This window comes from Mytilus trossulus, chromosome 12, assembly GCF_036588685.1.
Source record: "Mytilus trossulus isolate FHL-02 chromosome 12, PNRI_Mtr1.1.1.hap1, whole genome shotgun sequence".
NCBI lineage: Eukaryota > Metazoa > Mollusca > Bivalvia > Mytilida > Mytilidae > Mytilus > Mytilus trossulus.
In genome coordinates, this window is record NC_086384.1 from 52978685 (window position 1) to 53112444 (window position 133760).

The following is a 133760-nucleotide window of genomic DNA, read 5'->3' on the forward strand; positions in this document are numbered from 1 at the left end:
TAGATTCAACGCTGATTCTACTAACTGTTGTGTACTGGATACACTTGACTTGATACTTCATAGATTCAACGTTGATTCTACTAACTGTTGTATACTAGATACTTCATAGATTCAACGTTGATTCTACTAACTGTTGTGTACTAGATACTTCATAGATTCAACGTTGATTCTACTAACTGTTGTGTACTAGATACTTCATAGATTCAACGTTGATTCTACTAACTGTTGTGTACTGGATACTTCATAGATTCAACGTTGATTCTACTAACTGTTGTGTACTAGATACTTCATAGATTCAACGTTGATTCTACTAACTGTTGTGTACTGGATACTTCATAGATTCAACGTTGATTCTACTAACTGTTGTGTACTGGATACTTCATAGATTCAACGTTGATTCTACTAACTGTTGTGTACTGGATACTTCATAGATTCAACGTTGATTCTACTAACTGTTGTGTACTGGATACTTCATAGATTCAACGTTGATTCTACTAACTGTTGTGTACTGGATACTTCATAGATTCAACGTTGATTCTACTAACTGTTGTGTACTGGATACATCATAGATTCAACGTTGATTCTACTAACTGTTGTGTACTGGATACTTCATAGATTCAACGTTGATTCTACTAACTGTTCTGTACTGGATACTTCATAGATTCAACGTTGATTCTACTAACTGTTGTGTACTGGATACTTCATAGATTCAACGTTGATTCTACTAACTGTTGTGTACTGGATACTTCATAGATTCAACGTTGATTCTACTAACTGTTGTGTACTGGATACTTCATAGATTCAACGTTGATTCTACTAACTGTTGTGTACTGGATACTTCATAGATTCAACGTTGATTCTACTAACTGTTGTGTACTAGATACTTCATAGATTCAACGTTGATTCTACTAACTGTTGTGTACTGGATACTTCATAGATTCAACGTTGATTCTACTAACTGTTGTGTACTGGATACTTCATAGATTCAACGTTGATTCTACTAACTGTTGTGTACTGGATACTTCATAGATTCAACGTTGATTCTACTAACTGTTGTGTACTGGATACTTCATAGATTCAACGTTGATTCTACTAACTGTTGTGTACTGGATACTTCATAGATTCAACGTTGATTCTACTAACTGTTGTGTACTGGATACTTCATAGATTCAACGTTGATTCTACTAACTGTTCTGTACTGGATACTTCATAGATTCAACGTTGATTCTACTAACTGTTGTGTACTGGATACTTCATAGATTCAACGTTGATTCTACTAACTGTTGTGTACTGGATACTTCATAGATTCAACGTTGATTCTACTAACTGTTCTGTACTGGATACTTCATAGATTCAACGTTGATTCTACTAACTGTTGTGTACTAGATACTTCATAGATTCAACGTTGATTCTACTAACTGTTGTGTACTGGATACTTCATAGATTCAACGTTGATTCTACTAACTGTTGTGTACTGGATACTTCATAGATTCAACGTTGATTCTACTAACTGTTCTGTACTGGATACTTCATAGATTCAACGTTGATTCTACTAACTGTTGTGTACTAGATACTTCATAGATTCAACGTTGATTCTACTAACTGTTGTGTACTGGATACTTCATAGATTCAACGTTGATTCTACTAACTGTTGTGTACTGGATACTTCATAGATTCAACGTTGATTCTACTAACTGTTCTGTACTGGATACTTCATAGATTCAACGTTGATTCTACTAACTGTTGTGTACTGGATACTTCATAGATTCAACGTTGATTCTACTAACTGTTGTGTACTGGATACTTCATAGATTCAACGTTGATTCTACTAACTGTTCTGTACTGGATACTTCATAGATTCAACGTTGATTCTACTAACTGTTGTGTACTAGATACTTCATAGATTCAACGTTGATTCTACTAACTGTTGTGTACTGGATACTTCATAGATTCAACGTTGATTCTACTAACTGTTGTGTACTGGATACTTCATAGATTCAACGTTGATTCGTCTTCAATATTAAATCCTCGTCCATATGTTTATAAAGCTTACACACAATTATTGATAATAGACAATATTTATTAGCACAAACACATTTACATTAAATTGTTATGGCATACAGTATTGAGACAAGAAACTGACATTAATAACGGTTTTAAAATGTTGAACCGATAGTAATTTGTGTACACATTAACTACCCGCGTCAAAAAGACGGCGAACGTTCAACTATATCAATCTCGGGGAAGGGGACAGGGGTGGTTCACATGTCAAGCTCCAATAGATGTAGAAAATTATCAGAAATCTTTGATATCGGCCAATTAAGTGGGTTTTTTTTTCATTGAAAAGTCGCGCTGTATTGAAGCATAGATATTATGGCTATTATATCTACGCTGTAAGTAAGCATTATACATACGGTGACCTATAGTTGTTAATGTTTGTGTCTTTTTGATCTTTTGTGGATAGTTGTCTCATTGGCAATCATACCACATCTTCTTTTTTTATATTATATATACGAAATATTTGCCTAAATATGTTCCACGTTACAACACTGAATGAAACCCAACCAATATGGGAAAAGCTTACTTTTTTACCTATGCAATATACGAAAAGGGCATATATTTTTAAGATTAAAGTATATGAAAAAAAGGTGGATACCTGTATTAAAGTGCCCCCCCCCCCCTTTTTCCCCCCGAGAAATCAATTAACCGGAACGAATGGAAAACAGCTGTCACTCATTGACTTGATTCTGACTTGGTAGAGACATTTTCAAAGAAGAAATGATGAATTTAACCTGGTTTTATAACTAGGTAAACATCCCATTTACACTGTCAACTGTCGTCTGGGGGGACTTCCCCTGCAAACTTTGTTATAAAAAAATGTTATAACTGTTCCTGTTGTAATTTAATATATTTTACAATCTTTCTTCTGAAAAGAAAACAAATACGATAATATTTGTTCCAGTGGAATTACTTTTACAGAATATTCAGTCTTACATTGGGAAATTATAGTATGAAGGACTCGATTCTATTTCATGACAGTATGCCAGTTGTATTTACTTCCGTATAGACTACATTTGGTGAACAGCCCAGGAAGACATAAATGAATAATGTAACTATTACTGTGACCCAGCCAACAAATTAAGTGTGTATATAACTATACATCGCAGACTGTACAACGTTACTGTATTGGCTTAAAAAATCAAACAATTAAACTTACATTAAAGAATTCAAATCAATATTGATTTACTCATAGGGCCTTTGCATCTGAAACACATGTATTCTAAAACCAGTTGTTGGTATGCTATGGGTTATGTTCTTGTCGTCTGTTTTATGATGGTATGATCAGTTAAATCAATGTCTGAAGCTGATCAATACGCCAGTAACTTCAAGTAGTCCTTTGTATCATTTTCGTTTTGCTAAGTTAAATTTCTTCTGTTACCGATTTTAACATCGGACTCGGGTTTCTTTTAAACCGAAAATTTCATAGATCTTTTTTCGTGATTTTCATGTTTTTTTGTGTCTTCTGGCTAATGTTGAGAGTTAAATATAAATATATATAATATATGTACAACTCTTTAGATTTTGTGAGCTGCTATATATTCCAGTACATTGAGACAGAAAAAAGTCAAGGTTTACCCTCAAATATGTTAATTACTTATATTTTAGTTTGCTGATCAACGTTTAGTTGTAGGACTTTGCCGAATAAACGAAATTACTATGGTACCCATCAGGTATTACTAAATTCTCATACTAGTAAATATCTTTTCATTAATTTTCCTTTGTACATATATCCTAAAGCAAATGCGCCAGTTGGTGTCACATTGTGCTTCTATATCAAATGAGACCTTGGTTTCACACTGTGACACACTACAATCTTATATCGAATGAAACCTTGGTTTCACACTGTGACACACTCAGATCCTATATCGAATGAGAATTGGATTTCATACTGTGACATACTAATTTCCTATATTAAATGAGACTTCGGTTGGTTTCACACTGTAATATACTCAGATCCTATATTAAATGAGACTTTGGTTGGTTTCACACTGTGACATACTCGGATCCTATATCGAATGAGACATTGGTTTCACAATGTGACACACACCTATCCTTTATCAATTAGTCCTTGGTTTCACAATGTAACACACTCAGATCCTATATCAAATGAGACTTTGGTTTCACACTGTGACATACTCGGATTCTATGTCAAACGAGACCTTTGTTTCTTACTGTGACACACACAAATCCTATATCAAATGAGGTCCTTGGTTTCAAACTGTGATGCACACAGATCCTATATCAGTCGTTATTTTCACCCACATATCCTATATCAAATGAGTCATTGGTTTCACAATGTAACACACACTGTGACACACACAGAGCCTAAAGCAAATGAGACCTTGGTTTCAAAATGTGACACACTCAGCTCCTATATCAAATGAGACTTCACACTGTGACCCACAAAGATCCTGAAGCAAACGAGCCTTTGATTTCACACTGTGACACACTCAGATCCTTTATCAAAAGAGATGTTGGTTTCACACTGGGACACTTAGATCCTATACCAAAAGAGTCATTGGTTTCACACTGTGACACTTTCAGATCCTATATCAAATCAGATTTTAGTTTCACACTGTGACACACACAGATCCTGAATCAAAAGAGCCTTTGGTTTCACTCTGTGACATACCCAGCCACTGCTAGTATATGAAATGATATTTTGGTTTCACACTGTGACATACTCAGATACCACATATAAATACATACCCAATGAGACTTTAGTTTCACACTGTGACACACTCGGATCCTATATCAAAAGAGACGTTGGTTTCATACTTTGAGACACTCAGATCCTATATCAAATGAGATTTTGGTTTCACACTATGACACAATAAGATCCTATATCAAATGCGATTTTGGTTTCACACTATGACACACATAGATCCCATATCACGTGAGACTTCGATTTCACACTGTGATACACTCATATCCTATATCAAATGAGATTTTGATTTCACACTGTGACACACATAGATCCCATATCAAATGAGACATTGATTTTACATTGTGACACACTCAGATTCCGTATCAAGTGAGACGTTGGTTTCACACTGTGACACATACAGATCCTGAAGCAAATGAGCCTTTTCTTTCACACTGTGACATACTCAGCCCCTGCTAGTATATCAAATGAGACTGGCTTCACACTGCGATACACCTAGATCATATATCCAATGAGACTTTGGTTCCCCACTGTGACACACTGAGATCTTACATCAAATGAGACTGGCTTCACACTGCGATACACCTAGATCATATATCAAAAGAGACTTTGGTTTCACACTGTGACACATTCAGATACTATATCAAATGAGACCTTGGTTACACACTGTGACACACTCAGATCCTATATCAAATGAGATTTTGGTTTCACACTGTGACACACATAGATCCCATATCAAATGAGACTTTGGTTTTACATTGTGACACACTCAGATTCCGTATCAAGTGAGACGTTGGTTTCACACTGTGACACACAGAGATCCTGAATCAAAAGAGCCTTTGGTTCCACACTGTGACATACCCAGACACTGCTAGTATATGAAATGATAATTTGGTTTCACACTGTGACATACTCAGATACCACATATAAATACATACCCAATGAGACTTTGGTTTCACACTGCGACACACTCGGATCCTATATCAAAAGAGATGTTGGTTTCATACTGTGAGACACTCAGATCCTATATCAAATGAGATTTTGGTTTCACACTATGACACACTAAGATCCTATATCAAATGTGATTTTTGTTTCACACTATGACACACATAGATCCCATATCACGTGAGACTTCGGTTTCACACTGTGACACACACATATCCTATATCAAATGAAATTTTGGTTTCACACTGTGACACACATAGATCCCATATCAAATGAGACTTTGGTTTTACATTGTGACACACTCAGATTCCGTATCAAGTGAGACGTTGGTTTCACACTGTGACACATACAGATCCTGAAGCAAATGAGCCTTTTCTTTCACACTGTGACATACTCAGCCCCTGCTAGTATATCAAATGAGACTGGCTTCACACTGCGATACACCTAGATCATATATCCAATGAGACTTTGGTTCCCCACTGTGACACACTGAGATCTTACATCAAATGAGACTGGCTTCACACTGCGATACACCTAGATCATATATCAAAAGAGACTTTGGTTTCACACTGTGACACATTCAGATCCTATATCAAATGAGACCTTGGTTACACACTGACAAACTCAGATCCTATATCAAATGAGACTTTGGTTTCACACTGTGATCTTACATCAAATGAGACTTAATATTCACACTGTTACACACTTAAATCCTGTATCGAATGAGACTTTGGTTTCACACTATGACACACTCAGATCCTATATCAAATGAGACTTTGGTTTCACACTGTGATCTTACATCAAATGAGACTTAATATTCACACTGTTACACACTTAAATCCTGTATCAAATGAGACTTTGGTTTCACACTGTGACAAACTCAGATCCTATATCAAATGAGACTTTGGTTTCACACTGTGATCTTACATCAAATGAGACTTAATATTCACACTGTTACACACTTAAATCCTATATCAAATGAGACTTTGGTTTCACACTATGACACACTCAGATCCTATATCAAATGAGACTTTGGTTTCACACTGTTACACACTCAGATCCTATATCAAATGAGACTTTGGTTTCACACTGTGAAACAATCAGATCCTTTATCAAATGAGACTTTGATTTCACACTGTGATAAACTCAGATCCTATATCAAAAGAGCCTTTGGTTTCACACTGTTACATACTCAAATCCTATATCAAATGAGACTTTGGTTTCACACTGTGACACACTTAGATTTTACATCAAATGAGACTTTGGATTTACACTGTGACACATTCAGATGCTTTATAAAATAAGACTTTGATTTCACACTGTGACACACTCAGATCCTTTATCAAATGAGACTTTGGTTTCACGCTGTGACACACTGAGATCTTATAACAAATGAGACTTTGGATTCACACTGTTACACACTCAGATCCTTTATCAAATGAGACTTTTGTTTCACACTATGACATACTCAGCTCCTGCTAGTATACTAAAGACTGGGTTCACACTGCGATACACTTAGATCCTATATCAAATGAGACTTTGGATTCACACTGTTACACACTCAGATTCTTTATCAAACGAAACTTTGGTTTTACACTGTGACACACTCAGATCCTATATCAAATGAGACTTTGGTTTCCCACTTTGACACACTGAGATCTTACACCAAACAAGACTTTGGATTCACACTATTACACACTCAGATCCTTTATCAAATGAGACTTTGATTTCAAACTGTGACACACTGAGATCTTACACCAAACAAGACTTTAGATTCACACTGTTACACACTCAGATCCTTTATCAAATGAGACTTTGATTTTACACTGTGACACACTCAGATCCTATATCAAATGAGACTTTGATTTCAAACTGTGACACACTGAGATCTTACACCAAACAAGACTTTGGATTCACACTATTACACACTCAGATCCTTTATCAAATGAGACTTTGATTTCAAACTGTGACACACTGAGATCTTACACCAAACAAGACTTTAGATTCACACTGTGACACACTCAGATCCTTTATCAAATGAGACTTTGATTTTACACTGTGACACACTCAGATCCTATATCAAATGAGACTTTGATTTCAAACTGTGACACACTGAGATCTTACACCAAACAAGACTTTGGATTCACACTATTACACACTCAGATCCTTTATCAAATGAGACTTTGATTTCAAACTGTGACACACTGAGATCTTACACCAAACAAGACTTTAGATTCACACTGTTACACACTCAGATCCTTTATCAAATGAGACTTTGATTTTACACTGTGACACACTCAGATCCTATATCAAATGAGACTTTGATTTCAAACTGTGACACACTGAGATCTTACACCAAACAAGACTTTGGATTCACACTATTACACACTCAGATCCTTTATCAAATGAGACTTTGATTTCAAACTGTGACACACTGAGATCTTACACCAAACAAGACTTTAGATTCACACTGTGACACACTCAGATCCTATATCAAATGAGACCTTGATTTCACACTGTGACACACTCAGATCCTATATCAAATGAGAATTTGATTTCAAACTGTGACACACTGAGATCTTACATCAAACGAGTCTTTGATTTCACACTGTGACACACTCAGATTTGATGATGTGTCACATAATTCTTTTTTTTTATACCTAAATTAGGCCGATTTTGTTGTTGTTGAGTGTTGTATCATTGGCAATTGTACCACATCTTCTTTTTTATATTATTTACAAATAGTGATATGGATTTCTTCATATCAATGAAAAGTCCTTCCAATAAATTTCATTAATACATCAACTTTGATAATTTCAGTGCAAAATCTTTACCAGTCTTTTTTGCAGCCATTTCCGATCCATAATGTTAAAAATCCTAAACACAAAATCTAGCAGACTTGTTTAATCAAATCAAATATTTGCCAGACTGAATGTTCTTATCCCTCCTAAATTCAGTGGAGGGGTAATAGGTAATACACAATGAAATGCCAACAAATGCCTTATTGATACATTTATTACAAACATATAAATAAAATGTTGTGTAGTCTTATCACAATATTATGACAGTAAAGGTGTTGATTCATTTATATCAGGATTTTGCTTAAAAGTTGTATTAACTGCTGAACTGTTTCCTGCCAGTCTGTTATTAGCTGCTGAACTATTTCCTGCTAGTCTGTTATTAGCTGCTGAACTGTTGTCTGTGTGTATATTTTCTGCTGACTTGTAGTTTATGTCACTTTGGATTTTTGAAGTAGGCAATAGTCGGCTAAAAGACAGTAACAACATCAGCTAAAAAATACAAATAAATGAGAACTGTTTTAAATATATGCTTTATTTATACTTATCAGTAAAATATGTTCCTTCTAATACCAACAATTATGAATAACAAAAAATATGAGGCAGGCATTACCTGTGAAACAGAAGTCAGTATGAATTATTTTTTTGTTACTTCAAAATCTCTTCCAAAGAAAACGAAATATCATAACATTTCCGATTTTGGTTCTGTTGTTAGGGATTTTACTTGTGACATTATTTAAGTTATGACGTCATGTTCAAGGAAAACAAAGAAACCCAATGCATCAGGTAACGTTAATTCATATCAAAGACAAAGAATTATTAAAAATGATATAAAATGTATTGGTATTGTGTTCCTTGAGTTCCTATATTTTACTAGACTTCTCAAAGTCTCACTACAACGAGAACAGAAGAAGGAAGTAGATTTCTGTATTCTGCGCAAATGCAGGAATTAAAAACACTACAAAAAGAAGTTTGAATGATTTTGAGTTCATTAGTACAATGAAAATTTAAAATTTCCCGATTTTTAAAAAAAACAATATTTGTTTTATTGATTTTTCTACTGTAATAGGGGACTTCGTCCCCACATAAAGTAAGCTATATCATCTCTGAGGTATTCTAATAATTCTGTGATTTGAGTTACAAAAGTATTTTGATAGATAAGATTTCATTGTAAAACTCACTAAAGATACACCCAGGAGACTCAACATCACACCAAACATTAGATATGGCCATTTCAACGTGGATCCTGCCCATAGTGGAGCAATTATTGTACTTAGTCCAACTGTAGTTCTTCTCAAGCCTTGACTTAATCCTACAAAAGATAATAAAAAATAAACATACTATGATTGGATTTTGATTGAGTTAAGCCTTCCAATTGATATTTTATTGTGTGTTTTTCTATGTTGTGATGTTATGCTATTGTTTCAGAAAAGGGGAGAAGGTTAGGTACCATTAAAATTTAATCCCACTGCAAATGTTTGCACCTGTCCTAAGTCAGGAATTTGATGTACAGCAGTTTGTTTGTGTAATTTATACATGTTGTTTTTTATATACATTAGACCGTTGGTTTTCCCGTTTAAATGGTTTAACACTAGTAATTTTGGGGCCCTTTATAGCTCGTTGTTCGGTGTGAGCCAAGGCTCTGTGTTGAAGGCCGTACATTGACCTATAATGGTTTAATTTATAAATTGTTATTTGAATGGAGAGTTGTCTCATTGGCACTCACATCACAACTTCCTATATCTATGTAAGTCAAATGTCATGTTTGTTTATTTCCTATTTTTGGGTTTCCAGGTCTGAGATCTAGAGTGAATGAGAGGATAATGGTAATATTTTGCTCATTGAAAGAAAAAGAAAATTACTTTTAAAGGTATTTTAAATTAGAACTTGATGATGATACTGGATGGCTGTTCAACGATCAGCAGCAAATTAAATGTATATTCAGGACAACAAAAGTAAATGTCATTTGAACTTCAGGTTTGACATAAATGTTGGTTAAAAGGTGATCTCTAACTCTTTAATGCCCACAGCAAAGTGTTAGACAATTAAGAACTCACCCTGTATTTCTTTTGGTAATAACTTTGTATATAAAGACATACTGCAGGTAAATAAAAATGGTAGTGCTAACATGTCTAAAGCTATCCCTATCACAAACTTCCATATGTTTTCTGCTGGGGTATCTGCAAATAAGAATAAAGAAAATAACAAGTAAACTGCGAGCTACTGCTCACTGATGATACCCCCGCCGCAAGTGGATAATATTAATAGTGTAAAAATATGCAAGTGTTCGGTAAACAGGAAGTTGTCAAGTGATCAATCTGAAAACGCATCACACGGTATAGCTGACTTATATAAATCCTGAAACAAAATTTCAGAAATCCTTGTATTGTAGTTCCTGAGAAAAATGTGACGAAAATTTTCAACTTGGCTATCATGTGTAAAATCGTACAAGTGTTCGGTAAACAGGAAGTTTTCAAGTGATCAATCTGAAAACGCATCACACCGTATTGCTGACTTAGATAAACCCTGAAACCAAATTTCAGAAATCCTTGTATTGTAGTTCCTGAGAAAAATGTGACGAAAATTTTCAACTTGGCTATCATGTGTAAAATCATACAAGTGTTCGGTAAACAGGAAGTAGTCAAGTGATCAATCTGAAAACGCATCACACGGTATAGCTGACTTAGATAAACCATTAAACCAAATTTCAGAAATCCTTGTATTGTAGTTCCTGAGAAAAATGTGACGAAAATTTTCAACTTGGCTATCATGTGTAAAATCGTACAAGTGTTCGGTAAACAGGAAGTTGTCAAGTGATCAATCTGAAAATGCATCACACCGTATAGCTGACTTAGATAAACCCTGAAACCAAATTTCAGAAATCCTTGTATTGTAGTTCCTGAGAAAAATGTGACGAAAATTTTCAACTTGGCTATCATGTGTAAAATCTTACAAGTGTTCGGTAAACAGGAAGTAGTCAAGTGATCAATCTGAAAATGCATCACACGGTAAAGCTGACTTAGATAAACCCTGAAACCAAATTTCAGAAATCCTTGTATTGTAGTTCCTGAGAAAAATGTGACGAAAATTTTCAACTTGGTTATCATGTGTAAAATCATACAAGTGTTCGGTAAACAGGAAGTAGTCAAGTGATCAATCTGAAAACGCATCACAAGGTATAGCTGACTTAGATAAACCATGAAACCAAATTTCAGAAATCCTTGTATTGTAGTTCCTGAGAAAAATGTGACGAAAGTTTCATGGGACGGACTGACTGACGGACGGACTGAAGAACGGACTGAAGGACTGACGGACTGACGGACAGACAGAGGTAAAACAGTATACCCCCCCCCCCTTTTTTAAAGCGGGGATATAAAAATCAACCGTCTGAACAGTAAGCTCTTATGGCATACTATAATATATGGCTATTAGTAGTCTTGTAGGACTTTTTATTCAGTTTCTTGTGTATATTTCCTAGTTTAGTATGACATCCATTATCAGTGACTGAACTAGTATACATTTTTTAGGGGCCAGCTGAATCATGCCTCGAAGTGCTGGAGTTTCTTGGTACATTGAAGACCCATCACAGGGAGATAACTTCAGCTGTTGTCTGCTCTTTTGTCAGGTTGTTGTCTCTTTGACACATACCCCTTTTCCATTCTCAATTTTATATAAATAATACAGGGTGATAGAGCAGATTGTTACTATGGTAAAATATTGTCAACTAAGTAATATTTTCTGTTCTATTACTCTCTCAGCTATTTGTTATTTCCTTTATTATACTGAATGTTCTGTTACTATTGTCTGTTGAATCGGTTTGGTCACTGTTTTCCTTATTTTCTATAATCAAACACCAAGAAACAGAATGTTGTTTCAGGAAGCCCTTCATTGTAGGTTCAGAGAAAAAAAGTGATCACAGCTTAATACAAAAGCCACCCAAGAAGACAGATTAATGTTCTTTTAAATTACCTTTGGTGAAGGGACAAAGAGTTTTGTTGTGTTTGTCCAGTGTGGACAGGGTATACCTTGCAAATTTTGTTCATACACCTTCCAAAATTAATTACTTTATATTTCATGCAAAAAATAGTAAAATGAAATTACATGTACGGGTACAAAAAAATGGGGCATGAATTTCTAGGTTAGGTAGTGATTTGGTCCAGTTTGAAAAGGTCAAAATTAGTTCAACTGAAGCTGTCAAACTGAGTTATTAGTCCCCTAAACATGAAACTGTTTATATCTTGAGTTAGAGCCGATAGAATCTTCTATAATTTTGTTATAGTTTGTCATAAAAGTCATGAAAGTAGTACAAGTCTCTGTGTAAATCTCTTTTGAATAGTGCTAAATAGTGCGATTTTTTAAATTAAGAGGTTTTTCTATCAAATTTGAAATTCACTATAAAAATATCTGTTATCTGGTTAATACTACATCTTAAGCCATCTATTAGGGGTATAAAAAAAAGATTTATGTTTAAAATCATATAACTTACCATTATAGGCCCTGGGGACAACGTACATGAGCCATCCATTAGCCATAGCCAGTAAAAAACATCCCATTAATATCATTGTTCTATCTTTCAAATGTTTACTTAGTATCCGTACTAATATAAACACCAATATAATCTAAAAAAAAATAACATAATGACAATCAAATGTATATTTTTTCTATCATAGTAAAGCTCTCAAAAAATTGTATTATTCACTATCATTATGTTGATCTCTTGTTAATAGCTCTATATTGATTCTATGTACAAAAGTCTTTTTAAAGAATATTTTTCAGTTTGTTTTGTCATTACATGTACTTCATAACCCCTTTATACTGCATTGTATTTCACATCAGTTGTGTCGCATGTGACAGTCAGAAAAAAATATTCATTGTATAATTGAAAACTTTTCAAACTTTCATTTTATACTTGAAATGAAACTAAATATTCCCTAATCATAAACTAATAGGACAATTGTAGCTTCATGCTTGTAATAATAATATTGTCATAAAATATTTTATTTATTCCACCTGATTTCTTCAGTTTAATGTATGTAACTGATTTTTACACTTCTTTATAAGTTGGGGAACTTTGTGAGAATAGCAATAACCTAATTATATAATGTTGGGAGTGAAATGAAGGTGCCCTTAGACAATTTGGAGTATGACCCAATATAAGAATTCAGAATTTAATACCTCTACCCCAGCACCGCAATACATCAAGCTGTTCTCCAGTTCTCCCCAGTGTAACAGTTTATTTGATAGTGGAGTTGCCATCGTCTGAAATTAAATATTTTCTGTAGGTATCATTACAAATAACAATATACAGTCATCAAGCTCTAACTCAACCAATGTCTAAAAAATTCTAAGCTTAAAACATTTAAATACAAATAAAATTTGTAAATTATTAGTGGCACAATGATATCTGTTAGCTAGGTAATTAGATATAAATGATAAATGAGGCTAGGCTGACATATTAAATGTATAATAATCGTAAAATTTGTTTCTTGAATTGTATATATGGCCAAAATTGGAAGCAATGCAATTGGATTGTAACACAATTCAGAAAGGATGAAAAGGATAGTTCTCTGTAACAAAATATACAGCCTTACAAAAGATTATATTAGTACTCCCTTTCATTGTCCTTATTTTCTATCAATTTTTATTATTATACTTTTTACATTTTATGTTTAATAGTTAGATATCCCACGTTCTTAAATTTAATATTCACTAAAATTCTGACATGCTAAACCAATTTACAGTAATTATTAATCTGAAATTATTCATATTTACCTCTAAAGACACTTGACTAAATAAACTTATAAACTGTACACCAAGTAATGTGACAATTTCTTCTCTGACATACACTGAAAACAAAAAAATGGATAACATTCAAATGTTTGTTTACCAAAAAAAAATATGCTTATTTTTCATATTTTCATACAACTGAAAAGAAAGAAATAGATATTAGTTTGAACATTCAATATTAAAACAAATGATGCTAATATACATAAACAACTGAAGACATTACTTTATAAATACTATAATATTTTAGAAGTGTCTCTTTGTTTACATTGCTAATGAAATCAAACATAAGTTACATAATAGTATATGTATGACCAATGTAACCCGTCAGAGTCCTACTAATTATATAAGTTTGATATAAATTACATAGAAGGTTTAGAAAAGAAAAAATAAGTCCATCTGATTGTATGGGAACCAAGTTAGCCACCTTATTCAATTAAATGATGTTACTTGGTATATTAGAATCAGTTTTCAAAGAATTTTCCTAAAGGATTTTCAAAAAAGTAATTTTTGCATAATTGCTCTATAAGAAATGAAAGATAGGCATCGCTCTGTCATTATACAAAAATATATTTTGACAACCAACCTTATTTCTATCCCATAATAAATTGTTACTACTTTACTTTTATAAAAGAATGCCCCGCTGAGTTTTTCTTTTATGACTGGTTCCTCTGTCTTTACATGCTTTACTTCACTTATCTGTTTCTCATAATCAGTGTTAGACTGGATCCCTTCAATATCTGCACTGATATCGTAAGTATTGGGACCAGTTATCACAGCGTCATAGGTTGAAGGATTCTGATTAAATAATGTGTCACTAGATATGAATGGATCATTCTGATTGGATAATGTGTCACTAGATATGAATGGATCATTCTGATTGGATAATGTGTCACTAGATATGAATGGATCATTCTGATTGGATAATGTGTCGCTAGATATGACTGGATTCTCCATTCTTTCCTGTTCAAGCTCTTGTTCTTTTATTTTATGTAAATCAGTATAAAACAGTACCAGTAATAATAATTCTAATGTCCATAGACATGCCATGAAAGCCTGGAAAGAAAATAAATAATTAAAAATGATTTATATACATGTGTATATTTGAGATTCACACTGGACATTTCATACATCATTATTTTACTGTACCTAATACGAAGTTCTGGCTAAGGGTAAGCAGATCCTGCTCCTCATGTGGTACCCATCGTGTTGCTCATGTTATTACAAATCAGGTAAGTAGTCTAATTTGGTAGGTCACATTCATGAAAGGGAAGGGGATTGTAGATATCACGTAAGGAACATATCAAATATCATTTCTGAAACGGTTATTCCATGAAGATCAATCAACTCGTGATGGCGTCCTTAAAATTTACACAAAGTGATGATTTCAACTTTACCATTTGAATCTCTTGGTTTAAACAGTTCCTTGTGAGCAGCAACCCTCTATCAAGAAAATCATGATAGGAAATGCAAGTAGAGGAATATCGTACCAAATAGGAGATATATATACCCTGTATGCAGGTGCTGCTGGAATGTTGCTACTTTGAAATGGAAAATTCACAAGTGGAAAGCTGAAATCATCTCTTTTGTTGTAAAGTTTTGTTTTCAACCAACCCTCATTGTCAATTTTTAAATGTACATAAGAGTTGAGTTATCTCCCATTGTTCCCAGGTTTTATATACATGTACACAACAACTGTTTTGAATATCATGGTAGTTATTATTTAATACAATTTACCAATACAAGTCAGTAAAATAAGGGATCTAATTAAGCTCTGTACAATTCTTTGACTAAAAAATAAAACTAATGATCATTAATTTATTTGGGTTGTTGTTTCTTTGACATATTCCCCATTGCAATTCTCAATTTTATTAATGCATAAGTAATTTGGTTGTAAATCCTTTCATGAGTGTGAAGCATAATCCGAGTGACTCAGATAACCTTACAACATTTGACATGTTTTTATCTTATTTTTCATCAATCACTTAAAATGCTTTATCTGCTAGATGCTATAAAACAGATATACTACCTTACCCCAGGGTCTGTGTATTTGTTCACTTTAAATGGACCAACATCAAAGTTGGCAAGTCGAAGAAAAACATTAAGACCAGGCCCTGAAAGAAAGAGGAAACTGTCATGAGATAATTCACCTCCCAATGAAATAAATACTTCCAGAGAAATTAACACTATATTCTATTCATTAGTGAGCCTTTTTAGTTGTATGCATGAATAGGCAGTGAATTTTTTTTTAATTAAGGAAATAAAAAAGAACAAATTTTTTTTACAGACAAATCTAAAATGAAGTATATATACATTTGTACACATGTACCTATCAAGAGGCCACTTTGTCTAATTGCAATCATTGTGGATAATATTCCTGTTCTTTCTTCTTCAGTGGTCACTCGAGATATCTCAGCTAAAATCACAGACTCAGCTCCTGCTCCAACACCTAAAATCACAAAAGTATATACATATACTAAAGAAACATTCATTTTCATGTGACCATGTGACTAAAATTTCGGGTTTTGTATCTATATAAGAATTCTTAGAAATTTAATTTTGTAGTTTCCATTAATTGAAAGTGATATTATATTGAAGTTGAGTTTTCATGGGGTTTATAATTTCATAGATATAGTCTTTCCACAAAATAAACGAAATTAAATCCTCCACAAAAATTTCTGATTTTACAGTAAATAAACCAGATATTGGTCAGGCTGAATGAGAAACTAAAGTTCTACTAATTACCAATGGTTATGGAAAACTAAAAGTAGCACTTAACTCATCAGCCCAAGGCATAAAAAGAAGAACAAAATGTTTCTTTACATTTTCTACAAAATTATTTCAAGGATTGTTGTCTCACGTAACTGCATATCTATTCTTTATATTTCTTCCTTTTAATATGTTTAAATTGCATACGCTGGCAACAAAATCTGTCCTAGGATTATTACTGTAGATTCATTATTATTCGTTGGGTATCAATTTTCGTGGGTTTCGTGGGAATAGGTGAACCACAAATTCAAAAGTTCAACGAATATCATATTTTCAATAGGCTTTGTATAAAAAGATTGGCAAAACGTGAAATCAAATTTCCACAAATATGCAAGTTTTCAGCAATCCACAAAAATATATATCCATGAAAATAAATGACTCCCCAGTATACAATATTACTGGTTATTACAAACCTATACAATATTACTGGTTATTACAAACCTGCTATCAGTCGACTTGCTAGCAAAAACCATTTTGAATTGCCCATAAAGTACATTGTATTACCAGCAATCTCAAACACAGCACCAATCAACATTGGATACTTTGGCTTTCGAGTCACATCTGACCATCTTGAAATAAAAAAAAAATACAGTTGATTTAAAAACATAAAAAAACATTTACAAGCAGGGAAAAGTAAAATAATATTTAAACATATAGATTTATTGACATGTGTCTGTATTGATACTTGTACAGTGAGCTATAGATGTAAACTTCTATGTCATTGGTCTCTATACAAACTTTTAAGTCAACCAGCTGTTATTAAAATACAACAGTGTTTGCCTCAGCAGATACAAAATATTTCATGATTGTCCTTAATAGTTAGTTTTGTACTGTAATCATGGTAATTTGAATTTATAATGTGTTTTCCCCCTTTATTTATAAACATGATAAATGTATAGTAATGATAGTTAAAAAAAAAATGAAATACATGTAGAACAATTCCACAAATGAAATTTTACCTGCCAAACATGGGTCCTGACAGCATTGCAGTTAGACTGAAGGCAGACAGAATTAATCCTAAGAAATATTGCTGTGCATGGAATGTGTTCTCTAGGTACAGCCATAATGTTGGTAGTATAACAGCTAAAAAATTAACAAAAGTCAAGAAATATATTCATGATAAGTTATATTAATGTCATACATATCTTGATTACTGATTTCTTGCATAAAATAGTCTTCTTTTTTACTCTGCATTTTTTTTTATATATACTGGACCTTAGTATAAATCATAATCACAGGCATTTGTCTCAGATCCCCCCTCCCCCCCCCCCCTATATACCTTATTATATAACACAAAGTACTTTAATATCTTGCATTTATGAAAAATGTTACCAGGTCCTGAAATTCCCTTATAATTCCATATTCAAAGTTGTCAATTCCCACTAAAACTTAACGTTATGCCGTAAATCTAAGTTGACTTATCTACACAATGGTGTAAAATACATGTATTCCTACCTTTATTTTAGTACATCATTCATAGCCTAATCATGTAAACTTCTTTGGCTAACTATATTTTTATTTACTTTTTTGTTAGATTTTCATAAAATATACTTTATTGCCTCAACATGCAAATTAAGGTCTTCATGTATTAAAAAAAATCTATCAAATAAAAAAAAGTTCTTACTAGTTAATCATGTTAATATCTAGTTCAAATAATTAGGTTTAGCATGTTTAGTAATAACTTTTGCAAGCTATTTTTTTTTTCTGTGACTACTTGCTACAACGTGAAAGGAAGGCATCACAGAACCCCCCCCCCCCCCCAAAAAAAAAAAACAGCCTAGCAAGACATCATAATTATTTGGACTAGTCAATATCTAGGCAATCATCCTGTCATAATGATAAGGGGATGGAGTTCCCTATAACAGTAGAAAAATCAATAAAATTTATAATAAAAAAAAATCCGGCAAATTATACTAATGACATGAATGAAATCAAAAGCATTCCCAAGAGAAAATAAATCTGGAATTCCACTGGAATCCCAGCTGGAATTTTGATGGGATTCCAAGTGGGATCCCACCTAATTCCACCGGGATAAAATTTCGGGAATCCCGCCAAAAGTCCGGGATTTCCGATGTAAATCCCGGTTGAAATATACTGGGATCCCACTGGGATATTGTGGGAATTCAATTGGGATCCCACTGGGATAAAATTTCGGGATTCCCGCTAAATAAGCGGGATCCCGATGTAATGTGCTGGGATAAAATTTCGGGATTCCCGTTAAAGAAGCGGGATCCCGATGTTAATCCCAGTGGAAATATACTGGGATTCCCGGAAAAAAAAGCGGGATCCCAAAAATAAATACCAGCAGGATATACATGCACCAATTCAAATTGCACTGCCACTGGGATTGAGCCGATTCCTGGGTTATTTATGCATAAGGATACATGTCATGTTTTCCTTTCTGTTAATTAATTTGCTGTCTGTACGTCCAACTAAAGTTGCTGAGTAAATTATGGTAACTGGAATATCTGCATGCAATCCGATTCGTTGGCAGCTCCATTTAAAAAGATCAGTATATCCCCTAAAAGTATGAAAAAAATCCACAAAGAATCATTTGTTCAATACGTTTTGAAGCAACAAATTCAATAGAAATATTATTGCATGTTAATATTTATAGAATACAGTAGATTGGAAGCTAGTCCAAATAATTATGAAGTCTCGGAAGGTTATTTTAATCTTTTTGCAAATTAATTACCTTCCCCCTTTTTTTTATCCCCTGACGATAAATAACTAGCGACTTATTATTTTCACCAAATAAACATAAACACAACTGAATTAAATTTTGACATACCTACTATTTATGCCTGTTATGTGACAAGTTAAGAAGTTTATTCATTGTATATATGTTAAAAATAAATACGTCTGAGTCAGAATATATTTTCAGTTTATGCTTTCAAGACTTTCTGATGTTGATTTGCTCAGATAAAAACCATACAAATCATAGTTCCTCAATTATTTATATTTATATTCATTATATGCACATATACACATGTTTAATTAAATTATTAATGCACTTATCTGAAAACATCATCTTCGTCCTCAATGTCCATAATTCAGCGTAAACAAATTTTGATGACGTTTTTACCAGTACACAAACGTCGACGTGACAATCTCGCCCCAAATTATATTGGCCAAGTTGATCCGTCTCCGTAACGGTATTATAAATAAATTAAAGATATCGCATAAAAGTATTAATTACTGGCCAGTTTTTACTAAATATAAGAAAGGAATACTTTAGTAATCGGCATCTGGTGCATGCGGATAAGATAGTGGCTCCATTATTTAGGACAGTATTTTCTTGGGTCGAACTGTTCAGTACAATTGAAAACAAAGCACGTGGTCATCATTTTTTTTTTTTTACTTTTTACATAAGTTAAGAAGCCAACGTTTTACGACGTCAGTCATTATCTTATCATTGATACCGGACGACAACTAATATAAACGCACTTATGAGAACTTGGGGAACATTAGAAACGCCGAAGCTTGTCTGGCAAAACACCCGTTGACATTTCCTCGGACGACTAGTCATTATATCGCGAAAAATCTCGGCATTTTTCTGACTTATAAATATCTGTCAAACTGGATATTATGTGACACTTAAATGTGATTGGCTTCACCTGACAGCTTTGGTGTCATACACATTGTTAATTAACACCAATAACCTATACTTGATGTTTAATATTAGAGACATATGTATACACAAACAAAACACTTGCATATTTTCAACAACATAAATTAATTATGTTCATACAATTTCCCGTTTTAACCAGTGTCTGATATTTATCCCGTTTCATCTTTACTGGAATCCCGGCTTCAGACAGTTATCCCGAATGGGATCCCAGTTTCAGATATTTATCCCGAATGGGATCCCGCTTCCAGATGCTTATCCTGGCTTATCCCGACAATTTCACCGGGATTGCATTGGGATCCCGATCGATCCCGTTTTCGTTTTCTCTTGGGAATTACCTTTTTAATTTTCAGACTTTTTTTACTAATTCCTTGATATATATGAAAAGCAATGCCTGATGATAGCATTTCTTTGTTTACATTAAATATGACTTCAGAACTTAAATAACATCACAACTAAAATCCCTAACAACAGAACCAAAATCCAAAAGGTTGCAGTATTTCCGTTCCTTTTTTAGGTCAGATTTGAAAGTTAAAATTTGATATGTTTGAATTAAAAAAACTCATACAGACTTCTTCCCTTTCACAGGTAATGCCTACTGCATATTAATTTAAACTAGTGAGGGTGTAACCCTAGGTTTTTCTGTACTGAGAGTAAATCATCATCTTCTATTCTTCTTTGAGGTCAATATTGACCACAAGGCTTCAAATTATATGGGGACAAAGTCCCCTGTTACAGTAGAAAATTCAATAAAAAAAAAAAAGGAAAATTTGTTCTAATGAATTCAAAATTGTTCAAATTTATTTTTGTTGCGTTTTTAAATTTTTTGGATCTGCGCAGAACTCTTCTTTCGTTTCCGGTCTTGTTTGCATTAGACTATAAATAAATTGTATATTTATCAGTCGAAGAAAGGAACTTATTACTAATTAATTTTTAAAAATTGTTTGTTATAAAAAATAAAAGGTAACTGATGACAGCGTTTCTTTGTTTACATTGAATATGATGTCATAATTTAAAAAACGTCACAACTCAAATCAGAAATGTTAGGGCATTTTTAACATGTTTGATTTAAAATAAAAAAATCATACAGACTTCGTCCCCATTCACAGGTAATGCCTGCCTCATATTACTGAAGAATACATGTACTCATGTAGTCATGTACATATTTATTATATGGGGACAAAGTCCCCTATTACAGTAGAAAATTCAATAAAAAAAATAATTCTGTTCATTTTTTTTTGTCGCGTTTTTGAATTTTCGGATCAGCGCAGAAATCTACTTCCGTTTCCAGTCTTGTTTACATGAGACTTTGAATAAAATGTTTTTATCAGTTTAAGAAAGGAACTAATAAGGGGACAAAGTCCCCTATAACAGTAGAAAATTCAATATAAAAAAAAAAAAAAAATCAGGGAAAATTTTCTGAATTTTTTATTGTACTAATGAACTCAAAATCATTCAAATTTTTTTTGTCGAGTTTTTGAATTTCCGGATTGGCGCAGAAATCTTCTTCCGTTTCCGGTCTTGTTTACATGAAACTTTGAATAAAATGTATATCATGTTACATGTATATATTTATCACTCTCAGAAAGGAACTAATACTAATTCATTTAAAAAAAGTTTGTTATTAAAAGAAAAACTTTACCAGTAACCTATTGACAGCGTTTCTTTGTTTACATTGAATATGACGTCATAACTTGAATAACGTCACAACTAAAATCCCTAACAACAGAACCAACTAAAATCCCTAACAACAGAACCAAAATCGGAAACGTTACGGTAATTTACCGTTTCTCTTTTTAACATTGTTGATTTAAAAAACAAATCATAGACTTCGTCCCCATTCACAGGTAATTCCTGCTTCATATTACTAATTCATTTTAAAAAAATTGTTTGTTATTAAAAAAACGTTACCTGATGACAGCGTTTCTTTGTTTACATTGAATATGACGTCATAACTTAAATAACGTCACAACTAAAATCCCTAACAACAGAACCAAAATCAGAAACGTTACGGTATTTCCGTTTCTGTTTTAAACATTGTTGATTTAAAAAAAAATCATAGACTTCGTACTCATTCACAGGTAATTCCTGGCTCATATTACATTTTCAGGTGTTAAAAGCCATTTGAGCCATAAAACCAAATGAACCTAAAAATTACCATATTCGACACCACCCATGAAAAAGTACAACCCTAAAATTGTGTAGCAAAGCTTCTTCTTTTTGTTTTTCATGATTCAATCGGCTGCATAGGTCTGTTTTCTGAACTGTTCAATGTCAAATCTTTTCTCATTTCTGTGGGGTCATACACGTTGAAGTCAAACACTCTTCTGATTTAGCTCTATTAAAAGCTAAATACTAAACCAAATACGGCGAAGAAAAAATTCGGAAAACCAGTTTTATCAAAACAATACAATGAGCGAACAAAATGAGCTGCTAACCTTGCTTCAAATATCTGATAGTGGTGAACAAAAATATGTCATAAATTCGTTACCTCAATTTAAAACTTATGGGCTACTAACAAACACAAACCAACAAATGACAGGCAAAAAAAAGGGGGAGGGTGTGCATATATATACCCTCTTTTCAATGAATATCCTTTTCTACCTACCTGGATTCTACTTGGATTTAGACGTTTATTTGAAAACATTTTTGCCTTCTAGCAATTAAACCAGGAACATATATGTAGGACTTAAAAGTGTGATGCCTGATGGGGACGCTAAAGTACGATGGTCACTCTAAAGTGCGATGGCCTACGCTAAAGTATGATGGTTCCATACGCTAAAGTGCAATGGTCTGGGAAAATATATTCGTAAAAACGTAGTTTGATTATGTTGTTAACAGTCGTTTATACAAACCAAAAAAAAATAAATGTGCCAGAAATGAAAGAAATAATGGAAGCGAAGAGATGCATATCAATGTTTAAGTTTACCTTAAAATATTGTTGATTTTATTGAAGAGTATAAACGTCGGTAAAATAAAGGTTCATGATTTCAAGCTTAAATTATAAATTGTCCTTTAAAACATCAGTGTGTACATTGTATTTTGTAGTAAACTATAACATGTTTAATTAGTCAAAACATTTACTAAATTTTATCATCGGTATAAAGACATCATTCGTAAATATAGCTCAACATGCAGACTTCCTATACGTTCAGGTATTTCACATCCAATTTTTTATGGAAATATTCTTTATAAAGCACAAAGGTGTCAGTATTCACCTCAGAAACTTATAAAACCTTTGAATAGACTTATTAAGAAGGGATATGATTACGATACTGTTGTCAAGTCATTAAAGATTGCATATTTTGGCGTTAATATTGAGTCACTGATAAGGTCTTTGCGTCAAAACTAAACACATTTATTCTAAAAACAGTTGTTGGCATGACACGGGTTATGTTCTTCTCATATATGTTATGATGGTATGATACATGTACTAAACCCCTAACGGTAAGGAGACAATGTGCCTGATGTTCATATGATGAAATCATAATCTTTCAGTCAGTTTAATTGAAGTCTGGAGCTGGCATGTCAGTTAACTGCTATAGTAGTCTGTTGTTATTTCTGTATTATTGTCATTTTGTTTATTTTCTTTGGTTACATCTTCTGACATCAGACTCAGACTTCTCTTGAACTGAATTTTAATGTGTGTATTGTTATGCGTTTACTTTTCTACATTGGTTAGAGGTATAGGGGGAGGGTTGAGATCTCACAAACATGTTTAACCCCGCCGCATTTTTGCGCCTGTCCCAAGTCAGGAGCCTCTGGCCTTTGTTAGTCTTGTATTATTTTAATATTAGTTTCTTGTGTACAATTTGGAAATAAGTATGGCGTTCATTATCACTGAACTAGTATATATTTGTTTAGGGGCCAGCTAAAGGACGCCTCCGGGTGCGGGAATTTCTCACTACATTGAAGACCTGTTGGTGACCTTCTGCTGTTGTTTTTTTATTTGGTCAGGTTGTTGTCTCTTTGACACATTCCCCATTTCCATTCTCAATTTTATTTATTGCTACGAAAAAGGAGAAAGCTCGAACAACAATCCCTCTCTCTCGCATTTAAATTAAGGCTTGTACAAATAAATTTTATCACACTTTAGCATGTTATACTATCGCACTTTAGAGTGCTATACCGTCACACTTTAGCAAACAAACAATCAATCATCGTTACGTACCTTAGCGTGAAATGCCATTGTTCTTTAGTGTAGACTATTACACTTTAGAGTCCTACATATATATAGATATACTGTTCCCAGATTAAACTTTAGAAATAATTTATATTGTCTTTTATTGATCTATAAACAATGATAAAAAAAGACTATTTTCGTGACCCTTGCAAGATGATTTTTTTTGCGAGTATAAATTGTCACAAATTTGCAAAACTGAGATTTTTCCTTACTTCAAGTAATTTTGAGAATCGCTAAATTAGACTGGTGGTTTGTTATTTTATGTAGTTTACATTATGACAAGTTTTAGATAAATTAGAATTTCATTCCATTACAATGTAAAATAAATTATTAACCAGTGGGGGACTTCCATGTATTGCCATGAAATGCTCACAGAATGCTTCTTGTTTTAGTTATCTGACAGGAAAAAAAACATTGAAATTGATAAGTTCAAGTATAAATTTATAATTGCAATCCCACGCTTAACACTATTTAGAAATAGTATATTTGTTACAAGGGTCTGCATGGTCTGTCAGTCTTATAATCATGATTATAATTGACCAAAAGTCTGAAGGATTGAAATTGACAAAGTCTGGTACTATTTAGCATGTTTAGATTGACATCCAGGAATACTGTATACAATGAAAATGTTCAACTATAAATATATTTGGAAAATGGTAACATAGTGCACCTGAAGTAATTTTAAAGATGATGGTCTTTTGAGATTTAGTAAAAAAGTATGTCAGAATCGCTTTCCCCAAATATCAGATAAACTCTAACAAAACATATTGATCATGTTGATATAGAAGAAGGAATTATATATTGTCACATCAATCAGTCAATACTTTTACATTGTAGCTTTTCCAACGGGAGGTTTCTCACACAGTGGTGGAGTTGAATCAGCATTAAAACACAACATTGTCACAAATAAAAGTAAGTAGAGGAAGCAGCATTAAAACACAACATTGTCACAAATAAAAGTAAGTAGAGGAAGCAGCATTAAAACACAACATTGTCACAAATAAAAGTAAGTAGAGGAAGCAGCATCAAAACACAACATTGTCACAAATAAAAGTAAGTAGAGGAAGCAGCATCAAAACACAACATTGTCACAAATAAAAGTAAGTAGAGGAAGCAGCATTAAAGCACAACATTGTCACAAATAAAAGTAAGTAGAGGAAGCAGCATTAAAGCACAACATTGTCACAAATAAAAGTAAGTAGAGGAAGCAGCATCAAAACACAACATTGTCACAAATAAAAGTAAGTAGAGGAAGCAGCATCAAAACACAACATTGTCACAAATAAAAGTAAGTAGAGGAAGCAGCATTAAAACACAACATTGTCACAAATAAAAGTAAGTAGAGGAAGCAGCATCAAAACACAACATTGTCACAAATAAAAGTAAGTAGAGGAAGCAGCATTAAAACACAACATTGTCACAAATAAAAGTAAGTAGAGGAAGCAGCATCAAAACACAACATTGTCACAAATAAAAGTAAGTAGAGGAAGCAGCATTAAAACACAACATTGTCACAAATAAAAGTAAGTAGAGGAAGCAGCATTAAAACACAACATTGTCACAAATAAAAGTAAGTAGAGGAAGCAGCATTAAAACACAACATTGTCACAAATAAAAGTAAGTAGAGGAAGCAGCATTAAAACACAACATTGTCACAAATAAAAGTAAGTAGAGGAAGCAGCATCAAAACACAACACTGTCACAAATAAAAGTAAGTAGAGGAAGCAGCATTAAAACACAACATTGTCACAAATAAAAGTAAGTAGAGGAAGCAGCATTAAAACACAACATTGTCACAAATAAAAGTAAGTTAGTCTGACTCACAATAGAAATGAAAATCAAGTTATCAATTCTTATGTTGAAAGTTTTGTGTGATACCAGTTTTATATAGTAAACCATAAATGTATGATTTATACAATGTTGCATATGTTATATTTTGGAGCTTTGTTCCTTTCCTTTGCTATTAGTATTTTAATATTTTTGCTGTGCATGTATTGATTTTGTGTATTGGATGGATACCCTAATATTCTTTGTTTTTCTATTATATGACTTATTTTACAGGTGAACTCAGAGACTGTTTTGGTTACTGCGTAGAAAATGCAGGTAATAATCTCACTGTATTGTAGTTCAAACTAGTCTGAAAATATAATTATTTAAAATTTCTACAAAGCTTTATCAAGACCCTGACTATGTTATGGTCATACTTTTTTTAAAAGAAAAATGGTATTAAAATATTTTCTTACACATATTTCTTATAAATTCATTTGATCTGCCTAATTTATATTAAGGTTTTGTCACACTGTTGTTGTAAAATCCTTAAAGTCTTCATCACTTAATTCAATATTTTGCATGTGATGATATTCAAGGTATCAAATTTACTCACACAGTATATAGTAGGCTATACAAAGAGGGGTGAAAAATACAAGAGGGACATTTAAACTTGTATGTTGAAAAAAAACCAAGACAACACCATGGGTTAAGGTGGTACCCAACACTTTCACTAAAATTAATTTGGCTCGTTTAATTTTCATAGAATTTTGTCAAAGTATTTTCTTTGACTCTTTAACAAAAATATAAAAATTTCAAAAATTTTGAGCCAACCGTTTTGTCCGAAAAAAATATACTGGTTGTATAGCAGTTTGACAAACACCAGATTTGATCATTGTGAAGCTTAATATTTCTTTTACAACACAACGTAATTAAAACGTTTAGCTGACTTTACAGAGTTATCTCCCTGTAGTGTTAGGTACCACCTTAAGAAGAAAAAGACCAATAGACAAACAATAGTACACAAAACACAACATATCACCCTGACATGTTTATTTCACTGATCAATTTTATGATGTACTTGATAGCCTCTTTAGAACCTATAAATATTTATTCATAGGCTCATTTGGGATACCGTTTGTGACAGCTTCTTACAATGCCTGCTTTGAAATAGAGAAATTGGTGGCCATTGACAATCATTGTGATGTGTGTACACCAAACCATGTAGCCAAACGTGCCAGTATCAGACAGGTAGGATTTACTACTGTGGACTTGTTTATTTTCGTGGGTTTCAATTTTCGTGGATTACTGAAAACTTAAACGTTCTTCGATATTTGATTTTATGGTTTTTCCAATCTCTGCATACAAAACCTATTGAGAATATGTTATTTGTTGAACATTTGAAATCATGGTTGCCTGAACCCACAAAACCCAAGGAATTGGTTTGCAATGAATAATATTGAATCCACAGTACTGTGTTTTATCTTGATTATAGGTAGATTATTAAAACTCTTCAAATTAATAACCTTTAGATTTTTTTTTTTGAGTTTTAACAAATGTTCAATGTATATAGCCTTAAAATTCAATGACTACTTATTTTCATTGAATATGGGAATGTGAATTTTAGGGAGATTATATAAAAGAGAAGATGTGGTATGATTGCCAATGAGACAACTCTTCACAAGAGACCAATTGACACAGAAATTAACAACTATAGGTCAAAGTATGGCCTTCAACAATGAGCAAAGCCCATGCACCATTGTCAGCTATGATAGACTACAAAATGACAAATGTAAAACAATTCAAATGAGAAAACTAATGGTTTATTTATGTACAATCCAATGAACAAAAAAACGAATATGTAACAAAGCAACAAATAAAAGTTTATCTTTAAGCCAAGCACATACAGAATAGTAATCAATAAAACGTCTGTGATAATACAATGGTTTAATAATGATATGTATATATTGATTGCTTAATTCTGATTATGGGTTTAGTATATCAAATGATAGGCGATAGTATTTTACAATTGAAGCTATAATTCAAGTAACTAGAATATCTAACATCTGCACTAAGAGAACTTATAAATAATGGATGAAATAGGCAACAAAATAAAATCTGCACTGAGATTGTAAAAAAAAATTACATATTTGTTGTATGAAAAAGAAGATGTGGTATGATTGCCAATGAGACAACTATCCACAAAAGACCAAAATGACACAAACATTAACAACTATAGGTCACTGTATGGCCTTCAACAATGAGCAAATCCCATACCGTATAGTCGGCTATTAAAGGCCCCGATAAGACAACGTAAAACAATTCAAACGAGAAAGCTAACGGCCTTATTTATGTAAAAAAATGAATGAAAAACAAATATGTAACACATAAACAAACGACAACCACTGAAATACAGGCTCCTGACTTGGGACAGGCACATACATAAGTAATGTGGCAGGGTTAAACATGTTAGCGGGATCCCAACCCTCCCCCTAACCTGGGACAGTGGTATAACAGTACAACATAAGAACGAACTATAAAAATCAGTTGAAAATGGCTTAACTCATCAGATAGACAAAAAATACAAGTGAGTGGCCGGGTACTTATGTTTTTTATTTTATTTAGGGAAGATCTATGCTGGAGACATGTAGTAAATCCTTTGCCAACAGTCAAATGGTTTCATTGTTAGACCAACTTCAGTGCTGCCACCTACCTGTGGTGTATGGTGCTTGCTGTGGAATTATGGGTATCAACATCAAATCAACCATGACAACATTTCTTTACAGTACTCTAAGATCATCTATAGCCAGTTCTATTAGACTAGATAAAGTTGGTCCTATAGAGGTAATTGACTATTCACCACACCCTTCTAATATTTTAATATTCCTGAAATTTGGAAGCAGGATTTAATTTCTGTATTATTTGGTCTCATCTGAAAAGTTGCAATCAAATCTTTTTATGGCCCCGCAACGAAGCTGTCCATGCCATATAATTTTTACCCATGTCCGTAATTCTAGATTCCGTAATTCTGTCGTTCCGAAATTCCGTCATTCCAAAATTCTGTCATTCTGTCATTCTGTCATTCCATCATTCAGTCATTCAGTTATTCTTTCATTCTGTTATTCTGTTATTCTGTTATTCTGTTATTCTGTCATTCAGTCATTCTGTCATTCAGTCATTCTGTTATTCTGTTATTCTGTCATTCTGTTATTCAGTCATTCTGTTATTCTGTTATTCTGTCATTCAGTCATTCTGTCATTCAGTCATTCTGTTATTCTGTTATTCTGTCATTCTGTCATTCTGTTATTCAGTCATTCTGTTATTCTGTCATTCTGTCATTCAGTCATTTTGTCATATCATCATTCTATCATTCAGTCATTCTGTTATTCTGTTATTCTGTTATTCTGTCATTCAGTCTGTTATTCTGTTATTCTGTCATTCTGTCATTCTGCAACAAACCATTATACAGAGTATTTTTCTAAACGTCCTTCAGATATTGGGCTGATTTTTGGTAAGTGAGTTAACTATGATGAGTTACAAATAAAGTTTAAGTTTCATTACGCACCGCTTAATTTTGGCGAAATTACGGGCTTTGGACTTTGATAAATTGTTGAAAATCACAGTTATTCAGACTTTTTTTCTAAAAGCTTTCAGATATTGGGCTGAATTTTGGTATGTGAGTTACTCATGATGAGTTACAGATCAAGTTTAAGTTTTGTTCGGCTTTGCTAATTTTGGCCACAATTAAGGGTTTACAACTTTGAAAATTGTTGAAAATCACAGTTATACAGATTTTTTTTTTTACACGCCTCCAAATTTTGAGCTGATTTTTGATAGGTGAGACTACCATCATGTTTGTGTCCAGATGTGTTATTGCAGATTTTCAACTTTTTAAGACGGGACCATTCATGTCGCTTTGACACATCTAGTTTATATTTATGTGAGCATGCTCTTTTTGATCTTCATTTCACATCCATTTGCTGTTACTAAATATTTATATATATATAAAAAAGAAGACGTGGTATGAATGCCAATATATGTTTATTCATTATTATCATGTTAGATATTTCTTTTCATATTTACTTAGGGACTATAAATTAGAGCTTCCAGAAATTAAGTACCAAGTTTAATTTAGGCATATTTTTTATTGTAGGGCAACAATTAATGATTAACAGCTCAAAGTTAATCTCTTTTGCCAAATTCATGTATTTGGTTTTGATGTTTTAGTTATATTTGTTATTCTCATCAGATTTTGTCTAATGCTAAGTCCGTTTCTGTGTGTGTTACATTTTGATGTTGTGTCCTTGTTCTCCCCTTAGATTTAATGTGTTTTCCTCAGTTCTAGTTTGTTACCCCAATTTAGTTTTTTGTCCATGGATTTAAGAGTTTTTAACAGCAGTATACTACTGTTGCCTTTATTTGCTATCCTATATCTTAAACAAATTGTATTAAAATATACACAGAAAACCAATTTCATATGCAAGTTTGCCCTTAAAGAAACAAAAAAATAATAACAAAAGAACAAAAGAGAATATTTCATAAAATGAAATAGAATAGCAAGAATGGAATTTAATTAATTTGTTGGTCTATTTGTTTTTGATTGAGGTTGTTTTTGATGAAGTTAAAGTCCTATAAACTTGACACTTAGTACACATGTTCCCTATGATATTATCTTTCTAATTTCAATGCCAAATTTAGAGTTTTGACCCCAAATTCACAGTCCACTGAACTCAGAAAATGATAATATAATCAGTGCATCCATGTTCTATGGACACATTCTTGTTCTAAAAGAGGGATGAAAGATACCAAAGGGACAGTCAAACTCATAAATCTAAAACAATCTGACAACGCCATGACTAAAAATGAAAAAGACAAACAGAAAAGCAATAGTACACATGACACAACATAGAAAACTAAAGAATAAATACACTACAAAAGTCCATAAGTCTGAAAAGACCAGTTTTTGTCTCGATTTGCATGAACTTTTACTCGACAATCTCAAAAAGAATGAATTATGTCTTAATTTTTCTTGACAAATTCTGACTTGTATTAAATAAGTATGAAATTTACTCGACATATTCTCGACATTCTGAATAATGTCTTAAAATTTCTCGACAGATTCTCGACATTCTTTTTTTTCCTCATTATGTCTCGACGGATTCTCGATATTCTTTTTTTTTCTCATTATGTCTCGACGGATTCTCGACATTCTTTTTTTTCCTCATTATGTCTCGACACATTCTTAACATTTTGAATTGTGTCTTAATTTTTCTTGATATATTCTTGACATGCTAAAATCTGTCTTGAATGTACTTAACACTAGGTCAAACTAGTTTTCCAATTGTTAAGTTAGAGTTATTCCCCTTAATGAATTAAAGCAGATTATTTTTTCTTTGGAAGTGTAAGTGTAGATAGTAGTATGTAAATCTATATAAACATTTTTTCTGCATTTGTTAATCCTTCGTATAATAAATAAAACAAAACTCTAGGTATAGGTTTAGTTGCTAGCAATAACATTTCTCTTTTCTAGCTAGCAATTTTAATCATGTTAAAACATTATAAATAAACAAATATATTATAACAACAATATTCAAACAAAACAAAATACAAAATGTCCAATACATTATTTAAATGGACTGAAGTCATATTTGATATTGTAAATCATACATTCTGTGAAAAAATAATATAACATAACTGAACCCCACCTTTTGAACAGCCAAAGTATGTCTTTGCATATTTTACCTATATATATCTTTTCCCCAAAACAAGAACCTATTATACAACTTCTCTCACTAACCATTTTTGAACTTATAAATACTATAACAATAACACAGGGAAAACCCAAAGTCTCGACAAAAAGAAATTTAATTTTTTCCTGCAAGATGACAAACAGTAAAGTGACAATTCAACATTCAAAACATATTTGCCAGTTAACAATAAAAATACAAGACAACTAAGTTAAACAATAAACAAAGTATTCTTTGTGTTTCTTATCTCCTTAATTTAACTTGTTAAAGGGTATTTTCTACTCTGTGTAAAAATAACCAGCTTTTTACAATACTATTACAAATTGATTTAATATAAATAAAGGGACTGAAAAAGCAGAAAACAAATAATTGGTCTGTGTGCGTTTTTTCAAGATAAATACATTGAAAATTTGTCAAAAAATAAACATTGTTCTCAACTTTTCCTACACTTAACATTGGCACATTTTTTCTTTCAAAAACCATGAAAATATAACAAGAATTTCTATAGTTTTGTAAACATATCATTTTTAACTCTATGTGATACATTTAAGGGAAAAAAGTCGTAGTTAGTGTGCAAAATTTTTAAATGGTAGTTCATGGATAAACTTAAAACAAAGCTATAGGATTCCCAATTACTGGCAAGTTTTAAGATAGAAGAGGAGAGAACAGTCTTAAATGAATTAAATATATTTTTATTCAATGAGTACTTTATATTATATATCTTAATTGAAACCTGAAATATTTACATAAATATATACAAAAAAACAATCAGCTAGCTTAACCTATAATCAAAACTGTTAACTTATAGATATAGGAAGATGTGGTGTGAGTGTCAATGAGACAACTCTCCATCCAAATAACAATTTAAAAAAGTAAACAATTATTAGTCAATGAAAAGCCATCAACACGAAGCCTCGGTTCATAAAGGGCCCTTAAATTACTAGTAAATATATGATAAAATCTGAAAATAAAATTTAAATGACAATAAGATAACATACTTCAAAAGTCAAACTTTACATGTTTTTACAAAATTGTCTACTAAAAAAGACTATTTAGTTTTTTCTTTATTGTCTGCATTATCTGACGCTCTACTTGATCTACTTTGCCCAAGCAATGAAAGACAGTGTTCTTATGAATATTGTCTTTGTAAAGTTTACCACTACCCAACTTCCATGTTGAAAGCTTAGACCCAGCTTTTTTTAGGTAGGTTATGTCGACTCTTGAGGTCCATATCTTTTCCACAGTTGCAAAGTCATACGTCTTGCCGCCACTTGCAATGCAGACATTGTCTCCTACTTTAAAATAAACTCCTAAACTGTTTGTCTGTGGAAGCTGTTCTGTTGTATGAGAAGAGACTGATGAAGCAGGAGAAATCATTGGAGGTTGAGTGGGTGAAGTTTGTGGAGAATTTGCTGGAGTAGATACCGGAGACACAGCAGGGGAAGATATGGGTGATGTTGTTGCGGAACTCACAATTGAAATATTCCTTTGTTTGAAGGATGCCCTGGGTTGTTTTGGTGGTATTACTGCCTCTCTGGCTTTCTTCCACTGCAATTTTCTAACACTACCGCCAGTTGCTATGGCTAACTCTCTGAAATAAAAAAATAAATAATTAGTATCTCTGTACTTCTATAAACCTAAGTTTGTAAATATTTATACAGATTTTCTTTTTATAAGTAATTTGTTTTTTATATAGTTAACTCGTCACCTGAAATGTTATTATTTGTTTTAGCTGTTATGACTAATGCATCAACATTTCAGAATATGCTGCATTATAACACACATCTTTCACTAGTATATAACTTAAAATATTGAATTGTTAACAACAACAAAGGTGTTTAAAATAACAATAATAATAACTGTTATCATATTGCATAAAAGATTCAATTATCTCCATTTTTTAGTTGGTGTCCTATGTTAGCCACAATGGGGAAATATTAATATCAGAGGGTGAAAGGGTCTCTTTTTTTTTGGGAATAATAAGCAAGTTCACGAGTCTTCCAGACTTCTTCATTCTATTATTAGGATCAGGAACTGACATTTCATAAACAGAATTCTTATTTTGATTAACTGGAAGATTTTTTTTTACTTCCATATCTCATATATATTGCGTACACCTTTAATTCACGGTTTGCATGATAGTTTAAAAAGCCAGTACCGGAAACATGGAATGTAACAACTGAACAAAAATCTCAGAAGACCTCTAAGAAGTAAAAAGAAACTGATATCATCATCTCATTCTGTAAGGTAAGTTTATTTGCCAGTATTTGTTTCCTGTTTCTTTAATTGTTTGTATAGAACAGAAGTGTCAAAGGTTCACTGAAGATATATCTATCAACAACTGTTAATTTTATTAACATTTCCATATCAACTCTCTGAGTAAACTATGTCACTTATTCAATTGTCTAAAGTAATCGATAGCATGCAATTCTGTGATTTATATACATGTTATTTGTTTTCAATTTTAAGATTTATTCAGACCATTTATTGGATTGTTAAGCAGGTGTTACTCTTGGTCTTCTTATAACTTGCTATGTAGCCTGGCTTATATATAACCTGATTAAGGGGGCTCGTGGGTCTAAAACATTTTTAAAGGCAGTGCTTTAAGGCCTGACTTTTAAGTCATGAGGTTCATCTTTTCATACGCAATCCATGCTGGGGGTCTTTTGGCCAGAAATAGATCCGGAAATGTTCGAATTTCTCCTCTTCTTTTTATGGTATGATATGGTTTTTGTTTCTTTCATTTACATTGGGGACTAAAGAAACGATCAGTGTGTATTGTTCGTTTTATAGAACTTGTAATAAGTGTGTATTTTGCATTATAAGCAGTCAACCTGACTATAAACTATCAATAGTTGTATATTCCGTGTGGAAAGAGGTCGGGTCAATTTCAAGTGTTATCTGACATCTAAAGATTCTTTAATTAGTTCAGACGTTGATATAACAATGAAAAGTCGACTGAACATGATTAATATTGCATCTTCTATAATTCAAAGCGGAATTCGGTTTATGAACGAGAAACCGTAAAGCGTTTTCAATTTCGGTATTAGTTATGTATGTTATCTACGTATTATCCTGGTTCCCGGTACTACGTTCCGGGTATTAGCTATTTGATATATTTGATGTGTAACATTACAATCGGGTACCAGCCAATCTACGTGTGTATGTGTACATGATTTACCGCCAAAATGACCGACTTAAAAAATAGTCCATAAACGTTCCGTATAATAATATGCAAATTCATAATTAATCGTAACTTTTTTTATCTTTGTATAATTAATATAACAAAATGGATTCCACAAAATTGAAAATAGCATTATTTTACGAGGATTTCTCATATTTTTTTCACTTCCGGGCGCGCGCAGTAATACGTATGTTTTGAAGAAGCTCGAAGAATTTGACAAAGTGAATTGAGAAGGAAACGGATAGATATACGTTCTTGCTATCAGGTAAAACAATTTAAATGTACAGAACAAACACATTTACTTCACACAAATAGTACAGGCTTAAGCTTTTTATTGTCTAGCTTATACACGACTGTAGTCAAGTGTTTAAACGACGGCGGCGACCTACAAGGTACGGGTCATACTGGGTCAAGTCTACTGTAAATATGTAAACACATATCCACGTGCTATTAGGTAGAACGCATCGTAATACAATATCTACAATTTTTCCTCCTTTATACATCGTTTAACCAGATATATTTCTCCTTTTTACATCGTTTAACCAGATTTATTTCTCTTTCAAATACACTTAAACACGGGTTGTATGTACGTATCTTTTCTAGTGTTTTCTTGTTGTTATTAAAGTTCATTTGTTGATGTTTAAATATTTTTGAACGACTGAACACAGGAGTGAATGAATGCAACAATAACATATACTGAAGACTTGGGCTGTACAATGATAGTGTATGTATATCATACTGATAATACTTCTAGCAGTAATTATGTTAATTTAGGATGTAATGACAGGAATTCATGAGTTATGCCTCAGGCTTTCTGAAAAAATATCAATGACAATGTAAACAGGAACAAAACATTGACACGAATGATGCTCTCTTCTATGTTATAGTTATTTAGGTTTGTGTGTTGCACAAGTTTCAAAAAAACTTAAGTTATAAAACTTTTTTTCAGGGCACAAACCCACTTTAAAGAGACTTGTCTACTGCCATACCCATCCTATTTTCATGCACCATTTGCAAGCAAGAGACTGAATGGTTTGCAAAATCAAAAATCAGGACGGAGTCCAATTAAAACAAAAGAACTAAACTGGATGAATATTGTAGGAGAAATCTAGAGGAAAGTTTTGATTTGTGAAATTGGTTTTCCTGAAAAGTCATTCATCCTAGCCTGCAGAAAGGAACTATAACTGTCCACCACCAACTGACGAGCTAATGTTGAGCTTCACATATGGAATTACTCAAATACCATCAATGTCTATGTTTTCAGCACAAATTTCACAATTTATGACACAGCTGTGCTTTTTTTTATACCGTTAAAGATTTGTATATCAAATTTTATTTTTTTATCAATAAATATATATTATATTAATTGTGTCATCTAAGAACAAAGTCTTGTATTTTGCCAAAAGATGCATACTAGTGAATGAAAGTGGTGCAGTTCATTTTGCTTTGGTATATAGAATTGAATTACAATTGTTCATGTTATTGGAATGCATATAAAAATAAGGAGATGTGGTACAATGTATATGATATTTAGTGAGTTTATCAAGCAAAAGTGAATAAGAAATAGGTATAAGCAGTTACAGGTACTACTGTACAATCTCAAACAAGGAGAAAAACTCATACCGTAAAGAGAATTTCATATTTACAAGTAAGTTTCGTTTTTGCGTTGAATAATTTTCTTCTATTGTTTTAATTGCAAATATGGGAAGTGGTTAAAATGCTAATGAGACAGCTGTTATGGCCACAGAGCCTTAATTGAAAACTTCTTTTTCATTCATACCGGTAGATTTTGCCTGGAGTAAGAAACATATCTGTCAACTTTTCAAAATGCACATGGGGGTTTTACGTGAAAGATGGTTCATATAGTCATACAAAACCTTCAAGGGGGCCTTCAAATGGAAGCAGGAAAAGTCGCCCCACTGGCTAATCGGCCCACTTTTAAAAAAACCACCACAAACTAATTTATCAAATCACCCCACATGTGAAATTGGTTAAATCATGTTTAATATTACTCCTGCCAACTCGCCCCACATGTGAAATTGGTTAAATCATTTTAAATCAGGGTTCTCACTAAGGATTTTTGAAGGCGAGTCCAGGGACTCGTCATTTTTGGCCACGATGAGTCATGGTAACTGTGTTCAGTTTATACAAAATATTTCAATATTGATGTATTTGTGGACTTACCAGTTTTGAAAATGGTGAGTCCAGACAGATTTTGTTGAGTCCAGGACTCATGGACTCGCCTTAGCGAGAACCCTGTTTAATATTACTCCTGCCAACTCGCCCTACTTATAAAAAAACGATAATTTTTAGATTAATATATATATATATATATAATTAAAAATAAAAACTCGCACCACTTTAATGAAAACTAATCTACACAGAATACAAACAAACCGAAAATTAATTTAATTACTATTATTGATATATACTGAAGAATAAATGTAAGTTTTGAAGCTTAGTTATTTGCATAACAATTGAAAAGAAACCTGTTAATTGTATCATAATGCAATATAAGGAATTAAACTTATATTCAATGGGATAACATCTTTTTCCATACGTGGGGCGAGGTGGCATTACTAAATTCATCCTGGTTAATAATATATTTATCTAGATTTCACCGATTTCCATTAGGTGGGACCAGTTGGCAAGAGTTATATTAACATAATTTAACTTATATACAATGGGATAACATCTTTTTACATAAGTGGGGTGGTTTGGCATTACTAAATTATTCCTGGTTAATAATATATTTATCTAGATATTATCGTTTTCTATTAGGTGGGGCGAGTTGGCAGGAGTAATATTAATGGGATTTAACACGGTTCACAAGTGGGGCGATTTGGTAATCCAGGTTGGGGCAGGGTTTTTTTTTAAAGTGGGGCGAGTTAGTGAAAAAGTGGGGCTATTTGCTAATGGGGCGATTGTCATGGATTCCCTTCAAATATATTCTAATGTGGTTTTTGGCTTCTTCTTGCATTAACAAGCTTATAGCCATTGTTGAATTAATTGTTTTCTTTAAATAGTCGACAAAATTGCTCTTACAAAATTTCCATTTGGGAGCCTCGAGCTCGATGGGGGAAATACTCTGCAAATACTGACAATTGGCAGGTATGGTCATAAAAAAAGTTGACATGTTACTATGTACATTTACCATTATGTTACTTGATGTTCTTGCTATACACACAGTACAGAGACTAGTCAATCTTTGTGAACTATTTTTTTATGGGAGTCATAGAATATGCGTATACAATCAATAATTAAAAATAGTCTATTTATATTGAAAAGGAAAAGTTCTTATATGTCTAAAGAAGAGGGACGAAAGACACTAAAGGGACAGTCAAACTCATAAATTTAAAGCAAACTGACAAGGCCATGGCTAAAAATGCATTTCATGGCGAGGCACAGAAAATATACTGTAAACAGTAGACTATAGATACATGTATAGGTGAACTAAGGTACAAAAGAACTCTAAATCTTAAATTCTACAAACCACCTCTGTTCTATGGAAGATAATGATATAACTGGACTAGAAATACACACAACCTGTAATTAACTGCCTTTACAGCGCTTTCGCGCTTTGATTATTTATATGATATAGGATTTCGCTATATTTTTCTATTTATAAATGAACTTTATCTTATTCTTAATAGATAAATAAAAAAATTTGGTCACCATTCATTTCGGCTCACAATCTTAAAAAAAAAAGCATACATTTTTTGTAAATGTCCTTTTTTTCTGTCAAACTTATAATGAGAGAAACAGTAATATCAAAATAGAAAAAAAATTACAGAAATCAATTAAACTTATACAATTATTTAATTTATGAACAGCTTATTTGAAAAAAACAATAAAAATATAGTTCACCGATGATTTAAAAAAATATTTCAATTTTAATGCCAAAAAAATGGCATTTTTGCATCAAAGGGAGATAATTTAGAGCTTTTTCAATGATATTTACATTTTAAATGTCACCTGGGGCCAACACAGAAAAATTTTTTGGAATGATTTTTGTACCATGTGATAAAGTACCAATTACTAAGGATAATAAATAAAATTTGTAATGAAAAATAAATTTTTAAATTTTTTCTGAAAATCTTACACCCTCAAGCCTCATTAAAGAATTTATGTATACATGTGCTTGTCCCAATTCAGGAGCCTGTAATTCAGTGGTTGTCGTTTGTTTGAGTGTTACATATTTGTTTTTCGTTCATTTTTTTACATAACTAAGGCGGTTAGTCTTCTTGTTTAAATTGTTTTACATTGTCTTATTGGGCCTTTTATAGCTGACTATGCGGTATGGGCTTTGCTCATTGTTAAAGCTGTACTATGACCTATAGTTGTTAATGTTTGTGTCATTTTGGTCTTTTGTGAATAGTTGTCTCATTGGCAATCATACCACATCTTCTATTTTATATAACTCAAGAATGTTGTATGCTACGCCCCATTATATTTTAAACACATTACAGACAAAGATGTACTGACATTCTTAAGGTCAAAGGTAAACTTAACACCCTTTTGACCTGGTGGCAGGAGCATGAATTATGCATACACTTCTTAAAACAAAATTATACTCACTTGGTTTTTTCATATCCCTTTTGGTTGTACATTCTTTTTCTGAACCTTGTTCTAACTTTTTCTCTGGTTCTAGGTGTATCTGGTAGATCATTAATGAAGTTGATAACTTCCGAAACACTGTCCTCAAAAGTTTTGTCAGATGTGCTGCTCAGTTTGGTTGTATGGAGGACACTGGTTATCTGGTTCTACAATGATGAATAAATATGATAAAATGAATGATAATATTACAGAAAGAAATTAAGGAATAAGTTCTAATACAGTTTTGATGTACTGACATTCACTTAGTGTGACACACTATATTTTCAATGTCCAATAAACCATGAAACTTGGTCAGAACACTAATTTGACTTACAACTAATAAGGATCAGGAGCCTGTAATTCAGTGGTTGTGGTTTGTTCATGTGTTACATATTTATTTTTCGTTCCTTTTTTTACATAAATAAGGCCGTTAGTTTTCTTGTTTGAATTGTTTTACATTGTCTCATCCGGGCATTTTATAGCTGACTAAGCGGTATGGGCTTTGCTATACAGTGACCTATAGTTATTAATGTGTGTATCATTTTGGTCTTTTGTGGATAGTTGTCTCATTGGCAATCATACCACATCTTCTTTTTTATATGTTCTAAAAGTTTAAAGTAGCTGTGACTTAAACGTCATTGAAATCTACCTTGACCGGAAACTTTAACAAGAAATGATGCAACAATCTTTACTGACAGAAAGATCTAGGAACATGGAAAATAGAGAACATAGAAATAGCAGATGGGACATTAAAATTGACATTTATTTTAAAACAACAAGAATTATCAATTTTGCCCTTAAAGGTCCATTTAAGGCCATAATTACATGCCCAGGTTCATCTTGCAATTTTCAGTGTTTGTATCCAATTTTTTTTTTTTCTTAGATGTGACCATAAGTGATAAATTGTCAGAAGTGATGTTGTAATATTAAAAATATGCGACAATCTTATCATTTTCTTGCAATAAATTGAAAAAACTTCATGAGACTTTCTATGAATTATTACTTAAACTCTTATATCAGTTTTAAAATTAAGAAAGAAAACAGGGAATGTGTCGAAGCGACAACAACCTAACCATAGAGCAGACAACAGTTTTGTATAATATGAGATTTAAATCTTATAATGAGTAATTATGACTTATGAAAGTTTTTACTCCAATTTCATGGTTCACTGACCTGATCCCTATTTCTGTTATATATATAGTCATTGTGCTGTCAGTTTATTTTTGATATATGAGTTTGGATATCCCTTTGGTACCTTTCCCCTCTCTATTCAGGTGCAGATCCAGCTATTTTTTGCTCCCAGGGGGGTCAAAACCAAGAAATATGTCTGGGCCTTTTATAGCGGACTATGTGTGTGGGCTTTGCCCATTGTTGAAGGCCATACAGTGAACTGTAGATGTTAATTTCTGTGTCATTTGGTCCTTTTGAGAGTTGTCTCATTGGCAATCATACCACACCTTCTTTTTTCTATTAAGGGGGCTTGCAAGTCTAAATAATTATTTTTTTTCAAACATAGGATTTCACTATTTTTCTATAAATAAATTATCCTATCCTTAATGGAAATAAATAAATAAAAATATGGGTCACTGTTTATTTCAGCTCACAATCTACCTTTGTAAAAAGCATGCATTTTTTTTAGGTAATGTAAATTCAGAAATTATTGTGAGTTTTTTATTATTGCAATTATTGCGACAGAATTGTAAACACAATAATTAAAAATTCACATTTTGTAATATTCTAACTGAATAAAGCATGACTTTTCTCAAAATTGTAAAAATTAAAATCGCATTTAAGTTTAAAATGACAAAATCACAATAATACACACGCAATAATTTCTGAATTTACAGTACTTTTCTATTGAACTTATAGGAGAAAAAAGGTAAAATTGAAACAAAAAAAGAACCAAACTACAGAAATGGTTTAAATTTTACAATGTTTAGTTTAAGAAAATATAGGTCACTAATGAGTTAAAAAAATTATTTTAATTTCTATGCAAAATAATGGCGTTTTTTACCAACGAGGGAGCTTTTTTAATCATCTAAAAAATTTAAAAGTCTTCTGGGGCCAAAACAACTGTTTTAAAGTAACAACTAATTTTAGATGTAATAAATAAAATGTTTAATGAAAAAAACAAATGTTTCAATTTTTGCAGATTTTTTTGTACCGTTGCATTAGCCTCCTGCTTACCTAAAAGTCACATAGTAACATTTGAGTTTCCTTGATAAATTTTGAATCTTATTTTGAATCTTTTTAATTTTATTTCAAATTAACTATTAGGAGATACTCATACAATTTTACCAAAAAAACTGTTGAAAAATATTAATCATTAATATAAGAAGATTTAATAGGTATCTGGAACTTACTCAGTATATTACACTTATTTATTCATAATCATAATGAAATGTATTCATATTCTTCATTATTAACAAAAGCTAGGAGTAAATTTTTATCAATGAGTGCAATACTTAACAAATAGCGTATAAGATTCAGCTGAAAAAAAGCTTTATTTTTTGTATGTGGTAAGAAAATTTCAGGTGTATTAATTTTCTCTGACCCAATACATTTGTAGTTTCATATCTTCATGCCGTAAGCATACATTATCCATTTGAACCATTTTCTTTATAAAAAAACTTAGTATTGTTTTAAGTTTTCAAGAAATAAAATTTATTCATTGGCCAAACAATTTTATTTCAAATATCATTCATTAAGTTATAATTCAAAATTTAGTGAAACCTTAATGGCATGTAAAGAATAAACAGATTTATTTAAAACTAAGAAAAATTTCTACTTAAATACAAAATATCAAAGTACCCTATCATTAAGTGTTTAAAACATTTAAAATAGTGAACCCGGATCAGTATAATAATAATGACAGTCCCAGAAGTGTAATATGCATTAAAAGAAAGGCTTTATTATTTTTTCATAATTCCATCATAATTTTTCCAATTCATTTTATTTTACTTTAATTACATTTTAATTCACTCGTTAGTAATTTTCACACCTTTAAATGATCAGTGTACAATTGATGAAGGTAAGAGTTTAATCTTATCATTTTGATCTTAATTTACATCCACAACCTTGACATCTTTATTGCACAATGTATTAGATCTTTAAATTTTTTCACACCTTTCGTGTATTACCTATAGTTAAAACTTTTTGCAAAATAAATTTTATTACTTCATCAACCTGATCAAAGGTAAATATTTTTTTAATCCTTTGATTGATGTTTTTTATCCAATCATGAAACAGCATCATTTTACTTTTACCTATGTTTAAAAACTAATTGGCCAATCAAAAAGTCTTAAACACAAACATAAGTAATGCCATATAAATATAACCTCAATTATTTAATTGAAATCCAAATCTCATTATCCTGTCAGTGCATAAATGTTGTTAATCTTGTTTCTTGTATTAAACTATGGTTGTTGCAGTTCCTTTCAAATATGGTGAGTAGACTTTATTTTTTTTTAACTCATACTTGAATATAATTATACTGATTATTATATTCACTGGCAGCAGAGACAAAACTAAATAGATTTTGATGTTTATTTATGGTTAAAAAATTAAACAATTAGTGAGATACCTTTGAAAAGGCTTTTAAAATATCTAAAGAATAAATAGGGACAGTTAAGGCTATAATACAAACAGCAAGATACACAAGTAGATTCCTTCAGAAAATGCACTCTTTCAGAGTCGCTTCCCCTCAAAATGCATTTTCGAACAAAAAACATTGTGCTATATATATTATAATGATGATTAGAAACTTGTAAAAATATGAATATAAAACTTTGGCAATTTTTCTTCTAAATAATTAAGTTCTTTCATATTAAAAAGCAGATGTGGTATGATTCATTATTGCCAATGTGACAATTCTCCACAAGAGACCAAATGACACTTAACTAAATAATCACTGTACAGTCTACTACAATAAGCAAATTTAGGCCAAAATTGCATAGACGGCTATAAAAGGCCCCGAAATGACAAGTGTAAGTTACAGCATGTACAATTCAGTTTTATTTCATGGATTTAAAATATTTAAATATTCAAAGTTTTAAGTGCATGGTATAGACTTCTGCTATCAGAACTGAAAATATATATATATTTAAAGGTCATACATACTGCCTGTTTTACCTAAATAACTTATAATTTCTTCAATTACAATTCAAAAAGTATTTAAAATTAGCAGGTCATTTAAATAAATATTGACACATAAGCAAATAAAACATTTTTAGATATTAATTTGTATAAATGGGGCTTAATGCTAAATTGAAGTATTTGATTATTGTTGAAGGCTAGGCAATGTCAGTCACATTTACCTTCCCTATAAGAATAATTCTAATTGATAAATTTCTCATTATCATGGCTTGTCCTGAATATGTATCTGAACTACCACTGAATGTTTCAAGCTAATCTATAATTTGACACTTATTGGATAACTTTAAAACTTAAATTATACTTTTTTAAATGCTAGAAAATGGGGGGAAAACATTAATAAATTGATATATTTATAATTGCTGAATGTTAAGATTTTCTGATTATGGTTAATTCAGGCTGATCATCATCTTTTCAACTTTAAATGTGTTGTTTCTGTTGATATACAATGTACAAATTGTAGTATGCTTCTGAATGGTAGTTTTGATCATGCTAAATTAGCACCAGACTAATACAGTATAATAATATGTTACTTTCTTTCATTGAACACTCTCTATAACGAATGCATAGACCATTATCAATCATACTGATAACTCATTAGTTTGAAAATATCACTTCTAAATGTATGAGAGGATATTTCTGATATGATAAGACTTGTTTTACTTTCTAATAGAAATAAATAATATTAAGATCACATATGACAATATCTAATCCAACATTCTTTTGATTATAAATGTCTTTAATACAAATTTCCTTTTTAAGATATTGGTTAGAATTTAGTTTAGAAAAGAAAAGTACTTTTTTTTTAGAACAGACCCTTAATTTTTTATATTTTTTCTAAGTATGATAGTATTACTACATCTATCATGTCTATACAAGAATGCAATATTACTTTTATTATGTTCAACTGATACTCTTCAATAAAGGTCTAGTAAAATATAAAATACATAATTGTCTTACCTGTAATAGCTTAAAGGCAGTTGTCTTTGGTTTGAAGTAGTCTTCAGTAGTCATGTTGAGAACTAAAATATCAGTCTGTGTACCAACACTTTCTTTGGTCAGATTACAGGCACACACTAGTCCAAAAGCCATTTGTACAGCACAGCACTTGCATCTTAGATCACATTTTGGTGGCTGATCTCCTCTGTCAGATTGTGTATTAAAGTTCTGTAGTGTGGCCATAGTTATGTCTTGAGAGGAAGGATTTAGCATCTGAAAATTAAATAAGAAATTTGCAATGTAAATTAAATCACTTTTGTATGCATAATAAAATATGGAAACATGATAATAATTTCAGTGAACTCTTAAAAGATTCAGTAAATTAAGACTTGAGCATAGACATCCTTTTTGATAGACTATTTTATTATCTTAGTCATAGCAATTATTTGAGTATTTTGCCTTTGTAATAGAACAATAATAATTAACTAAGAAATTGTTATTTGCCAAAGATGTGGAAATGTACAGAAATATCACACTCAAGAGTACTACATACATGTACAAGTTACTTTTATTTTATTTATTTAAAGAAGTTAATTAGTAAGATATGTGTACTTTTAAAAATATACATACAACTTTGATACAAGTGTATTTTATTTAATTTTTCTAATATATTATTTTATTGGCTAATTTAGTTACATGTATGTACCATAGACATTAAATTTTTTAACTTATACAAGTAAAAAAAAGTCAAACTATCTTAATTTCTTTAAGATTTTTTTATCAAACATGAGTGTCTGTCCTTTACCATATGTTTACAGATGTCATTATTCAACATGTATGTTTAATTTCATCGACAATGAAATTTAAATCTAACAAAATTTACTTATAAGTAGACACAAATAACTTGTACTAGAAGTACCCCTGTACTAGAAGTAACCATGACTGGTTTCTTGAGAAAAAAAATGGTTGTTTTTATAATGACATATTATTGCAAAATGCCTTATTAATTTTAGATATAAATGGTTAATATCAATGATAGATTAGACCGTTGGTTTTCCCGTTTGAATGGTTTTACACTAGTAATTTTGGGGCCCTTTATAGCTTGTTGTTCGGTGTGAGCCAAGGCTCCGTGTTGAAGGTCGTACTTTACAATAATGGTTTAATTTTTAAATTGTTATTTGGATGGAGAGTTGTCTCATTGGCATTTACACCACATCTTCCTATATCTATAGACCCTCATCTCTCACCTTTTACACAGACACCAGTCTTTAGTGTAACCATCTTAACTGTTTTACCCTGGACAAAATAGTTTTAAGTTTATTTATCATGTTTATTTAGGTAATTAACTATATATATATATAAATATACTCTTTAAACAAAAAGTTCATATTTCCCCATCTCAGAGTTTTAATTTCATTCTTGTTAGTTGTTTGTATTAAGTAATTATCAACACAAATTATCATAATACATTGTTTGAAAATTTTAAAAAATCAGATTTATATAAAGAAATAGGATGAGGTCAATAACAATAAAATTACAGATGGAAACAAGGAATGTCACAGAAAAACAACCCGACCAAAGAGTAAAAAAATTATTTGTGAAAGAAAAAAGTAGCACAACATGTTTACATGTATGTATTGTTAAAAGAGAAAGCTAATAAATAATTATGACTTTTGAGAAAGATCTTTGGAAAAAGGGAGATGGTACAGATGGGATAATCTCTGTTAAAAAGATATAAAAAGTACTAGATTTTGCAACACTATATTTGTCTACTATAATGCCACTTCTGAATTTCATGTTTAATTGTCGACTTAATTCCACCATATGATAATACAATGTAGATACTACTTTTTGAAACACTAGTGTGATTTTGCTGGGAGCAAATATAAAGAAAATTATGCCTGTCAATATTTATTATTAAAAAAAGTTCTCGCTTGGCTTTAATTAATGGGAAAAAAGTCCTTGCCCTGCTTAAAAAAACTTAAGTACACATATGATATTTTTTTACGAAATCAATAATACATGTACATATCAGAGTTGATATTTCAACTAAAATGCATATATTTCAATATTATAAAGATTTAATATTTGTGAAGGAAGTCAACTTAGGAACACTGTGATTGGATCCAAGGGTACAATATTTTTTTTTATCTATCTATGAGTCATCTGCAGTGTGTATATTTCCAAATTCAATTTTGAAACCTTTTGAAATATTATATAAATATTCATTAATTTGGTGTTAAATGACGTGGGCATCAGACTTCAGTTATGTTTTTACTTTTTTGAAGCTAAGTACATTTGATTTTTATCACAAAGTATAGAAATGTTTCACTGAGAACATTAATACTGTTTCGAGAAACAAAAATTTTAACTGGGTTATTTGCCTTATATTTGCTTTGTAATTCCCTAAATGTATCACTTGGATATTTCTCTATAGCCATAATCTATTAAAATAAGAAATGTTAAATTGTCCATCTAAGAAAAATAGAGACCAACCTGAGTTGAGGCTTAATTTGGATTGAATTAATATTCTCCTGTGTAAAGAATTGTTCACATTCTTGGCAATTCATTCAGCAAATATTTCAATATCGCTTCATTTAGTAGTTTCTATCTTTTTTTTTTATATCAGGCATATATACATTTTTTTCATTTCAACTGTTTGCAAGGACTTTTGTTGGAAATTAATACTCCCAAGGGACATAATTCAGCTGTACCATAGATTACGTTGACATTCTTTTAATGCTCAAGAATTTAATTTTACACAGGTAACTTTATCTAAAATAGGTAAATCTTCTGGAGTAAACAACAACTTTAAATGATAAATACTACTTCATAACTTTTGACCTCACGTGTGTAGTAAAATTTGTTGATTGATGCATGTGGCTATTCTAGTAAATGAATTAATCTACTAAGCGAGAGCACTTAGCCCTTTTTGAAAGGCTAATGCTTGTTTATAATACAATTGAAATTATTTTCTGTTTAAGCATTTGTTTACCATACGTTATGCTATGTTTAATTTACATCATTTTTAGTTTTCAGATATTTTATTTATTACAGACAATGCAAAAATAATGTACTATAAGCAATTTAATATTTTTTATGCCCCACCTACAATAGAAGAGAGGCATTTTGTTTTCTGGTCTGTGCCTCCGTTCCTTTGTCCGTCAGTTAGTACGTCTGTGAGTTTGCTCGCACCACTTCAGGTCAAAGTTTTGGGCAAGGTAGTTTTTTAAGGAAGCTGAACTTGATACTTAGTACACTTGTTGTTTATGATATTATCTTTCCAATTTCAAAGCCAAATTAAACTTTTGATCACAATTTCATGGTCAACTTTTCAGAGAAAATGAAGGTTTAAGTTTTTGGTCAAGGTAGTTTTTGTTGAAGTTGAAGACACAAAAACACACAAAAATGTATTGAAGCTCTGTATTAGGTTTTATTGGTTTACATTCAATTGTGCTTTTTTTTCTTTCATTTTTTTCACAGAAATAACAAATATGTGTATAATAAATAAGAACATTTAGACCTATAAACATAATGCATTCAGATAATGTATAAGTATATGGACTAACAATCATCTTCACTTCATTGATTTGTTAAAGTGCTGTTATTCAATTTGATTTAAAAAAATATAATCTTTTACACTCTTGATTTATGTCATATTGTGTTATAGAAATGTATTTGTATTTATTGCTCTGATAAGCATAATGTGCTTAAAGTTATAAAGAATTGAATAGAATTGAATTGATTTAATTGTTTTAAAATGCACACATGAAAGGGTTTTTAAAAAAGTTGAGCCCCTCATGGGGGGGGGGGGGGGGGAGGGTCCTAGTAATCACATAATCACCATTTTTTTGCCAATATAATCAAATAATCATTAAATATTTGCTTATCTTTAGTAATCAAATAATCATAAACTAAAAATACAGTCCTAGGTAATCAAATAATCATGAAATATTTGGCTTAATAATCAAATAATCATTAAAAAAACGGCCAAGTAATCACATAATCAAAAACCCCATGAGGGCCCTCAAAAGTGTGCACCCCCCATATGTTAGTTAATCAACTTTTCACCCCACTCATTATTCGCCTAAAAAAAATATGTGCCCGTCCATGTTTGCACTAGCCCAACCCTCATATAAATATTGCACAGTCCCTTATAGGCGCTTTATTCAAATTAATTTTCTATATTCAACACTTACATTGTATATTAACGGCATGGGACAAACTGGCTTAAGAATATATTCTCATAAATATATATATTTTTTTGTCATCTGCTTGACCATGATAATTTTTTAAAGAAAAATCATCCCCCTCCCCCATCCTAGTGGATAGTCCCTCACATAATTATCAGTGACTATAACAATTGAATATTGTCTACCTTTTTTGAAATAACTGAGTCCCATCTTATTATGCAAAAAGGTTAATAAACAGGAAATTTTGTCTGACATCTTAGCTGCATGTCGTTCAGACGACAGAGCTAGAAGCTGATTCAAGGTGAAGGTTGAAACGTTGTATCATGTGACATTTTTTCTGTGTTTGCCAATCTCGTGAACATTGACAAACAGACAGATTGATTAGACAGATGGATAAATGTAGGATTTTTAGAGATTTTCTTCATTTGTTTTTCAAAGCCTTTTCTAACTTAACCTCCTTATCCAGGTGAAAATAGAAATGGTAATGTTGCTTAAGACAAACCATTTGATTAGGAGGGGGGTGGTGGTTATAAGTTTGTTTACAGGTTTTGGAGAGAAAAACATATTTGTTTTAGACCAGTAAATAGGATATGTATGTTGCATCCTCATGCAGCTGCCACTATGACTATGTGTAATATGATGCTAAAATTGAAAGAAAACAAATTGATTTTGGACTAGTCCCCAAAAATATAGATTGTTTTTGCCAAAGAAAAAAGATGTTTGTCTTGAATTGAAATCCCCCCTCCCGATAATCAAAAGGTTGCAGCCTCACAAAACACAGCATAGTTATTTATTTAGTCAATATTTATAGTGAAAAGAAAAGTGTCCATTTCAGTAGCAGATCTAGAAATGTTCACAAGAGGGGGTCCACTGACTAACTAAGAGGGTCCCTGCATCAGTCATGCTTCAGTGATTTATATAAGCAATCAATTTTTCCCACAAAAAGGGGGGTGCCCTATGTAAAACCCGCTTAATCCACCCCTGCTTTTCAATGATTTTTTTTATTTATACTTGTAGTGCATATCTTATCAGGGTTCTCTCTAAGGCAAGTCAATGAGTCCCAGACTCATCAAAATCAGTTTAGACTCATCATTTTCAAACTTGCAATTCCAAAGATGCATTAAAATTGTAAAATTTATTGTATCTACTGTAGGATTGATCACAAATTTATCTCTAAAGTTTAAATTAATCTAAATTATGTGAATTTTCCTTGCTCTAGTATTATCAAGGGGACTGCATTTATTTCTTTATATTAAATGCATGAAATATTAAGTAGGGGGATGTAATTCATGTCAAAAAAAATTTGGTGCTGAAACTTTTTGATAAGTAGTGAATTGGACCAGTTCTAAAAGGTCAAATTTTATCACGTCTGAAGCTGTCAAACTGAATTTTACACACCCTTAATACAGAATTGTCAATATTTTGAGTTAGAGCTGGGAGAAGTTTCTATAATTTTGATATTATTTGTTTCACTGGTAGTACCCTACACTGTAAAAATATTTTTGAGAAAGAGCAGGTGCGATTTTTTAATTTGAATTTATTGTCTCAAAGAAATGCACTATGAAATAACTGTGTTCTCGAGCCAAACTTCTGTCCAAGTTTGATAAAAATCAAGTGAAGTTTAAGAAAGTTAGTAAAATTTTCAAAAACTTTAACAACAGAGTGAATATTTGTGGACGCCACCGCCGACAACTGAATGTAGGATCGCTTAGTCTCGTTTTTTCCACTTAAGTCGAAGGCTTGACAAAAACTAATGACAACATTAAAGTATTGTTACATTTTAACCTTTATTTCAACAAGGACTCCTAGTTTTGATCAATATTTAACCTATTTAAGGTTCCACTAAGGTCAAAATATAGGACACTTCATAAAAATCTAAACTTTGCCTGTATTTTTCAACCTATAATGAATAAAGTCATAAACTATGAAAACATATGTTCATTAAAACATACTTTACATATACACACTGTGTAAATTGTAAATAAACTTGAAATTGTTATGTTGTGGCCAAACCGGTTCTTGGGGTGAACACTAAATTTTCAAAAAAATCTGCAGGCCTGCAAGACGACTTAATTTGCTTAAAATTGGTATGGACGAATACTATTACATGTAATGCAGGGCAAGCCATACTTATATTAAATTTTTATAGACTGCAAAAATAGAAATTTTTTTCGTCGTATATTGCTTTCATGTTTGCGTTGTCTTCTCTGGCGTCCGAATAATTTTAGTTTTCGCATTCTAACTTTAGTAAAGGTGAATAGAAATCTATGAAATTTTAACACAAGGTTTATGACCACAAAATGAAGGTTGGGATTGGTTTTGGGAGTTTTGATCCCAACATTTTAGGAATAAGGGGCCAAAAAGGGCCCTAATAAACAATTTCTTGCTTTTCGTTTTATAACTTTAGTTTAAGTAAATAGAAATATATGAAATTTTGACATAAAGTTTGTGACCACAAAAGAAAGGTTGGGATTGTTTTTGGAAGTTTTGGTTCCAACAGTTTAGGAATTGGGGACCAAAAAGGGGTCCAAATAAGCATTTTTCTTGGTTTTAGCACCATAACTTTAGTAGAAGTTTATAGAAATCTATGAAATTTAAACACAAGGTTTATGACCGTAAAAGGAAGGTTGGGATTGATTTAGGGAGTTTTGGTCCAAACAGTTTAGGAAAAAGGGGCCAAAAGGGTCCAAAGTTAAACCATTAGAAGATCAGATCATAATTTTTTGCACAGATGTTTCCAAAAGAAGCAGATGTGATATGATTGCCAATGAGACAACTCTCCAAAAGCTACCAAAATGAAACAGAAATGAACAACTATAGGTCACTGTATGGCCTTCAACAATGAGCAACACCTATACTGAGATGAAATTTTTTTTATAAACATCAAAAAGGATATTTTATAATTTACAACCTATATTCATGGAATGCAAGAAACATGTTGAAAAATTAATTATAATTACACAGAGAGTGTTCATTTAATAAATATCTGTTGGTCTATCAGCATGATATAAGTATCAAAAACATTTTGACATGACCTACCATCAGAATATCATCAGTTAATGATGTTTGCTGCTCTGATTCAAAATAAATAACTTTCCAAAAACTAGTATGTATTGATAGGGGTTAAGTTGAGGATTAAAAAAATCAAAAAGAATATAGGGGTCAATGTGATTGTTTTTGAGATATTAGCCATTGGAATTTTGGCCAGAAATGTTCTCTCTTGACTTTTCTAGCTTTACCATTGACCAGTTAAAAGTTCTCAAAAACTATTTAATATAATTAAGATTTATAAGACTTTCACAAATGGCTTATAATTATACATGTATAAGATTTATACAAAGAAAAAATGGGGGTTCATGGTCAAATTTTTTTAAGGCATTCAAATGGATAAAACCAGAGAATTTCAAAAGCTGACAAAATTTCCAAAACATATATATATGACAAGCATACATCCTTAAATATAATTGAAGACAATTTTGTTAAAAAAAATTGTATCTCAAATTTGATACTAATGTTTATGTTAATCATGGATCATAGTTAGACTATACAAATCATTGTTTAAATCAAATATTATACAATTATGTTAAATATCAAGATTTTAAATACTTAACAACATCAAATTGCAAAATAGGGCCTTGCTTATGCTCAGAAAAATAAAATATGATATATAAAGCAAAGCAACATTATCTGATTATTAGAAAATATGATAAAAAAAAATAACTTTACTTCTAAAAATGCAATATTCATGTTCATATTCATAAACAGGTGAGAAAATAATGAAACTTAAATGAGTTGAAATGGTTTATTGGGTCTATAATGGTTGTGTTTGAATATTATTATTTTATACAGAGTAATTAACACTCCTCCCCTCTTTTTCTATCTGTCCTCCCAAATAAAAAACCGAAATAACTTTACTAGACAGATTTTGATGCCTTATATTAATTGTTCACATGTTAATTATTTAAACTAATTACTATAGTGTATTTGCAACTCACCGTATTTTGCTGGTATGACATCTGACTTGTTGATCTACTACTAGTTGGCAGAGAATAAGTTGGCTGGTATTGATGCATTATCTGGTTGTTACTTCTCACATTGTTAAGATGTGTAAAGGTTGGCTGGTAGTGACGTTGATATTCCATGTTGACAAGCAAACAATAATGTGCAAGTGTTCAGTTTTACTTTTTATATAAGGTTAAAAAGATGATAATTGATTGGTTAAACATCTACTTGTGTTTTCTATTTGAAGTTTTACAGGTGTTATAATAACGATGAACATGGCTTCAAAGCCAAGCTGACATGTATATGGCTCTTGTAAATTGAAAATGCCATTTCTATTGTGTTTTTAATATTATGATTGGGTTTGTGAAGCCATTCGAATATATCCTGATAGGAAACTTCAAATGATGAAAGTTTTTTTGCAAATTCATTAAATGTTTGGATTGTTTTTCCTAATTGCTATCAAAACAACATTTAAATGATTTTACTATGTATAATACATTTGAAATGTTGTGTACAAATATATTTGCAATGTTAATGATATGCATTAATAACAATCAGAAGTTTTATGTTTATAATACATTTATATTTATAATTAAAGTGTTTTTGAATAAATATATAAATGTAAATTATTTATTTTCCTGCATCCTTGTGCATTATATGTAAAGCGGTTTTGTGTTTACATTTTTAAATAGTACTATTAAATTTAAAGTTTATAGTCCTAACCAGTAATATTCTTTAATATATGATTATGTGAAACAATTTATTTGCAAAATTTGTCAAATAAAAATTAATTCAACAGAATCAAAAGACTTGGTAATCTATGAAAATCCACAGTCAGTCTGTGGATGATGAGATTCACTTAATTTCATTATGTCCAAGAAAAGCTAGATTATAACTTAAATTTTACTTTCAAATTCTACACAAAATTAAAAAAGTATCAAATTTAAGCTTAACCTTTAGAAAGCATATTTCCATGATTTTTACCTTGTTATATTCATATGGCACATAACCATGACAAGAGCACCAGAACTAGTATAGCAATTTAGTAGGTTGATTTTTTTAATTTTGTTTCATAATTATTTTTTTTTATATCTTATCAAAATGACTTTTTTTCCTTGAGGTTTTGTGACTTTTTTTTGTTTATGTTTCTACTCTATATTAAACAAACCAGTACATGTATTATTAAATATAACACTTCAATCCTTCATAATTAATAATTTACAAAAAAGTTCCAATTTTTTTTCACAAATGTTTTTTAAATTATAAACTTAAAATTTAAAAGCTCATTAATTGGTAACCGTATGTATACATAACAGCCACTAAAGAAAAAATATGTAAATGTTTGAAAAAAATTTAGATTAAGGCCATATTACAAATTTTTCCACATTTTTAATGAAAAACAGGAAAATATGGGCTAGTTGTCTTCTCAAGAAACACTCAGATCTCATGCATCAAGGATTTGATAGACTAACTATACAAATCCTTGCATGCATCAACAAAAAAATCTTTTGATATAATTTTTGTTTTTCAATTAAAATAATTGACAAGAAGATTAAGATTGTTTAAAAACTGATACACTGTGGTCTTGATCCAAATGTGTTTTTAAATTATAAACTTTGTTTATAACTTGTATAAAAACGTGAATCCTATCCACTGGAATTAATGGTTAAAGTTCAGTTTATAATTTTAGTTCAATTAGTCCAGTCAAACTAAATTTTAACCTCAAACTAATTGCAACAGATTTTTTTTAATTCTAATCTTTATATGTCCCAAATATACACAGAAAAAAGTCCTATAAAATCTAACTTGAGGAAAACTCAAAATCAGCATTTTTATTAGAAAGGGATTAACTCTGCAAAAATGAGTTTTTTTTTGTCAGTTTTTGGTTGATTTTCTTGAAATTTATGTAAAGTATGATACTTTGATGGGGTTATAAGTTGATATTTGACTAATTATATAATCTTCTGCTCATGAAATGTACAAAACCAAAGTGGTATGGGTAGTTTTATATTTTTGGTGCATTTTTCATTGAAGAAATTGCAAATTTGAAGCTTTGACCATTTTGACAAAATAATGTGAAAATTTGGTATTATTTACATCTGTACATTATATTTTTTCAGCATCTTACTTGTCTAAAGAAACTTTAAACCACAAAAAGAAGACAACATACTTAATTCTTATTATTAAATTTGAGAATCTTTAACTTAGGTCCGAGTACACAGTTATCGTCCTTTGATTTTTCGTTGTCCACGAATGTAGTCCTTGTTGTGGACAGTGTGTTACTTGTCAATTTTTGTTATACCCCTTCCAAATTTATTTCTCCATGCTTTATGCCTTATATAGCAAGTTGGGGGATGAAATGACACTGTAAAAAAAATTGGGTCATAAATATTAATGTTAAGTAGTGATAAGGTTCAGCTGAAAAAGGTGAAAAATCAGCACTTCAGAAGCTGTCAAAACATTTCAAGACCCCCTTAACATAAAATTGTCCATATTTTGAGTAAGAGCTGATGAAGTTTTCTATAATTTTGATATAATTTGTCCCAAAAGTAGAACAGCACACTGTAAAATATTATTGAGAAAGCGCAGGTGGGATTTTTTCATTTTCATTTATTATCTAAAAGAAATGCACTACGAAATAACTGTGTACTCGGACCACTTGACATGTTGAAAAATTCAATAAATGGTAAAAAAATGAATTACAAAAATCTAGGTAATAGCTTGATAAAAGATATGAAAACACCTTTAGAGTTGTTTGTTATACTCTAAAGACCGCTAAAAAATCTAGAATCAATACATTCTGATGAATAGAAGCGGAAAAATTATCATTTTGTATCAATTTTTATTGATATTTCTACCATTTTTGTAAGAGTTTTTTAAGTCTTCCTTGAGTAAAATTTATGGGAATTTTTCTGTTTATATTTGGGGTATAATACTAAAGATTAAAACTTTAGAATCTTCTGTTGCAATTACTTTCAGGTTTGGGTCAAATTTATGCTAGATTTACTGGACTAAATTGTTATTTTTGATCGGGTTGTTGTCACCTGGACACATTTTCCATTTAAATTCTCTATTTTATTCTCAAGTCATTTGCATGATCCATATACCACTGCAGTAGTTACAGTCATTTTTTCTCTCTATTGCAGGATGACATCATCAACATCTTTGTCATATGAAGTATACAGCCATACCATCACCTTAATGGATAACTTGAAGAGACAATGCACATGTTCAAAGTGTAATGGAAAATTTGTCAACATTAAGACTTTCCGAGCTCATTCAAAGAAAATCCATAACACCCATGCTGAAATATCAGACACTCATAGTGAACAACCTGAGATTGTAAGAGAGTCTAAGGAACTTTTAAAAAAAACTTTAATTTTAAATCAGTTACTTCATGAAGGAACTAATAGAACTGTAAAAGATGCCATAGCCGAACATTTATTCATATTTTCATCTAATAACGGAATGTCAAAGACAGCTTTGTCACAGTATCTTCACCACGAAAAGTGTGTTCTACCACAACCAAACAACCTGCCATCCACTTATTGTGAAGCTGTCACTATTATTCAACCATACCTGATGCCAATAGAAAAATTTAAATGCTGTACAAATGACTGTAAAATTTTTCCCATCAGCAGTACCATTCTTGCCTGTCCAGACTGTAATGAAAGTTTGGTGTTTTCAAACAACAGGAACAAAAAAACATTCCAATATATGCCTATAGTACCACGCATAGTTCGTTGGTATGGAACTAGGAACCTGGCAAAGATTCTTTATGCCAACAAGCTTAACACAACTGGCCGGCTAAGCAGCTACACAGATGGCAATATATTTCGACAACAGATGACAGATGGAGTCTTCAAAGATCAGCAACAGCAGAACTGTGTGCCATTGGCTCTTTTTGCTGATGGTGTGAATCCAAATAAGAACCAAACAGTCCAGAAGTCAATATGGCCTCTCATCATCACCTGGATAACACTCCCACAAGAAATGCGATATATTTTAGGACCAATGATGTTGGCAGGTATTGTTCCAGGCTATGGTAGAAAAGAACCAAAATCACTGGACCCTTATATTAACGTTTTAGTTGATGAACTTTTATCAAACATTGAATGTAACTTGTATGACGCCTACACAGATGCACCAGTAAATGTAAAGATTGCTTTATTACAGTATTTATGTGATATACCAGCTTTTTCTAAACTTTTACACTGTTCTGGTCAAGCAGCTATTCGTGCTTGTTTTTTCTGCAAAGATACAGGTGTCCATAGCAGTTCCGTGAATAAAGTATTGCACATATCGAACAGAGAGTTTTTACCCACAGATTCGCCATTTCGGAAAGACAAGACATTATTTGCCAAGAAAACTGAAGAGGTTGCTCCCAAACCACAAGCATATTCAAGGGAAGAAGAAATGGAAATAAGAAAAGAATATGACAAAAAAAAAAACAATAACCAAAAATGTAAACTACAAAAAGAAACTGGATTTAAAGGGATACATCCACTTCATCGCCTACCATATTTTGACAGGGTGCATCAGATGCAACCAGATGGCATGCACACATTAGCAGATGTCATCAGCAACATTCTTGATCTGATAACAGGCAAATCTGATGGACCTAAAGTTCGCCAGTGCGAAAAAGATTATAATCGATTTAAAGAAACCTGGCCAAAAAGACCATCATCATCAACAACCGAATGTGAGAGACCATCCAAACAGGCAAAGAAATCATCTGTAAATACAGCTGTTCCTGAACCAACACCAAAAGCGCCTCCTTTACCAGCAGCTCCTTGGTTACTAACAAAACAGGATGTTAAATTAGCTGACAACAGAGCAAAGAGTGTTAAATACCCTAAAGGCTTTGATTATACTCCTGCTGACCATTTTACCAGAGCATGGACACTGCGTACAATGCATGGCAAACAACAGGTATTGATTATAAAAATATTTTATTTAATGAATTAGATATGAATACTGTAAGTTCAGAAATTATTGCTTGCAATTATTATTGCACCTTTTTTTGGGGACTAAAATGCAATTTAGATTTTAGCAATATTTAGAAAAATCCTGTTTAATTCATATATATACAAAATTTCCAAAATGCAAGGTTAAGGTGGTACCTTACACTACAGGGAGATAACTCTTTTAAATCGACGAAACATTTTAGAGTGTTGTGTTGTTAAAGGAATATTGAGCTTCTCAATGATCAAAATTAGTGTTTGTCAAAGCAACCATTCAGGGGAGGGAATAATAACTCATAATTAATGATAATTTTAGATAATATTATAATTATTTGAAAGCTGGAAAAAAGTATAACTTTTGTTTATTTCTGATATATATATATATATATATAAACGAGTCTAAATTGAAAACTACGTTCAAACCTATGACTGCGTTGGATAAAAACCGCAATTTTTATACGTGTGCATGTCAAACAATATATATATATATATATATATATACTGAAAGTATGCCCTATATATCTAGTAATATATATCATTTCATCCAAATGCTTTGAATCTTTGTATTTTAACAAAATGCAGTTACCATGCACAAATGCTATGAAATATTCAATAAAGTGATCTAAAAAAAATGATTAACTTGAAGATAGAATTTAAAGGAAACCAATTACAAATATGTCAAGTTCCCTAAACTGAGAATTATTGAAAATATCAATTATGACAATTATAAATGTCATTAAAGATAAAAAATTATTTTGAACTTTTGATAAAAGTCAAATGTGTAAATATTGTATTGGGTTTATTAGAGTACAGTTAATTCAGTCATGACAGATACTTGTATGATATAAGTATTTTTTTTTAGAACCTTTGTTAATTCAAACTCAAATAATAGTGAATATTCTCCTTTTATTCATATTCATATAGAAAAATACTTTATTTCAGTTCGTAACCAAGAATATTGCAGCATGGTGTATCAGAGGCCTCCTAGCAAAGCCACAAGAAGAAACCTTATTCAATTTATTTGAAGTGATCAAAAGACTTACACAACCATCCTACACAACTGAGCAGCTTCAAGGACTTATTGAAGACACAAGTACAGCAGTGGTGTTACTTGAAAGGGATTTTCCTTTGACCTTGCAGGTTAGTTTATCTACTTATATGTATGAGTTCTATATTCATCCTATTTGCAATTGAAAGAATCAAGTAAACAATAATAATCTACTTTATCATTTTAATTATCTCACACAATTTACAGCAGGAGGCTTACAGTTAATATCCGTACACCCCTGATCAACCAAAATAAAGTTAATTCTTATAAGATTTCAAAACATTTTGTTGATGCCTCTCCTAGGAAATGTAAATGATAAAAAAACAACGAATTGAAACAAGATATTTTGTTTATTGATTAAAAAACGCATGATTGTTTTAACCATTTAAATTAATTTAACAGTTTAAAAAAAAATTCTGCACATAATTAAAGATTGCTTACTACTACATGTACAAGCTGCTAAGGTATATGGAGTTTTATTTACAGCCTTAATTGTAATTGTTCAATCAGATTGTAGATTTTTGCCTCATAAGAATTAGTATATTTTTATGATCTAATTTTCCAAAAGTATGCTTAGAGAGCTGAATTAAACAAATAATATCAGGCACTATTTATTTTAAGTACTTGGGGTGCTATCAACAGTTTTTTCTATGATGTCATATTTTGAGGGGCCATGCATAAGTGACCCTTAGTGGTGGACTGATTTATAAAGATACCTGTATAAAACTAGATATCACTGGAATCAGAATGTTCTCTAGCTTCTTATAACCTTGATATAAAGTGTACTTTTATCATATTAAAAAAAAGCCTAATTTGAACATAAAAAACCTGAAATCAGGTTATGTTCATACCCATACAGACGTGCACATTTTATATAATCAAAACTGTATGAAATTTATAGGTTTTAACCAGGCCTTTGAAAAGTACGGTCTCCTGCTCCGAAAACAGCTACAGTGGCTGCAAATATGTTTTAATTTTTCACTGCCTAAAAACAGGATGTTTACAGTGTTGCCTGCCTTCAAAACATGTATATTTAATATAATTTTTAAAATTATTTCAATATTCAACCTTTTTTAATTGAAAGCTAATTATCTTTTTTTAATACAAAAACATGATACTTTAGCATTAATTTAGTAAATAAACAGGGGTTTCCCTCCATGGTTATTTTTAGTCAGGGAATAACCCCTGTTGTTTATATGAAACTGTTTATAGCACCCTTATAAATGTATACATAATTTAAAAAAAAACGATTAAAGGGCAGATAAATTGCGGAATGATATAAAAATGCAACGTAAGAAGATGTCACATAATTTCAAAAAGCCAACTCTCTCAGTGACCAATTAATGGACTTTCAGTCTGTGCCAAACTGTTTTAGGGTTTGTCTGACCGAAAGAGAAATCTGGGTTTTTGTACATACAGTCAGGGGTACTACTTGTACAAGTGTATTTTATTTACTTAAAGAAGTGAAAAAAAATATACACATATAAGTAAATAAATAATGTTTGAATAATCTCCCCTTAATTTTCTGAAAAATTTACTTGTATAAGTAAATTTTTCTTACAATCCAACAAAAATCCTCAAGTTTTGAGATGTAAAATCATGCCTTTAAAATTTTTTCACAGGTTTGCTCAAATTTTTTCATTGAAGATCAATGTTTCATCTCATTGATTCATCAAAGAAACTGATTGAGCAAAGATCTTGTATATTTGCGCAAGGCCTTCAAAAATTACTCCTTTGGGGCTTGTAAATGAGCAGTGTTAAGAAGATAACAAACAAATGGGACTTTCATTGTCCATGAAATTACACTTAAATGATAATTAAAGACATCTGTAAAGGGTACACAATTTAAAATTCTATTAGAGCAAAGAAATCTTAAGAATTCAAGAAAAGAAGAAAGGATGATTTTTTTTACTTATACAAGTAAAAAATTCTGAATGCCTAAGGGACATAACTCAGCCAATTTTTTTTTTTACCTATACAAGTAAATAAAATTCACTTGTATAAGTATCCTACAAATTTACTTGTATGTGTATATTTTTTTTTACTTCTTCAAGTAAATAAAATACACTTGTATAAGTAGTACCCCTGACTGACATATATTCAAACAAAATATTTCAAAATTTCTGTCTGTCCGAATGATTTTTTATCTGCCATTTTGTCGTTCAGACAGAGTTTGGGATACACTTGACTTTGATGTTAATAATTAAACATGATGCTTGTTGCAATATCAATTAAAATAAGCACATTCAATTATTTCCCTTGCAATAATTTCCTTCACACACATCCTGGAGTTGTGTATAGCTGATGTGTTAAGTTTCATCAGTAACATCATAACAGACAGACACTAAACCAGTGTCAGTACTGTAGTCAGAATTAAGGTTTATATAATTTTCTTTTCAGATGTAGTACTATATAATACTGTATGAATTTATAATTTTTCATTTGTTTAAAATATTTTTATTTGTAGAATATCACAACACACCTGCTACATCATATCCCAGAGGGTTATGAAGACTATGGACCATTGTATGATAGATGGCTTTATCCTTTGGAACGAGCAAACAGTTGGGTGACCAGACAAATTTTACAACATGGACATGAAGAATCAACAGTGATGCAGACATACCGGGTAAGTTAAAACAGAATTGAATAACATAAAAAAGAAGATGTGGTATGATTGCCAATGAGACAACTGTCCACCAGAGACGAAAACATTAAAAACTATAAATCACTGTATGACCTTCAATAATGAGCCACAACGAGCAGACCACAACATCTTATATAAAGATGATAGGTTATAAAATGAAGGCGTTTTGAGTTGCATCAAATTTTCATTTTGGGATTAAAAATGTACTGCGAAAGATGAATAATTCTATGAAAACAATATGTGCAGAGTTATGGTCCTTGGACTTTGAAAATTCACTCAAATCATTACTTTCTACCTTTTTTTTATCTTCTTTAAGATTTTGACTTGATATTTGTTTGTACTTTACACCTTGACAAGTGATAGTCAAAGCATTTTGTTGCAGTGTAATGAAATTTTATAAGTAGGGATCTATGTTTTGCCTTACAATACGCTAAAAATGCTTGGTGAAATTTGAATCAAGGTTCATATTAGCAAGATATATTGTGTGTTGCATTTTCATAATTATCACTAAAATTAAACCATTAAAGACCAAAGAACGGTTTTCCACAAAAATCCTTAGCTCATACCAAACAACTTCTACTAAGGGCCCCAAAAAATGACTAGTGTAAAACCATTAAAATAGGAAAATAACAGTCTAATTTTTATAAAAAAACGAGAAATGAAAAGAAAAATGAACCACATCAACAAACGACAACAACTGAACACCAGGTACCTTATTTAAGACAGTTGTAAACAAATGCTTCAGGTTTAAAAGTCAACACATATGTATTTAGTCTAACACAAGACAGACATGATTTATATGGTTGTCGCATTTTTCTTGAGATACTGCATATGAGGGTTCACATGAGCACCCTATGTGTGATGGTTTTCAGCATTTAACATTATCTATATACAATTTGCTGATTTGGCTTTCAAGAGTTAAGGAATACAGCCTTGTTAAGATACAATTTATCACATCTCATTCACTTACTCTAGTATGCATAAATTAATTTCCTTAATTCATATTTCAGATATACGATTGGAGCTCTCACAATATTTTGAGTGGTGAAATTATAAATTACAGCAGACAAACAAGTCTGTGTCGCTTGGCAGAAAAAGTAAACTCCATTCACCATCAAGATATATCTAGAGCATCTACGAAAAGATTCATATTGCAAAGTGAGGATCTATCAATTCTAAAAGACAATTACAATAATATATATGACCAAAATTATGAGTTATTTGACATAGACCCAGTGGTCACATATCTTAAGTTCAGCCAAAGACAGGATGCCGAGTTAAAAAGACAAATTTTCTTCTCAACAACAGAGCATCAGACGACAGCATCACGCTCACATGACTATTGTGTTAGTGTTTCGCATAGGACAAACCGTCGCTTTGGCACAATTTCTAAGATTTTCAAACACAACCATCTAGATAAAGCTACCATGTGGGTAAAATTGGAGATGTTTCCAATTCCCGAACAATCTGGACTATTCTTGGTCACCGATGACAGAAAGATTGACACACATATATTTAGCTTTGATAAAATAAGCAATCCAGTTGTATTTGCTTCAGAAGACAATAAAATATGGTTTTTAAATGTTTAGATATGCATTTATACATGTACATGTATTTTGTATGAAGTAGATAAATAGTTTATATACTTGGAAAGGTACATTGTTATGTATTTTCTTGATGTATATAGAACGAGTTGTTCAAAAGAAAAAAATAAGTGGATAAAAAGAGATTTTTTAAATGGAAGTCAACTTTGCTATTTTCTATGAGATATTCCTTTCAAAGGGTGTATTACGTTTCCAACATTTTTTGCATTACTTTTCCAAAATAATCATTGCACCTTAACGCATTTACCTGTATTTCACCTGTAAAAAATGGTAATAATAATATATAAGACTTAATATTATTATAGTATTTCTTAGTAATTTGTAATTAATGAGTTCCTTCAATAGGTAGATAATTATTGCATTATCCAAAATATTTAAACAAATACCATACATTTTGTGTTTTAGAGACATTTTTTTTCAACTGAGCCATTTAAGGGGAGATAACTCCTTTAGTAAAAAAAAAGTTACTGGTCTGATTGAGAGTTTTTTTTTAATTTTACTTGTATCAAGAAAGCAGTTCAGTGACACCACTTTTTCTTTTTTTTTCTTTATACATATTATAAAACCTATCTTCTCACAATTTCTTTCAATGAAAGTTCTATCTCATAGATTTTTTTTTTGCACAAAAATGTGTTTTTGCATGATCCTACAATTTTTCAATGACTCATAGTTTTAAAAATAGCACAGAGGCCGATTCTTTCTATTATATTTTTTAAAAGAGCATATAAAAATCTTCAATTTAGCAAAGTATAAAAAAAATGAATCTCAGGAAACTTACATATGATCTGCCTTAACATTGTGAGTACTTTTTAAAAGTTATCATGTAGAAAGTGGACCCATATTTGATGAATTCAGTTTTTTGTTATATCTTTTATATAAATTTGCATATGTTTGATTTATTTTTTGGACACTCAATTTTATGTCCTGATTTGGTTTCGGTCAGTATTATCAATTTAAAAAGCAATGAGGATAACGACTTCTATAAAAATTCAGAAACGTAGTGTCAAAATGTGGAAACCAAAACACACATTTCACATCCTTCTTTTTTCTGTAATTGAAAAAAAAAAAGTTCCGAGCTTTCAAATTACAAACATTGTACAGGATATTTATTCTGCTTTATTTCTCTTTCTAGAATTTACTGTTCTTTTTCAAGTTACACTTAAATTATTACTACTGAAACAAAATTTTGGCAATTAAATATTTTGTATTAAAATGTTTATATGTAAATATTTTGATAAGAACAAAAATTAATATTGGTATGAAAATGTTACAAATACAAATGTGAGTATGGTTAAATATAAACCTATTTAAATATGGGTTACAAATGTTAATTTATACATATGATAAATAAGTGCTTAATGATTGAAATCACTCATACTGTAGACATATTTCATTTTACATGCATAATATTCAATGTTTATATGGCTAATAAACAATTATTGACCAAATTGTTGTTTTTATAAATTGCATTGTGATATTGTATTCTAATTCTTTAAGTCTAGTTAAGCCATAATAGAAATGAAAACAAATCAGCTCAAAAAAGTGTTTATGACTGTAAGACTGCGTCGATACACAATTCAGATGAAATTTATAGTTGAGAATGAGTCTAGACATATTAAGCCATCATTAAGAATGTCGAGATAGTGTCGAGACATATTCATACATCATTAAGAATGTCGAGAATGTGTCGAGACATAATCAGACATCATTAAGAATGTCGAGAATGTGTCGAGACATATTCAGACATCATTAAGAATGTCGAGAATGCGTCGAGACATATTCAGACATCATTAAGAATGTCGAGAATATGTCAAGACTTATCGAGACAAATTCAAGACAGTCGAGAATAGGTCAAGACAAATCAAGACACATTTTAGACTGTCGAGAAAGTGTCGAGAAAAATCGAGAAACAATACAGATAGTCGAGAACAATGTCGAGAATATAAATACATATTTCAGACAAATTAAGACTTTGTCGAGAATTTTTACAAAAATTTCATACAAAACGAGAATGTCGAGTAAAAGTTCATGCAAATCGAGACAAAAACTGGTCTTTTCAGACTTTTGGAATTTTGTAGTGATAACACGAACCCCACCAAAAACTAGGGGTGATCTCAGGTGCTCCAAAAGGGTAAGCAGATCCTAAATTGTTTGAATGACTATATATATAAAAAAAAAGCCTTAAAACCCAAAGTAGATGTCTGTTTCATGCTTTTCCCAGGCGGACAATATCCAATAAATTTATAAATGTCTGGAATATTTGACGATTTTGGAAGCCATGAATTATGAATACTACTGATGACATGACTAATTTGAAAGTTTCTTTTTAACTATAGGCCCAGATCATCCAGACAAACTTACAAAAGACCATTCCTGATGTAGTTGACAGGTAAATATTCATAGTTTTAGTATAGATTTCATTATTAGTATTTCTTTCTATCATGTACTTTGTATATTGAAATTTTAGAAAATTATGATAATTAGAAGGACAGTGGCCATCAAGATTAAGTCTTAGTCATCTGTAAGATCTGTTTGCAAATAGTACAAAATAAAGAAATAAGCTGCTTCAAAATATCTATTTTCTACTTTCAACTTACTGCCCCATTAACCTATTATTTCTGTTTGGTTCAATTTTGTCAATATACCCGAACAATAAACTACTGTGGTAAAAGTGGGAATATTGCAGTTGTTTTGCACTTAATCTGTTGATTGGTAGTATTTGATTTTGTTAGTTTTGATTGTTTTTTCCCCTTTTTATACGACCGCAAATTTTGAAAAAATTTTCGTCGTATATTGCTATCACGTTGGCGTCGTCGTCGTCGTCGTCGTCGTCGTCATCGTTGTCGTCGTCGTCGTTGTCGTCATCGTCGTTGTTGTCGTTGTCGTCGTCCGAATACTTTTAGTTTTCGCACTCTAACTTTAGTAAAAGTGAATAGAAATCTATGAAATTTTAACACAAGGTTTATGACCATAAAAGGAAGGTTGGTATTGATTTTGGGAGTTTTGGTTTTAACAGTTTAGGAAAAAGGGGCCCAAAGGGTCCAAAATTAAACTTTGTTTGATTTCATCAAAATTGAATAATTGGGGTTCTTTGATATGCCGAATCTAACTGTGTATGTAGATTCTTAACTTTTGGTCCATTTTCAAATTGGTCTACATTAAGGTCCAAAGGGTCCAAAATTAAACTTAGTTTGATTTTAACAAAAATTGAATCCATGGGGTTCTTTGATATGCTGAATCTAAAAATGAACTTAGATTTTTTATTATTGGCCCAGTTTTCAAGTTGGCCCAAATCGGGGTCCAAAATTAAACTTTTTTGATTTCATCAAACATTGAATAAATGGGGTTCTTTGATATGCCAAATCTAACTGTGTATATAGATTCTTCATTTTTGGTCCCGTTTTCAAATTGGCCTACATTAAGGTCCAAAGAGTCCAAAATTAAACTAAGTTTGATTTTAACAAAAATTTAATTCTTGGGCCTCTTTGATCTGCTGAATCTAAACATGTACTTAGATTTTTGATTATTGGCCCAGTTTTCAAGTTGGTCCAAATCAGGATCTAAAATTATTATATTAAGTATTGTGGAATAGCAAGTCTTTTCAATTGCACAGTATTGTGCAATGGCAAGAAATATCTAATTTCACAATATTGTGAAATAGCAAATTTTTTTTTAATTAGAGTTATCTTTCTTTGTCCAAAATAGTAAGCAAGAAATATCTTATTGCAAGAATTTTTTTAATTGGAGTTATCTTTCTTTGTCCAGAATCAACTTAAATCTTTGTTATATATAATATACAATGTATATTCACTTTTTACTACCAACTGATAAATTTAAATAATCTTTACCATTCAGTGATAACAAGCAGTTTTTTTACATTTTATTTACAGTTTATTTTATGATGTATTTAAATGAGTAGTTATTGTTGCAAACTCCATTAGAATATTTTAATTGAGATTAGTTTTGGAATAAGGGAAAGGGGGATGTGATTAAAAAATTGGGTTCAATTTTTCTCATTTGAAATTTCATAAATAAAAAGAAAATTTCTTCAAACATTATTTTGAGAGGATTAATATTGAACAGCATAGTGAATTGCTCTAAGAGAAAACAAATTTTTTAAGTTCATTAGAACACATTCATTCTGTGTCAGAAACCTATGCTGTGTCAACTATTTAATCACAATCCAAATTTAGAGCTGAATCCAGCTTGAATGTTGTGTCCATACTTGCCCCAACCGTTCAGGGTTCAATCTCTGCGGTCGTATAAAGCTACGCCCTGCGAAGCATCTGGTTGAATTTGCCAGAGAGTTGGGTATTTTTGGAGTTCCTATGAACAATTTCAAATGTTGTGGAAAGAGAGACAAAGGGATTGCTTTTCAAGCAACAGCTCCAGCTTCAACAATTGTTAAGTTTTCCATTAATTAAATTTGTTATAATGTACTGTGGATACTGTGGATGACTGATGTACCCATATTTTGACTATTTTATTAATTGTGACTGTTTATTTAACGCATCATGTAAATATAACGGAATTTGATGAGTCTGTTATTAAAGAGAGAGGGTTAGTGCTATAGAACCAGGTTTAATCCACCATTTTCTACATTTGAAAATGCCTGTACCAAGTCAGGAATATGACAGTTCTTGTCTATTCGTTTTTGATGCATTTTGTTATTTGATTTTACCATGTGATTATGGACTTTCCGTATTGATTTTCCTCTGAGTTCAGTATTTTTGTGATTTTACTTTTTATTATTATTTGTTGGATACCAATTTTTGTGGTTTTCATGGGTAGAGTCTAACAACAGAATTAAATGTTCAACGAATAACAAATTTTATATAGGCTTGTATGCAAGTTTTCTTTAATCCATGAAAATTGGTACCCATGAAATAAATGAATCCACAGTACTTTTGATATATCAACGATATATTGTATCAAGTTGCATTGCTATCAGTTCATTTCAGTTTCATGACTTTTTCAAGCCCCTAGGTTATGGTCCAGTGACTGATTTAATTAGACATTTTCAATGTTAAGATTTTCTGGAAAGTTACATAATTGTCTAGATCTGTACGTCTCAGTTTGTTGGCTATTTGCAGGCCTTGCCTACATGACTAGATAAATAAGCAATGTTATCTCTTACTCAATCTTATGTTGATAGGCGAGACATATCTCTGTGTCAACATTTTACTGTTATACTTTTTTATATCATGCAATTTCATATTGAGCTTTCAAAGTTTTATTGAAATATTTAAATTGTAAAACATTTGTACAGGTCTACTATAAGTTTTGAGTTTTAAATGATATCAATGGAAAAAATAATGACCATCTTTTACATTAGAACTATCAAATTTTATGACAATAACCATTTATAAAGACTTTAAGATGCTTATTGTGGATCAGTATTATGGAATGGACTACCACACAAAATGTGTAAAGCTCAAAACACTTTTACTTTTAAGCAAAGTATCAAGAAGTACCTTACACAATCCTGATAAGAAATGTTTGCTGTAGTGTATTTGTATATTTTTGTATTTTCATTTGATTTTTTGACTACATGTACACATCCTAAACAGCATTACATCTTATGTTAAAAACAAAACATTGAACCACATGTCTGTAAATTAACTGTGTGTAAATATCTGTTTTGATTGTATTGTAATTTGTATGTGAGGGCCTCAGGGAAGATTAGTTTTTTGTAACTAACTGAATTTACCCTCTTTAAATAAAGAATTTATTATTGTTATTATTATTATTATCATAAACATTCAATCCTTTTTATATTACAGAAGTCAGTAGATATTTCATTTAAAAAACTACAGATAAAGCCACTCATTGCAATCCCCTTACAGAGATCATTTATATACTATTTATTTTGTTAATATTATAGATACCGGTACAGGACTATAGAAGAAGCTTGCATTGTGTTCCCTATTATAGACATGATACAGAATGCTCATGATAACATGTTCTCAAAGTTGTTTTATTCTTGATAGAAATGAGGTACAGAGGATAGTGAACTTGAACTATTATATCATATCATTAATTAGCATATATATGGGATATTTATGATAATATATATTATACTTTTTTTCATGTTATATTTTATATTAGAAATATATTTTATGTTAACAAATAAATATAAAACCATTTAAAACCATTAACTATGAATGTTTAGCACACTGCAATGACCTTTCTCTGTCTTTTATATTGCCCCATTTATGAGCATCTTGTTTTCTGGTCTGTCCATTTGTCCAACTTCAGGTTAAAGTTTTTTGTCAAGGTAGTTTTGATGACGTTGGAAGTCCAATCAACTTGAAACGTAGTACACATTCTTTATGATATGATCTTTCTAACTTTAATGCAAAATTAGAGATTTTACCACATTTTTACAGTCCACTGAACATAGAAAATGATAGTGTACTTGGGACACATTCTTGTTTTTGGTATATTTTACTCTTGATTCAATAATAAGGAATGATAAAATATTTGGTCTGGGACCCTTTTTTATAATTGTGATTTGGATACAGTTCTCAATTCATCTGGACAATGTATTACAAGTTTTCAAAGCAATTGCTCTTATGCAATGGCTTATAGCAATCTTTGTGACCCAGATCATCAAGCCATAGTTTTTAAAGCAATTGCTTTCATGCCGTCGCGTATGGCCATCTTTATGACCCAGATCAGAGACTCCGCCCAGATCAAGCCATAGTATTTTGTTAAACAGGCTCCTGGTCTGTCATTCTTAAACACCTATGTATGTTTTCTAATGCAATACATAGCTTGAAACTTTTGAAAAACGTTACTGGATTTAAGAAGTTTCAGCATACGTTCTTGTAGATGTATTTTTGTATTTAGGGGGACAACCGTTTGACTATCAAAAAACATAGACGTCCGAGTGAAAAAAATGCATTTTTATACCTGCGATTCCGTTTTCCGTTCGTACGATGTTTCAACAAAATATGGAATCATTTCAGTTGTTGATTTAGTATTGAAAATTTGACTGAATTATCTTTTATAATATACGGTTTTATATGTTTAATTGGTGTTTTTTTAAGAAAGAGGTCAGGTGCTCTTGTTCATTCATAAAATTGTCGTTCATTCATAAATTTATCGCAAAATCAAAATCACTACACAGGTTATCAGGCACAGGCACTTGTTTCTATCCATTGGAAGAACCACTATCAACGTATCTCGTAAATATACGTTGATAGTGGTTCTTCCAATGGATAGAAACAAGTGCCTGTGTTATCAGGTTATACGTAGTGTCAAATGATTACCTGTAATCTAAAAATAGACAAAGTTAACTGACCTATTTTGTTGATTTGTTTGCGCAAATAATTTAGAGGAACGAAACCCTTGTTAAAAACACATAACAATAAGTTTGTTTTCCTTTTTTGTCATAACTCCGTAAGATTTATCGATCACCTTACTAATGAAATGGACCCGTCCAAACGTGATAGATGCCAAGTCCAGATGAAGAGATATTTACAATTTGGAATTTTCTAGTTTCATAGATTAAAAAAAGTACATCCTTTTTGGATATCATATTCAAAACTGGGTATGAATGACAAATGATGAAACCATTATCCTGGTCTTTCCAATGGACGAGTCTACTGCGTTTGTTGACCCTCGACGGTCCACCGTGTTTGCAATTTTATTTCACATGTTTTCGAAATATTGAAGATCATTTTCACAATGTTTCCTGAAAATTGGATAAATATCAAAGCAACTTAGAGCTGTTTGTTCTTGTTCGTATAATGACGATTTAATGTCATGTTTGTCTGTGATGGCCCCTCTTTTCGGGATTGCATGAGAATTATAGTTATCTCGTACCGCATGAGGATGACACATATCAACTGAGCAATAATGTTTGGGACTTAGTTTTTAAGAAATGATGACAAAGTAACATTATGAAAATATTTTTAGTCAGCTGAAATATATATTTATTTTTTACATGTTTATGTTTTGTTTCTTTCCCGTTTTTCAACATTTGCGTCTGGAAAGTTGTAATGTTTTAACTGAAGTGTTAAATTTAAATTAATTATGAAAATTAAATCAATAAAGGAAATTATTGCCCAGTTACAAACACTACTAGGGGATAATCCATAATAATTTCTCTTGGAGTTATATGTTTCAGCACATGTATATTTGACCCCAACTTTAGCCTGGTAAATGTGTTGTCTCCTTGTGAAATATAAAACATATTAAAAATGACTTTCTGCTAAAGTCTTTAATTGATATAAAGTTAAAACCTTCTTAATTCTCACTAGACAACACTCCTGTCATGTTTAATTCTTAAATATATGTGGATGAAAAAAAAGTCCCCAAAACATAAACATGACAGCAATTGCTTTTACAGCCTTTCAGGCTTTGATTTAAGCAGATAAAATTGATTCATTGAAAAAAAAATCATCAAATGGATTAATTGAAACAGCTGACACATTAGAGATGGTTTGTGAAGTTTTAACATATGTACCTGTAGATGAATTTTTGTATTTAAAAGGACACTTGTTACATTTATAAATGAATTTAAGAGGTCTGAGTAAGGGAGTACCGTTTCTCATCACTTGAAGTCTGTCGTGGTCCATAGTCATCAGTTGTTGTTGTCATTGTTAACTTTAAAAAAATTACTTCTTCTAGAGAACTACTGAAAGGTATAAAACTAAACCTGCAATGAAAGTTCCCAATGAGATGTTGACCAAGTATTGTTACTTTCTACCCAATCCTTTATGGCCTACAGAGTTCAACATAGGGAAATTTTCATAAAAATGTCTTTTTTAAGAAACCTCTAAAAAGAATAAAATAAACATGGCATGAATGTTCCTTATGAGGTGCTGACCAAGTGGTGTTACTTTATAGGTAATCATTTATCCTAGATGACCGCCATTTGTGGGACTCCTTTCAACATAGTACCTTATCAACAATGTATACAAATTCTTCTTTTAGAGAAACACTGAATGGAATGAAACCAAACATACCATGAATGCTGACCAAGTGATGTTTCAATAGCCATTTCATTCAACTCCTTTCGAAATCTTACTAAGCACATATCCCATTAAACATATTGATGCATCTGTGGATAATATGAATGATTTGCCAAATTGTTGCAGGGGTTAACGGTACCTGCAAGAATCCTGAACGTAGGTCAATGGTTGAATATAGCTTAGGTTTTGCATCGTTTGAAGTAGCCAAAATGCCAGACATGTATGGAATCCCAAAAATGAAATTGTCTCAGTTATCTTGAGCACTTGTAAGGTGATGTAGACTTTTTGATGATACCATGTCTCTCCATCTCATCTTGTTGTTGCTCCATTGCTGCACGCAACGATGGTGATTGATGATAAGTTGCCAAGCTAACAACCGTATTGCCCTTGGATAAAAAGTATAGTAGTGCATTGCAGTTTTATAGTTCAGATAAGACCTTGGCAAAAATTTCTCAGTTCTGACTGAGAAATTTACTAAGTTTTTTTGCTGTGTCCCACTTTTAATATGTTTTTAAATAATTTTTTTAGTCTTCTAATATATTAATTATCATAGCTATTGTTTGAATATTATTTACTGTCCAAAGCCTTGCATAAAAATCCTTGATCTTGTTCATTGAAAGCATGAATATTGCTAAATGAAACTAGTTATGCAACGGCTATTTGTAATTTTGAGTCGAAATGAATAGTTGGATTTGTTGGATTTAAATGTCTGTACATTCAAATGTTATCATCAACAGTTTTTCCACCAGCTATTGAAAAACTAGTTTAAAGTTATAAGCTAGTTCTAAATGGCTAATAAATTATTGGATGTTTACTGTTTCAATTATTTCTAAATGCGGTTGTAAAATAACAGAATTCACGGTTTCTATGCTCTTCAACTTTATACGTGTTTGGCTTAATAAATATTTTGACATGAGCGTCACTGATGAGTCTTATGTAGACGAAACGCGCGTCTGACGTACTAAATTATAATCTTGGTACCTTTGATAACTATTCTGCCAATGCTATAACTGCATTGTTGTCTTGAAAGGTGTCTATGGTAACATGAGAAAGCACTAGCATGATGAGTTTTGTCGTTGTTTTCTGCCGATTCGATACTGTTAAAGTATTTTTATTTCAAAATCTGATTGCATTTTATGTTATCTTATAAAATAGCTCTCGCATGTAGTGTTTCAAATATACAGACATTTTGTTTTACCTTGTATTTTCCAAAAGAATGCTGTATCACCATTTCATCAATTATTTCATGTACTTCTCAACAGACACCTATTGCACTTTTGATCGTTGAATTTCTCTTTCACTGAAGTGGTGTTTTGTAGGTATAACTGATGTTTGCTAATACTGATAAAAGAAGCTCACTTAACAGATACAAGAGGGACGAAAAATACCAGAGGTACAGTCAAACTCATAAATCGAAAATAAACTGACAACTCAATGGCTAAAATTGAAAAAGACAAACAGACAAACTAAAGAACAAGAAACACGAACTCTACCAAAAACTAGGGATGATATCAGGTGCTCCGGAAGGGTAACCAGATCCTGCTCCACATCTTGCACCCGTCGTGTTGCTTATATGATAACAAATCCGGTAAATAGTCTAATTCATGAAAGGGAAAGAAATATCTCACTTGGTTGTTCTTAAATCCAACTTCAACAAAGCTCCTCTCTATGATTGTAGTAAACTGGAAACTTGGTCTTTCTGGTATTACACTTAGAAGCTTGGCACATTCTTTTGAACATATGTCTTCCCATGATATTCGACATGGTCACAGAACCACTGAATGAAATGAATCCAAACATATTTATTTATAGTATAAAATAACATTGAGAATGGAAATGGAGAATGTGTTAAAGAGACAACAACCCGACCTATGAGCAAATAACAACTGAAGGCAATCAATGGGTCTTCAATGCAGCGTCAAGCTGGCTTGTTTATCAATGTTCTTTATCTTCATATTTGTTTGGCTTTATGAATATTTTGTTATGAGCATCGCTGATGAGCACTTGTGTGCTGACATGCATTATTATTGACATGGTTATATTAATAAATTAATTAAGGCTTTTCTGCCTCAGGCATAGATTACCTTAGCTTGATTTGGCATTACTTTAAGGAATTTAGGCCCCCAATGCTCTTCAACTTCGTACTTTATTTGACCTTTTTTAACATTTTTGGATTCGAGCGTCATTGATTAGTCTTTTGTCGACGAAACGCGCGTCTGGCGTAAATACAAAATTTAGTGACTGTCTTGGTATCTATGATGAGTTTATTTATGTTGAAGGCACGCGCGTCTGGCGTACTAAATTATAATCCTGGTATTATTTGGCAAAACTTTTAGGAATTTTGGTCCTCAATGCTCTTCAACTTCGTAATTATTTGACCTTTTTATCTGGTTTGGATTCGGGCGTCTTTAATGAGTCTTTTGTAGAGGAAAAGCGCGTCTGGCGTATATAAAAAATAGTTCTGGTATCTATGATGAGTTTATTTCATATGTTTTTTGATTGATTTAAGCTCTTTCAATTGATATTTTATAGTCTATCTTTCTATGTTGTGCTGTTACGCTATTGTTTCAGGTAAGGGTAAATGTTGATACTGTTTAAAAACGTTTGAACCCCCTGCATTTTGCACCCATCCTAAGTCAGAAATCTGATGTTCAGTGGTTGTCGTTTGCTTATTTGGTTCATAAATGTTTCTCGTTTCTCGTTGTTTATATATATTAGACTGCTGGTTTTACACTAGTAATATTTTTGGGCCCTTTAATGCTTGCATGCCGATCGGTGTAATCAAAGGTTACCTTGTTGAAGACAGTAATTAATTCAGGGTAAAAATCATGCAATGTCAACTATTGCTTTTTAAGTTGTATGGGTTTTGCTCTTGATTTTGGCAGTACAGTGAACAATATTTGTTAATAAAAACAAACGACGTTATACATTATACCTCCATAAGCCTACATTAAAATGGCGTGGCTGATCACACACGTCATTGGCAGTAAGTAATTTCTAATGAATTACCTTTTGACCTGTTTTTTAAATATAATTTAAGATTTCACTGAAAATATAGGTTTGTCACAGCCTGGAGTGGCTTTCTTTTTAAGTTGAATTATGCAATTACCAAACATCGAATGTGAAGCGTACCGAATTATATAATGCTTTGTTTGAAAAATGATGATGTATGTATAACGATGATGCAATTCTAATGATTTTATTTGTGAAACTAAGAGTTAATAGTTATAAAAACGCTTTGACAGCTTAGTTATCAATTTATGCAAAATAAAATTATTTCAAATCCAAACAAAAGCATAAATCTTTTTCAGTACTTGAGTAATTTCTGAGAAGGAATAATCACAAGTGACAATAAAACAAAAATAATCATTGAATTGATTTGTAAATGTTTGTTGATATATATATTATTTCAGCAGGAATCAACTTATTTTTATACGAGCGCAAAATATTATTTAATACAATTTAGTTTTTATTCTTTGTTTGATATTTCTTGTTGGTTGGTGATGATTTTATTGTCTTCCTGTTTTATGGATTCTTTTTGGATGGTGCATCCTTTGTTTGCTAGAAATTTTGTTACTGTTGATGTTCTCTCTTTTGGGTTGTTTCATCATATAGTGTTTCACTGATTACTGTTTTAACTTGCTGTACGGAGTGGGTTCTCTCCATTGTTGAGTATCGTATGGTGACTGGTTATTATTGGCATCTTTGTTCTTTGATAACTATTTACACCACTGGGTCGATGCCACTGCTGGTGGACGTTTCGTCCCCGAGGGTATCACCAGCCCAGTAGTCAATACTTCGGTATTGACATGAATATCAATAATGTGGTCATTTTTATAAATTTCCTGTTTACAAAACTTTAAATATTTCGAAACACTAAGGATGTTCTTATCCCAGGCATGGATTACCTTAGCCGTATTTGGCACAACTTTTTGGAATTTTAGATCCTCAATGCTCTTCAACTTTCTACTTGTTTGGCTTTATAAATATTTTGATATGAGCGTCACTGATGAGTCGAAACGCGCGTCTGGCGTACTAAATTATAATCCTGGAAACTTTGATAACTATCCTTTATTTTTTTTATGCCCCATTTATTAGCATTAGGTTTTCTGGTATGTGCATCCGTTCGTCCGTCCGTCCGTACGTTATTTTATTCATTCTTTCGTTTTTTTCGTCCGTTCGTCATCGTCTGTCCCCCTTCAGGTTAAAGTTTTTTGGTCGAGGTTGTCTTGTTAGTTTTTGATGAAGTTGAAGTCCAATCAACTTGAAACGTAGTACACATGTTCTCTATGATATGATCAAAATATGTGCTAATATCTTTATCATTTGATAGTCTAGACTAGTAAAGTATTTTGTCTGAGTTATTATTTTTTTAGAAAATGTAATTTAAAATTGAAATGAATTTTGTTTTGTCACAGGCTGGACTATTATTTCAAGATTGAATTATGTAGGTCTCTACCAAAACATAACATGTGCAGCGTAATTGTTTCAATAAGGCTTTGTTAGAAAAAAGATTATGTATTTATTACAATGAAACAATTTAAACGATTTTATTCATGAAATGTTCAGATAATTTTTGATTGCAAACCCTTTGACAGCTTGTTCATCAATTTATGCAGAACAGACTAATTTCAATTTCAAACAATATCATAAAATTTCGCCAGTACTTGTGTCTTTAACAACAAAGCATATAAATAAAGAGAAGTAGTTTACCTTCTCCACAAACACTTTGACAGAGGAAATTGAAGGAGGTATCTTAAAGCAGTCATCATTTTGTAAGTGTTTGTTATTTTTTATATCATTTTTACCAGTCTGTAACTTATGATATATATATCATATCTGTAATGCTACAAGAACTTAGTAAGACTATGAAAAAATACCATGTTGTTTCTGATCTTTTTGTTTACTAGCACAACAAAACTTTGAATATTTGAAATATGAAGGTTTTTCTACCTCAGGATTAGACTGCCTGAGCTGTATTTGGAAACACCTTTAGAAATTTTTGGTTCTCGATGATATTCAAATTCCTATCTTATTTGGAATCATTTAACTGTTTTGAATTCGAGCGTGACTGATGAGCCTTTAACGCCAATTCAAATTTGAAATCCTGGAATCTATGATGAGTTTCTTTTCATATACATGAATATTTGGAATAATTTGGACTCCTAGTAATTCCTCACATATTTTTACGTCTATCTTCTTACAATAACTAACTGGACCTAACATACAAGAATCATCATATGATGTCGAGGTTTGATAGAGATATTTCATATTCGATATCCAAATTGTATGGTTTATCTTCCTTTTCATGTCACTTTTAAACGAAATTTCTACATTCGAGATTTTGTCAGAACTATACTAGTTGGATTTTGGAAGTTCAGATAAAATATTTTTACGGTTTTATTTCAGATGTCACTGCTATAAAATATTTGCTTTCAAAATTAAGTACTATGCATTTTTTTTTTTAAATTATTTCAATTCAATCGTAAAGTCAAATTTAGCCTATTAAAAACTGTTTTCTGTGGTTTGATCGGGTTGCTGTCTCTTTGACACAGTACCCCATTTCCATTATCAATTTTATTACCTAATTTGGAATAACTCAGATCTAAACAAAACTGCGGAATATATCTTATACAGAATTGGAAATTCAAATGATTGTTAAAAAACAATTGTGTATTGTTCTATCCCCAGAAAATGTATTTGAAAGTTAGTTTTTTTTATTCAAATACAAATGAACGAAACGTTTTCTTAACCTCAATCAATGATACTATTGCTATCTTGCAATATTCAATTTCCTAACATTGCGAAGACTAGGATTTACATAATTACAGCATTCACATGACTTATTCTCTTAATTATGATTATATTCGCACGGAAACTAAAATACTTTACATATTCATGTAGGCAGCAGTGATGAAAAGTATTTTTTATGGGAAACAGTGTTCTGTTGAAATGTTTAGTAAACAACAAAAACTAAAAAAGTACGTGAAGTTTTTAAGAACATCAAATGTTAAAGTTCTAACAGAATGCGTTTTTTTATAATTTTATTACAGAATATAGTTCAATACTTTAAGATGTTCTTTTATGAATTTGATACTATAAACTGCACTTACACCGTGACTTGGGATTTTTATTTGCTCTTAACCTCATGATTCTTTGACTGAGTTTAACATTTTACACCCATCCAGTCTGGTTTTAAACCTAACCATTAATATCAAATTGCCCTCATTTCTATCATTTATATATGACTTCATGAAATGAATAATGAAAATATCGCTATGACAGTTCTCCTTGATTTTGATTTGTTACTCGTGAAGTAAAGTAAAAAATAACATTACATTTATGGCTTCCATGGCTTTAATGGCAATACGGTTGATTTTTAAATTTCATATTTGAAAGAAAAAACACAGCAAGTTCATATAAATCATATATTAGGTAATCATTATTCTGATAACATATTTATCAGGGCTGAATAATTGGTTCCATATTGTTTATTTTGTATATACATTACCTATAATTATATATATAAAAAAAAAGTGCAACAAAGGCGTGTATGCTGATGTAACAACTATGAATACATCATGAAAGAGTATTGCAGATATGAAGTTTTCAGTACAAGATGAACTCCAAAGTGTTGAAAAATGGTGTCGTGAAAAAAATTATGTTCATAAATTCGGATAAAACTAAATGAATGGTTATCGTTACATGACAAAGGCTGAGTTGTTGTACAAAAATGAGCGCGTAAGTATTATAAAATTGATGAAAAAAGCCCCAAGACTAATGTTGTAGGCTTGACGGCTTTATGCAAGCTTTGCTTCCCTTTTTCGCTTACAGAAGTAATATTTTATATAAAGTACTTAAAGTTGTTAATTTCTATGTCATGTTGGTCTCTTGTGTACGGTTATCTCAGTAGTAATCATACCACATCTTTTTTATTATTATTATATATATATCAGAAAAACTTATTTATATTTAGGTATATTAAGATTTTAAATGTGTATAACTGTATTCCTATTATTGGCTGTCCCAGTGTTACACACATATTTAATGGTGAATACACTGTGAATATAGTATCATTGGTGAGGATTTGTAAACAATGAAATACCTGTATAGCATTTTAGTTACAAAACCAGGTTCAACCAGGTTCAACCCACCCTTTTTTCCTAAAATGTTCTGTACCAAGTAAGGAAAGTGGCAATGATTTTATTGTAGTTCATTTTTGTGTGAGTTACATTTTAATGATGTGTTTCTGTTGTGTCGTAGTCCTCCTCTTATATTTGATGCGTTTCACTCAGTTTTAGTTTGTTACTCGGATTTTGTTTTTCAATCGATTTATGAATTTCTAAAAGCGGTATACTACTGTTGCCTTGATTAGTTGATATTTGATACCTATATATTCGTTAGAAGTCTGTGATGTACAGAGCACAAACACTAATGTTACGTAATGTCATAGTAGAGATTTCCAATAAAATGACATACGTACCTAACTCGACGTACGCACGTAACGGGACCGGTTATTGCTAACCAATTAATTTTGTAAAATGCGTTACTCAAGTTAAAACTAAGTATTCATAAACTAGGAAACCCATTCATAATAAATTTAATCAATATCAAATATTTTTAAGATGATGAAAAACGAAAGAAATCATGATTTTTATATATATCACGTGATTCTTGAGATTCCCGCCTAAACTTCACTGTCATAAGACCACGTATATATACGTATCTTTACCTATCATACGATTCATTGGAGTTGTCTTTCATGGTTTTGACAATGACTTTGATTGTAAGATATAATTTCAAAATTTAATGAACTTATTATTTGATATTTGTATTGATTTTGTGTGTCGTTATCAGATAGATTCTTCTTTTCGATTTTTAATGTTTTATAATATTTAATTTCTTATTTATCGATCGAAAAGGGGGAGTACGGCCTCTACCCCTGTATCCTTGGATGCAAGTTTAGGTATACTTAAACAAAAACCTCGCCCCATAATTTGGTATAGTTAAAGACGAAAAAGTACTTTCGAAAAATATATCATTGATATGAATTTCTGCCCACATTAAATTATCTTCAATTAAAATAAATTATAGAAAAATATTATTTTGTTTTACAAGTCGAGTACACCTTTCACATTGGGGTGTGTTGGAATTTACTTGAAACGTTAAATCTTTTTAAAACAACAAAAAGGCAACCTTCTCGCTTCGGAATTCGTTATTTTAATATTTGTATGCTAAATGTGACTTGGTAGCTTTTAAAATTCATAATGTGAGAAGAACTAAGATATGGGTCAAGTGATATGACAAGAAATGATGGGTGTGTTTGATTACAATTTGGTAATGTACTTGTTCCATTATAGTATTTAAGTTAATAAAATCTTTCAAAGTTTAATGACAAAATATTTAAAGAGTAAAAAAAATAGTTGTGGTTGATTTTTACTGAAGGCATATTCCAGCAACAATGCGTGTTCAAAGAGCAAAACATGCGTGCAGTGTATGCTCCCCTCCGTCATGCTTCAATGCAGTAGGACGACATACGTTGAGTTAGGTCGGTTATGTCGAGTAAAGTCATTTTATTGGAAATCTTTAGTTAACAGTGTTGAGACGTTATTGCTACATAAGCCCGAAAATGTCATTGCGGGTCACACATGTCTTAAGGAAATCTCAAAATATTATGATGTTCAAACATGGAATACTGTGATCATTGTTGGTAATATTTTTGTACCAATATTCTAAGTACAAATCAAGTACTGGAAAATACAAGAAATAATACGAAATATTAAAAGTAAATGTATAGTTCTACATATTTTAAGTACAGAGATAGTACCTATGCAAGAGTAGCTGTGAATGATGGAGGTTATATAATCGGAACTTTTTAAACCGGAAAATTTTCTCATATATCTTTTAGGTTAGCAAATCCTCTGCAAGATGAAAATATTCAAGATTTTGAGTGCAATGTTCATAATGCTAATATCAGTTTTAGCAGGAACAGCTAGTGGAAGGCCACCATTCGGAAGACTTGAACTAAACAGAGTAAACAGAGATGCTAATTTCAACACTTTAGATAGAATCGTAAGATAACTGGTAATTACATTAGTTTCAAATTACTACTTCTACTACTACTAGACATTTGCGGAAACTGTTATACACCTACGATTAAGATTAAAATTACACTCACAGGTAGCATTTAAATCTTGGGCTTTCTCAAAGTGTAAAAATGAATCGTCGGCCAAAACAATATAACGATAGTGATGTTTTTCTGTAGTTGAACAACGATTTTTTTCTAATATATTTGCAGCAATGTGTTAACATTTATTATTGTATACGGGGTTATCCTGGCTGAAAATGCTGAAATCATACGAAGTATGATAGAATGAACTAATATTTTATTTTGAATAAATTTAACATGAGACACAAAAAATATCGCAATTGTCGTTGCAATAGCTAGATAAGCACATTTGCTGAAAAAAGAAAGGTGCAATTTACCAGGGAACATCTTAGCATGTTTATGCTAAGACAGACTTTCGCTGTTTTATTTTGTTATACAGAAAATGAGGAAATACAGCGGACGGGTGTTTTGAGCTATGTATTCTTCATGAAATTTCACTTGCCGTTCGGTATGATTTTGGAATCTTTTATTTTTTCTGAATAGGACAAATAAAGGCAACAGTAGTATACCGCTGTTCAAAACTCATAAATCCATGGACTAAAAACAAAATCGGGGTAACAAACTAAAACCGAGGGAAACGCATTAAATATAAGAGGAGAACAACGACACAACACCGAAACGCAACACACACATAAACGGACCAAGCATCAGACAAAATACCACGAGAATAACAAATATGACATCAAAACCAAATACATGAATTTGGGATAGACAAGTACCGTGCCACGTGTCATCTTAATATATCAAAAATAAGAAAAAACAAACGACACAACATTAAAATGCAACACACACAGAAACGAACAATAATATAACAATGGCCATCTTCCGGACTTGGTACAGGACATTTTTAAAGGGGAATAAAAATGGTGGGTTGAACCTGGTTTTGTGGCACGCCAAACCTCGCACTTTAATGGCAAAGTTAAATATAACATTGAAATGAAAACATAATATAACAAACACTTTTGTGTACGTTTTGGGTTGCAATAGAAGAAAAAAATTCACAACAATTCGAGAAAAAAAACAACTGCAAAAAAAACCCCAGTTATCAACAAACTTCTCTATGTCGGAAATATATTTTAGACAGTTCGTCAGTCTCAGTTGGAATGTAAGAATATGTGTACTCAAATATTTAAATCTTTGCTATCTATGTTTTCAACAGCAACAAACAAAAAAATGACGAACGAGTTTCAAGTTGTTTTTTCTTTTATGTAATATTATAATAGAGATCTTGGGAAGCATTACGTATGGACGTTTTTTTTTCGCGGTGTCGATAATTATCCCTCATGAACATTGATTGGACTCAAATGCTCGAAACAAAAGCTTTAAACCCTGTTCTGAGAATGGTACTATTTTCATGGAATTGAAATATAGAGTGCAGTGCACTGACGACACAGGGGTTTATCCAGCCATTTTCAAAAAGGAATTCCAACCCAAGATAAACAAGGAGGAGGTCCGATCAAATTTCCCTATTCAAAAGCATTGATCGACAAGAAAAGGGGTGTTCCAACCCCTGGAACAGCATGTGATCTCTTACTGCAACATTGTCCTTTTAAACACAAATTGTTTACGCAAATCTATTCAATTGATTGTTAGGGATAAAAAGAAATGTAAAAGTGTAGCAGACGAGAAGAAATTCACAATCTATTTTTTTAAAGTCGTCAAGGCAATAGATGCGGATACAAAGTTGTAATCGCAAATAACAAAAACGACACCAACATTGCTATTTTAAATGAAACAGTTTTTAAAGTATCCCTCTGAATCATATTTGTGCAGGTTTTCGTATACTTACTTATTGCATTGAAAGTACCCTTTTTCGCGTGGAAAGTCTATTGCTCATGCTGATAATATATATATATTATACATCTATCTACACCTTCGGTCCTTATAAATCCGTGTCTTTAAATATTCGGCTGTGTGAGGTCCTCATGGTAAAACCAGAAAAGCGCTTCGGACACATGAATTTTAACGTGTTGCTTATAGAAAACATCATTTGCTATCTTGTATCTGTATTGTTGGTTGGTTTTTGTATTTTGAGATGACCCCTTGTTTTTGTCACCTGTAAAATCGTAAATCTAAAGTGTAATCCTAGGTATAGACCTAGTTTCCGCAAATGGCTACTACTACTTCTACTTCTACTACTACTACTTCTACTACTACTACAAAAGAATAATATTGATAATAATGATAATCATCATAAAAAAATCATCATCATAAAAGAAAATTAATAACATTAATAATAATTTGTATTTTTTCAGGTGAAAAGAGATTAGATGGTCTGTGACACCGCACACTGGATCTCTCATCATTAAATAATAGAAGCTGAACTAAATAGATTTATCGTTGATCTATATATTTGTTTTTATTTTATATTTCGTGATACCTTTTTTGGTCTTAACATTCTAGTGCCCATTTGCTCCTTGAAAAATAAGATTGGTAATTTATTTGCTGCAACTCATATAAGTATCGAAACATAAACGGGTGCCACAGATGGAGCAGGATTTACTAACACTTCCAGAGCATGTGAGATTACCCAAAGTTTTTGGTGGGGTTCGTGTCGCTCAGTTTTTAGTTTTTTTATGTTGTGTTTTGTGGACTATTGTTTGTTTGTTGGTTTTATTCGTTGGATTTATCTAGGAGAGTAATATTTTCTGCAATGACGTCTGAAAATTCTCGATAAGTTGATTAAATCAATACCTCTGTTTACATATTAATGGATTATAGCTCTTCGTCTTTTCTATAAGCTTTGGATTTTTAAATATTTTGGCTTCAATCATCACTGAAGAGACATGTATTGTCGAAATGTGAATCTTGTCCGAAAAAATTGTATCGTTAATAGTATTACTCTTGGTTCCATGATAAGGAATGATAAAATATTTGGTCTGGGACTTTGTGATTGTGATTTGGATACAGTTCTCAATCCATCTGGACAATGTATTACAAGTTTTAAAAATGAAATTGCTCTCATGCAATGGCTTATAGCCATCTTTGTGACCCATATCATCAAGCCAAAGTTGTAAGCAGATAAAACTGATTCCTCGTCTGTCATTAAAAAAATCCTCAAATGGAATGCATTAATTGAAACAGCTGACACATAAGGGTGGGTTTGTGGAGTTCCTCTAGATGAATTTTGTAAATAGGAGGACACCCCTTACATTTATTAGGGCTGAGTGAGATATCACTTTGTCTGTCGTCGTCCAAAGTCATTAGTTGTTGTCGTCGTTGTTAACTTAAAAAAAAATAAAACTAAACATGCACTGAATGTTCCTTAAGAGGTGTTGACCAAGTGTTGTTAGTTTGAAGCCAATTCATTATCAAAAATGGTCTCAAGAGGGGTCTTAGTTCTAATTGGACCATATTGGAAATATATATAAAGGTTATGTTTTAAGGAACCACTAATAGGAATGAAACAAACATGGCATGAATGTTCCTTATGAAGTGCTGACCAAGTGGTGGTTCTTTATAGGCAATCGTTTATGCTAGATGACCGCCATTCGGGGGACTCCTTTCAACAAATTAAAGTACCTTATGGACAATGCTTACAAATTCTTTTTTTTTAGAGAAACACTGAATGGAATGAACCAAACATGCCATGAATGCTGACCAAGTATTGTTTCATTGAAGCCATTTCATTCAACTCCATTCTAAATCTGACTTAGCACTTATCCCATTGAATATACAGATGCATCTGTGGATAATATGAATGGTTTGTCAATTTCTGGAAACAAAAGAATGGAGCAAATATCAGTGCATTTTTCAGAGTATCAATGTCCAATGTCCAGTTCAATTTCATACTTTCTTTATTAATAATGTTAACGATGAACAATACATGCAAAATCTTGTTTCTCGTTTCTCGTTTTTTTTACATAAACACATGGAAAAAAGTATTGCAACACCAAATTGAAATTCAGAGTAAAAAACACTGTATATTTTGGTGATATAATGTGTTGAAATAGAACTAGTTAAACATAATTTAAAAATCAATGAGTTTGATCAATAAATATCGACTCGATAAATTCTTATCTGCAGCTACTGTACTCGTAAACAATAAAACAGATGTTTTTATCATCATTGTTTTCAACACTTTAAACAACCAAGTTTATAAAGTTATGTGATTGACACCTTGTAATTGGTCATCCACAACTCATCACTGCAGCAAGATGGCAGATAATCAGCATGAGAGAAGTAGGTATGACGCTGTGACACTTGCACGTATTGTTGGTCATCACCATTCCACTATAAGTTGTTTTGAGAATAAAAATCAGGAAATAAACGATGTTAAAGACCTTCCGAGATAATAAAGACCCCCTATAGCATCTGCTAGGGAAAATCAAGCATTATGAAGGTTGGTCAAAAGGAAACCCATTGCAAACAATACAATCCTAAAAAGAGAGTGATGACCATACAGGAGCTTTTAAACAAGAACTGTTAAAGATCAGGTCATCGCTTCTGGTTACCGTGCAATAAGACCATTTCGGGGACCTTTGCCTACGAACAGACACACAGTTCCCCGTATCCAATATAGTGCAGAGCTCGCCAAAATTAGAAATATTAGCATCCTGGAGGAAGATCCATTGTTCCAATGGAATTCGGTTTATCTTCCCTTGCCCGATCGTAGCCCGAATTTGAACCATTTCGAGCATATATGGGACACTATTGGATGTATAATGCACGACAGGACACCCCAGTTCAAACACGTCATGAAATAAACAATAATACCCTTCGTTGAGAATGGTTGCTGCTACCTTAGCAACAAATTAGTCGACTTGTGGCAGTAATCAGAAGACGTGAAGATACGGTTATCCGTTGGAATGGAGGCTCTCACAAATTTCTAATTCTTTGGCGTATAACGTTCAACCATGATGTGAACAATCATCTAAAGATTAATTTTGAAATGTCTCACATTGTAAAGTTTGACTAAAGTAATAGTTATAAAATGCATTTTTAAACAAAAAACACTTCATTTTGTTATACAAATTTTATTTAGATAAACTTTTTTTTTTTCATGCACTTTTTGTTTGTTTTCATGACAATGTTATAATTAACTACGTTTCAGTATTATTTTACAAATATTTTATCATATTCCATCTAAAATAAGAGGCTGATTTTTGTGGAGCCTGCAACTTTTGTTGCAAAAATCTCGACATAGGGATAGTGATCCGGCGGCGGCGGCGTTAGCTAACTTCTTAAAAGCTTTATATTTTAGAAAGTGGAAGACCTGGATGCTTCATACTTTGTATATAGATGCTTCATGTTACGAAGTTTCCGTCAGTCACATGTTCAATATCCTTGACCTCATCTTCGTGGTTCAGTGACCACTTGGAAAAAAATCTCAGATTTTTTTATAATGTTGATTTCTCTCTTATTATAAGTTAAAGGATAATTATATTTGGTATGTGCGTACCTTGCAAGGTCCTCATGCCCGTCAGACAGTTTTCACTTGACCTTGACCTCATTTCATGGATCAGTGAACAAACTTCAGTTTTGGTGGTCAAGTCCATATCTCAGATGCTATAAGCAATAGGGCTAGTATGGAAGGACTGTAAGGTGTACATGTCTAACTGGCAGGAGTCATCTGACCTTGACCTCATTTTCATGGTTCAGTGGTTAGAGTTAAGTTTTTGTGTTTTGGTCTGTTTTTCTCATACTTTATGCAATAGGTCTACTATATTTGTTGTATAGATTGATTGTAAGGTGTACATATCTAACGGGCAGATGTCATCTGACCTTGAACTCATTTTCATGGTTCATTGGTCAAAATTATTTTTTTGAGTTCTGGTCTCTTTATCTAATACTATAAGCCATAGGTCAACTATATTTGGTGTATACTAATATTTTATGATCTACATGTCAGTGGCGCAGGTTTTATTTGACTTTGATTACATTTTCACGGTTCATTGATCAGTGTTAAGTTTTTGTGATTTGGTCTATTTTTCTTAAACTATAAGTAAAAGGTCAACTGTAATTGTTGTATGGAAGTATTGTTAGCTGTATATGTCTGTCTGGCATGGTTTATCTGACCTTGACCTCATTCTCATGGTTCATTGGTCTTAATTTCGTTATCTTGGTTAATGTTTAGTTTATGTGGCAGTTGTAATAAAGCTTTATACTTAGGACTATCAACTTAATATCAATGATTAGTAAAGAAGGCGAGACATTTCAACGTGTGCACTCTTGTTCAAGTTAAAAAAAATCAAGATGTTGCAATACTTTTTTCTATGTGTATATATTAGACCGTTAGTTGGTTTTCCGTTTGAAGGGTTTTACACTAGTAATTTTGGGTTCCTTTATAGCTTGTTCGGTGTGAGTCGAAGCTCCGTGTTGAAGGCCGTACATTGACCTATAATAATTTTTTTTGAATTGTTGTTTGGATGGAGAGTTGTCTCATTGGCACTCACACCACATCTTCCCATATCTGAAATATTGTACATTTTTCTTTATAATAGTTCACCATCCATTGGAAACTTTTCCCTTGTTTCTCATTCTTAGAAGTTTGAAAATTGTTCACTTTTTCTGTATTTTCCTGGTTCATCTTAATTCTATTTATAGAAATAACATGTGCTTAATACTTAACTTCCAAATTTCGCAAATTTACATTTTGTAATAATAAATATTAGATCAGCACTGTGTAAATAGGTAAACGTGAGGTAAACACTAAATTTAAGTGTTGTAAAGGATCTTCAAAGTTCTAGGAAAAACTAATACATGTATATAGACGAACACAATTTTAAAATTTAGAATTTTTCAGCACATGTCATTAAACACTGGAATGTCATTGGCGAATTCATCATACTAAATGATAGTCTGTTGAATTCATTTACTCCCTTGTGTGTAATGACTGCACTTTTGTATTTTGTGGCAGGGTTTAACGGTACCTACTAGAATCCCGAACGCAGGTAGATGGTTGAATATAGCTCAGGTTTGGTATCATTTGAAGTAGCCAAAAAGGAACAGTTTGATCTGTTGGATTTAAAAAAATTATATTCCAATGTTATAATCAATATTTGCAACAGTTTTCCCACCAGCTATAAAAAAAACGAGATTAAAGTTATGGTATGGTTCTATTTGACTGATAAATTATTGGAATCATTACTGTTTACAATTATTTCTAAATGCGGTTGTAAAATAACAGAATTCACGGTTTTTTGCCTATGCTATAAGCATGTTTGTCTTGAAAGGTATCTATGGTAACATGAGAGCACCAGCATGATGATTTTTTTCGTTGTTTTCTGTCGATTCGATAATGTTAAAGTTTGTTTTTGCAAAATCTGTTTGCACTTTATTGTCTCTTATAAAAAAGCTCTACCATGTAGTGTTTCAAATATACAGACATTTCGGTTAACCTTGTACTGTCCAAAAAAATGCTGTATCACCCTTTCACTAATTGTTGCATGTAATTCTCCCCAGACACATTTTGCACTCTTTGCACTATTGATCGTTAATTTCTCTTTTACTGAAGTGGTGTTTAGAAGGTTTAACTGATGTTGGCTAATATAGATAAAAGAAGCTCACTTGTCAGCTAAATATCTCACTTGGTTGTTCTTAAATTCAATTTAAAAAAAGCTCATCTCTATGGTTGTAGTAAACTGGATACTTGCTCTTTCTGGTATTACACTTTAATAGATGCTTGGCACATCCTTTTGAAAATAAGTCTTCCCGTGATATTTGACTTTAAGCTTGGTCACAGAACCACCGAATGGAATGAAACAAAACATATTTATTTAGTGTATAAAATAACATTGAAAATGGAAACGGAAAATGTGCCAAAGAGACAATAACCCGACCTAAGAGCAAATAACAACAGACGGCCACCAATGGATCTTCCATGCAGCGACAAACTCGCTTGTATATTTTCATATGTCTTTTTATTGATTTAAGCACTTCCAATTGATATTCCATAGTGTTTCTTTCTATGTTGTGCTGTTACACTATTGTTTCAGGTAAGGGTAAAGGTTGATACTTCACAAAAATGTTTGAATCCAATGCATTTTGCACCCATCCTAAGGCATAAATCTGATGTTCAGTGGTTGTTATTTGCTGTGGTTCATAAATGTTTTTCGTTTCTCGTTGTTTTTATATATATTAGACTGTTGGTTTTACACTAGTAACTTTTTTGGGCCCTTTAATGATTGCCATTCGGTGTAATCAAAGGTTCCGTTTTGAAGACAGTAATTTGACCTATTATAATTTACTTTTACAACTTTTGACTTGGATTGAGAGTTTTCTCATTGACACTCATACCACATCTTCTCATATCAATGGTATGACTATTCCTTATTAGGTGCTGACCAAGTATTGTTACTTTGAAGCCGATCCATCATCCTAGATGGCCTCCAGCGAGGCACTTTATTTAACATAGGACCCTATAGATAGTGCATAAGAATGTCTTCTTTTAGAGAACCACTGAATGGAATGAACAAACATGGCATGTAAGTTCCTTTTTATGTGCCGGCCAAATGTTGTTTCGTTGATCAAGCAGCCAATATGGCTGCTAACGGGGAACGAACTTTCAAGTTTAACAAAGAATCCCATGGGAAGAACTGTACAGACAGAATAATTTGTTTGTTACTACATACTTAGTATATAAGACGTTTTCTGTTTTGGATTATTTCAAAATAAAATGTCTCTTGTTTGAACTTGCCCTACAGCTTGTTTTAATTTGTATGTTCATTGTTGAAAACTATATGCATGGTGACATGATATTATTGACATCTTTGTTCTTTTGTATTTTTGGAAAGTGTACTTTGTTTTCAGAGTCTCATTGTCAATCACAACAGCGGGTATCATCATATACTCATAAAGAGGTGCGTCTCCGTACACTACGTATAACTTTCAGAAAACAAACGTTCTCATCAAAGATAGAACATGTACCTATAGGAGATAAATCAAAGTATTATTAATTCAGGAAAAACAATCATGTAATATCAACTATTGCTTTTTAAGTGCTATGGATTTTGCTCATGATTTTGGCAGTACGGTGACCAATATTTGATAATAAAAACATACGACGTTATACATTATACCTCCATAAGCCTACATTAAAATGGCGTGGCTGATCACACACGTCATTGGCAGTAAGTAATTTCTAATGAATTACCTTTTGACCTGTTTTTTAAATATAATTTAAGATTTCACTGAAAATATAGGTTTGTCACAGCCTGGAGTGGCTTTCTTTTTAAGTTAAATTATGCAATTACAAAACATCGAATGTGAAGCGTACCGAATTATATAATGTTTTGTTTGAAAAATGATGATGTAGGTATAACGATGATGCAATTCTAATGATTTTATTTGTGAAACTAAGAGTAAATAGTTTTAAAAACGCGCTGACAGCTTTATCAATTTATGCTAAATAAAATTATTTCAAATCCAAACAAAACATTTGTGCAAAAGCATAAATCTTTTTCAGTACTTGAGTAATTTCTAAGAAAGAACAATCACAAGTGATAATAAAACAAAAACAATCAATGAATTGATTTGTAAATGTTTGTTGATGTATAAATTATTTCAGCAGGATTCAACTTATTTTTATAATATTTTGCGATCGAAAGAGGTATCATATTAGTCGTTGTTGCCGTCGTCGTCGTCGTCGTCAGCGTCGTCCGAGAACATTTGGTTAAAAAAATAATTCATGGAAGCCATATATTATTGAACATTTACACGTGGCCTGGGCCGTGTAATTCAAATTGTATCCTTAGCGTTAGCGAGAGATAAAAATAACGACTATCACGGCCAAGGCCATGTGTTCATATTCACCAATCTATGGCTTCCATGAAAATAAAAATTATTTGTAAATGCCTGTTCCAAGGAAAATGACAGTAGTTGTCCATTGGTTTTAATGTGTTTTGTCATTTGATTTTGCCATGTTATGTCATCGATGTTTTTTGTAACATATAAAATGCATATTCGTTGTTTGATATTTCTTGTTGGTTGGTGATGATTTTATTGTCGCTTGTTAGGAATTTTGTTACTGTTGATGTTCTCTCTTTTTGGGTTGTTTCATCATATAGTGTTTCACTGATTCCTGTTTTAACTTGATGTACGGAGTGGGTTTTCTCCATTGTTGAGTACCGTATGGTGACTGGTTATTATTGACATCTTTGTTCTTTGATAACTATTTACACCACTTGGTCGATGCAACTGCTGGTGGACGTTTTGTCCCGAGGGTATCACCAGCCCAGTAGTCAATACTTCGGTGTTGACATGAATATCAATAATGTGGTCATTTTTATAAATGTCCTGTTTACAAAACTGTGAATTTTTCGAAAAACTTAGGTTTTTCTTATCCCAGGCATATATTACCTTAGCCGTATTTGGCACAACTTTTTGGAATTTTAGATCCTCAATGCTCTTCAACTTTGTACTTGTTTGGCTTTATAAGTATTTTGATATGAGCGTCACTGATGAGTCTTATATAGACGAAACGCGCGTCTTGAGTACTAAATTATAATCCTGGTAACTTTGATAACTATTCTTTGTATTTTTATGCCCCATTTATTAGCATTTGGTTTTCTGGTATGTGCATCCGTTCGTCCGTCCGTCCGGCCGTACGTTATTTTGTTCATTTTTTCGTTTTTTTCGTCCGTTCGTCCGACCGTCTGTCCCGCTTCAGGTTAAAGATTTTGGTCGAGGTAGTCTTGTAAGTTTTTAATGAAGTTGAAGTCAAATCAACTTGAAACGTAGTACACATGTTCTCTATGATATGATCCAAATATGTGTTAATATCTTTATCATTTGATAGTCTAGACTTGTAAAGTATTTTGCCTGAGTCATTATTTGTTTTAGAAAATGTAATTTAAAATTGAAATGAAATTTGGTTTGTCACAGGCTGGACTATTATTTTAAGATTGAATTATGTAGGTCTCTACCAAAGCATAACATGTGCAGCGTAATTGTTTCAATAAGGTTTTGTTAGAAAAAAGATTATGTATTTATAACAATGAAACAATTTAAACGATTTTATTAATGAAAAGTTCAGATAATTTTTGATTGCAAACCCTTTGACAGCTTGTTCATCAATTTATGCAGAATAGACTAATTTCAATTCCAAACAAAAGCATAGAATTTCGTCAGTACTTGTGTCTTTAACAGCAAAGAATATAAATAAAGAAAAGTAGTTTACCTTCTCCACAAACACTTTGACAGAGGAAACTGAAGGAGCTATCTTTAATAAAGCAGTCATCATTTTGTAAGTGTTTATTATTCTTTTTATATCATTCTTACCAGTCTGTAACTTATGAAAAAAATATATCAGATCTGTATTGCTGCAAGAACTTAGTATGACTATGAAAAAATACTTTTGTTTTCTCTGATCTTTTTGTTTACTAGCACAACAAAACTTTAACAAAACTTTGAATATTTGAAATATGAAGGTTTTTCTACCTCAGGATAACACTGCCTGAGCTGTATTTGGAAACACCTTTAGAAATTTTTGGTTCTCGATGATATTCAATTTTGTATTTTATTTGGCATGTTTTAACTGTTTTAGATTCGAGCGTCACTGATGAGCCTTTGGCGCAAATTCAAATTTGAAATCTTGGAATCTATGAGGAGTTTATTTTCATATTACATGAATATTCGGAATAATTTGGACTCCTAGTAATTCCTCACATATTTTTACGTCTATCTTCTTACAATAACTAACTGGATCTAACATACAAAAATCGTCGTACGATGCTTATAACGTTCTATGTCGAGGTTTGATCCAAATAGAGATATTAGATATTCGAGATCAAAATTGTATGGTTTATCTTCCTATACATGTCACTATTAAACGAAATTTCTACATTCGATTTTTAACCAGAACTATACTAATTGGATATTGGAATTCAGAAAAAATATTTTAATACAGTTTTATTTTCAGATGTCACTGCTATAAAATATTTGCTTTCAAAATTAAGTACTATGTATTTTTTTTAAAAATTATTTCAATTCAATCGTTAAGTCATATTTAGCCAATCAAAAACTGTTTTCTGTGGTTTGATCGGGTTGTTGTCTCTTTTACACAGTACCCCATTTCCATTATCAATTTTATTACCTGATTTGGGATAACTCAGAACTAAAAAAAACTGCGGAATATATCTTATAAAAAATTGGAAATGATTGGGTATTGTTCTAGCCCCAGAACATTTATTTGAAATGTTTTTTTATTCAAATACAAATGAACGAAATGTTTTCTTAATCTCAGTCAATGATACTGTTGCACTTTTGAAGTATTCAATTTCCTAACATTTAGAAGAATAGGATTTACATATTTACAGCATTCACACTACTCATTCTCGTAATGATGATTATATTCGCACGGAAACTGAAATACTTTACATATTCCTACTAAAGTTTAAAATCACCATAACTTCATATATAAAGTCACAACAGTTGTCTACGTTTGAAACAGAAAAAAATAGAAACCTTTATAATTACTGTGTTAACGAGAGCAGGATCATTTAAATAGAGGGAGATTAAATATAGTTAAATGTGACCTTAACTACAGCACCAAACTATTTTTTTCATGTTCAAAGTTGATGGTATATGATGAAGGTTATATATTCGGAAATTCTTATGCAAGAAAATGGTATCATACATTATTATATATCCTTTAGGTGAGCAAATCATCCACAAGATGAAAATAGACAAGATTATGTGTGCGATATTCATAATGATAATATCAGTTTAAGCAGGAACAGCAAGTGGAAAGCCACCACCCGGACGTCTTGAATTTAACAGAGTAAAACGAAATGCTAATGACAACATTTTGGATAGAATCGTAAGTTACTGTTTATTACAAAAACAAATAATTATTCATTATAATGAGATAGTTAGTTTTAAATTACTACTAATACTACTACTACTAAAACTACTACTACACTACTTAAGGAATGACTGTTATATTTTTTCTGTCTATGAAGAAATAACATAAAAAATTTGGTGTACACTGAATAACGCGCGTAGCGGGTTATTTAGCAGTGTGCACCATATTTTTTATGTTATTTCGAATAGTCAGAATTTTTTTTACAGTCAGTTCTTATAATTTAATTCTAAATTCCATTTTAAACCATAGAAAAAAAGTTGATGACGTCACGGTCACATGTCCAAATTATGTCTGTGGGCTGATAACAAATAACGTCAGCCAATCAGACGACGAGTTACAGCCTAAATTTAATGATTACTAAATAATAATAATAATAATATCATATTGATAATAATAATTTGTATTTTTTAGATGAATAAAGATTAGATGGTCTGTGGCACAAAAAACTGGATCTTTCATCGTTTAATAATAGAAACTTATTATAATTAAATAGATTTATTGTAAATCTATATATTTGTTTTTATTTCATCTTTAGTGATACCTTTTTTGTTTTAACATTCTAATGGCAGTTTGTTTCTTGAAAACGAAGATTGTAAATGAATTTGCTGCAATTCAAATAAATATCAAACAGAAATGGGTGTCACATGTGAAGCATGAGTTGTTTACCCTTCCAGATTACGTGCGATCCCTCCGAGAATTTGGTGCGGTTCTTGTTGCTCAGTCTTTAGTTATGATGTGTTTTGGGTACTGTTGTATGTCTGTTGATTGTAATCATATCTACAATTCAGAGATGCACAATCTCAATTTAGAGGAGTATTATTTTCTACAATGACGTCCGAAAATTAAACTTCTGTGTTCTGTGTTATCAAAACAAAGAGGTATACAGTTCCGAATGACAGAGTCAGATATACTCGATAAGTTGATTAAATCAATAATCTGTTAACATATAAATTTTCAGATAATTCCGTTTATTATCGTCAGGTTAATAGGCAAGATCTATGGTGTCTAAATGCTGTAGTTATCCGCGAACGTTCATAGAACCTACTTGTATCATTAATTCACTATGTCCGATCTGCTCTCCAAAATTGGTATTTGACCCAGTTTACACAATAACTGATGTCTACCATTGTGTTTAAGTGACAGGATATTATGAACAATATGATTTATATGATGTTTAAATCGTGTTTCGATTGAGACGTAAGCTCTTAAAGACCCCGAAATGACACTGTAAAAACAATTCTAACAAGAAAACTAGCGGCCTAATTTATATTACAAAACAAAGAATGAAAAACAAATATGTAACTAATAAACAAACGACAACCACTGAATTACAGGCCCCTGTCTTACTACAGACATATTCATAAAACAAGTGACGGGGTTAAACATTTTAGCGGGATGTCAACCATCCACCTAAGCTAGGACAGTTTATTTTCGACTTATGAATTGGAATGTCCCTTTGTTATCTTTCGCCTCTTTTCTTCAAATTGTATGCGATTGCTCATGTTGATTCTGGATCGTTTTGAGTTTCTACAAAGACAAAACAGAAACAGTCAGTATACAAATAAATAAATAAATATTTGAAACATATATATATATATGTAGAACTCAGAGGTACGATTGGAAGGCTGAAGTGCGATGGCATTGTTGAAATGTGATGATGTACACCGAAGTATGATGGTCCCTATGTTAATGTGCTATAATCTATTTGACTCATGGTTGTCATTCTTAATTCAACAGAAGTGCAATCATAATGAAACTAGATTTAATAATTGCTAGTACGTGGTGTATAAAGTTTACCTCCATTATTCATGGCTTTAAAAGTGTCTTGTACCAAGTCAGGAAGAAGGCCATTGTTATAATATTGTTCGTTTCTGTGTGTGTGTTGCATTTTAACGTTGAGTCGTTTCTGTTTTCTCTTATTTTTGAGATAAGACGTGGCACGGTACTTGTCTATCCCATATTCATGTATTTGGTTTTGATGTTATATTTGTTATTCTCGTGGTGTATTGTCTGTTGCTTGGTCCGTTTCTGTGTGCTGTTGCGTTTCGGTGTTGTGTCGTTGTTCTCCTCTTATATTTAATGCGTTTCCCTCGGTTTTGGTTTGTTGCCCCGATTTTGTTTTTTGTCCATGGAGTTTTGAACAGCGGTATACTACTGTTGCCTTTATTTAAGGATGTCATTGCAATTGCATATAAAATGAGAGATCGTCCTCTTTGGTTTTCATCATTTGTGTATAATTCTGCATTAGCATTTTATCTGTAATACGTTATTTCATTCATAATCTCCTCGTTTACCGCATATGTACAATAAGATGTGTGTAATTGTAAAATGTCGCGCCCAATCTTTCGTAAAACAGAACCTTTGTTGCAGAAGATTATCTCTCCCCTATCAACAATCCGTATCTTTCTCCGTAGTTAAGTTTATAAGCCTCTTGTCAACTTAAAAAACTGGAAAACGGTTTCTAACATAAAAACTGACATCTACATCGACATGAAAAAAAATTGCAAATTGTAGTTTGTGAAGACCATATCTCATCAGCGTTACTACCATCGAAATTCGGCGTAGCTTTCAACAAAATGGCATCACCATGACACCATCTCACTTCAGGGAGATCAGAAATGTACTACAGCGTCAAAACAACACACATCAGCGGGACCATTGCGGTTCGGAGTACCAACGCGGTTCGGAATAATATAAAATTTGCATCCTCTATCATTTTCCATATAAACCGTTTGAACCACAAGAAACAAAATATATATCTTGTATACATACAAAATGGCAGTTGTACGTGTTTTGTGCATATTCTTGGTTTTGGTAAGGGTTTAAATATTTTATTTTTACAAATAACTATTTGATTTGAAAGTAATTGATAAGCAGTTTTTCCATCCTTTTCCTCCTTTTTATATTTCTTGCTTATGTTTTATTGACTGATAGCTGACAACAGATTGTGGCTACGGTATGTGATGAAATGTGACAGTAACGTCGATATGTATAACTTTATCAACCTCTAACCACAGTAATTTTTTTTCTGTGATTTGTCATATATTTAGCATAATATGATACTTGTACATATGTGTAATGAACGGAAGTACACACGCAAAAATTCTACAACCAAGCTGATAACCAAAGCTTGGGGAAATTCGAAACAACAAAGTGTATTGCACAAAGGCAAAAAAGGGGGCATTTTTTAAAATATTTTTGTTTGGGGGATTAATTCGCAACAGCATAGTAAATACAATTCTTTAAGAAACAGATGTTTCGTTTATAGGCTCAAAAATAAGTTTATTTGATATTGACACATTTAAGTATCTATTAGAAATAACTTCGTTGTATATATAATGAAATTTGACTTTTATACATAAAGGCACAGTAGTATACCGCTGTTCAAAAGTCATAAATTGAAGGCCAGAAAACAATTTGGGTTAAAAACTAAAGGAGGGAAACACATCATCTGAATGAGGACAATAACTAAATAACACAACACTGAAGACAAATTAACAATAACAAACAACAATGCAACATTCATAGAAACGAACTATTAGATAACAACTGTAATATTCCTGACTTAGTAATGGTCACTTTGAGATAAAATGGTGGCTGGAACCTGGTTTTGTAGCTAGTGATCAAAAGTACCAGGATTATAATTTTATACGCCAGACGCGCGTTTCGTCTACATAAGACTCATCAGTGACGCTCAGATGAAAATAGTTAAAAAGCCAAACAAATACAAAGTTGAAGAGCATTGAGGACCCAAAATTCCAAAAAGTTGTGCCAAATAGCCAAACCTGTGCACTTTATGGCAATGTTAATTATACCGCTAAAAGGACAACAATGGTACATTTCAAATAAATTCAAAAACACCAAAGACAGAGAAATACAAAAATAAACAATATGATTGTACATTTCGACATGTTAACATCAGAATAACAACTAAAATAATTAAGATAGTGCACAACAACAGCATAATAGAATAACAAAGTGTGTATTTGTACAACGAATGGATCAATGCCACAAAAAGTAATGTCACAGGTATATATAGAAAAAAAATGGACATTGAACCCTGACATGAATCAAGATAAGTTTCCGATTATGTTATTTGATGTATTTGATAACAATTATAATAATACTAAAATATAATTGTGTAATTCATAGTGCTACAAACGGCTTACTTCCAAATCAAACTGTGTTAAACAAAATAAATCCTGTGTTCATAGTTGCTTAAACTAAAATCATACAAATGAACTGGGTGATTGATATCATACACGTTAGAGATGTAGCTAGCAATAAAACAAGGTTTAATTCATCCTTTTCTACATAAGAAAATGCATGTACCGAGTGAGGACAATGACAGTTATTACATATCCGTTTGATGTGTTTGTACCATTGATTTTGTCATTTGATAAGGGACTTTCTTTTTTTAAATTTTCATCGGAGTTCAGTAATTTTGTGATTTTACTTTTTTTCTATACCTCGGTGTTTTTCATTCACTTGTATGTTGTTGTCACTTAATATTTTTGCACATCAACAGAAACATTATTAATTTCTTGTTGGTTTGTCATGATTTTATCAACTTTCTGTGTTATGGTTTCTTTTTGGATGGTGCATCCATTGTTTGTTAGACATGGCGTTTCTGTTGATGTTCTTTCTTTTGTGTTGTTTCATAATAGAGTGTTTCACTAATTCCTGTTTAAACTTGTTGTACGGAGTGGGATCTCTCCACTGCTTAAGACCGTATGGTGACTGGTTATCATTGGCATCTTTGTTCTTTTTTTTCTCTCTCGGAAAGTTGTCACATTGTCGATCATAACAATCAATCTACATAAACTTATAAAGAGGGACGATGTATATACTAGTACATTTAAAAACGTTAGTGCGGACAAACCTTTTCATTAAAGACACCAGATGTAAGTAGAGGCGATAATCAAAGTATGATTTGTTTAAGGATAAAAATCGGTCAAATTCTTGTAAAGCATCATATGGGATATGGATTTTGCTCAAGATGTAGGCCGTACGGTGACAAATATTTCAGATATATTTAGTCTAGACTTGTATTGTGTATTTGGTTGGGTCATTATCGTTTTAGAAAATGTAATTTGAATTTCACTTAAATTTGTTATGTCAGAGGCTGGACTATCATATTAAGGTTGTATTATGTAGGTCTCTTCCGAACATAAAATGTGCAGCGTAATTGTTAATATATAAGGCTTTGTTAGGAAAAGATGATGTATTTATTACGATGATGCAATTCTAATGATTTTATTAATGTAAAGTCAAGAGTTCAGATAATGTTTGATTGTAAACACTTTGACAGCTTGTTTATCAATTTATGCAGAACAGAGTAATTTCAAATTCAAACAAAAGGGTAAAAAGATGGTCATTTTTTTTAATTTTCCAGCAGAGTATATAACCAAAGAAAAGTAGTTTACCTTACCACACATACTTCGACAGAGAAAATTAAAGGAACTACCTGAAAACAGTCTATAACTTGTAAGTGTTTGTTGATTTTTATATTACTTGCAGGAGGCTTTTAACAGATCTGCAATGCTTCAACAACTTATCAAGATTATGATAAATGTCGTATACTGTTTCTACTATTCTTGTTTATTAGCTTAACAAAACTTTGAATGATTGCAATATTAGGGTTTTTCTATCTCAGGATTAGTTTACATCAGCTGTATTTTGAAACACCTTAGGATTTTTTGTTTCTCGATGATATTCAAATTCGTATTTTATTTAGCATATTTTAACTGTTTTGAATTCGAACGTGACTGATGAGCCTCCGGCGCAAATTCAAATTTGAAATCCTGGTATCTATGATCAATTTTTTTCTCATATACATGAATATTTGGATTTTTGGACTCCTTGTAATTCCGTACATATTTTTACTTCTATTTTCTTACATTAACTAACTGGACCTAACATACAAGAATCATCATACGATGTCGAGGTTTGATAGAACTATTTCATACTCGAGATCCAAATTGTATGGTTTATTTTCCAATACATGTCACTTTTAAACGAAATTTCTACATTCGAGGTTTTGTCAGAACTATACTAGTGGAATATTGGAAGTTCAGATAACATATTTGTATACAGTTTTATTTTCAGATGTCACTACTATAAAATAATTGCTCTCAAAATTATCTAAGTACTATGCCTTTTTTTAATTTTTTTTTTTTCAACTCAGATGTTGTCATAATAAGCCAACCAAGCACTGTTTTCTGCGCTTTGATCGGGTTGTTGTCTCTTTGACACAGTACCCCATTTCCATTGTCAATTTTATTACCTAATTTAAGACAACTCAGAATTAAATAAAACTATGGAATATATCTTATACAGAATTGGAAATGATTTGTTGAAAAAAAATTGTGTATTGTTCTATCCCCAGAATTTTTGTTAAATTTTTTTTTTATTCAAATACAAATGAACGAAAAGTTTTCTTAACCTGATGATGATGATATTCACACGGAAACTAAAATACTTTACATATTCATTTAGGCAATAGTGCTGAAAAGTATGTTTTATGGGAGACAGTGTTATGTTGAAATGCTAAGCTGACAAACTGGAAAACTACGTGAAGTTTTTATGAATTTCAATCGTAAAAGTTCTAACAGGATACGGTTGTATCTTATAATTGTACCACATAATATTGTGGAAGTCTTTAAAATGTTTTAATGACATTTTCAGAACTATTAACTGCACTGACGCTGTATAATATTTACGATTTGGCCTTTTTTTGCACTTAACAACTGTATGATTATTTTACACCCAAGTTCTACCGAATTAGACTACTTACCGGATTTTTAATCACATAAGCAACACGACGGGTGCCACATGTGGAGCAGACTCTGCTTACCCTTCCGGAGCACCTGAGATCACCCCTAGGTTTTGGTGGGGTTCATGTTGTTTATTCTTTAGTTTTCTATGTTGTGTCATGTGTACTTTTGTTTTTCTGGTTTTTTTTTTCATTTTTAGCCTTGGCGTTGTCAGTTTGTTTTAGATTTATGAGTTTGACTGTCCCTTTGGTATCTTTCGTCCCTCTTTTAAACATAACCATTCACTAATTTACCCTCGTTAATACCATTTAAACACGGAATGAATAATGGGAATATCAATATGGCAGTTCTTCTGGATTGTGTTGAAAAAGAACGTCATGAAAAAAAACATGTTCATAAATTCGGATAAAAGAAAATGTATTATTATGGGAACAAGACAAAGCAGAATCAGGTCTTGTTTTTGAGAATAATATTTTCCTAGAATCATTAATTGAAAAACATTAAAGTGTTAGAATTGACCTTTATCCGTCATGCATAGGTTATATTAATTACTTATGTTCATCTATATCATTTTGAATTCATTTTCTTTCTAAGATGGTTATATTCTCCCACTAATAGATTATTGTTGTCTTATTTGGGGTAAATGGCTAAAAAACTAACTAGCAATACATGCAATAATAATGATAATGCAGAAAAATGTTGCAAAACTAATTTTAGATGATGGACGGTTTTAGGCAAGCTTTGGTATACTTTTTCACTTACAGACTACAGTAACTTTTTTTATATATAAAGTACTTGAAAAAGATTTAATGGTATTTAAATATAATTAACATAAAAACCAAAGGCTACTTCATGAAAGGGTATTGTCGATATTCTAGTTATTTGCTGTACCAGTGAACCACATATATAATTGATGGCGAATAAATTGTTAAATCGCAGCTCCTTTGTTCTACTAGGGATGATCTGAGCCGGACCATCCCTACCAGTTCACCCCTGCTTGAGTTTCTTTGTTTTGCATTCTTTCCTTTGTTTTGTAACATTTTGGCGGGAACGCCTAATCCACAATAAAACTTAGAAATATGTATTGAGAAAAGAGACACATTCAGAATTAATGTTAAAAAAATCCATTGCCTATACTGGGATTCAAACTCAAGACCTTTAGCATATCAATCAACGATACACACGCGTACATCAGGACGACTGGATACCAACTGTCAGTAACTTAACATATCAAAAGGGAGCAAGATCTTTTCATGAGAAGGGGCGAGTAGGCAGACCTTTGTTTAGAAGGATTTTTACCCTTTCCATGTATGAATCTAGTTGTCAAAATGATTGTTTAAAGGGATTTTACGCTTTTCATAAGTGGGACGAGTTGATAAACAAGAGTGGGTTAATTTTTTTTTTAGAAAGTGGCGATTTAGTGTGGTCCGACTGACCAGTGGGGCGAGTATACATGGATTCATATTTAAACATCGTGTTCTGTGTTATAAAAGGTGTATATCATGTAGTAACATATAAAGTATATTATAATGGTTATGTGGAATTATAAACTAGATTTTATGAATAGTAAATGTTTTTTCCTCTAATCTGAAACAGCTGGGATGTAAAATAGTTATCTTATCCGGACTTGGTGCGTCAGTCAGTGCCATGTCATTCTCTGGCCTCCGGCCATCGGGATAATCTGACACTGACACGTCGCGTCCTCATGTGATAACTATTCCTGAATATAGTATCATTGGTGACGTTTTGAAATCAATGCAGTACCTGTATAGCATTTTAATTGTTAGTTGATAACTATTCATTAGCAAAATGTGATATACAATGCACATATACTAATGTGATGAAACGTTCATAGTTAACGGTGTTTTTTTGGACAATGACGTTATATCTCCACAAGCTTGAAATGGTCATGGTGGGACACATACGTTTTAAGCGCCTGTTTATTTGAAAATCACGTTGACTTTATATATAAAATCTCAAAAATTCCACACCTAAAACAGAAAATTCCGAATATTTTATTCAATTTCTTGTTGTGAACAGAACCATTTAATTAGGGACATTCCGTTTTGAATTTGCCCCAGAGTTAAATATTTTCGTGATTTTACTTTAAAAAAAAGGAAGATTAACAATGTTAAATTGTTATTTTAAATACAGCACAATTTTTTTCATAAATGATGATGAAGGCTATATATTCGGTAATTCTAACGCAGGAGAATTTTATTATGCATTATATTATGTCATCTAGGTGAGCAAAGCCTCTGCAAGATGAAAATAGTCAAGATTATGTGTACTATGTTCATGATGCTAATATCAGTTTTGGCAGGAACAGTTAGTGGAAGGCCACCAACCGGACGTCTTGAATTGAGCAGAACAAAACGAGATATTAATGCCATAACTCTATAGAATGGTAAGGTTACTGGTAATTACACAAATTTTCCTTATACTAGTATTGCGTTTTAAAATAACAACAACTACTCCTACTACTTCTATAACTACCACTACTACTACTTTCACTACTACTAATACAGTAACAATATAATAATAATAATAATAGTAATAATAATAATAATAATAATAATAATAATAATAATAATAATAATAATAATAATAATAATAATCATAATCATAATCATAATGATAATAATAATGATAATAATAATAATAATAATAATAATAATAATAATAATAATAATAATAATAATAATAATAAGAATAATAAGAATAATAATAATAATGATAATAATAATAATGATAAGGATGATGATAATAATAATGATAATTATAACACCATAATCAATTATTATCGTTTTTTTTTTAGGTAAAAAGAGATTAGTTCGTCTGTGGCACCACAAACTGGATCTTTAATCATTAAATCACAGAAGATGAACTAAATTTTATTTATTGTTGATCTATATATTTGTTTTTATCTCATCTTTAGCGATACCCTTTTGTCTTAACATTCTATTGGCCATATGTTCCTTGAAAAAAAATGATTTTAAATTGATTTGCTGCAACTCATATAAGTATAAAACGGGTGCCACATGTGGAGCAGGATTTGCTTAGCCTTACGGAGCACCTGAGATTAACCCCTTGGTGAGGTGCATGTTGCTCTGTATTTAGTTTCGTTTGTTGTTCTTTTTGTAATGTTGTTTGTCTGGTTTTCTGTTTGTCTGTTGGATTATTTCTTTTGTAGCCATTGCGTTGTCAGTTGATTTTCGACTTATAAGTAACTATAAAGGCGAAATCCATCACATATAACATCTGCAGTGGCCGCTGCTCTGTTGGAATATCTACAAAACAGTAACAGTCATAACAAAAACAAAATGAATATATTTATTTATATAGAACTCGGAGGTGCGATGAGGAGGCTGAAGTGCGATTATCTACGCCAAAATGCGATGGTCCCTACGCTGATGTGTTATAATTAATTTGACGCATGGTTGTCATTCTAAAGTCAACAGAAGTACAATCAAAATGAAACTAGATTTGATAATTGTAAGTACGAGGTGTATATACAGTTATCCTCCATTATTCATGGTCTATGGATGTCCTTACAATTGTATACTAAATGAGAGATCGTCCTCCTTGATTTTCCTCATGTGGGAATAATTCTGCATTATCATTTTATCTGTAAATAAAGGCAACAGTAGTATACCGCTGTTCAAAACTCATAAATCCATGGACAAACACAAAATCAGGGTAACAAACTAAAACCGAGGGAAACGCATTAAATATAAGAGAAGAACAACGACACAACACTGAAATGTAACACACACAGAAACGGACCAAGCATCAGACAAAATCCCATTAGAATAACAAATATAACATCAAATCCAAATACATGAATTTGGGACAGACAAGTACCGTGACACGTCTTATCGCAATGTGAATTAACACTCAAAAATGAGAGAAAACAAACGACGCAACGTTAAAATGTAACACACACAGAAACGAACAATAATATAAGAATGACCATATTCCTGACTTGGTAAATTATAAATTAGTTCAATCGAAAATACCTCCTTATTTCAAAGACCAGTCTGTATCAATAATTTCTTATACCTATACCAAACCTATTGCAACTAAAATTTTCAATTACAAACGCGTTTTGCAGGATCTCGATATTGACGACTTCAAGTCTAAACCTCCTGATTGCACTTGTGCTAGTTCCAAATTCACATATAATCCTGCTGGCCACGTTATTACCGGTGACCTTTACATTGTTAATAACACTTCTCTACGAAACGTGTTATCGAAAGGTCCGAAATATCGACCGCCTAAATCCATCAATTGGAAATACAACTTTAAAATTTTGATGGATTCAGTCGAGGATTATGCCAGGCAATGGGCTTAGCGCGGGAAGGAAGACGTAGACACTCTATCCGAATGGATTAAGGCAGTGAGGTCGTTAATACAAATCAGAATTAAGAAACTGAATGGGTCCATCAATGCCCATGCTACGTCAATCTTCAAAGATCCAAATGTTGCTTAACACCTATCTGACCTCCATGATAAATATGTTGTTGTCCCCGCAGACAAAGCCCCAAATAACATCGTTTTTGTCTGTAAAAGTCATTACATTAATTGCTTGATAAACGAATTAGGTATAGACAATTCACTTGGAAACCCAACATATACCCTCACGACACTTACCAAAGATGAAATCCTGGATAATCATAGGTCTGTTCTTTGTTCTTTTGGTATTTCAACCAAAGATGAAGAACTGGATCTTCCATCACTGTATTGGATACCTAAACTACATAAGTGTCCTTACAAACAACGGTATATTGCTGGGTCTTCCAAGTGCTCCACGAAACCCTTTTCTAAATTATTAACATCCATTTTATCAGCAATCAAAGACGGGCTTCAAAGTTATTGTGAAACTGCCTATTCTAGAGGTGGCGTGAATCAGATGTGGATACTTAAAAATTACAAAGATCTTTTAGAGTACATACAATCTAACTCTCTTTCATCTTGTAACAGTATTAAAACATTTGACTTTTCTACTCTTTACACAAGTATTCCACATTCCAAACTAAAAGACAAATTAAAAGAGTTGGTATTACTTTGCTTCATAAAAAAGAATGGCCAACGTAGATACAAATATCTTGTCTTAGGGAGGGATAAATCCTACTTTGTAAAGAATCATTCTGATTCAAACAAAAAATTCTCTGAAAGCGATATTATCAAGATGCTTGATTTCTTGATTGACAACATATTTGTTACGTTCGGAGGACGTGTTTTTCAACAGACTGTCGGCATCCCAATGGGAACAAACTGCGCCCTCTACTTGCTGACTTGTTTCTTAATTATTATGAGGCTGACTTCATGCAGGAACTTCTTAGTTAGAAAGATAAGAAGTTAGCAATATCCTTTAACTCTACTTTCCGCTATATAGATGACGTTCTTTCACTAAACAATTCAAACTTTGGTGACTATGTGGATCGCATCTATCCCATCGAATTGGAGATAAAGGATACTACAGATACAATTAAGTCGGCTTCATATCTTGACTTACATCTAGAAATTGACAATAAGGGTCGGTTGAAGACAAAACTTTACGACAAAAGAGATGATTTCAGCTTTCCAATTGTGAACTTTCCATTTTTAAGGAGCAACATTCCAGCAGCACCTGCATACGGGGTATGTATCTCCCAATTGATACGATATTCCCGTGCTTGCATTTCCTATCATGATTTTCTTGATAGAGGGTTACTGCTTACAAGGAAGCTATTAAACCAAGAGTTCCAAATGGTGAAGTTGAAATCATCCCTTCGTAAATTTTACGGACGCCATCACGAGTTGGTTGACCGTTATGGAATAACCGTTTCACAAATGATATCGGATATGTTCCTTACGTCGTCACTACAATCCCCTTCCCTTTCATGAATTTGACCTACCGAATTAGACTATTTACCGGATTTGTAATCACATAAGCAACACGATGGGTGCCGCATGTGGAGCAGGATCTGCTAACCCTTCCGGAGCACCTGAGATCACCCCTAGTTTTTGGTGGGGTTCGTGTTGTGTATTCTTTAGTTTTCTATGTTGTGTCATGTGTACTATTGTGTTTCTGTTTGTCTTTTTCATTTTTAGCCATGGCGTTGTCAGTTTGTTTTAGATTTACGAGTTTGACTGTCCCTTTGGTATCGTTCGTCCCCCTTTTGGTACAGGACATTTTTAAAGGTAAAAATGGTGGGTTGAAACTGGTTTTGTGGCATGCCAAACCTCGCACTTTAATGGCAATGTTAAATATAACATTGACATGACAACATAATATTACAGGACTACAATATGAATAAATAGGAGAACGCTTTATACTTTGTTTTGTTCATAAACTCCTCGTTTACCGCAAATGTACACTGAAGAGATGTCAGTAATGCTGTAATTGAAAAATGTCACCCCCAATCGTTCGTAAAACAGAGCCTTTCGTATATTCAAAGAAAAACTTTGCTGCAGATCAACCAATCCATATCGGTCTCCGTAATTTAAAAAGTTCATAAGCCTCTTGTCAACTAAAAACTGGAATACGGTTTCTAACATACAAATTGACATCTACATCGACATCAAAAACATTGCAAATAGCACATCAGAGTTACCACCATCGCAATTTGGCGTAGCTATCATCAAAGGTGTCATCATGACACCATCTCATTTCAGCGAAATTAGAAATCATCACACCTCAGCGTGACCATAGCGGTTCGGAAAACTAATGTGGTTCGGAATACCATCGCTATTTACAGTCCTACATATGATATATATATATATCCTCTATCATTTTCCATATAAACTAGAAGACACCCTCGAAATCGCGGGCATTCAGAATGTACTTTAAAGTATGTAAAAAAAAAGAAAACGAAAGAGCAGTCATAAAAAGATCTTCATTTCACGATTGATTGAGTGATAACGTTTTTATCTCGCACAATTAATTATAAAATACATTTGACGTCTAAATATAAAAAGAGAAGGTGTGGTATGATTGCCACTAAGACAACTACCCACAAAAAAACCAAAATGACACAAACATTAAAAACTATAGGTCACCGTACGGCCTTCAACAAAGAGCAAACCCCATACTGCGTAGTCAGCTATAAAAGGACCCGATAGGACAATGTAAAACAATTCAAACGAAAAAACTAACGGCTTATTTATGTCAAAAAATAAATGAACGAAAAACAAATATGTAACACATAAACAAACGACAACCACTGAATTACAGGCTCCTGGCTTGGGACAGGCACATACATAAATAATGTGGCGGGGTTAAACATGTTAGCGGGATCCCATGACTGCATAATTAAGTTTTGTAATGCCATTTAATATACATCTTAAACAGTAAAGAAAGTTCGAGCAATAATCGAGTCACCTTGTTTGAATTACTCATAAATTGTAAACTGTGTTCTCGATGTTTTACTTACGAACGGTACAGAACTATGAGGAAAAAAACATTATACAAGGTACCGGAAAATTATCGATGAATAGTACACAATGTCCGAAATCAACCATAAATTAGTTAAACCCGTGTATAATTAAGTGAGAATCTACGCCTTAGCTTGCATTGTAACTATCATTAGTATTAAAGTAATTTTAAGACCATTTTGAGTTGTTGTATGTTGAATTATCATATAAAACAATAATGTAAATTCATCGCACCTTAAAAAATCAGAAATGATTGCACTTTTAGTGAAAATTTATCGCATCTCCAGTTAAAATGAATAGCATCCAGTCAATTATATTATGAATTCAGCTGCTTTAATTACACTTTTTTTGACTTAATCTTGTGATTATATATAAAAAAGTTATATTCTTAAAAAATGATTTAAAACATACATTTAAAATCAATTATTTCGTACTAAAAAGTAAACAAACACAGTTTTTCCAGTCATCTTTTATTCTACAATAGACATACTAGTATATAACAGTAAAAATGAACCAATAAGATATGCACTTTATATACAATGAACCTCTCATGTGTCAAATATTTAATTACAATCCAAATTCAGACCTGTATCAAGTGCAACTATTGTCTCCATTTTTGTCCCAACTGTCCAGGGTAGGATCTCTGTGGTCGTGTCATGAAGCGCTCAGCGAAGGAATTTTATTTAAACATATTTTAGTTTCGCCATGCTATTACAACTTAATAGGACTATGACATGTCTTATATTGTTTCCGATCTTTTTGTTTATACTTTTATAAGGATATTTTGATTATTTTCGACTACTAGTAATTTATTACATATATTGACGTATATCGCTTTACATCATCAAACGGGACAGGCTAACATATACAAATGCCAAATCTAAGACATTTTATATTTGAGATCAAAATTGTATGGCAAGAAATGTCTTGCTGCCTCATAACTAAAGCTTTTCTGTAACATCAAGTACATGTCTTTTGGTTTTATGAGTCTTTATTTACTCCTTGGTTTTGATTGTTATTGTCTTTTTACCATACCTTTGCACCTTACGTAAGTTAAATGTATATTCTTCAACTTTATTAAATTATGAAGGGATTCTTGACTTTTTTTTTTATAAATCTCTTATCATGCTTATGCCATGTTTTTTTTATTCTTCTGATTCTTTCAGTGCTTATACTGTTCAAGGAATGAATAGTAAGAATTTTTTGTAGTGGTTTTATCATAAATAAATCTTGAGTGCTCTGTCTTGTATTATTTCTATTGATTTGTGTTTTACTCACTGCAGAAGTGCCATGTAAGAGGACAATAACTGAGGTTTGACATGATAAATGAGTGGGATATTGTAAGTTCAGAAAATATGATTGGTTGGTGCCGATTCTTTTCAGTACATCTTCATTGTTGAATCTAACAAAGACGGGCCTCAAAGTTATTGTGAAACTGCCTATTCTAGAGGTGGCGTGAATCAGATGTGGATACTTAAAAATTCCAAAGGTCTTTTAGAGTACATACAATCTAACTCTCTTTCATCTTGTAACAGTATTAAAATATTTGACTTTTCTACTCTTTTCACAAGTATTCCACATTCCAAACTAAAAGACAAATTAAAAGAGTTGGTATTACGTTGCTTCATAAAAAAGAATGGCCAACGTAGATACAAATATCTTGTCTTAGGGAGGGATAAATCCTACTTTGTAAAGAATCACTCTGATTCAAACAAAAAATTCTCTGAAACCGATATTATCAAGATGATTGATTTCTTGATTGACAACATATTTGTTACGTTCGGAGGACGTGTTTTTCAACAGACTGTCGGCATCCCAATGGGAACAAACTGTGCCCCTCTACTTGCTGACTTGTTTCTTTATTATTATGAGGCTGACTTCATGCAGGAACTTCTTAGGAAGAAAGATAAGAAGTTAGCAATATCCTTTAACTCTACTTTCCGCTATATAGATGACGTTCTTTCACTAAACAATTCAAAATTTGGTGACTTTGTGGAACGCATCTATCCCATCGAATTGGAGATAAAGGATACTACAGATACAGTTAAGTCAGCTTCATATCTTGACTTACATCTAGAAATTGACAATGAGGGTCGGTTGAAGACAAAACATTACGACAAAAGAGATGATTTCAGCTTTCCAATTGTGAAATTCCATTTCTAAGTAGCAACATTCCAGCAGCACCTGCATACGGGGTATATATCTCTCAATTGATACGATATTCCCGTGCTTGCATTTCCTATCATGATTTTCTTGATAGAGGGTTACTGCTCACAAGGAAGCTATTAAATCAAGAGTTCCAAATGGTGAAGTTGAAATCATCCCTTCGTAAATTTTACGGACGCCATCACGAGTTGGTTGACCGTTATGGAATAACCGTTTCACAAATGATATCGGATATGTTCCTTACGTCGTAACTACAATCCCCTTCCCTTTCATGAATTTGACCTACCGAATTAGACTATTTACCGGATTTGTAATCACAAAAGCAACACGACGGGTGCCGTATGTGGAGCAGGATCTGCTTACCCTTCCGGAGCACCTGAGATCACCCCTAGTTTTTGGTGGGGTTCGTGTTGTGTATTCTTTAGTTTTCTATGTTGTTTCATGTGTACTATTGTTTTTCTGTTTGTCTTTTACATTTTTAGCCATGGTGTTGTCAGTTTGTTTTAGATTTATGAGTTTGACTGTCCCTTTGGTATCTTTCGTCCCTCTTCTATATAGGTATAAGACCATATATTTAGTGTGTTCTTTTACCCATGGCAATAACCTGCGATTTATCTGGGTTTGTCTGTATTTTGTTGAAAGAGAGCCAATATATTGTGGAGTTACTATTTTCCCCTAAGGGTTTAATTACTGATTCCAAAGTACCAGATTGGGTGTTAGCATCAACATAGTTATATAACTCTCTGTGTTTGACAACAAGAAAGATGTTATTTATAAGTAAATTAAATAAACACCGGAACTGAGGAACACCTATATAATTATCTTGCATTTGACTGATACTCTGACATATTTCTACACACTGTTTTTTCGGAAGTAAACAATCCAAGAGCAGATGGGCTATAAAGTAATATTTTTCAATTTACAAGGAAGAAGATCATGTAAACGACAGTCATAAGCTTTACTGAGATCCATCAATATTGCTGCTAAGTTGTCATTATTATTCTGTTGATTTTATTGTTTCTGTAACACGATTGATCACCGCCACAAAAAGTAACGTCACTGGTAACTTTAGATAAAATGGATATTAATAAAGATAAGTTTACAATTATGTTATTTGATATATTTGATAACAATTACAATACTATTAAAATAGAATTGTATTAGCCATAGCACAACTTTCCATGCTACTAGCCTTACTGTCGGATCATGCAAACTATGTTAAACAAATAAATCCTGTGCATATGGCTAAACTATAATCATACAAATTATCTGGGTGATTAATCAGCATACACTGTATAGATGTAGCTAGCTATAAAACCAGGTTTAATTAAAAAATTTCTGCGTAAGAAATGCCTGTACCGAGTTAGGAAATTGACAGTTGATATCCATTCGTTTTACTTGTTTGACTCGTTGATTTTGCCATTTGATTAGAGACATTTTCTTTTTTTTTCTTTTCCTCGGAGTTCAGTATTTTTGTGATTTTACTTTTTTGTATACTTGGGTGTTTGTCATTTACTTGTATGTTGTCACCGATGTTCTTAGTAATATATACAAAAACATTATTGAGATTTTTAGATAATTCTTGTGATGATCTTATTGACTTCCTGTGGTATGGTTTCCTTTTGGATGGTGCATCCTTTGTTTATTAGGAATGGCGTTACTTATGATGTTCTCTTTTTGATTGCGGTTATTCATCATAAACTGTTTCACTAGTTCCTGTTTTAACTTGCAGTACGAAGTGGGTTATCTCAATTGTTTAAAACCGTATGGTGACTTGTCATTATTCACATCTTTATGTTTTGTTTTTTTCTCTCTCGGAAATTTGTCACATTGTCAATCATAACACCAGGCATCTCCATATACTTATAAAGAGGTACGATGTATATACTAAGTACATTCAAAAACGTTTTTCGGACAAACCTTTTCAACAAAGACACCAGATGTATGTAAAAGCGATAACCAAAGTATTATTTGTTTAAGAATAAAAATCGGTCAAAGTCTTGTAAAGCATTATATGCGATATGGATTTTGCTCAAGATGTATGCCGTACGGTGACCAATATTTTTGATATGTTTCTCATTTGAAAGTCTAGACTTGTATTGTTTGTTTGTCTGAGTCATTACCTTTTAAAAAAAAAGTACTTAAATCACACTGAAATTTGTTATGTCATAAGTTGGACTATCATATTCATATTGTATTATGTAGGTCTCTTTCAAACATAAAATGTGCAGTGTAATTGTTTATATATAAGACTTTGTTAGAAAAAGATTATGCAATTATTACGATGATGTAAATCTAATGATTTTATAAATGAAAGTTCACGAGTTCAGATTAGGTTTGATTGTAAACACTTTGACAGCTTGTATATCCATTTAGGTAGAATAAAATAATTTCAAATTCAAACAAAAACATAAAAAAACGGTCAGCACTTTTTTTTAATTTCCTGCAAAGTATATAACCAAAGTAAATTAGATTTCCTTCTCCACACATACTTCGACAGCGAAAATTGAAGGAACTATTTGAAAACATTCTTTAATTTGTAAGTGTTTATTTTTACAAGGCTTTAACTTATGAAGAAAAATATTTTTGTCTACTAGCTTAACAAAACTTTGAATAATTGTAATACTAAGGTTTTTCTCTCTCAGGATTAAATTACATCAGCTGTAATTTGAAACACCTTTGGATTTTTTGTTTCTCGATAAAATTCAATTTCGTACGTTATTTAGCCTTTTTTAAAAGTAGAATCACAAAAATACTGAACTCAGAGCAAAATCAATTTGGAAAGTCCATTATCACATGGCAAAATCAAATAACAAAACGCATAAAAAACGAAAGGACAAGAGATGTCATATTCCTGACTTGGTATAGACATTGTCAAATGTAGAAAAATGGTTGATTAAACCTGGTTTTATAGCGCTAACCCTTTCACTTTAATAACAGTCTTATCAGATTCCGTTATATTTACATGATGCGTTAAATAAACAGTCATATCAAATGTAGAAAAATGGTGGATTAAACCTGGTTTTATAGCGCTAACCCTTTCACTTTAATAACAGTCTTATCAAATTCCGTTATATTTACATGATGCGTTAAATAAACAGTCATAAATAATAAAATAGTCAAAATATGGGTAACTGTTTTGGATTCGAGAGTTACTGATGAGTCTTTTGTAGAAGAAACGCGCTTGTAGCGCAGATTTAAAATTGAAATCTTGGTATTTATGATGATTTTTTTTTAATATACATGAATATTTTGGAATATTTAAGACTCCAACTAATTCCTCACATATTTTTACGTCTATCTTCTTACATTAACTAACTGGACCTAACATACAAGAATCGTCGTACAATTCTTATAATATTCTATGTCGAGGTTTGATCCAAAAAGAGATATTTCATATTCAAGATCCAAATTGTATGGTTTATCTTTAATACATGTCACTATTAAACGGGATTTCTACATTCGAGTTTTTGTCAGAACTATACTAGTTGAATATTGGAAGTTCAGATAAAATATTTTTATACAGTTTTATTTGCTGATGTCACTATTATAAAATAATTGCTCTCAAATTTATCTTTTTTTTCAACTCAGATGTTGTCATAATTAGCCAACCAAGCACTGTTTTCTGCGCTTTGATCTGGTTGTTGTCTCTTTGACACAGTACCCCATTTCCATTGTCAATTTTATTACCTAATTTAAGACAACTCAGAATTAAAGAAAACTATGGAATATATCTTATAAAGAATTGGAAATGATTTGTTGAGAAAAATTTGTGTATTGTTCTATCCCCAGATTTTTTTTTTAAATTTTTTTTTTATTCAAATACAAACGAACGAAAAGTTTTCTTAACCTGATGATGATTAATTCACACGGAAACTAAAATACTTTACATATTCATTTAGGCAATAGTGCTGAAAAGTATGTTTTATGGGAGACAGTGTTATGTTGAAATGCTAAGCTGAAAAACTGGAAAACTACGTGAAGTTTGTATGAATTTCAATCGTAAAAGTTGTTCCAACAGAATTCGGTTATATCTTATTATTATACCACAGAATATTGTGGAAGTCTTTAAAATGTTTTAATGACATTTTCAGAACTATTAACTGCACTGACGCTGTATAATATTTACGATTTGGCCTTTTTTTGCACTTAACAACTGTATGATTATTTTACACCCAAGTTCTACCGAATTAGACTACTTACCGGATTTTTAATCACATAAGCAACACGATGGGTGCCACATGTGGAGCAGATTCTGCTTACCCTTCCGGAGCACCTGAGATCACCCCTAGTTTTTGGTGGGGTTCGTGTTGTTTATTCTTTAGTGTTCTATGTTGTGTCATGTGTACTTTTGTTTTTCTGTTTGTTTTTTTATTTTCATTTTTAGCCTTGGCGTTGTCAGTTTGTTTTAGATTTATGAGTTTGACTGTCCCTTTGGTATCTTTCGTCCCTCTTTTAAACATAACCATTCACTAATTTAACCTCGTTAATACCATTTGAACACGGAATGAATAATGGGAATATCAATATGGCAGTTCTTCTGGATTGTGTTGAAAAAGAACGTCATGAAAAAAAACATGTTCATAAATTCGGATAAAAGAAAATGTATTGTTATGGGAACAAGACAAAGCAGAATCAGGTCTTGTTTTTGAGAATAATATTTTCCTAGAATCATTAATTGAAAAACATTTAAGTGTTAGAATTGACTTTTGTCCGTCATGCATAGGTTATATTAATTACTTATGTTCATCTATATCATTTTGAATTCATTTTCTTTCTAAGATGGTTATATTCTCCCACTAATAGATTATTGTTGTCTTATTTGGGGTAGATGGCTAAAAAACTAACTAGCAATAATAATGATAATGCAAAAAAATGTTGCAAAACTAATTTTAGATGATGGACGGTTTTATGCAAGCTTTGGTATACTTTTTCACCTACAGACTACAGTAACTTTTTTTATATATAAAGTCCTTGAAAAAGATTTAATGGTATTTAAATATAATTAACATAAAAACCAAAGGCTACTTCATGAAAGTGTATTGTCGATATTCTAGTTATTTGCTGTACCAGTGAACCACATATATAATTGATGGCGAATAAATTGTTAAATCTCAGCTCTGTTGATCTACTAGGGATGATCTGAGCCGGACCATCCCTACCAGATCCCCCCTACTTGAGTTTCTTTGTTTTGCATGCTTTCCTTTGTTTTGTAACATTTTGGCGGGAACGCCTAATCCACAATAAAACTAAGAAATATGTATTGAGAAAAGAGACACATTCAGAATTAATGTTAAAAAAATCCATTGCCTATACTGGGATTCGAACTCAAGACCTTAAGCATATCAATCCACGATACACACGCGTACATCAAGACGACTGGATACCAACTGTCAGTAACTTAACATATTGAAAGGGAGCAAGATCTTTTCATGAGAAGGGGCGAGTAGGCAGACCTTTATTTAGAAGGATTTTTACCCTTTCCATGTATGAATCTAGTTGTCAAAATGATTGTTTAAAGGGATTTTACGCTTATATAAGTGGGACGAGTTGATAAACAAGAGTGGGTTAATTTTTTTTAGAAAGTGGCGATTTAGTGTGGTCCGATTGACCAGTGGGGCGAGTATACATAGATTCATATTCCTCATGTGATAACTATTCCTGAATATAGTATCATTTGTGATGTTTTGAAATCAATGCAGTACCGGTAAAGCATTTTAATTGTAAGTTGATAACTATTCATTAGCAAAATGTGATATACAATGCACATATACTAATGTGATGAAACGTTCATAGTTAACGGTGTTTTTTTGGACAATGACGTTATATCTCCACAAGCTTGAAATGGTCATGGTGGGACACATACATTTTAAGCGCCTGTTTCATTTGAAAATCACGTTGACTTTATATATAAAATCACAAATATTCTACACTTAAAACAGAAAATTCCGAATATTTTATTCAGTTTCTTGTTGAGAACAGAACCATTTAATCAGGGACATTCCGTTTTGAATTTGCCCCAGAGTTAAGTATTTTCGTGATTTTACTTTACAAAAAGGAAGATTAACAATGTTAAATTGTTATTTTAAATACAGCACAATTTTTTTCGTAAATGATGAAGAAGGCTATATATTCGGTAATTCTAACGCAGGAAAATTTTATTATACATTATATTATGTCATCTAGGTGAGCAAAGCCTCTGCAAGATGAAAATAGTCAAGATTCTGTGTGCGATGTTCATAATGCTTATATCAGTTTTAGCAGGAACAGTTAGTGGAAAGCCACCAAGAGGACGACTTGAATTTAACAGAGTAAAACGAGATGCTAATGACAACACTTTGGGTAGAATCGTGAGGTAACTGATAATTACAAAAAAAAATTAGATTTTTCATTATATTGAGTTTTAAATTACTACTACTACTGCTACTACTATTACTCCAGTAATAATAATAATAATAATAATAATAATAATAATAATAATAATAAAAATAATAAAAAAAACCAAATCATAATGATAATAATAATAATAATAATAATAATAATAATAATAATAATAATAATAATAAAAATAATAAAAAAAACAAATCATAATGATAATAATAATAATAATAATAATAATAATAATAATAATAATAATAATAATAATAATAATAATAATAATAATAAAAATAATAAAAAAAACAAATCATAATAATAATAATAATAATAATAATAATAATAATAATAATAATAATAATAATAATAATAATAATAATAATAATAATTATAATAATAATAATAATAATCATAATAATAATAATAATAATAAAAATAATAATAATAATAAAAAAAACAATTCATAACGATAATGATAATAATATTAATAATAATTTGTATTTTTCAGGTGAATAGAGATTAGATGGTCTGTGGCACCACACACTGGATCTTTCATTATTTAATAACAAAAGCTTATTTAAATAGATTTATCGTTGATCTATATATTTGTTTTTATTTCATCTTTAGTGATACCTTTTGATCTTAACATTCTAGTGGCAATTTATTTCTTGAAAAATAAAAATGTAAATTGATTTGCTGCAACTCATATAAATATCAAACAAAAATGGGTGTCACATGTTGAGCAGGATTTGTTTACCCCTTCCAGATTACGTGCGATCACTCCGAGAATTTGGTGGAGTTCTTGTTGCTCAGTCTCTTGTTATGATGTGTTTTGGGTACTGTTGTATGTCTGTTGATTGTAATCATATCTACAATTCAGAGATGCACAATCTCAATTTAGAGGAGTATTATTTTCTACAATGACGTCCGAAAATTAAACTTCTGTGTTCTGTGTGATCAAAATAAAGAGGTATGCAGTTTCGAATGACAGAGTCATTAGATATACTCGATAAGTTGATTAAATCAATAATCTGTTAACATATAAATTTTCAGATAATTTCGTTTATCATCGTCAGTTTTATAGACAAGGCCTATGGTGTCTAAATGCTGTAGTTATACGCGAACATTCATAGAACCTGCTTGTATCATTAATTCACTATGTCAGATCTGCTCTCCAAAATAGATATTTGACCCAGTTTACACAATAACTGATGTCTACCATTGTTTTTAAGTGACAGGATATTATCAACAGTATGATTTATATGATGTTTAAAGTCGTGTTTCGATTGAGATGTTTGCCACGAAACCTATTATTATATCAACTTTTATCAACAATATTCGTGATCTCGATAGAATAAGTTTAAGATATGTTGTCTTAAGCCTGTTCTATCAAATTGTCATTTAGACCCAGGGGATATGCTATCTGCAGTTGTTTAAGCCAAAATTTTTCGGTAATTGTTCAGGATTGCAATTCCGTTATGTCATATTCGTTTCACAGATGATAGCATATATGTTGTAGTATTTACAATCGCTTTGCCTTTTTCTGCGATTTTACCTACCGAATAAGAATTATTACTTACATGAGCAACACGACTTAATCACCCCCAATTCTTAGTATGGTTTGTGTTGCTCTGTCTATAGTTTTCTATGTAGTTTTTTTGTGTACTGTTGTTTGCCTACTTGCCTGTTGCTCTATTTTTTGGTAGTCATTGCGTTGTCAATATAAAAAGGAAGATGTGGTATGATTGCCAATGAGACAACTCTCCACAAGAGACCACATGACACAGCAATTAACTTCTATAGGTCGCCGTACGGTCTTCAATAATGAGACAAGCCTATGACGCACAGTCAGCTCTAAAAGGCCCCGAAAATATAACGCAAAACAGTTCAAACAAGAAAACTAACGTCTTAATTTTGGTTAAAACAAATAATGAAAAACAAATATGTAACTCATAAACAAACGACAAACACTGAATTACAGGCTCCTGTCTGACTACAGGCATATACATATAGAATATGGTGGGGTTAAACATTTGAGCGGGATCCCAAACCTCCACCTTACCTAGGACAGTTTGTTTTCGACTTATGAGTTTGAATTTCCCTTTGGTATCTTTCGCCTTTCTTCTTCAAATTGTATGCGATTGCCCTTGTTGATTCTGGATCGTTTTGAGTTTCTTCAAAAAGACAAAACAGAAACAGTCATGCAACAAAAATGAATAAATACATATTATGAAACATATATATTTATATTTAAAACTCAGAGGTGCGATTGAAAGGCTGAAGTGCGATGGTAACGGTGAAATGTGATGATCTACACTAAAGTATGATGGTCCCTACGCTGATGTGCTATGGACTTGTTGACTCATGGTTGTCATTCTAAAGTCAACAGAAGTGCAATCAAAATTAAACTAGATTTATTAATTGTTAGAACGTGGTGTATGTACATTTACCGCCATTATTCATGGTCTATGGATGTCTTTACAATTGCATACGAAATGAGAGATCGTCCTCTTTGATTTTCTTCATGTTGGAATAGTTCTGCATTCGCAGTTTATCTATAATACATGGTTTCATTCATATTCTCCTCGTTTACCGCAAATGTACAATGAAGAGATGTCTTTTCTTTTGCTTCCACTGATCAGGGTATAGCCTCTGTGGTCGTGTCCAGAAGCGCTCAGCAAATCAATTTATTTAAAAACATTTTAGTTTAGTGTAGTGTACACTGGTTTCACATTACATTTGTTCACATCTATACACCATGTTCAGCTACCTGTACATAAGATTTTTTCCCATTTGTAAACTATATGTCATTTAAATGTTCATTACGTAGAACTGAATTCAAAATTTTTAGACAATTTTTCTAGCGGTGAGGGAACAAACATTTGACTTCAAAAGGGTGGCGGGGTGGGAATGGAAATATTTCGATCCCCAATTTGATAATAAAAAAAAGAAATGGTCATACAGATGATAACAAAAATATTCTGAATCAAGAGTTTACCAATACATTTGTATATTATAGTGTAAAATATTTAAAAAAAGTATTTGATCTCCAGCATCGAAAAAAAAGGAATAAAAACGTGGACTAGTGATTTATTTTCAGGACAAATTTTGTGACAAGTCGAAATCAATTTTAGCATATATATAGTAGCAGCTGAGGTTGAAACAAACAAATTTTTTTTCACGGCCAAAACTGGAAACGTTTTTTATTTCCAAAACAAAATCTTTAGCTCACCAACCTCACCCCCTTGCCTATATGTTTTATACTCAACTATAATATCCCCCCTCCCGAAAATTAATTGGTTGCTGTCTTATGGGTTCGGCAATGATGCTGCTTTGAGTCTTCATCAGGGGTTAATAAATTACGTTAAAAAATTTTACCAAAAAAAAAAATCTGTAAAATTTAGACAACAATTTCTGTAAAGAACTATACTAAAAATTATCAAAAAAATCAATTTTAATCAAAAATAGTTTCCTCCTTCAATTTATACACGATAAAACTAATGTCCTGAATGCCTAGTTTTGTGTACACTTAACCTACACAAGGCCTACATTGACTATCGACTGTGTGTAGATAAAACATGATTTAAACTACATGTAAACATTGAGTTTTATCAATGGGAACGTAATTGTGTTTAGTTTACGTGTGAGTTACACTAACACAACACCGAATTTAGGTCAATGTGAACACGGCCTTACCTTAATAAACTGGACAGGCTAACATATACAAATACATGAATCGTCACATGGCTATTACAATATGTTTTATATCGATGTTTGATAAAATGAAGACATAATATCATAGGAATTGGCAATATATCAACAACCGATTTTGTTAACATTTTAGATATAGTTTCTAAAACTGTTCGTCAAAATCGTTCTCATGGACGCAGAAAAAAATCGCAATCAAAGAAAATTACGGACCAACCATACAAATATTTCGGACCTAATTTCTAATTAAAAAAACAACGGCAGACATTATCTGTTAACCAAGCTTCGTTTTTACCTATAAATAAATTAAATAAAATTTGCAACTCAATTTTGTCCCGATGGTCACCATCTTATTGTGTTTATATATCTCAACTTGTACGATTCGCTCGTGTATGTAACAACGTATTAGATTTTAGCGAGAGAAATTTATGTATTCCTGAAAAATTATTACACCAGGGTTTTCGATATCACACACTGGTCAAAACATTTACTAAATTTTATCACCAGTATTAGGAAATAGTTCGTAAATATAGCTCAACATGCAGACATCTTATACGTTCAGGTATTTCTCATCCAATTTTTATGGAAATATTCTTTATAAAGCACAAAAATGTCAGTATTCACCTCAGAAACTAACAAAACCTTTACATAGACTTATCAAAAAGGGATAAAGTTACGATACTGTTGTCAGGTCATTAAAGATCGCATATTTGGGCTTTAATATTGATTCACTTATAGGGTCTTTGCATCGAAACTAAACACATTTATTTCTAACAAGCAGTTGTTGGCATGACACGGGTTATGGTTTTCTCATATATTTTATGATAGTATGATACTAAACCCCTAACGGGAGGGATTGTGCTTGATATTCAAATGATGAAGACGAAATCTTTCAATCAGTTTAATTGAGGTCTGGAGCTGGCATGTCAGTTAACTGCTATTCTTTTGTTACATCTTTCGACATAGGATTCGGACTTCTCTTGAACTGAATTTAAATGTGCGTATTGTTATGCGTTTACTTTTCTACATCGGCTTGAGGGGAGGGTTGAGTTGAGATCTCATAAACCTGTTTAACCCCGCCGCAATTTTGCGCCTATCCCAAGTCTGGAGCCTCTGGCCTTTGTTAGTCTTGTATAATTTTTAACTTTAGTTTCTTGTGTATAATTCGCAGTTTACTATGACGTCCATCATCCCTGTACTAGTATACATATAGTTTAGGGGCCAGCTGAAGGACACATACGGGTGCGGGAATTCTCGCTACATTGAAGACCTATTGGTGGCCTAGGGCTGAAGTCTGCTCTATGGTCGGGATGTTGTCGTTTTGACATTTTCACTATTTCCTTTTTTATTTTGTTTTCTATATTTGAGATTCAAATTGTATGGCAAAGAGGGATTTTCAGTCGTGGTAGCTTAGACGTCCAATGAGTGAATCATAAGATTTTTTTGTAGTCGTCATAAATCATGAATGAATCTGGAGTGCTCCTTCTTGTATTTTTCTTCTATTTGCTTTGTGTTTTGCTCACTGCAGAAGTGGCATATGTATAAGAGGACGTTTGGCAAGATAAATTTATGGTTTATAGTAAGTTTAGAAAGTCTGGTGGGATGGTGCCGATTCTTTTTAATGAATTCAGATGTCATGCAGCTGTGTATAGATGCTAACTCTATTTAGTTTGAAAACCAGATATTGAATGCACTACAAAAGTAAAAAGTCTGAAAAGACCAGTTTTTGTCTTGATTTGCAGACACGTTTACTTGACATTCTCCAAAAGTATGACTTTTGTCTTAATTTTTCTTGACAAATTCACATTTATATCAAATTTGTATGAAAATTACTCGACATATTCTTGTCATTCTGAATATGGTCTTAACATTTCTTGACAAATTCTTGCCATTTAAATACTGTCTTGTTATTTCTCGACATATTCTCGACTTTCTTTTTGTTCTCAGTATGGCTAGACATATTCTGAACATTTTGTCTTAAATTTTCTTGACAGTTCTGAGTTTTAAAAATCATGACCGAAATTCATATTACTTTAATCTTTATTTCTCTTTACATAATATACTGTTGTTTTAAGTTACACTACTTACAAAAAAATATAAAAGTTAGGCATGTAAAATAATTGAAAATTTAGGTATCTAAATATTTTTACAAATGCAAATATGGCTATGAAATCTAATATATAAAATAATTTAAGCGTGAGTGTGTTGATATAAAACAATTAAAATGTGGGTTTAAAAAAAATAAATTTTGATCCCTAAATATTATTAATTAAATGATTAAAACCAAACATACTGTATACACATTTCATTTTCATTCATTGTATTCAATATTAATATGGTAAATAATTATTATACAAAAATGTAGTTTATATAAATTGCAAATTATGACGATATACAAAGCATTCATTAAACAGAAGAAAAAAATGTGTAATGGAATATATATTAAGTATTACACATGGACAGGATGTTCCCATAAAATTAAGGTAGTCCACACCCAAAATACACGCAACTGTCAAATAGAAATTACTGATTTACCTGTAAGCAGTCATACAATTATCAATTGACCATTCCAAAGATTAAAAGAAAATTATTATAGAATGCATTGGTCTTATGAAATGGATCTCAAACAGACAGGAAGTTTTTGGGTTGTTCTAAAAAATGAATAATGTTTTTAAATCAAGATTAGAAAAAAATTAGCAACTCAAACCTAAAAGTTGAATTGTTGGGTCCAAAAGAGACACATGGTCATATTTTAAAACTGCCTTCAAGACACATATTTTTGTAAAGAAAATTTGACTGGCAGTTTTTTCGAGTGGCAAATATCAAATGCTATTTGTCAGTTACTTCGACTTATATTCTAAGTGAAAAAAATCAATTTAATGTTTGATAAAAATAAATCAAAATTAAACTCACGGGGGATTATTCAGGGTATTCCAACTTTGGTGCACAAAAAAGGTATCTCACTATACCAAATTTATCCTTGATTCTTCAAAGTGTAGTTTAGCCATAAAAAAGGAGTATATAACAGCAATAGAATGTCATAAACAGTGCAGAATAAGTCTATACACATTTCAGGCGAAATTCATACTGCTGAGATAGTGTCAAGACATATTTAAGACTGTCAAAAATGTGTCAAGACATATTCAGACATTATCTAGAACGTCAAGAATATGTCAAGACATATTCAGACATTATTAAGAATGTCAAGAATATGTCAAGACAGATCGAGACAAATTAAAGACAGTCAAAATCTTATCAGATGAAACATGAAGTGTTAAGACATTCTAAGACAATGTTTATACTGTCAAGACACTTGTCTAGAAGAATCAAGAAGCTTATTAGACAAATTGATACTATTCCAAGAATTTTTAAGTATTATTCAAACAAATTAAAGAATGTCGAGTAAAAATTCATGCAAATTCAGACAAAATCTGGTCCATTCAGACATTTTTACTTTTGTAGTGATGTTTTTTTTATCCATGGCAACTGCCAGGAACTAATCTCTGTTTGCCTGCATTTTGTTGAAAGAGAACAACGATATTAGGGAGTTACTTTTTCCCCTAAGGATTTAATTCTGATTCCAAAGTAGTACCAGATTGAGAGAGGGTGTTAGCATCAGCAACGTAAAACTCACTGTGTTTGACAACAAGAGAGATATCATTTATAAATACATTTCATAATACAGGAACTAGCTTAGATCCCGGATGAACACCTTTATAACAGACCACTTTCGAGTTCATCCGTCACCGGCAAAAATTCGTCAACTATGCACGCCTTTATGATGTTATTTACCAGATAGAGGGGTCTCCTGTATGTCTGCACTATTGACGTTCATCAAGCGTTTTAGTAATCGTCATTGTGCAGCATCAACTAGAAATAACGGTTGCTCTGTAGGTACTTTTCCCTAATGACAGCAGTGTTGATTGTCAATTTTGAGAATTCAATTTGCCGAATAATTCGTACAAAATAGAACTATAGTTTTCCTGCCACTTGCTCAACGTTCACTAAAACCGGAGTTTTTGACGGAAATGCATCGAACTTAAAAGTTGTCTGTTATCTTGCATTTGACTGATATTCTGACATATTTTTTTTCACACTGTATTTTCCTAGAAAGATATATTTTAAGCAATTCAAAAGACGATGGGTTATAAGGTTATATATTTCAAATTACAAAGAAGAATACTAGTATAATGTTGAAGATAGTCAAAAGCTTTACTGTTAAGTGTTTATTATAATCAGTGCCTTTTCCCATCTTCCAACCTGAGAATCACTGATGATTCTCATCGAGACCAAACACGGGTCTGACGTATTAGATTAATATCCTGGTACCTCTGAAAACTATTAGCATGTCGGAATGTTCTATTGTGTAGTTTATTTTTGTATTTCTATTTCCTGAATGTTCTTTATTTGTACTGTAGGTTTGTCATGTAATGTTGTCATTTTAATGTTATTTTTGACATTGTCATAAAAGGGCAAGATTTGAGTAACCGCAAAAGCAGGTTCAACCAACCATTTTTTCTTTAAAATGTCCTGTACCAATTCAGGAAAATGGCAGTTGTTATCTTATTGTTATATTAGAGTTTGTTTCTGTGTGTGTTACATTTTAACGTTGTGTTTCCGTTTTGTCGTTTGTTTCTCTTGTTTTTGAGTGTAAATTCACATTACTATAAGACGTGTCACGGTACTCACGGGTGTCATTCGGTTTATCGAGAGAAATGATCGTGAAAGAATTTCTAACGGCGGTCAAGTATTGGGAGACGATCGTGAAAGTTCTGGTAACGGATCGTGAAAGACATTTAATCGAGAAGTCATATGAAAAGTCAGTAAATGTTCTAATTTAATTAATTACACAGACACTTTTACGACAGATAATTAAAACTGTCTGTCAAAATGGTTCAACATTATGATCAGTATGTCAGAATATCCAGTTTCAAAAGTATATAGTTATTACAAAACGACAAAAGGCAGATTGCTTCTCCACATTTCAATGACATAAAAAATGTAAACAAACACGATTTTTTTCACAAATTCGACTAGATAAACTACGTTTATCACAATAAGGGCATTGTATTTGAATTGATTAAACGGTTCTCATAGTTATTTTGTTTAAATATAATCTGAAACTTGGTAAATAAAGAACTGTTTACACAAAGTTGATTTTTTTGGATCGTGAAAGATCACGTACCGCATTTTTGAAGATCGTGAAAAGGATCGTGAAAGATCTGATGTTACGAAGACGTTCAAATTATTCTTCCATTATATGATAGTTGATTTTTGTTATTGGTATTGAGAAAAGCTAGATAGGTCAACATCATCAATAGGTTTAATCATTTCAAAGTATTAATATTTTCAGACAATGAAAAGAAATAACAACTACGGCAATAAGAAAAGACAATGGGTGACTAAACGCCGAAAATACATTAAAATTATTGTTTGGGCATTTGTGAATATGTTATTTGTAAAATAGTTGGATGATTGCAGGATGAAGTTGTTTATTGTCATGTGAAGTACTCACTTATCATGAGTTATAGGATACCCATATTTTGTATATTGGATACTATAAACTAAATGTCCGTCAGACAGGATTTATCTCATTTCATGGATTCATTTTAGTGGTCAAGTCCGTATCGAGGATTCGGTAAGCTTTATGATAACTATCTGTTGTTATGATTGTAAGGTGTATATTTTCGACTTGTGCAAGGTTTCAACTAACATTGAACTCATTATCATGCATCATTCGGCAATGTTTGTTTTATGTTGTTTGGTCTTTTGATTATATACCTGTATGCTATAGCGACAAGGTGTTTCGTGAATGGTGTACATGTCTGTCTGAAAGTTTCTTATATGACCATGATGATTTCAATTGTGTTTGATTTATTAAATGATAGTAAGATGTCTATGTCTGGCTGTCGGTCAGGGTTCATATACTTCTGACCTTATGTTCCGAATTAATTGGCCAAGCATAACTTTTACATTTGTCAGTTTCTATGATAAGGCACTGTAAGGATCGAAACACATTTATTTGGTGTACAGGATATTTGTAGAGATCTGATTGGCATGGTTCATCTGACCTTGACCTTTTTTTTTATGAAACATTGACAATCTTTAGCGCATTTGACACTTCTAATGAAACCCTTGATATTATAGACGTTCAACAAATATACTATCATTAGTAAATCAAAAAAGATATTACAGCATTTGCGCTTTGGTATTCTATAGTATGTACTATATAGTTAAATCAATGTTTATCTGCGTCCTTTTTTTAAAGAACTTAAAAAGTTCTGTTGCACAAAATGTTGGTTATCGTTCAATCCCAAATTACACATGAAATGTGCTGTTTTTGCTATGATTTTTTATTTGATGGATAACATTTTGGTTTAAACGTTGTATATCCATATTATTGGCTAACTAGTGTCGGTCTGCCTCAAGTGCACTAGACCGATTCACAGAGCTGAATCTTTCTTTAGATAAAGGCAACAGTAATATACCGCTGTTCAAAACTCATAAATCCATGGACAAAAAATAAAATCGGGGTAACAAACTAAAACTGAGGGAAACGCATTAAATATAAGAGGAGAACAACGACATAACACTAAAAATGTAACACACATAGAAACGGACCGAGCATTAGACAAAACGCCACGAGAATAACAAATATAACATATATATAACATCAAAACCAAATACATGAATTTGGGATAGACAAGTACCGTGACACGTCTAATCGCAATGTGAATTTACACTCAAAATTAAGAGAAAACAAACGACACCACCTTAAAATGTAATACACACAGAAACGAACTATAATATAACAATGGCCATACTCCTAACTTGGTACAGGCCATTCTTAAAGGAAAAAATAGTGGATTGAACTTGGTTTTGTGGCATGCCAAACTTCGCACTTTTATGGCCATGGGAAATATAACATCAAAATGACAACACAACACCTCAGGACTACAATATCAATAAATTGGAGAACACAATTGACAAAGAATCACACGAACAACAGCCAACAAAAGGCAACAAGTTCAAAATTTTAATACGTCAGAAGTGCATTTTGTCCACACAAGACCTACTAAAGACGCCCATATACGTTTTTACTTCTTTTTTTTGTTAACTTTCGAGGTAAAGTGTTGAAAAGAAAAAAAGATAAAAGCTTTAATGTTCATCCGTATAGTTACAGGCTTCAACCACTTGCAGATTTATCAAATGGTAAAAAAATAATAATTTCTGATTACTAGTATTAAGTCTGGTCACGCATTTTCTTTCACGATCGAAATAAAACGTTGCATGATCTTTCACGATCAAGTTTGATGGAAATTCCCCAAATTCAAGGTTTTCATAACAAATTAACGCTTTTAATGGAAGAACATACTTTAATTCTATTGTACTATCAGATACACCAAAGATTAAATTTCAAATATATCATGATATTCTGAAATATGACCATTATAGGTACAAAAAGCGTGTTATTTGTAATAAATTTTATAAACACGCATTGCGCCTTTTGTGTTTTTTCAAAAAGTAGTTCATATTTTCTTTATTTTTTTTTCACAGTTATGTTGAGGTTGTTAAACCATTTTGACAGACATGTTTTTTTGTTCGGATTTGTTCCGCGTTTTGAAAATTAAGCGATTTTTTCAAAGATTCTGAACAAGAATGTACATTAAATGTCTTTCACGATCCGTTACCAGAACTTTCACGATCGTCTCTCAATACTTGACCACCGTTAGATATTCTTTCACGATCATTTCTCTCGATAAACCGAATGACACCCGTGGTACTTGTCTTTCCAAGATTCATGTGTGTGGTTTTGATGTTATATTTGTTATTCTCATAGGATTTTGTCTATTGCTTAGTCTGTTTCTGTGTGGGTTACATTTTAATGTTGTGTCGTTGTTCTCCTCTTATATTTGATGCGTTTCCTTTTTTTTGGTTTGTTGCCCCGATTTTGTTTTTTGTCCATGGACTTATGAGTTTTAAACAGCGGTATACTTATGTTGTCTTTATTTATCTTATAGTTTGTTTCTGTGTGTTGTGCATTGTTGATTGTTTTTTGTTGCACATCAGTGTTACTGTTGGTTAGTTGTCTTTTTCTGATAGGTTATGTGTTTCCCTCAGTTTTAGTTTGTAACCCGGAAAAAAGTCTCAAAATCAATTTATGACTTTAAAACAGCTGCATACTACTTTTGCCTTTAATCAAGTAAAGTTGACTGACAGCCATAGCCCGATTGAGAAAGAAAATGGTCGAAATATCATCAAAGTGTTTAGTACGTTGATTTTCTATGGCTGTTTAATTTTTTTTAGATATTGCCGACAAACTTGTATCATTACCACTTTTAAGCACACTGTTTCTTTTTATAAATAGGTGCAACTTAGATAATTTTAAGCGAGTCTAGAAAAATGAAAGTATATATAATGATAGATAAACAAGCTGTGTTAAAGGGTTTATTACTACAGGATTAGCAGCGTGTTAAATCTTTGGTAATATACAAACTATATCAGTTGCTTTTTTAACATTTTTTTACCTATTCTTTTCGAAACATATGCTTCGTTTATAGGCTGAATAATAAGTTTATTTGATGTCAACATATTTAAGTATTATTTATTAGATATAGCTTCGTTATCAATAAAATAAAATTTTGTGCGACTTTTATACATAAAGGCAATAGTAATAAACCGCCTTTTAAAGGTCACCAATCAATTTCGAGAGACAAAAACCGGGTTAAAAACTAAAAACGAAGGAATACGTCAACTATAAGATGAAAGAAACCATAAGAAACGAAATAACAAAACACAGAAGAAAAATCCAAACCGAATAACAATGCAACATTCATAGAAACGAACTATGAGATAACAACTACAATATTCCTGACTTGATACAGGACATTTTGAGAAAAATGGTGGTTGAACCTGGTTTTGTGGCTACCGCTAAAAGGATAACAATAGTACATAACAGTACAAATAAATGTAAAAACACCAAAGACACAAAGACAGTGAAATACATACATAAACTATGATAGTACATTACGACATGTTAACCATAGTGTAACAATGAACTAAAATAATTCAGGACAGTGTCCTAAAAAACAGCAAAATAGAATGACGATGTGTGGTTTGTCACACGAGTGGATCAACGCCACAAAATGTAAATTTAGTAAAAAATGGATATATTTTTTTTACTTAAACAAGGTCGTTAGTTTTCTCGTTTGAATTGTTTTACATTGTTTTATCGGGGCCTTTTATAGCTTACTATATGCGGTATGGGCTTTGCTCATTGTTGAAGGCCGTACGGTAACCTATAATTGTTAATGTTTGTGTCATTTTGGTCTTTTGTGGATAGTTGTCTCATTGGCAATCATACCACATGTTCTTTTTTATATAAATCAAAATAAGTTTCCAATTGTGTAATTTGATGTATTAGATAACAATTACAAAGATATTAAAACAGAATTGTGTTAGTCACGTGCATTTTACAATGCCGGCCTTTCTTGCTAATAAAACTGTGTAAAACAAATAAATCGTGTGCACATAGTTGCCTTTAACTATAACCATATACATACATCGGGTGATTAATTATCATACATGTTAGAGATGCAGCAAGCTATAAAACCAGGTTGAATTCAAAAATTTCTACGTAAGAAAATTCCTGTACCGGATCAGGAAAATTACAGTTGTTATCCATTCGTTTGACGTGTTAGAGCCATTGATTTTGATACTTGATTAGGAACTTTCGTTTTTGCTGTTTTCCACGGAGTTCAGTATTTTTGTGATTTTATTTTTTTCATTCACTTGTATGTAGTCACCGATGTTTTTTTCTTGCAAAATATACAAAACAGTTCCTGATTTGTTTTAGATATTTCTAATTGGTTGGTGATGATTTTATTGACTTTCTGTGGTATGGTATCCTTTGTTACTGTTGATGTTCTCTCTTTGGGTTTTTTTCATCATATAGTGTTTCACTAATTCCCGTTTGAACTCGCTGTACGGAGTGGGTTTTCTCCATTGTTGAAGACCGTATGGTGACTGGTTATCATTGACACCATTGTTATTTGTTTTCTCTCTCTCGGCATTTGTCACATTGTCAATGATAACACCAGGCATCTCCATATACTTATAAAGAGGGACGATGTATATACTAAGTACATTCAAAAACGTTTTTCGGACAAACCTTCTCATCAAACACACCAGATGTATGTAAAAGCGATAATCAAAGTATTATTATTTAAAGATAAAAATCGGTCAAAGTGTAGTATAGCATTATATGCGATATGGATTTTTCTCAAGATGTAGGTCGTGCGGTGACAAATATTTCTGATATGTTTCTCATTTGATAGTCTAGACTTGTATGGTGAGTTTGTCTGAGTCATTATCCTTATAGAAAATGTAATCTAAATTGCACTGAAATTTGTTTTGTTATAGGCTGGACTATTATATTAGGGTTGTATTATGTAGGTCTCTTCCAAACAAAACATGTGCAGCGTGATTGTTTATATATAAGGCTTTGTTAGAAAAAGATGATGTATTTCTTACGTTGATTCAATTCTAATGATTTTATCAATGAAAAGTCACGAGTTCAGATAATTTTTGATTGCAAACACTTTGACAGCTTGTTTAGCAATTTACACAGAATAGAATAATTTCAAATTCAAACAAAAGCATAAAAAGTTGGTCAGTTTTTTTAAAATTTCCAGCAAAGTATAAAACCAAAGTAAATTTATTTACCTTACCACACAAACATCAACAGAGAAAATTGAAGGAACTATCTGAAAACAGTATTTTATTTGTAAGTGTTTTTTGATTTTTACATCATTTTTACAAGGCTTTAACTTATGAAGAAAAATATTTTTCAGATCTGCAATGCTTCAACAATTAGCAAGATTATGATAAATGTCGTATACTGTTTCTACTATTCTTGTTTACTAGCTAAACAATACTTTGAATGGTTGTAATACATGTACTAAGGTTTTTCTATCTCAGGATTATATTACATTAGCTGTAATTTGAAACACCTTAGGAATTTTTGTTTCTCGGTGATCTTCAATTTCGTACTTTATTAGGCCTATTTAACTGTTTTGGATTCGAGCGTTACAGATGAGTCTTTTGTAGAAGGACACGCGCATCTAGCGCAGATTCAAAATTGATATCCTGGTATTTATGATGAGTTTTTTTTTAATATACATGGAGATTTGGAATATTTTGGACACCTAGTAACTCCTCACATATATTTACGTCTATTGTCTTACATTAAATAACTGGGCCTAACATTCAATTAATGTCGTATGATTATAATTATATTTTCTTTGTTGATGTTTGATAAAAATGGAGATATTTTATATTTGAGATCAAAATTGAATAGGTTTTATCCCTATAAATGCAACTTTAAAAAGGAAATTTCTACCTTCTTCGGGCTTTTGTCAGAACTATACTAGAAGGACATTGGACTTTCAGTGAAAAATAATTCTACAATGTTTTATTTTCAGATATCACTACTATAAAACAATTGCTATCAAAATTATCTTAGTACTATGCATTATAATTATTTCAACTTAATCGTTGAGTCAAATTCAGCAAAGCAAGCACTGTTTTTGTGCTTTGGTCGAGTTGGTTTCTCTTTGAAACATTTCCCATTTCATTCTCAATTCTATACCAGAATTATAACTCAGAGTTAAGCAAAACCATGGCATATCTCTTATTTAAAAATTGGAAATGATTTGTTAAAAACAGTGTGTATTGTAGTGTTCTATCCAATGAAAATTTACTTAATTCGTTTTATTTTATTCAAAAACAAATGAATGAAAAGTTATTAAATATTTTTTTTCCTAAACTCAGTAAATGATATTGCACTTTCAAAAGGTACAATTTTATAATTAGAAAAATAGATTTTACATAACTATAACATTCATACGATTCATTCAGTACGTGAAGTTTTGTATTATTAAAGTTCTATCAGAATGCGTTTTTTTGTTTATAATTTTGAGATTATCTATTATTACTTTGAAACTATGAACTGCACTTAAAATGTGACTCAATTATAATGTGGCATTTTTATTTGCTCTAAACATCTGCATGACTCTTTGACTGAGTTTAAACTTTTAAACCCATCTAGTCTGGTTTTAAACCTAACCATTCATATCATATAGACCTCATTTATATCACTTATAGATGACTACATGAAATGAATAATGAAAATATTCTGGATTTAAAAATAAAGATTTCAATTTGTTGCGCGTGAAGTTTTAAGTTAAAAGAAACACCTATCATGACTGTACGGTTGCTTTTTAAAATCACATTTGAAAGAAAAAACACAGCAAGTCTATATAATTCATATCAATATTCTGATAACATGTTTATCAGGGATCAATTACTGATCCCATTTTGTTTATTTTTGACACAGATTACTGATGACACAACTATGCATACTTCAGGATGAGTATCGCAGATATGCAGTTTAAAGTACAACATGAACTCCAATGTGTTGAAAAAGAGTGTCATGAAAATAAATGAATAAAATGTTCATAAATTCGTGTATATAAATGTGTAATTATCGTTACAAGACAATGGCTGAGTTTCAATCAAATAAAACCAGTTTAAACTTTCAGAATAATATTCTCTTAAAATTATCAATTCAAAAACAATTAATTGTTAGAATTGACTCCTATCCGCCAAATTAATTATTTATGTT

General features: G+C 31.7%; 3 protein-coding genes across 5 annotated transcripts; 2 read left to right on the forward strand and 1 right to left on the reverse strand.

Annotated features, from left to right (window-relative positions):
- Window positions 1-8668: 8668 nt before the first annotated feature.
- Window positions 8669-22947, reverse strand: LOC134692841 (uncharacterized). Its single transcript, XM_063553439.1, has 12 exons — window positions 22809-22947; window positions 17982-18105; window positions 17464-17591; window positions 16583-16702; window positions 16288-16367; window positions 14877-15309; window positions 14242-14315; window positions 13645-13728; window positions 12956-13088; window positions 10527-10649; window positions 9651-9781; window positions 8669-8961 (listed from the first exon to the last, which is right to left on the reverse strand). The coding sequence occupies exons 1-12, from the start codon at window positions 22879-22881 to the stop codon at window positions 8731-8733; spliced, it is 1734 nt and encodes a 577-aa protein (XP_063409509.1). The 5' UTR covers window positions 22882-22947; the 3' UTR covers window positions 8669-8730.
- A 46-nt stretch (window positions 22948-22993) lies between these two features.
- LOC134692843 (uncharacterized) lies at window positions 22994-69762 on the forward strand. Its single transcript, XM_063553444.1, has 7 exons — window positions 22994-23111; window positions 25671-25745; window positions 26895-26936; window positions 27721-27851; window positions 29226-29444; window positions 66013-66065; window positions 69561-69762. Exons 1-7 carry the CDS (start codon window positions 23063-23065, stop codon window positions 69661-69663), a joined length of 672 nt encoding a protein of 223 aa, XP_063409514.1. The 5' UTR covers window positions 22994-23062; the 3' UTR covers window positions 69664-69762.
- Window positions 49720-64440, forward strand: LOC134692842 (uncharacterized). 3 transcript variants are annotated; one of them, XM_063553440.1, is made up of 5 exons: window positions 49720-49810; window positions 56560-58345; window positions 59320-59517; window positions 61893-62054; window positions 63083-64440. In XM_063553440.1, coding segments are annotated over exons 1-5 (2727 nt in total). In that variant the 5' UTR covers window positions 49720-49808; the 3' UTR covers window positions 63662-64440. The 3 variants fall into 3 exon arrangements, with proteins under 3 accessions (XP_063409510.1, XP_063409513.1, XP_063409512.1); XM_063553443.1 differs by having other exon boundaries at window positions 49794-49892; XM_063553442.1 differs by lacking the exon at window positions 49720-49810 and having other exon boundaries at window positions 55112-58345.
- Window positions 69763-133760: the final 63998 nt, after the last annotated feature.

Excerpts from the sequence above, each read along its gene's own strand:
- LOC134692841 (XM_063553439.1), bottom strand. The coding sequence starts at position 22,881 with ATGAAAAACAAAAAGAAGAAGCTTTGCTACACAATTTTAGGGTTGTAC. Across the intron at positions 14,316-14,876 it reads CGGGGCATTCTTTTATAAAA|TGTATGTCAGAGAAGAAATT; the intron begins GTAAAGTAGTAA and ends TTTTGTTTTCAG. Across the intron at positions 13,089-13,644 it reads ATTGCGGTGCTGGGGTAGAG|ATTATATTGGTGTTTATATT; the intron begins GTATTAAATTCT and ends ATTTTTTTTTAG.
- LOC134692843 (XM_063553444.1), top strand. The coding sequence starts at position 23,063 with ATGAGCGAACAAAATGAGCTGCTAACCTTGCTTCAAATATCTGATAGT. Across the intron at positions 23,112-25,670 it reads GCTTCAAATATCTGATAGTG|CTTTTCCAACGGGAGGTTTC; the intron begins GTGAACAAAAAT and ends TTTACATTGTAG. Across the intron at positions 25,746-26,894 it reads CAACATTGTCACAAATAAAA|GTGAACTCAGAGACTGTTTT; the intron begins GTAAGTAGAGGA and ends CTTATTTTACAG.
- LOC134692842 (XM_063553440.1), top strand. Across the intron at positions 59,518-61,892 it reads ATTTTCCTTTGACCTTGCAG|AATATCACAACACACCTGCT; the intron begins GTTAGTTTATCT and ends TTTTATTTGTAG. Across the intron at positions 62,055-63,082 it reads CAGTGATGCAGACATACCGG|ATATACGATTGGAGCTCTCA; the intron begins GTAAGTTAAAAC and ends TTCATATTTCAG.